General features: G+C 34.6%; 2 protein-coding genes across 2 annotated transcripts; one reads left to right on the top strand and one right to left on the bottom strand.

Moving 5' to 3' along the window:
* Positions 1–6,303: 6,303 nt before the first annotated feature.
* LOC129217744 (TBC1 domain family member 30-like) lies at positions 6,304–53,418 on the bottom strand. Its single transcript, XM_054852083.1, has 10 exons — positions 53,316–53,418; positions 47,005–47,126; positions 41,791–41,916; positions 38,018–38,203; positions 29,524–29,692; positions 25,860–26,031; positions 18,626–18,731; positions 16,005–16,209; positions 10,639–10,779; positions 6,304–6,719 (listed from the first exon to the last, which is right to left on the bottom strand). The coding sequence occupies exons 1-10, from the start codon at positions 53,416–53,418 to the stop codon at positions 6,304–6,306; spliced, it is 1,746 nt and encodes a 581-aa protein (XP_054708058.1).
* An 8,220-nt stretch (positions 53,419–61,638) lies between these two features.
* On the top strand, positions 61,639–88,647 carry LOC129217745 (armadillo repeat-containing X-linked protein 3-like). The gene is made up of 6 exons (XM_054852084.1): positions 61,639–61,792; positions 66,724–67,042; positions 69,379–69,592; positions 73,666–73,800; positions 81,760–82,002; positions 88,356–88,647. Exons 1-6 carry the CDS (start codon positions 61,639–61,641, stop codon positions 88,614–88,616), a joined length of 1,326 nt encoding a protein of 441 aa, XP_054708059.1. The 3' UTR covers positions 88,617–88,647.
* The last annotated feature ends 13,007 nt before the right edge of the window (positions 88,648–101,654 follow it).

The following is a 101,654-nucleotide window of genomic DNA, read 5'->3' on the forward strand; positions in this document are numbered from 1 at the left end:
GTCAAAATTGAACCAAAGCCTAATTACGTATGGATTCACATATATTCCAAATTTCAACCAGAACGTAGCATTACTTCTTGAGATAGGGCACTCACAATGGAAAAAAAGAACGGGCGATTGCGCTACCCCCTTTTTAGCTGTTGACACCAAAATAAAATCAGCTCTTATACCCACTAAGGGCTACTTGTCAAAAAATTTTTGTTTGATTCCGTTCGTTATTTCTTGAGATACAGCAGTCACAATTGACGACAAAAAAAAAAAAACGTTCTATACCTCAACCCCCGTTTGAGTTATTGACACCAAAATTGAATCAGCACCTGTTCCTGTTAATGGCAACATATGGACCAAATTTTGTTTGATTCCGCCAGTTACTTCCTGAGGAATAGCAATCACGCGTCACTCAAAAAACGTCCCATTGCTCCACCCCCCTTGGAGGAATTCGCGCCAAAAACCAATGGGCACAAGTTCACATAGGGGAACATATGTGTACCAAATTTCGTTCGATTTCATGCGGTAGTTTTTGCTGTAGAGCGGCCACAAAAAACTGGTCACACACATACATACATACATACACACACACACAGAGACAGACAGACATTTTCCAAAAATAGTCGAAATGGACTCAGCACACCTCAAAACGTTCGAATCCTTCGAAATTCGAAAATTTGCACGAATCCAATACTTTCTTCTTTGTATTAGATATAGAAGAAAGTAAAAATGTACGCACCTGTGACTGCTTTTTTTTTTGGAGTGTTTTATACGAGTGGGGCAGTTTATTCTCAATGCTAGGAATAAATGGTTCCTAAATGTGAATCTAAACAAGATGATGACTTCAGGGTTCGTACTCAATTTCAGAAATTTAATGAAGGAGATTTGGAGGAGTTTTGAAGGAGTAAAATGAGATTTTGAAGGAGTACTAATGGGTTGTCCTTAAAAGATGTCACACTTTTTTTTCAACATATTTGATCCCTTCATCCTTTTTCAAACACATAAATAGAAGAAAATTGGGGGGGGGGGGGTGTCAATCAAGACACGAAGGTAAAAATAAACAAAGGTTTCTATTTATCTTTATTTTTCCTTTTTTCGAATATTTTTGGTTTCTGTTTATTTTATTTCATGGTTTTCCATTCTGTTTTTCCTTTCTTGCGGTTCACGGTTACGGACAATTTCTTTTCTTTTTGTTTAAGCTTCGGCGTAATCCTTGTCCAATTGAATTCTTTCTTTCTGGGTTCGCACCTAAGAGAAAGCTCCTGGCCTTCGCTTGCATTCCTATTGGTTCCTGATCGGTTATAACTTTGTCATTGGTGTTTGGCTAATCCGCTGTTTTTATCTTTTAAGCTGCATGCTTATCTGCTCTCGGCTTTTGTCGGATGTCTTTTCATCCATAAGCTCATTATTTTTTGCATTGAAAAAGGCGTTCCCTGTAACGCCGAAACACGTGTCTGCTGTAATTTACAAATTTGTGCTTCTACTTACGTTGTTTTGTCTGACTTTACTATTCAGCACAAAGGTATTTATTTATCTTATCAGTTTAAATTTGTAAATCATAAAAGACATATGTCAACTTAATTATGCTCAAATTAAGAAAACACACAGCAGCCTATTTTAAGAAGAGTAATTTTCAAATATTTTGCAAACTTTCCAAAATTGATGGCCAAAAGACACAAGGGTTTTTTTTTCTTTTTTTTTTCTTTTTAAAAAAAAAAAAAAGATTTTAGGCCTTCTCTTTGGTCTGGTCAAGGAGGTTATGGCCATTTCTAAATTTCATCTGATCTCTGGGAGGGGCTTAAGCCCCTTAGCCCCCCCCCCGTGGGTGCGCCACTGGAATAGAGTGTGGCTTTTCAAATTGATTGAGGTTTAGTACCTCAATCAATTTGAATTATTGATAGAGGTACTAAACCTCAAATTCAGTTGCATAACATGGCACAACATTTGCATTGATTCTTGAAGAACAATGAAAAATATAAATAAACTTGTTTTTTTACTTCGATAACCTGACATTCCTATAAAAGGGCGATAAATTCCAATCTCATTTTCTGGATGGTCCCTTAAAACTTCGAACTCGAATATCTCCTTGAATTTTGGTCTTACAAATGTAATTATTTAGGCCAGTAAGTTAAATTTTGTATTTTTAACACGCTTTTATTAGCTTCACCTGTATGTATGTATGTATGTATCTTGTAACGGAATCTTGCAGCTCAAATTTCGCCCACTTCCTGCGATCGGATTCTTTTGAAATTTGGCACGCGACCTCAGACCCCATGACAATGCAATATTCCATAATCAAATTAACTCTTTTAACTGTTAGTTTCCTCCAATTTTAATCAATATTTTGGCATAAATCCAACAATGTGAAAAAGGAAAGATTTTAAAAAATGCATTAAAAGATGCTCGCAAAAATTATTTAAAAATATCTACAAAAACCTTTCATTTTTCTGCATCAGACAAAATGTGTTCCCATGTTCCGAGGTAATTAGAACATGAAATATAATTGTTTTTAACTCATTTCATGCCAAAATTGAGGTGAGCCTTCCATTGGAAATTCATTGCTGATCAGACCATTGTTGAACAAAACGTTTATTCAAATGCATCTCAAATTTTCAAAGTAATGTACATACGATTTCCGCAAACATACATCGATATTTTTTCGCAAAACAAGTTAAACTAAAAAAAAGAAAATAAAATAATAGCTTAAAAAACTAAAAAAAACACGCTTTCGTAGCAGACTGAACTAAAAAGTGAAAAATAATCTTTGGATGATAGTAGTTGACCAATCACTTAATTTTAATGTAATACAAAAAAGCGGGGGGTGCTGTCTATTTACATCTTTGCTTGGACAACATATGGAAGAAATTCAAGACAACTGATAAGAAGCCCCCCCCCCCCCCCCCCGCTTTTTTGTATTACATTAAAATGAAGTGATTGGTCAACGACTATCATCCAAAGATTATTTTTCACTTTTTAGTTCATTTTGCGACAAAAGCATGTTTTTTTAGTTTTTTAAACTATTATTTTATTTGACTCATTTTCATTTTTGCTTTTAACTTTCAATATCTTAAACCTGCATCTGATTTTGAACATTTTTGCAATTGAAAGTATGCATCCAGAGCTAACGAAGAATAACGATTGCAAAATTAAAGGTCTTGCAAGTTAAAGTGGAACACCCTGTGTACATAAAGATGAATTAATACTAAAATAATTTTCACACTTCACACACAAGTACGAAACGAAATTACTTTTCACATTTTGATTTCAAAATAAAAAACACATTGCACATTAAAAAATGATTTCGTCTATAAAAATCTCAGTGATAAGGAAAATCACTCGTAGTGTTAAAAATCTCTTTCTTTTTTAAATACAAAATGTCTTTATAAAACACAAACACATTTAACAGGGTAAAGACAACAATCACTTAAACTCATTTAAAAATCAATCAAGGGCTTTTACGAATCTACGAAAGATATTTTGGAAAAGACGAAATTTAAAAGACTAGAATTCATTTCCAAAGGTATAGAATTTGGAATTCAGTAAAATAGTCCAGAATAAACGCTTTTCAAATGTTATAACGGTGGTGCACAAAACCAATAACTCACTGATAAAAAATTCACATGGTTTAACCAAATAAACCTCAACAAGTTATTCTACACATTTCATTACGATTCAAATGTTTTTTTTTTCGACGACAAAACTAAAACAATAATTTAAAAAACAAATTCGTCAAAAAAGAAAAAACCCACACATATGGGAATGTAATGGAGGCTTGTGGAACAAAATTAAAGAATACAACCCTCTAATGTAACAATTCACTTATTATATTGATTGGTTTGTTAATTGATCAAAAAGGAAAGATTATTGCTAATTTTGCTCAGTAATTTGCCTAGGAAAATTTGATGGGTCGCCTGATCTCAGGATTGGCCGGATTGGACCCAATGGTTTTTTTTTTGAAAAAACCCACTTTTGAAAAAATTTAGTCCACTTTTGGGTTTTTTTAAAATTTTCTGAGAAGTTTTTAAAAAAACCCACTTTTGAAAAAATTTAGTCCACTTTTGGGTTTTTTTTAAATTTTCTGAGAAGTTTTAAAAAAAATTGATTAATTTAAATACTTTAACAATTCAAACTTCTTTTTTATTTGTTCTTCACCACAGACAATGGGCATAAAAAATGAATTTTGAACTTTAATAGTTATTTCTTAACACTTAACGGCATTAAAAAAATACTTCAAAAATTTTAAATGAATATATTTAACTTTTTTCTTTAACTGGTTAATAAATAACTCAAATTATATTGACTGAGTCCTGTCGCATCTGATTTTCTCAATATTTGTAGATTGTACAGAGGAAACTACGCTAGCTAAAAGGCTTTCATGTGAATTATTTTCTGCAAACCAACACGTCACAAATCTCAAATAAAGTCTTATGGCTTTTAGTCGTCAGGGGTTTTAATTGCCTGCCCCCTCCCTACTTTTTAGTCACAATCACCGCCTATGGTCTTTTATGTAAAAAGAATACGAAAAGTATGACCACCTTTGACTGGGCTGAGCATAGAAAGTATTGCAGACTAGAATCACACAGGTTTAGGTGGACTGCATTTGAGCAAGTGTTCCCTCTGGTAACTTTTTCTGGTTTTGAAAAATAATCATAGTCAATGACAAAAAAAGTTTCCATACTGATATATAAAACATAACAATATCTAGGACAAGGGCGCCCATATAGGGGGGCAAGGGGGGCTCACGCCCCCCTTAGAGATTAGAACTTACTTGCTTTTAAGGGTCTAAGGACCCTTAACCTTCAAAATTGTCAATTTTCTGGAAAAAATATATGTTATTCATAGTCTAGTTCTGAACACTTTGATACCCTATTTTTTACCATACGCCAAAAACTTTTCAAGTTATCGTAAAAATGCGTAAACTTTCCCCTATAGAGATTTAAGTTAACAGCAGCTGTTTAGGCCTCTTTTTCTCAGGTGCCGGTTTCTTCGGTTTTCTGGTTTTGCGCGCATGATATCTCAGAAAGTTTCTTATATATGTCCGTGAAACTTTTCATGAATGTTTGTCTGGTATATTTTTATGACCTGAACCTACATTTTAACTAAAAATAAAAGTTAATATTTAAAAAATATGTATATTTTTGCCCAACATTTTGGAAATTTTCGATATTAACTTATAAAATTTCAAAAAAATAAATAATTTTAAAAAAATAAATAAATTTTGCTCTACACTTTAAAGCCCTCCCACGTATTTTCGTATCTATATACAGTAGAAGACCGTTATAACGCCGACCTATATAACGCAATTCTCTATAAACCGCACCACTTTTCAGAAGTAAACAATAGGTTTTGAAGTCTGAGAAATCCCTCCGTTTTGTTTTGCAAACATAAAAATTATTAAACAAATTAAATTTTGAAAGTTTTCCATCTTTCCATCTTAATGCAAAGCTTTTAAATTTAGAATTAGTAATAATAATAAACAGAAAATACCGGATGGCTCTTGAAAAGGCAGCTGTTATGCAAACCATGAAGCTAGCAGAAGTGCAGGATTTTGATTGTGAAACATGTTTATTTGTGAATAACTCATTGTAATATTAGTGCTTTAATACTCATTGCAGATAAACTCATTCTGAAGTGCTAATATATAGATATATTCTGAATATTAGTTTCAAAATTTGTGAAATGATCTACATGACGCAAAAACCTGTATACCGCAAAAGCTCCGGTCCCAAGGTGTGCGTTATGACGGTCTTCAACTGCAACAGACTATTTAAAATGGATGCAGGAAATGAACTGGCACATGCCGTATTTAGCTTCCGATGCCCCCTTCATTTTTTTTCTGAGCAGAGCTCTCTCGGGAAATACCGAATTCAGTAAAAACAGGGTTGCCAACCTTGGAGGATCAATTTGAGGAGCATTTGTGGTAATTTTGAGGAGCAATATGAAAATTTGCGGAGCAGTTTAGTATTTTGTATAAAAATCAATAAAAATAACTAAAACTGCTTATCTAAAAATGTTTTAGAGTTTCATCAATCATTTTAAGCACTATTATAAAAATAACTATTTATAAAACAACTTCAAACACTCTTTCAATCTTTGAGCCTAAGCATCTTTCATTTCCCATATTTTCATTTTTGACACGATAACGGCTAAATATGAGCTCGAAAACGTTCGGCCGGGAAATGCGGAGCAGAACAACTTCTCCGCGGAGCCACGGAGTTTCGCCATTTTCGCGGAGCGACTCCGCAAAGTACGGAGCAGTCGGCAACCCTGTAAAAATACCGAAAAATCACATGGCGCAAAGATGCGTGGATTCGCTCACTGCTTGTTGTACTGCCTCATGGAGCCCACCCTCCTCTTGGTGGGGAAGGGGTTCCCCAGGGGGGGCTTCTGGGGGGCCGCCTCCACGTGGAGGGGGCAGCTGAAGGACAGGCTGCAGCTGCAGCCGGGATCCGAGTCCGCGGAGGGCCGGGCCGCCCTCTTGGGTATCGTGCCCCCGTGGGGGAGGACCGCCTCCACTCGGAAGGGGGGCCGACGGGGGTCGTCCTCCTCCGGGTCGTCGCTCCTCTCCTCCTCCTGCTGCCGGGGAGCGGGGTCCCTCCCGCGGGCCCTCTCCGGGAACACGAACTGCGGTCCTCCGGACTTCTTCCTGGTGAGGGGCCTCTTCCCCACCAGCAGGTGATTGACGGCCAGGGAGTTGCGCCTAGCGTTCTGGAAGTGGCTCTGGAAGGCACCTGAAGTGGGAAACAAGGGAGTGCTTTACACAAAATATGTCGTCACCTCAGAGCAACGGTAAGACATCTAATCATAGACTAATAATAAGAGTAGACCGAGCTTTCTCATTCTTGCTGATGAAGAAAATGGGTTCATAGATGTATATGTATCACGTGACTGGTGGAAGGGCTTGGCGAAGACTTTGGCAGCATGGTTGCTAGATGGAAACATTATCTATAGTTTGGCGCTCGACATGTATTTTAAGACAATGTGTTTTCATTAAAAAAAACTTCCAGGTGCAGAGATTGAACTGTTTTTCTTTTACTTATGCATTGTTTTGACATTAGTAATAGTTTTTGATCAGTTTCCGGTAACTTTTATTTCATTCGGAGCTGTCAGCGTCGGCGTGAACGAGATGGCGTAAACGTTTTGCGTTAACGCAAAAATGTACTCATCGGTATCTTAAATTGAAACTGTAGGTAAAAATCTGACCGTTTGCCGATTCTTCTTGGTCGCTTGCATCTTTCATTGCTTAGAGAGTTATTGAAATGGACTAAAGAAAATGCACAATCTATATATATAAAAATGGAGTTTGGTAAATTTGTTCCCTAAGATCTCAGAAACTACCCGGCAGATTTGGCTGAAACTTTCACCGTTTGTTCTTTTGGTACTGGGGAGGTTTGTAGACCAGTTCGAAAAAAATCCGATCGTTAGTTCCTTTTTTATTCTAATTTGTCCAAATTTTTGCATAAATGCCCCAATATGACGGCGAAAAAATACGTGCACATTTTAAAATTATGTGTCCATCGAAAGCGCTTATTTTTCTGCTGAAGATGACATCTGTTAGAAAGTTCTAAGTTGTATGAAAAACGAGTTATGAGCTTTTTTTGTTCCATGTTCGAAAGCTTTCCTCAACCCAATTCATTATTTAGTGTATCATCTCAACTCCCAGTTCATAGTTAGAATTGTTGAATGTTTTTGTGTTTCGTCTGACTGTTTGAGGCTTTTCTCAAGTCAAATCTTAAAGTAACGTTTTTTTTATCCAAGATTGGCTAATAATAACTAGATTTGGTTGATTATTTTCCATTTAAACGGAGCTTTAGTGTAATTAATGGTTTTTTTTTCAAAATTATTTGTTCTGATTGGATTTTTTAATCATTATCCAATCTAACAGCAGAAATTGTTATGCTGAAATTGTTTAGCGCCATTTTATGGTGACCAAAAGTATTTTAGCATATGGCGACAATACCTCTTTAATAAAAATTAGTAACATACCGTTTTACAAAGTAAGGAGGGGGAGCATTATCCAAAACGATTCCCGCAAATTCAGTAACATTTTAAATCGCACCAAGAACCCACAATAATTGAAATTTCCCAAAATAACTAAAGCAAGTTTAAGGGGATGACGGGCGCGTGGCTACATTTTTTTAAACAGTTCGTTCTTCAGTAGACATACAGAGAAGGTAAGACTCCATGTAAAAAAAAAATAAGTATTAACTGATAAATCTTTTTAAACATGTGAAGTTTAATTTCATATTTCGGAAATTCTTCAAATTTGTATAAGCTTTCGTAAATTTCGTTTCTAAATGAATACTATTTTGCTCTTTTTACTTACTGCTACTTTAGTTTTATGAGTAAGGAAGAAGCTAGATTTTAAATCACGTCAAAAAGGTGTGTTTTAAGTTCTTTCACTTAAAACAGAAAACAAATGCAAGTAACGGTTGTTTCTCATAATTATTGCTAACCCAGGCAACGCCGGGTAATTTTGCTAGTACTATCTAAACGAAAAACTCGCTATATTAACAAAATATTTACAACTTAGAATAGTAAATTTACAAATCGGACTCCATAAAAGATCGTTCTTCCGTGTTCCATCAATTTTACTTATTTTATTTCTCGTTTATTATGATCGTCTGCTAGGATCGACGGCCGCCGTTGCTAGGATATCCACCAGTCACATGGTTTGGTTTATGAGCAGCAAAAGGGTTGCCATGGCTCGGTCTACTCTTATTATTAGTCTATGCATCTAATCCCAGAAATAATACTGAGATATCTTACCGTTGCTCTGAAGTTAAGTCACTTAAAGTACATTTTAAATTTTTGTTCTCGAAAGTTTTGTTTAGTTGAAAGATGTTACTTTGAGTGAGTAGAAGTAAAGTTTCGTCTCTTTTTGAGTTTTTGAGACAATGATGCCATTTAGTGGTGCTTCAGTTTTGCTAGTCCCCAGTCATTGGCACATGTGCCAATAATAGTCACTAATTTGTTGGGCAATGTGTCACTAGTTTGATTTCCGATACTTTTGCAGCAACTACATCATATGGGTTCTACTATTGATTTGAATCCTACAAAATATTCAGTTAAATTTTTAAGAGAAACAATAAAAAAACAAATATGTTTGGCCATCAGTCAGATTTTGGGACTGTAGAGAATCGGTTCATTTTTCATGGTCCCCGAGAATCATCGTGTCAATGTTCTTTTTTCTGCGGACGTAGCTATAATTCGTAAAATCGAAACTGCATGTCGACAAATGAAACAGCAATATTCTCGATATTTTTTTTCCATACAACCCTCCAAATTTATTTTTATTTCTCTAAAATACGTTTTCAACTTGAAGATGCGTGATTTAACATTAATTTATGTAAAATTATCTACTTTAAATTAACTTTAATTGTTCCTTATGATGATAAAATATAATCGACTAAAATTATGTAATCTAAAAGTGAAAAATAAAATGATTTTCCAGTTTTATTAACATGTGCCAATTACTGGATTACAAGGTGTCATACACTGGGCTATCAGGTGCCAATTACTGGATTACAAAGTGTCATATACTGGAGTATCAGGTGCCAATTACTGGTGATTTTGATAACTTTATATATATATATATACATATATATATATATATATATTTATAAGTAATGAAAACAAAGGTAAGTTTAAGGACAAACTCTTAAAGTGCCAATTACTGGGGTTGTTACCCTATAACACCATTTCAAAATAGCACGTTGAAGTTTCTGCTATCCTCAACTTCTCCACCTCGACTTCAACATTACACAACACATAACTCAGAGCAACACTAAGACATCTAATCCCAGGAATAACACTAAGATATCCTACTGTTGCTCTGAGGCGACGATATAGCCCCGATTCAAGTTATTCAAATACATAAAAATAAATAAAAAAATTTAAATAAATGAAAGTCTAGCATACTTGCCAACCTTTGAAGGAAAAAAAAAACAGGAGATTCCACTACAGCCGTATAGGTGATTCACCAGAGACATATCTTCACATTATAATTATTAATTGTGCTCTTAGATAACATAAATACTAAATTAAAAGTGAAATGGGGATTTCTCGAAGATGTAAGCTAATTGGTAGCAGCAAGAAAAACATACTGCAAAGGAAAAACCTAATAAGTAGTGAACTTGCTTAAAGTTCGGTGCATTTCCAGAAAAGTAGCTACCAAAATTTAATTCCTAAAATCCGAAAAAAAAAAAAAAATCAATATATATTGAAAATAATATATATAATAAGTAGGTATAGGATAGCACATGGTAAAATAACTTCAAACTTTCAAAATAATTGAAATAATTTCAGGATGCAAAAAGATTGAAATCTGCTGCCTTTTTCGGCAGAGCACGTGCTTTGTTGAACATGCAATGTGGAAAGCTTCGAAAAAGAAATTTTTACTAACGAAGTTATTAATTGGAAAAATTCTTATCCCCATCTCACTGGTAGACTAGAAAGGGGCGCCATCTATTGAGAAGAAAGTGAAACTTTTTGATGATTGACTGATGAAACGGGAAATCGGGAGATGGAAGCAAAAAACGGGAGTCTCCCCCGTAGAGTTGGCAAGTATGGTCTAGTATAACACCGTTTCGAAATAGCACGGCACGAATAAACCGTGTCATAGGAGTCTGACCAATGAGAGTGTCTCACCCTGCAGTATGATGTGTGCCTGCTTCTGCCTCTCCCTCAGCTTCCCGTACTGCTTCTTGAGCGAGGAGATGTCCAGGCTCATCCTCTCCGCATTGAACGCAGACCCCAGGTTGGCGGGCAAATCGCTCTCCGGGACGGCGCCTACACACATTACACACCATTCAGTTGGCGTCATTACACTCGCTGGATGACTGTTATACAGTACAAGACCGTTATAACGCCGACCTATATGACGCAATAAACCGCACTACTTTCCAGAAGTAAGCAATAGGTTTTGAAGTTGGAAAACTCCCTCTGTTTTGTCTCGCAAACAGACAAATTGCTAGGCAAATTAAATTTTAAAACAGTTTTTCATCTTTCCATCTTATTTCAAAGCTTTTAAAATGAAAATGAGTGTTCACAGTAAACAGAAAACACCGGATGGCTCTCGAAAATGCAGCTGTCATGCAAACCATGAAGCTAGCAGAAGTGCAGGATATTTCACTTTCTTGTAATAAAGAAACATATTTATTTGTGAATGACTAATTGTAATATTGGTGCTTTAATACTCATTGCGGAACTACTTTGATATACCCCCCCAAATCGGAAATTTGGCGACTTTTTTTTCTCGCCGAGCAAAATACCTGTTTTATGGCTCAAAATTCCCTGAAACTTTTCAACAACACTACATACAGTAGGCATATTAAAAGCTAAAAGATAAAAATAATTACTAGAAAAAAAAATATAATTGGAAAATACAACCAGATTTGCGGCAAAATACAGTAAATCAGAAATCTGCTTGATCACTTCGCAAAGAAATGGCGAATAAATGAAATGGCGCTAAAACATATATGAAATCCAAAAATTGTTGCCACAAAACTTTAAAAAAAAAAAAAAAAAACTCAAAAAATGGTACAAAATACAAGAAAATATTAAATTTGGAAACAACAAAAACCTAAAAGCTGAAAAAACCTCAATTGGCAACACCAAAATAAGAAACAGCAACCCTAAATGGTCCATAGGGAGTGCCAGATTTGGCGCGTAATTTTTGGGGGAGTATATCAAAGTTATACCCTCATTGCAGATAAAACTCATTCTGAAGTGCTGATACATAGATATACTCTGAATATTAGTTTCAAAATTTGTGAAATGATCTATATAACGCAAAATCCTGTATAACGCAAAAGCTCTGGTCCCCAGGTGTGAGTTATAACGGTCTTCTACTGTAACACACACCTCAGGACCAGAGGTCTTGCATCACGTAGATCATGTCACAAGCTTAGAAAATATAACATTTAGCATTCATTTGCATATCAGACAAAGTGATAATTAAATGGAGTATTAAACAGGGTTGCCACTCCTTTTTGGAAAAAAAATTCCCTGTGTTTTCCCTGTATGAAAATGCAACCATCACAGGGGACCCCCCCCCCCAAAAATAATAATAATAAGGGGAAATGAAGAAGAGTTCATTATAACTGAAACAATAGAATGGCAATTGAATTTATTTAAATTTTTATTCAAGGGAAAAAAAAGCCTTATCTTAATCATTCATTACTTGGACCTAAAAGAGCAAAAATTAAGCAGAACGATGAATATTGACCTCTAATTTCATGCTCTCTAAATTAAGCTATCAAAAAATTCAAGATGCATGTTAAATAAAACAAGAAAAAGATTTTGCTTTTGTGATAGACACTTTAATGTTCACTTAAACAAACAAAAAAAAAAAAAAAATTATTTTACTTTATTTCTGAACTAATTGATAATTTACATATTTGAGCATTGATTTTTGAAAAATATTTTCCCTGCATTTTCCAGGTTTTTGAGAAAATTTTCAAAATTCCCTGGATTTTCCCTGTTTTTTTTTTTTGTTGTTTTTTTAATTCCCTGTGTTTTCCCTGTTTCTTCAGGTTTCCCTGTGGCGTGGCAACCCTGATTATAGCTCCACTCCAACTATTGCAATTCAACATCATTCACCGCATCTATGATTCACAAGTAGGATTCGCAATTTTAAAAAAAAGTGCATATATTCAGCACTTTTATTAGCTTCATGGTCTACATAATGGAAGAACATTGATTTTCGAGCACATTCTGGTGCTTTTTACTGCGGATATAACTAATTATGGCTCGTCAAAAATCCTTAGATGTAAAAATAAAAACCTGGATCAACCCAGCAAAGGAGCTGATAACACCATAAAAAGTGTTACACATGTATTCCATTGTGTTTGGGCATATTTCAACATGTCAGTACAGTTGAATAAATACCTTTGTGCATTAAAAGTAAAACAAGAAATAAACTGCCCAAACTGTAATAATTGACTAAAATTGCAGAATACTACATACATGTGTTTCAGGTATGTAATGCCCGGCTTATACGAATAAAACCTCCCGGAACCGAATATTTCCCCATTGACGCAATGTTAAAGATTCCTGCTTAATCAAATAATTTCCCTGGATAATCAAATAATATTTATCAACTGCAGCAAATATTTTTGTTGAGAAAAATTCTGAATAAATTAGAGATAAGTTACGGTAAGAGCAATTATTGACGTGAAAATATGAAACAATATTCTTTGTCATCAACAGGCAAGGAAACACATTCATGTTCCGTCAAAACATTTCCTCTTATCTATTTCATTTCTTTTGAAAAAAAAAAAAAAATCATAAATAGTGCAGTCGATAATTAAATAACACACACATTTCAAACCATAACGAATTGATAAATATTAAATGTAAAACATGGCAGACAAGGAGGGAAGAAAAGGAGATAGAAAAGTTCCCAAAATACCTTAAGCAAGCAATACACTATTACAGAATTTTTTGAAAAATATTGTATTGAAAAGAGGTGCCAGAACAAAAATTTCACAGCTCAAATTGTAAGCAATTATATTATAATTTTCATATGTACTTTTTATTCATACACAAATTATTAAACTATTTTGTTGTTTACTTAGCTTATTTCAAAACAATTTTATAGTTATTTCCTTTATATAGGTACTGATTACGTTTTAAGACAAATGCCAATTTAGAATGGTAAAGAAAATTTCTCCGCTTAACCGAATAATATTCTTGGAATCGACGATATTCGATTAAGCGGGGCCGACAGTATATTCAAATAGCATTAAGTCATTCTCACTCATTTTTTTTTTTCTAGGGCTAAAGGCTTCTCCGAGAGATGATTCTTACAAGAATGTGAGAACTATTTTACAGCAAAAAAATGCTCTTTTTTTATTTGGGGGGGGATGATTACATTATTTCGAAATGCATTAATCAGGCATCTGTATTTAAAATTAGAAATAAGTAAAAATTTCAATGGCATGCTTTTTTCACCCCTCAAGGACTACAATTGGCATGGAGGTGGAGCAAGTTTTCTGAGACCACTTTTGACAACACACCTTTAACAATTAAACATCTTGCATTTCTAGAATAAACTTGATTCAGGAGATCCACTCAAAGATTAAACACAGGGATAATATCACTTGGATTGTCCAGCCAGAACACCATTGGTACAGATGTTCACGACCTGGTGGCTCCCTGAGCCCTGGGTTTGACAGACAGAAAATTGTAATGAGTATTAAAACACTAATTACAGTAGAAGACCGTTATAACGCACACCTTGGGACCAGAGCTTTTGCGTTATACAGGTTTTGGCATTACATAGGTCATTTTACAAATTTCGAAACTAATATTCAGAATGTATCTATATATTAGCACTTCAGAATGAGATTTATCTGCAATGAGTATTAAAGCACCAATATTACAATGAGTTATTCACAAATAAATATGTTTCACAATCAAAATCCTGCACTTCTGCTAGCTTCATGGTTTGCATAACAGCTGCATTTTAAAGAGCCATCTGGTGGTATTTTCTGTTTACTATGAACACTAATTTTCAATTTAAAACTTTGAATCAAGATGGAAAGACGAAAAACTGTTTCAAAATTCAATTTTCCTAACCATTTTTATGTTTGCAGTGCAAAACAGAGGCAGTTTTTTGACTTCAAAACCTATTGTTTACTTCTGAAAAAATGTGCGGTTTATAGAGAATTGCGTTATACAGGTCGGCGTTATAACGGTCTTCTACTGTATAATCGAAACCCCATAAAACGAGGGTCTACTGTAATTGCAAAAAGAAACTAGTATGTTGTGGCTATCATGAAACTTTCTTCTATATTTTTCTTTCTTTTTTTCTGATCCCTCCCAATGCTTGACGAGGAAGCAATAGTCCCAACAAAAATAAAATGACACATGCAAAAACTTGACGACCATCCCAATATTTGAATTATTGATAAAAAAGCAAAGCAAAGAGCGAAAATTGAAAGTTATTTTAAAAGCCTTGCTTGAATTAATTACAAATATTTTATTTGTTAGCAAACATAAGATGGCAACAGTTAAAAATTTTAAATCATTGAGATAATATTTCCGATCATTTCCATACAATTAAAATCACGAGAAATGCGCAGACGACAATCTATTACGATTTATCTTTCTTATTGTTGCATTAATAAAGCTATTTTTATTCAAAAAAAAAAAAAAAAATCAACACCTCTTGGAGTGATCGGCGTCAAAATTGAACCAATGCCTGTTTACGTATGGATTCACATATATTCCAAATTTCAACCGGAACGTAGCATTACTTCTTGAGATAGGGCACTCAAAATGGAAAAAAAGAACGGGTGATTGCGCTACCCCCTTTTTAGCTGTTGACACTGAAATAAAATCAGCTCTTATACCCACTAAGGGCTACTTGCCGATAAATTTTGTTTGATTCCGTTCGTTATTTCTTGATATACAGCAGTCACAATGGACGACAAAAAACGTTCTATAGCTCAACCCCCATTTGAGCTATTGACACCAAAATTGAATCAGCACCTGCTCCTGTTAGGGGCAACATATGGACCAAATTTTGTTTGATTCCGCCAGTTACTTCCCGAGGAATAGCAAGCACTCGTCACTCAAAAAACGTCCCAATGCTCCACCCCCCTCGGAGGAATTCGCGCCGAAAACCAATGGGCACAAGTTCACATAGGGGCACATATGTGTACCAAATTTCGTTCGATTTCATGCGGTAGTTTTTGCTGTAGAGCGGCCACAAAAAACTGGTCACACACAGACGTGACACATACACACACACATACACACACACACACAGACAGACAGACACACATACACACACACACACATACACACACATACACACACACATACACACACACACAGACAGACAGACATTTTCCAAAAATGGTCGAAATGGACTCGGCACACCTCAAAACGTTCGAATCCGTCGAAATTCGTAAATTTGCACGAATCCAATACTTTCTTCTATGTATTAGATATAGAAGAAAGTGAAAACAAATATTTTACGGTTATAAATCCTAAGACATCCTCACTTTTCTTCCTGTACCAGTTGAGCTCGTGGGCGAAGAAGAACCTGGCCGCCCCGGAGTCCTCCTCCTCGTCTTCGGGCTCCCCCGAGAAGATCTGCAGTTCCGCCTCGGACCCCCAGGGGGCGCTGAAGGGCTGGATGTTGTAGGTGTAGCTGTCCCGCAGCTCCTGCAGACGGGGGAAGGGGAAGGGGGCCAGGGTGCACAGCGTCTGCAAAAAGGACACCTTCACGTTACAAATGAAGGAAAAAAAAACCCCTTCATGTCATCCTTTAAACGAGCTGATGACTTGCTTTTACACCAATTTAATGTTATTTCCTCATTACTGGCAATTTTAATGTGATTCAAGAGTTTACTCTCTAAATAGCACCAACAATGGCCAAATTGAAACCAGATTTAAAAAAAAAAATCGCCAAGTTGGCGATGAAACTTGGCGATATATCGCCAAGTGTCCGCCAAGTTATAACACCACTTACATCGTAATGAACAATGATTTCCCTCCAAAAAGGGGCAAAAGACCCCCTTAGGAACACCCGAATGCAACCAAAAGGGAAGGTCAGGGTTCATACTCTATTTGGATGAAAGAATTCCCTGACTTTTCCAAGACTTTTTCATGACTTCAATGAAAGTTTTCATGACCTTGTTACACGGAGAGAATAGCACTATTTAATCTCAAACTTACCAATTTTTGGAAATGAGCATTAACAAAACGTCTACATGAATGCCACAGCCTCATTGAAGCACTTACTTGTAATGGAAAAAATATAAGTGTACAATTAAAAAACTATTCTTATTTGTCTTCATGATATAAATTTAAGTAACGTAAAAATGCAGTGAAACGAATATGATGATGCTTAAATATGTAACTTTTTTTATATCAACAGGCAGAATGATATTGAATGCGACAAAGGTTGAATGAGTGAGTCATCACTAAGTTTCAATAAATTTGCTTCAAAAGTTGCCTTTTAGTGTCAACAGAACATTTAATCATCCACGTAACTTGACAGTATTTTGCTTCTTTAAAATAAAGCCGCATAGTTTAGTTCCTTAAGTTTCTAAACCAGATTTTTTTTTATTCATTACTGAATGGTTTTTTCAATCTTCTCATTTAAAAGTATACTTGTTTTGTTTACTTATTTGCACATTTTCAAATGCATATAAATTAATAGGTTCAGAAATTCCAGAACAAGTTAGATTCCTGACATTGAGCGTAGCAGTGGGTTGAATAGATTAGTTTTGCGGGCCGTATGTTGGGCACTACTCTTTTCGAGTATTAGAATTCCTCTTTTTCTGTATTCTATCGCCTGACTAAAGTTCTTTATTTTCTAAAATCTTCAATAAATCAAGATCAACTCTGATAAATTTAATAATAAAGTTCTTACAAGTGATGGAACCTAACTCGGATGCAATTAAATTGCCTTTTTTGACTGGGCGTGGCAAAACCAAGAACGTGCGAGTTCGCTACTACAGAATATGAAACATAAGAAGTGTTGAAATTAACAATTTATTCGAAATCAGTGATGTCCAAGCAGAAAAATCACATCTCAAAAAAAGGCAAGCGGCTGCGACAGAAGTGGATGCAATGAGATTTTAAAATTCAGATATGATTTTGGGATCGTTCAGTTTTCCACTTTTAATAGTTTTTATGCGCTACAGTGTTAAATCACTTAAGATTTCTAATGCTCTTTTAGTTACTGTTACTTTCTCTTTGTCCAGGACATTTTTCCATGACTTGAAATAAATTTCCATGACTTTCAATGAAAATTTCAATTTTCCATGACTTTTCCAGGTCTGAAATTTGCTTATTTTTTTTTCCATGACTTTCCAGGATTTCCATGACCCGTACGAACCCTGGAAGGTACACATTTAGCCTCACGAGGAGTCTATGTACCAAATTTCAACTTTCTAGGACATACCATTCTTAAGTTATGCAAGATACCTACACCAGGGGTCGATCGAGGCCAAAATTGGGTCCGCTTTGCTGCCCCATTCAAAAATTCCGTATTGTAAAAGCAGCCCCATTTACTATATAGCAAATACCCTGCAATTAAAATTTGTTTGAATGCATCACTCTTTAAGATCTTTGATTAAATCTACGAATTTTAATCATATATTTTTTTTCTTATATATTACGTCATTTGCTCTTATTATACTCGTTATGGCTTTCTGAACAAATGATGACAAAAATGCTTTGATGTTACGTTTTTCCAGGAAAAAGAGCAAATTCATGAAAATTCCTCACAAAAATAAAGAAAATTCAAAAAAAAATTTACTTTTTCACAAAATGCGGGCCCAAAAAATAAAACCTAGATCGACCCTTGCCTACACACATACCTACGTAAATACAGACGGCAAGAGAATACTCGTTGTAATTAACTCGGGATCGTCAAAACGGATATTTTGGGTGTCTGTACGTTCCTAGGCATATATCCACGTGCAGTCGGGTTGAAAACAAAAAAAAAAATCAACATTCATTCGGGGGTGAGTACAATGGAAATGAAGGTCTATTTTTGAGTGAATTTTTTTTTCGCGAATACAATACTTCATTTTTGTACAAGGAAATAAAAACAGTTTTGAAAGAGTAAAGAGCACATTTGAAACTGTTCCATCAGAGAAGGCAACGTTACCTTGACGAACATGTTGGCATCCATGAGTCCGAACTCGAGAATCTCTCTGGTCAGGACCCCCATGATGCAGTAGAATTCGTCGGCACTCTCCACCGCCATGATTCGACTGCCAAAGAAGAGATCGGATGTCAGCAAAAACAAGAAAAATCAGGCATTCTGTTCTGAGGATTTCATAATGTATTACAAATACAAAAGTGACGACCAGCAACAGGCTCTGGGCCCAGCTAGACTGGTCCTAGTCCATTGACAACCCCCAGTGAAGATCAATGGCCCTCTTAAAACTGTCTACTCCTTTGCTCATTACCACCTCTTCCGGTAAGCTGTTCCACTACCCTGCTAAAATAATAACTTTTCCTAACATCCACGTTAGCCCGAGATTTAAATAGCTTAAAACAATGGCCCCTCGTCCTGTTTTCAGTACTAAACTTCAGCCCCGCAACATCTTTCATTTTAATAAATTTAAACAACTGAATCATGTCTCTTCTTTGCTCAAGACTACATTTTTAGCCTTCTGAGCCTGGAATCGTAGTTTAAGTGAGAAAGTCCACTTATTAGCCTCGTAGCCCGCCTTTGAACCCTTTCCGATACATGAATGTCTTTCTCAAGATAAGGAGACCAAAAGTGAACAGCATACTCCAAATGAGGTCTTACCAAACTTCTATATAAGGGCAGAAGAACTTCTTCAGATTTGTTTGAAACAGATCTACTGATAAAACATACAACAAACCATTTTTTTTTTTTACTTTCATAAAATTATTTCATTGAAAACAAATAACTACGCAGTTGTGTAGGGTTAATATTTCATTAAAAATATGTCAAATGATCACTGTAAGACATAATATATATTTGATTTGTTTTCAATATTTTTTCACTGTGAGTATTCAAAAAAAAAAAAAAAAAACACACACATTTTTCAGCTGTTGTGTTGATTTTAAAATATTACATTTTTTTTTATTCTTCCACCTCTTCCGCTAAGCTGTTCCAAGGTTCCACTATCCTGCTAAGTGTTGCATTCTCATGCCTTATTGAAATTATACTAAAAACCTGTAGCTATACTTAAAAATTCTTGCAAAAGACCAGACTTCATAGTTATAAGATTAACAGGATACTAATTTCATTTGCTCTTTTCACATTGCAAACTCTGCTCTCCAAATCTTCCGAACAAGCCATTTTAAACCAAAGCTATTGTTGCCTTGACAACAGGGATGCCGACACACGCGGCTCAAAACGTAACTTTATATAAACTATTTGCAAGGCTTAACATCCTCCCACCTTAAGTTGGCGAGAGACAACTTAACTATCAAAAGTTATAAAGTTCAAAATTTGAGAGGATCCTGCTAAGATAATCATTTTTCCTAATATTCATGTTAGCCTGAGATTTAAATAGCTTAAAACAATGACCCCTCGTCCTGTTTTCGGTGCTAAACTTCAGCCCCGTAACATCTTTCGTTTTAATAAATTTAAACAGCTGAATCATGTCCCCTCATACAAGAGGCATCTCGTATCCAAATCGGCTCAATCCATGGATTGTAATAACAGAATTTTAAAAAAAAAATACCAAGCACTTTTCATAACGTGCTTGGTATTATTAACGTGCTTGGTAGGACAAAAGGACAAAATAACTTTTATGGGTCAGAAAGTACATTATTTAAGTATTCCTGTAGATTTCAATTATTCCAAGAAAATGACTCCACAAACAAGGAAAAGTGCGGCTCAAGTCATGAAGAGAATTTCTTATCATTACCTAACTCTCTGTCATAAATTTGAGTGTTGAAACGAAAATCTACTGGAATAATTAAATAATGTACTTTCTGAACAAGAAAAGTTATTTTGTCCTTTTGAGTGCATTATAAAAAGTGCTTGGCATTTAAAAAAAAAAAATCATTCTTTTTAGTGTAAATATATTTTAGAAATAGAATAATGTTATCATCACAAAATTTCACCTCTTTTTTTCACATATAAAAGGGGGGAATATATATATATATATATATATATATATATATATATATATATATATATATATATATATATATATATCTCAAACTTTAAGCATTTGGTACTAAAAATGAATCCTTGCTCCCCTCTAGGATTTGTTTGTGTGCTAATTTAATTAGAACCATTTAAATATTAAAGACTTGCGAAACTAATCCATATTCGCAACTCCAACAAACTATAGGGGGCACTGCAGTCACCGTCTAATGGCGGATGAAAAAGGTAAAACAAACGCACGCCGTAACGTAGAAAATGCTAATAAGCCTAGTAATTTTTGTTTGTATGCATGACTTTTTTGTTTTATTCTTTTTAAATCAATTTTCAAAGTCTTGTGGATATTCTGGCCCATGTAAAAAGAAATGAGAATAATGAAGAATGAGAATAATAAAGAAGCATTACTAAACATCAGAATTTTATACAAATTTCGTAGTTCGTAGTTGTAAGCAGTCATTTCCACGATGTTGAAATCGAAATTTATCAATTCTTGATGAAACTACATTTTTATTGCAGCCATATGAACACTATAAATATTTCATGTAAATAAACCTTTGTTTATCAGTGTTATCAAAAGAGAAAGATGAGAGTTCTTTGTTTTGTTTGGCTGGCGCTAATTGTTTTACATTCCGTTTCGTATGTTTCTAATTTCTGAATTGTGATTTAATTCTGTCATGCATCATCAATAAAATTCTCACGGATACATGGCGGTAGTTTTTGTTTTAATTGATCTTCCATTATTTCTTTAAACTTAACGAATTCTGTTATCTTTCTACCATTTTTATTCCACACATGATAAAAAAAAAAAATGGTTTACAATTGACATGCAAAATCTCGCCAAGTGTTCTCTGCTTGCACAATACTAAAACTATAACCCTAAACTATAATTGCACTATTTTGGCGATGAAAATTCTCAGCGTTAAACATCTTTCATTCCGTTCTACGATAATATATTCAGGAAAATATTTTGCATACTATCGTTCTTTTGAGCTTAAGATGAAATATATATATATATATATATATATATATATTCTTACAAATTCACACAAAACAATAACAAAATTTACCTGGCATAAAGTTATCCTCTTTCAAAAAAAAAAAAAAATGCTTTGAATAGACTTGCAAATGCGAAGTTTGTTAATCCAGATTTTCTTGTGTTTAGGATTTCACGCCATTTACGACAGTCAACTTACTTTTTAGAGGGAAATAATAAAGACTAACATTATTTTGAGGAGCTCGAGAATACCATTAAGGGACAAAACACTTTCTATTGCTGAAAGCAATCCAAGACACATCGAATGCTTTAATAAATACTCATAACAAACTGCCTATGTTTACGTCAACAGACACACATGGAACGCAATGTTTCAGTTTTTTCGGCAGTTACGTAAATCACCGCAAGGTAGCGTATTCGAGTGCTGGAGTTGCGAATTTCACAATACACAAGTTATTGGTAGATGAAGATAAAAATCCTAAGACAGCAATCATAACGGGTAAATTTCATGCTTGTTCCAGAGAAGATTTGATCCAAAATTTTTATTATGATTAGTATTAATATTACTGTCGCAAGGCATCAAAATTTGTAACAATGGGTTTTATATTTGAACATTTAATGGAGAAATTAAATGAAATTGGCTGTTTTCCATCCTAACCGAAATAATAATTTTATTCTAGAATTTTAATTTTTTCAGCGCTAAGTTGTACCTTAAGATGATGCAAATCATTTAGTGAAATCCCGAAGTCTCTAAGTGGTCTAGCTACTGAGATGTAAGCAAAACCGGGCCTCAGATTTCTCCGTTACAATCAGGCTAAGTATAATAAAATTGCTTAAAACGGGACCTTCCTTTGTGATTCGATACTTTTTGGTGGAATCGGAGCATGTTTGGCTCGATGAGGTCGGAAATGGGTTTTCTTGGAAGAAAAACATGATCCAGAAATGTTTTCAAATCTGTCATGCATTTAAAAATAAAAAAGGATCAAGCTTGTTTGAATATTAATTGCCACGTAAATTAGGTCTACCGGAAAGCAGTGTTGCCAGAATTGGGGGAAATTTCCCCATTTTGGGGAAATCTGGTGCTCTCTGGGGAAATTTTGGGGAAATGGGTTTTGAGGGGAATTCTTTGGGGAAAAAACTTTTCTTGGGGAAAACCTGGGGAAAAAAATATTTTTTTCGTATTTAAATTCGCGTCTTGGCATCTGGTCGTTACATTGTTTGTATCAAACAGCGTTGGTTTAGCTTTACTGAACTTTATGGAATTTGCATTTCGCATTATGTGGAATATTATGCTACAGAATTCGCATTAATAGTTCTGCGTGAGTAACTAGTTGATATGTGAAACAGACAAAAATAAGTGTATGAAGAATGTTCTTGGATAAATATATACAAAAATCACAGTTTAAATGTACATACAGAAGTAGAGTAAGTAAATGTGAGTAGAAAAAAAATATTTGGTTATTTCTTATTTCTCCGCCAGGCGCTTGTATTTATGACCAGCGGCACCTGCACGGCTTTGCCCGTAGTAGAAAATTATAAAAGTATTTTGGTCCTTCTCTATATTTACAAATAATGCATGATGAATTTCTCGCCAATTGGTTTGCCCACGTCACGGTTCCGCATTATGATAACTTGGTCATTTAGTCGTCCATCTTATGATAATTTTGCTCGGGAAAATGTTTTTAAAATTGGAATAGAAAAAGAAAAAAATCGAATTTTCAAAAAATCGCTTAAAGGTGCACACCCCCATGCTACAAACTAATTCTTTGCCAAATTTCATGAACATCGGTCGAACGGTCTAGGCGATATGAGCGTCACAGAGAGCCTGACAGAGAGAGAGATCCGGACAGAGAGGCTTTCAGCTTTATTATTAGTAAAAAAAATAAAAGATAAAGAAGAAAAAAAAAAAGTGAAAATGGGAAGAAAAAAAAAGTTGGGGAATTTTATAAGAAAATTTGGCTATTTGGGGGAAAAAATTTTTTTTCAAGAGACAAAAATATCAGAGGAAGTCGACTCATTTCATGAAAATATTAGTGGAAAAATAATTTTTGAATTTGGGGAATTTTGATAGAAAACATTGCTTTTTGGGGAAAAGTTGGTAGGGAATTGGGGAAATCTGGATTTGACCATCTGGCAACACTGCTGGAAAGTCCTGTCGGTCCATGAAGAGAGAGATGGCTTGTGTTTTTAAAAGTTAACAATATCGTAATGTACGATTTAAGTTCCATCGTTTTTCACGACTTCTTGCTAGCTTCATGGCCATTTGTGAAGCCTATTTCAGAAAAAAAACACTTTTGGCGGCAAACAATACTGTGACATGACATCTTCTTCCTTTTAGCATTTTTTCCAAGAGAATTTTTTTTTTTTGCAAGTAGAGGGCTAAGGAAAAGCTGGTTGGTGCAAGGTCTGGGAAGTGCAGCGAACGCAAAAGAATTTTCCAGTCAGGCTTTACGACTCGAGCTGCACCAACTATTCGAGTTCAATGACTCCGAAAGATAAGACTTTCTCCAAAAATAAGACTTACAAATCAGGCCTTTGTCCAGGATTTCATAGAGGAATAAGAGAAAGGCTTCAAAAGCGATTTTTCATCCTCACCCACATTGTTAGCATGACATACCAGTTTGCAGACTGGTTACTTGTCTTTAAATTACAGAATTAGCAGAAATTACCTGCCTTGCCTTCAATCTTCGAGTTGAACCGAAACATTGCTTTGGTCACTCGTCTGGTCAGTGCTAATTCTGTATTAGCTGCCAGTTTGTTTCGCACTCTTGGCTTCCTTAAGAGATTTTCCACCTCCAGCTCAGTCACTCCAATGTCGGACTGATGAGCGGTGATAAGCACGAAACTGCAGTCTTCGGCTGGAATTGACTGAGCTGGAGGTGTAACTCATTTCTGTTTAATAACTAGGTGTAGTAGGGCTATTCGGCATCCCTTTCTGAAACCCTCCCCTGGTTACAAATTGCCATCACGCTTGCAGGATGGTAGTTCCATCCTACGGAAGACACGTTTCAGAAACTGCCCCTTCACGAACACAGAGGACGTTCCCGTAGACCTAATGATGAGATAAAACCCATTTTTATTAATTTTGTAAATTAGTACAGTATAATAAATGACTTTAAACTTTTTTTTGTAAAAAGAAGAAATAGCTTTATTTGCTATTGACACTTAAAATAAAACCATAATCATTTTAAATAAATATTTCTACGATGACCCATTTAATCTGAAGTAAAAAGCTTTAAAAAAACTACTGCACTATTAATATGAGTTGCCGGGATAAAATGAATATCACCGGTAAGAATCATTTTCCTATTATTCAATAGACCAACTCTGTAAAACTATCTTCTAACACAATCCCATTGTGAGGTTAAAAGAGCGAAGTCTTCCGACCACACAAACATCGTGTATTAGATCGCGGAGTGGCAAAGAGACGAAGACCAGATTCTTTTATCTTCCACCTAATGACCGTATCATTCACTAAAGCCACCTAAGACCAGATGCCTACGCCCACTGCACATGTCTAATGCGATTGGCTCGAGTCAGCAATGACGAGATAAGCCACTCCTACTTTTGTGTCACACTCGTGCCACTCCCCTTCAATGACCTTCACACGTGCGGACGAAAAGAGAGCAAGACAACATCCGATAAATTTCCGATCAGGAATGGGTGAAAAATACAATGTAGGAAAGTAGATTAATACAGTAGAAGGCTGTTATAACGCACACCTCGGGACCAGAGCTTTTGCGTTATACAGGATTTTGCGTTATACAGATCATTTCACAAATTTCAAAACTAACATTCAGAATATGTCTCTATATTAGCACTTCAGAATGAGTTTTATCTACAATGAGTATTAAAGCACCATTACTACAATGAGTCATTCCCAAATAAATATGTTTCACAATGAAAAGAAAGTGCATTATCCTGCACTTCTGCTAGCTTCATGGTTTGCATAACAGCTGCCTCATCAAGAGCCATCTGGTATTTTCTATTTACTGTAAGTACTCATTTTCCTTTAAAAGCTTTGAATTAAGATGGAAAGATGAAAAACTGTTTCAACATTAAATTTGCCTAACCATTTTTATGCTTGCAAAGCAAAACAAAGGGATTTTTTAAGCCTCAAAACCTATTGTTTACTTCTGAAACGTTGTGTGGTTTATAGAGAATTGCGTTATACAGATTGGCGTCATAACGGTCTTTTACTGTATAATGCAGACTGAAAAGTAAGAAACATAATATAGCAATCGAGGTACTCACTCTGCCAGCCCGTCCCATATGGCCAGGGCTGCCCTGAGCAGCACTTCGTTCCCTTCCAGGAAGACCAGGTCCCAGACCCTGAGCACTGTGCCCTTGGGCAGGCAGTTTGTGAACAGGGTCAGGAACCACTGCATGGTGAACACGTTCGGGAGAGGGGGCTCGTAGATATGACCTGAAACAGACCATTTCTAGAAGGAAGCATCATCTTTTGGATACATTTTGATTGTAAAGGATGTCCCAAAATTAACGCAAGATTTGAATTTGCCACCGTTTTTGCAGTACTTTGTTGACAACCCTGAAATGTGAACAATTTGACAGCCGAGAGTTTAGGGTCATCAAAAATGGAGCGTTATACGATACAATAACGCGCTTTCATCATTGAACAATTGTTTCAAAAATAATGAAAGTGGAGGCTGGTCGAGCAGTTACTGTTATTGGTATCGCAACACGGTGGTTGTGGGCTTGTCGACATAGACCTTTGAATTCAAATAACCCCATGAGAAGAAATCTTATGCTGTTAAATCACACGATCTAGGGTGCCGATTCTGATGACCGAAATGACCAGGAAATGCCTCATGCAAGTAACTGAAATGTTTCACTCTCTCTCTAGCTGTATGGTACAATAACGCCCCATTTTTACTCACCCTAAACTCTCAACTGTCAAATTGTTCTTGTTTCATGGCTGCCAACCATTTATGGAAAAATTGGTGGCAAATTCAAATCTTGTGTTAATTTTGGGACACCCTTTACCAAAAAAATTACTACCATATTTTTCTGTATATTATCCGTGGCGGCGTATAATCCACAGGTACTAAAATCGGCCTGAAGAAAAAAAAAACCTTTGTATAATCCACGGCAGCGTGTAATCCACGGATAATACGATGCAAAAAAAAAAAAAAGTTTTGATGTAACGTACAATTTTAGCAAATAAACTAAAAATGTGAAGAAGTAATTATTTTTGATATACAGTATACTCCCGATTATCCGTGCTAATCACCGGGCGGCGTAGCATGGATAATCGAAAAACACGGATAATCAGAAAAATCATTTAAGGAATATGCAGGGTAACTATTTAAGGGGAAATTAGAAAAAACTAAACTATATATATATATATATTCTATATACTCACACAAACCAGGAACTTTTCTTCGAAATTTATTGCTTAAAAAAAATCCGTGATACATTTTTGTTTTCTTTGTTTGTTTAAATTGTTGCGTATGTTCGTACGAATTTTTTTTACTGCAATTATTTCTCCGTAATCGTAACTTCTTTCCCTCATGTTATCCAATAAATGTTCTACAGATTTTAGAGCAGTAGAATGTGAAATTGTATTTTCTTCATGTTCTTCATCTTCGTTTTCAGTATCCTCACTTGCGTTTGTACTTTTTCATGACTTCATTAACATTTTCATCACCTTGTCACATGAAGAGAATAAATAGTTTTATTTAATATCAAACTTATCAATTTTCGTAAATGAGCATTAGTAAAACTTCTACCTTATTGAAGCACTTATACTAGTGATGGAAAAAATATCAGTGTACTCCTAAAAAAACTAAGCTATTCTTATTTGTCTTCATCACATAAATTTAAGTCAGGCTTCATATTTTATTTGGATGAAAAAATTCCATGACTTTTCCAAGACTTTTTCATAACTTCATAAAAAATTTTATGATTTAGTTACATGAAGAAAATAGTACTATTTAATATCAAATGTGCCAATTTTTGGAAAAGAGCATCAGCAAAATTTCTATGTAATGCTACTACCTCATCGAAGCACTTACTCATGATTGAAAAATATCAGTGTACACCTGAAAAACTAAACTATTATTATGTCTTCATCATATAAGTTAAAGTAAGTTAAAAATACAGTGAATGCAGTACAATGAAGCTTAAATGTCTAATAAGGTTTTTTTTATAAAAAGGCAGAATGATAATGAATGGGAGAAAGGTTAAATGAGTCATTACTAAGTTTCAACAAATTTGCTTCAAAAGTTGCATTTTAGTGTCAACAGTGCATTTAATCATCCACATAATTTAACAGTATTTTAGTTCTTTACAAGAAACCCACATACTTCAGTAAATTCATGTTTCTACACCAGATATTTACAAATGAAAAAAAAAACATTCAGTAGTGAATAAATCTTCTGATTCAAATCTACTTGTTTACTAATTTGCAGATTTTCAAATACATATAAATTAATAGGTTTAGAAATTCCAGAATACATGCCTCCAGAATATTAATGATGAGTTAATACATCACAAAAATGGATTAATCGGTGCGCAGTCATAAGACATTTTCCTTTTTTTCGGACCAACATTTAACATTTCTTGAGGCACTTTTAATATGAATTACAATTGTTACATTGCTAATACATTTATGAACATTACTTTGTTATATTAATCATGTATTAATACATCATAAAAACATAGTACATAACTTTTTAGTTATTTTTAATAAAAATAAACAAAATTACTATGATTAATAATTTTAATATTGAAAATACGGCAGTTAAAAATAAATATTGAAAACATTAAAATATCATGATATTTTCAAAATAAATATTGGATATATATAGTGATATATATCATGATATTGCTGCGCACACGTTAATCAGTGTGGCTCAGTTGGGCTTCGAGCAGGTAGGAGCCAGGATCTGGTCCCGGCTGTGACAATCCAGTGTTTGGACTTTTAAATTGCTTTTATTTACACCGCGTTCAAAATGTTCTGTAAGTTTCTTTCACTTTCTAACGGAATGTTCTAGAATGTTCTACGTTCATATAAAAGCGGGAACCTCACGAGTTGTGGGCAGTTCTCTAGTTCTTCCATGCTGTGAGCTGCGGCAAGCGAATTTAAATATCTCGTTTAGTTAAACGTCCTCTGTGATTATTTACCGTATTTTCCTGCGTATAATCTGCGGATTATCTGCTAAAAAAGGCAAAGCTTATGAGGTGCGGATTATACGCAGCCGCGGATTATCTGTGATTTTTTCCCCCTTAACACCAACACATTGAACCTCAATATTTTTACAGTGGGATTCACCGATCGAGATCGTACGCCGACCGAATGTTGTTTATTTTACGAAGCATGCACGTTCCTCCTCGCTGCCCGCCTGTATGTTGGTTAGTTTACGTTGCTTGAATGTTCCTCTTGGTCATGTAAAATAAACAAGAATACAGTGAAATAGGTAGCCATTTGCACAAGACCGGACCGTTTGCTCCTTTGTCTTGACTCTTTGTTTTTCCAGTAATTAGCATACTATAATCAAGATTTCAAGAAAAAATCATTGTATTTTAGATTATATTTCAGATTCATTTTGATGCCTTCAACGTAATTACTTTTTCACGTTTTTAGTTTAGTTGCACAAATGGTATGTTAAATTCGAGCTCTATCTTTTTACATCGCATTATCCGCGGATTATGCGAAGCTTTTTTTTCTTCGGGCCGATTTTAGGACCTGCGGATTATAGGCCGCTCGCGGATAATATGCAGGAAAATAGGGTAAATGATCGTGACAATATACATCGACAAACCCCGTGTAGAAGTACCGTATCATACGAGAGATGCCCGTACTTCATTGGGGGAGTTCGAGAGGAGGCTCGGGAGCGTCGTCAGCTATGTCTTTGGTCTTGTTTTGCTAGAAAGTTCATTCGAAAGTGAAAAGTACCTGTGCTGGAGTCCTGCGTTCTGGCCTGTAGCTTGTCCAGGTGCGCAGAGAGGGGGGAGAGGCGCAGGCGCAGCAGGTCCCTGAACACGGCCATGTCCACGCTCAGCCCCTGCAGGTGGTTGGCGAAGTAGCTCTCGGGGAGGACCTCCTCGATCAGAAAGATCATTATCTGGGGGAGACACAATCACACTTAAAACATCGACTAAAATAAACGTACGACGGCAATCAAAAGAAATGAGTCATTGGGCAATGCCCCGGGGTAACTGGCTGAGAGTTTGGAAGCACATCATACCTGCCAACCTCCGAGAAAAAAAAATCCAGAAGATTTTTTTATTTTTATCCACAAGATTTTAACGCAAAATAAAATCAAACAGGACACCTATCCTCTTTTCATTTAACAATATATTAGTTATGAATTTCATATCAATTGAACTTACTTTCGTTTAGTAAATATTACTTTTATTGCTTTCTTTAAAAGTTCGGAAATAACATTTGGTACTCATTTTAGAAACAGAACAAAGCACAAACAGCTCGAACTGAGAGAAAGAAGATAATCGGCGCCGAAATCGTGCCCCTAGTTGCCAGGCGCGACGCTTGCTTTGATTGGATCCCGATCAAGTCATGTGCTGTATCACTCCGTGACGTCATAATCTTGCCTCACTTCTTCTCGTGCCATTCTCCTACGTGAAAAATCCGGAAGATTTTGCTCATAACCGGAAAAACGGAAAAGGACATAAAAATCCGTAAAACTTTCGGGAAATCCGGAAGGCTTGGCAGGTATGGCACATCCACAAGCATTTTGTCACATTCCACGCAAAATACACATCATTAAAGACAGGGTTCGTACTCAATTTCAGAAATTTAATGAAGGAGTTTTGGAGGAGTTTTGAAGGAGTAAAATGAGATTTGGAAGGAGTACTTTGGGCTATCCTTATCTTATACAATTAAAAACTGAGCGTATGTACTTATGTATGTCCAACCTTCTTCTCCAGAACAACAGTGAACTGACCATCGAACCAGGTATCGATGGATTCGTAATCTTTCCGTCTTCACGTTCGGCTATTTAACATAATCCTCTGATCATAATGAGCGGAGATATCAAAGATTTCGACATGAAATCCCTATTTTTTGAAGGGTTTCCTCCATTCAAATGATTATTCAGTGCTTCGTCTCCACTTTCCACAACAATGCTTTTATTAAAATGTATAGCACGAAGAAAATCATTGAGATAAAAGATCTGTTGCCATTTTTTTCTCGAATATGAACGGGTAAAATTCTTGTTTTTGTTTTGAGGCTTTTTCTGTAATCAGGGGACTTAAAATGTTTACTTTTAGGGGTTTTTTTTCCGCAATCTGCCGCAAAATTTCACTGACTTTTTCTTTTGTTTTGGTTCAAGTCTGGGTGTTGAACTCGCCTCACTTCACATAATTTTTATTTTCGAGTTGGACCGTGCAATGCCGGGCGATGCAGCTAGTATATATATAAATTTCGTCACTTTTTTTTCTCCACAGATTTGACCCCCTTCCCCTTTCATCACACTTTATCTTTCTCCTTCCCTTGTCACATGTCCTATTTTTCATAAGCATATTGTTATAATAACTGTGTGATGTCACTTTTTGTCACCCTCCCTCTTCCCCTTGTCACAATTTCATGAGCCCCTCTCCCCTCGAGGCATGACATCCCTTGTGGATGACTTTTTTTACAATGGCAAAAACTGCAATTTACTAAGCAATTGCTTTTTTAGCAAAATCACTTAATATAGTACATCTACTAATGTATTTTTTAATACTTAAGCATTGAACTGACTTGCTACTGAGAGCGTAGCACAGTTAAAAGCAATAATCACAATACTTGACAAAAATAGCCAAGCACCATTTAAGCATGATTTAATTCACCTATGAAATGTCTTAGTCATCTAATAATATTTTCACACTCAACTTTTAAGACTTCGATAATCAATTTGTAAATCACATCTTTATGAAAAAAATATATCAAATTACTACATTAAAATCGCTCTTATACCTTCATCCCTGTGACAAAGGTAAGTTGTCGATCGAAGTATTTTAAATTACTGTCATAGAGGAAGATTATGCAGTCTTGATCTCTAAAAAAGGAGTTTTGGAAGAGTCAAAACCAAAATGAAGGAGTTTCAAGGGCCCTTCAAAAAAATTTCCTGAATGAAGGAGTATTGGAGGAGTTTTGAAGGAGCATACCAACCCTGAAAGAAATCTCCCCCCCCCTTAGTTTATTGTTCTTTTCAAGCTAAATTTAATGGTTCAAATTAATTTCCTATTTTTTGGTAGATTAAAAAAAAAAGTTCCTAAAAGCATGTTTAAAAAAAAAAGTTTAAATAATATTTTTTGGCTTTAAACTTCTGTTAAAATCATGAAAAAAGTACTAACAGTTTAATTTAGATATGGCTTATGGTTCAAGGACTGCTGGACAACATCGGGTTTGTACTGAAAAAAAGGACAAACAATTTACCATCAAATGAGGCAGTGAGAAGCAAAGGGATGTAAGTGGCTGTGGTGTGGAAAACCGGTAGCACTAACATAGTGCCACCAAAAGCGAAAGTTCTCGCACGTGATCGAAAAAAGAACTAAGCACATATGCGCCACAATAACCCCCCTACCATCTAATCCACTCCCAACAGAACAAAATCCAACATGTGTAATACAATAACACAAGCAAAAAAAACAATATTAACAAAGTTTCGAAATTACAATTTTTTTAATGTTCTTCATTATCCATTTTCATTACACAAAATCAAATTTAGCTTTAAGAAATTAACTCTTTTGAATTGTACAGTGCAGACAAAAGCAATAAAAGAACCAAAATTAAATACATCACCAAAAATTATCCACAGATTAAAAAGATATCCACGTTCACACTTTCCAAAAAATTGAAACCCCCACATAACCAGTCCAAAGCTCAAAACTCCTCTTTTTTTTATATCCCCATGTCAAGATGTTGCCAATAAAAAAAATGTATCAAACTGCCAATTAAAGAAAGTGACTGGTTGTACTATTCGAGCAAAAACATACTCCCAATAAAAGGAAGAGCAGTGCGGTGAAAGGTGAATGACATGAAGGAATCGCAATGTCGTAATGTAAAGTAATGTCAACACAAGGTGGGTTTGTTTACAACGGTGAAACAAATCGCAATTTCCTTTCCATAGACAGATGAAAATTGTTTATCGAAAAATACAAATGGGGTATAACGATACCACAGTGGCAAAATTTATAATTTCGGAGGTAACTAGTACAAATGATAAATGAACCTCTCCTCGGCATTAGGTAGTACTAGTAACCCCGGTAGGTGCTGCAAAACAGCATGATTTAGAAAAAAAAAAATCAATGAAAGCCTTGTTATGTTCTGGTTCAAAATGAAAAACAATTGAACCACTCGTAAAACACATGAACTGTATCACGCTTAAATAAACAAAATTTATTACAGTTGGAGCCACTATTCCTAATACAGTAGAAGACCGTTATAAACACAAACCTTGGGGACCATAGCAGGTTTTTGCATTATATAAAGATCATTTCAAATTTTTGGAACTAATATTCAGAATAAATCTATATATTAGGACATCAGAATGAGTTGTATCTATAGTGATTATTTAAGCACTAATTATACAACTAATCATTCACAAATAAATATGCTTCACAATGAAAAGAAAGTGAACTATCCTGCACTTCTGCTAGCTTCATGGTTTGCATAACAGCTGCATTTTCAAGAGCCATCTGGTATTTTCTCTTTACTGTGAATATTAATTCTCGTTCAAAAGTTTTTGAATTAAGCTGGAAGGATGAAAAACTGTTTCAAAATTTAGTTTGCCAACCAGCTTTTATGTTTCCAAGGCAAAACAGGGGGATTTTTTAAACTTCAAAACCTATTCTTTACTTCTGAAAAGCTGCGAAGAGAATTGCGTTATATAGGTCGGCGTTATAAAGGTATTCTACTGTAATACATATGAAACCACTACTTCAAATGAAACAATGCATGAAGCCACTACTTCATTAGATGCGTCAACACTTTGCAAGGGGAAAGAACACAAGTATATTTTCAAAACTGTTGCCATTGGAAAACAATTAAAAAATGAAGTTTTCACGGAGGTAACATTTCTTCATGGAAGTACCGAAAAAGCACACCTAAGACCAGAACTTCAACAGCGTTTTATTCAAAACTTGAAAAGGTCCCTTTGCTTCTTGCTGCATCAAATGGTTACAAAACATCCCACAAAAGTTGTAAAAATGTCTCGCTACTTGTATCAAAACTTGATTCATCATAGAATTAAAAGACGTAAGCATTTTCAAGCACATTAGACTAAAAAAAAAAAAAAGAGTTGATGTGTGCATCACATGACTTCCTTTTACTCCAATTTAATGTCATTTTCCCATTATTGGCAAATTTAATGTGATTCAATAGTTGACTCTCTAAATATCAATCACCAACAGTGGCCAAATCAAAACCAGATTTTAAAAAAAAAATTGCCAACTTTGTTGCCAAGTTGGCGACCAAAAGACAGCTGATATATCCTCAAGTGTCCACCAAATGATAACACCACTTGAGTTTACATCAAAATTGACTATGATTTCCCCCCAAAAAGGTGCAAAAGACCCCCTTAGGAACACAACTAGACCCCACTAGCATAGGCCTATTTAAGACTCAGTTCCTGGGGGGAGGGGGGGGGCAGGTTGTTTTTTTTAAGCAACATCTTTATTCTCCCTCCATGTTTTTTGTCTGTATTTTCTGTGAGGCATAAGGCCATGCTTCATTTTTTGTGTGTATTGCTTTTATTAATGTGTGGGCACACTGTCCTTTTTGAATTGACCTTAAGAGGGCGACTGGTATCAAGAGTGACACAGAGCTTCCTTTTAAGTAGAATATAGAAAAACTCCAATTTAAGGGGATCCGGGGGTTCCAACCCCCCGAGGAAATTTTGTAAAAATAATATAAAATTCTGCATTTTGAGGCCTTATTAGGGGTAATTGGATAGACAAAAAACTAGGGAAAAAATAGACAAATAAATTTTTAAAAAAGTTATGTACATTAAATGTGCTTTGTAATGTAAGTTAATGCTTAAAAAGAAATGGTGAATAGATTTAGAAAACACGTAACAAGAAAGTTAACACAGTGCCCATTTGAACAATTCATAATTTATACACTTGATAAGAAATAAAATCGAAGCACATTTTGCTTAGAAGTTTTAAGGACTTATCAAATTCTTTTCAAGGGAGTATTTTTCCTTTGTTTTTAGCTTCTAATTTGTTAAAATGATCGTCGATTACTTTAAGTATTGCAGCTGAATGCATAGCTCATTTAACCTATATTTCTATACTTGCACAAATGGTTTTCAGTTAAAAATAGACACATTTTCAGCAACCCAGTGAGTTTTTCTACTTCTAATAGTTTCCCCCCTCCCCTTCAAAAAAGGACATTAGCTATTCTCTTAATTTTCTCTTCTGAATTACTCAAAGAAGAAAATAAAAACAATCATGTTATTTGTTTTAAGATTTTGGAAGGTGTGTTGTTACTATGTATGAAGTCCTCCCAAAGCTGGGAGGGCATTGTCCCCCTTCGCCCCCCCCAAATCCGCCCATGCCCACTAGGAGTCTACGTACCAAATGTCAACTTTCTAGGACATATTATTCTTGAGTTATGCGACATACATAAGCACATACACACATACAGACGTCACGAGAAAACTGGTTGTAATTAATTCGGGGATCGTCAAAATGGATATTTCGTGTGTCTATATGTTCTTAGGCACTTATCCACATGTGGTCAAGTCAAAAAAAAAAACCTCAACGGTCATTTGGGGGAGAGTAAAATGGAAATGAAGGTCGATTTTTGAGTGAACATTTTTTCGCGAATGCAGTACTGTCCAACCATGGATTAGTACGGAATTTTCAAGCGTCCAGATAAGACGAATCTATCTGAACGAGTGGGAAAAGTAAAAATTTGATGCCGTCATTCCGTTCATTTGAACGAGACTCTGCTTCTGCAAAAAGCCGGCATTGCTAAAAATAATAGATTCGTCCATTTCCGGCCGTAAAACGGATATGCGATAACTCACGATGTTTAAACGAAAAGCCGAAAGGCTAAATTCCGTAAGTCGGTCGACAATGTTACATGCTTATACAAGCAGAGATAATACCACACAGTGGAAGATGCAGCATCAAATGTTAATGTGAAGAAATGAACATTGGAAACGTGTTTAAAACCTTACCAAAAATTTATTGGTCCGTAGAAACTAAAAATAAATAAACGAACAAAAATAAGTTTATAAGAATAAACCCTGGCCATAAGTGGAGAAGGAGCAACACCCCAACAGATACTGGACCTAACACAAGAGAGGCTGACAAACGCAAAAAAAGAGAGAGAACGATTAGAATCGTTCACTATTTACACTTTCCTCGTTTGCATAGGATTGGGCATCAAAGGATGCCAACCTAAAACTGAAACTTTACACGTGCCGAAAGAGTCGAGAAGTTAATATAATTTGAATAAAGTCAATTTTACATTGCATTACATTAGGAATGAGAACGCGGTTAAATATCGTTTACCGATGTCTATCAACAGGGCCCAATACAAGCTGATTTTGCTACCGTTTTTCGGTGCCTTCACAAAAATCTTGTTTTGAAATCGGGTACTTTCACAAAAATCAGGTAATAAATCAGTAGCTTCACAAAAACATCGAGAATTGCACAAAAAATAGCATTTTAACATATAAAATTTGTTTCTCTATTTAAAACAAAATTTACTCATAAAATAAAGTTCTAAGCAGGGTTACATGAACAATCGCTTAAATAGCAACCTTTTTGTAGTATTTTAACTCATTTTTAGCTGTTTCTCGCCAAAGTGGATTTATGCAATAGTATCGCCATCTTTCAACATCTGTTTTGGGAAACCATGTTTCTCATTATTTCCTATATTTTACACAGTACATAGCGCATGAAGCTGAAATGACAATGATATTTTTCGCACTTCTTAGGTTTTTAGCTCCCCCCCCCCCCCCCCAAAAAAAAAAAACGAAACCTGTTAAAAATAATACTAGATGACATTTACACTTTTTGAACTAAAATTTCACTTGTTCTACTTCTCTTTTACAAAAATTAGGATGCCTCAAAAAGTTCACAAAAACAATGCTGATAAATTTTTTTTTTTTTCCACAAAAATAGAATGATGCAATACTTTCACAAAAATAGGTAGCGTGAAAAAAATCCTGGATTGGCCCCTGTCGATTCTCTGTCATGGGGTGTGCTTGATGTATCTAGTCAGAACTTTTGAGTTGCATTTTACCGAGAATTTGCATTTTTAAGGCATAGTATTTCTAGTCTTTTTAGAGTAAGAATAAATATATATTTTATCTAGTATTGCGAGTGTTTTCTTTTGTGTTGGATTTATTATTACTGAAGTTCTCCTGTAAGATCATGTCAAAAAGCTAACGTGGATTGCAAATTGTATTGCCAAAAGGCAGACACATTTCATTTATTTAATTACTAGTAGTACCCGCACGGCTTTGCCCGTAATAGAAAAATTGAGAGGTCTTTTGGTTCGCCTGTATATTTACAAATAATGTATGATGAATTTTCTCGCCAATTGGCTTGTGCCCACGTTACGGTTCCACGTTATGATCATTTCGTTCTTAATAATGTTCTACTTCTCTTTTACAAAAATTAGGATGCCTCAAAAAGTTCACAAAAACAATGCTGATAAAAAAAAAAATCACAAAAATAGAATGATGCAATACTTTCACAAAAATAGGTAGTGAGAAAAAAAATCCTGGATTGGCCCCTGATCAATATGTTTGTCTTTCCATACAATCCTGGTCGGACAGTACTTCGTTTGCATATGATTGGGCATCAAAGGATGCCAACCTAAAACTGAAACTTTACACGCGCCGAAAGAGTCGAGAAGTTAATCTCATTTGAATAAAGTCGATTTTACGTTACATTACATTAGGAATGAGAACGCGGTTAAATATCGTTTACCAATGTCTATCAATATGTTTGTCTTTCCATACAATCCGTGGTCGGACAGTACTTCGTTTGCATATGATTGGGCATCAAAGGATGCCAACCTAAAACTGAAACTTTACACGCGCCGAAAGAGTCGAGAAGTTAATCTCATTTGAATAAAGTCGATTTTACGTTACATTACATTAGGAATGAGAACGCGGTTAAATATCGTTTACCAATGTCTATCAATATGTTTGTCTTTCCATACAATCCGTGGTCGGACAGTACTTCGTTTGCATATGATTGGGCATTAAAGGATGCCAACCTAAAACTGAAACCTTACACGCGCCGAAAAAGTTGAGAAGTTAATCTAAATTGAATAAAGTCGATTTTACGTTACATTACATCAGGAATGAGAACGCGGTTAAATATCGTTTACCGATGTCTATCAATATGTTTGTCTTTCCATACAATCCATGGTCGGACAGTGCTTCGTTTCTCGTAGAAGCGAGTTAAAAGAGACTCACCAGCAGGGCCTCCTCCTCCTCCCATCCCACCACCTCCAGGATGATGGCTGCCAGCATGTTGAACCCCTGGCAGTACCCCACCCCGGGGTTCCACCGGGCATAGGCCAGGAGCACCCTCTTCAGGTGCAACCGGTTCGGCTCGGCCACGTCCCCGCTCAGGGGCCCACAACCGGTGCGGTGCAGGTCCTAGAACCGGTCGAGGAACCATAATCAAAATCCAATCAAAGACATGCGGATGCCTCTGTTGCCGAATCGGTCAACTCCACTTTTTAAAAAGAATAATCCTCATTTCTGCTTCAATCGAGCTATATCAACATGAAATTATATTGAATTTTAGTCCAGTACATTTCTGACAATGTGACGTCAGAAAATGTAACAGGAGGGCCTATTCACTCCTAAGATCGATAACAACATCTTCTTCGTCACTTTTTTCTACTTTTAGTTTTGTGGACTGAGTCGACTCGGTAAGTGAGGCATCCATATAACAAAAGTCAAAGAAACACATCAAGCAAGGATCATTAAGTACACTACACATAACAAACACTGATTAATAAAAAAAAAAGATAGGCTAATTTTTTTTGCTGCGGAAAGAAGAAAAAAAAATTAATTTGAATTTCAACATCTTGAATTCAAATTATGTTTCTCGCAATCATGAGTGTGCGTATGTAGGCGTGTTTTTGTGTGTAGGGGGTATGTGTTTGTGTGTATGGGGTATGTGTATGTGTGTGTAGGCACATGTGTTTGTGTCTGTGTGCAGGCATGAATGTGTGGGTAGTTGTGTGTATGTGTGGGTGTATGTTTTTGTGTGTGTACGTGTGGGTGTCTGTATGTATGCGTGTGTGTATGTGTGGGTGTATGTTTTTGTGTGTGTACGTGTGGGTGTCTGTATGTATGTGTGTGTGTAGTTGTGTATGTATGCGCGTGTGCGTAGGACATGGACGCAATCTGGAGACGGCTTTCGCTAGAGGAGCAGCATCGTGAGGAGCCGGTCGACGGTGATGGTGCCAAGGGCGCCCGTATAGGGGGGCAAGGGGGGGGCTCGAGCCCCCCTTATAAATTAGAACTTTCTTGCTTTTAGGACTTTTTTTTTTTGCAAAAATATAAAAATATTTCTTCCCCAGCCAATAATGAATAAGCAATTAAAAATGTCAAATTTTAATGACTCTAATCTGTCCTGAAATCTGTCTCCATGGGGAAAATATCCTGCTAAACCATGGTTAAAATATCTGAGACCCCCTTACAATTTTGCATATGGGCGCCCATGGATGGTTCGGAGGGTGGCGGTGGGAAAATAAAATCAAAGGACATCAAAACAGTCAAGTGAGAACAATAAGCAATCATGATTGCTCAATAAACATTTCAATTAATTTCTTTCTTTAAAAAAAAACTAAGTAGTTGACTCTCACTATGTAAAAATAAAAATTGCGGCATCCATGGCAACGAGCAAGCCGACTTGTCGGCCAAAGAGGCTCCAACATTAAATCCACCTTGTCCCCCGATCCCTCTTCGAAACGCCAAGCGTCATTTCGGGAGCAATACTGTCTGACCATCCATTACGTGGAAAGGCTAATATCCGGTTTATAGGCGGAAGTTGACATATCTATTAGTTTACAGGGTGTTAGTTGGTTTGTTTCAGATGTGCACTTTTGCATCTCTTATTTAGCCTCACTTTTGTAAAAATGAAAATTTGCTCACAACAACATTTTTTTAGTCTAAAGTATATTCCATCTATATTCTCATGGCAAAAGTTAATTGATTTATTCATTCACAACAAAGTTTTGAGCTTACCATTTTGCTTTTACGCTTGCTGAGCGAAATGAAAATATTTCATTTTCTTTTTGTTGTTTCCATGGTAACTATTTTTGTTTCCCCTCATCTTATTTCTGAGAATGCAATAAATGAATAAAACACCAGTGACATTATAAAACGCATGTATCAATATCCCATCGCTATTTTCCCATCTTCCCTGCCAGATTCATTCAGATGGAATCGACTTTACTTGGCAGATTGCCAGATTACATACAATCCGTGGTCAAACAGTATCAGGCTCGAAAGAAGAATTTCATCTCTCCGTGGCATTGCCAGCGGTAAAATCTTGGGCGTGTTTTCTTGAAGACCGAACAAGACAGCAACTTTCCCTTCTCCCTAGAGTTGAAGGGGGAGTCTTTTCGCCTCATTACTGGTCACGACTAGTTACGAGCCCATCTCTTTGAAATCGGACTGGCCAGTTCCCCGCTGTGCCCACGTCATATTTTTTGCAAACATATTGTTACAATAACTGTGTGATGTCACATATTGTCCTCCTCTCTTTTCCTCTCGTCACAATTTCATGAACCCGCCTCCCCCTTGAGGCATGACACACAATCACCTAACACAAAACCTAACAACAGTTAACACAATCACCTAACAATCATTAACACAATCACCTAATATAGTACGTCTACTTATGTGTTTTGCTGCTGAGAGTGTGGTGGAGGGAAAAACAATAATCATAAAACTTAAAAAAATAGTCAAGCACCATTTGAGCATGTTTTACTTCACTTATGAACTGTCTTAATCCATCTAATAATATTTTCATTTTCAACTTTTATGACTTCTATAATCAATTTGTAAATCACATCTCTATGAAAAAGATAAATATACCAAATAACTACACCAAAATCATCCTTATACCTTTTCCCTCGTGACGATGTTGAGTTGTCGATCGAAGTATTTTATGTTACTGTCATAGAGGAAGGTTGTATTTTACGTAAAAAAGAAGGAGTAGTGAAGGAGTCAAAACCAAAATGAAGGAGTCTGAAGGGCCCTTCGAAAAAATTTCCTAAATGAAGGAGTATTGGAGGAGTTTTGAAGGAGCGTACGAACTCTGGTCTCATCACTGGTCACGACTACTTACGAGCCCAGCTTTTTAAAATCGGACTGGCCAATTCCCCGCTGTGCCCAATATGTGAAGGGACGAAGCAAATGACGGGGGGAGCATCTTTTTGATTGCCCCGTTCTTCTCGACGTGCCGAAGGATGTGGTCTTCGGAGAGCTTCCCTGATCTGCTACTGCATCTTTGTTGTATTGGACTGCAAGGCGCCTTATGTCCGAGAGGATGTTGGTGGGCGTAAATTTAAAAAAATTAATTTGAATTTCTGGCATCTTGAATTCAAATTATGTTTTTCGCAATCACGAGCATGTGTGTTTGTGTGGGTGCTTGTGTGTGGGTGCGTGTGTGTGGGTGCATGTGTGTGTGTGTATGTAAGCATGTGTGTGCATGTTGTGTACGCTGTGCTGTGTGTGTGTGTGTGTATGTAAGCATGTGTGTGCATGTTGTGTACGCTGTGCTGTGTGTGTACGTGTGTGTGTGAGTTTGTATGCCCATGTGTGTATGCATGTGTGTGTAGGATATTGATGTAACCTGGAGACTGCTTTCGCTAGAGGTGCAGCATCGTGAAAAGCCGGTCGACAATGGTGCTGGTGGAAAAATAAAATGATAGCACGCCAAAACAGTCAAATGAGAACAATAAGCAATCGTGATTGCTCAAAAAAAAAAAAAAAAAAACTATCCGAAAATGATTTAATATTACTGACAGTGAGGCAACCTGACTTGGAGATTTTTAAGTGTAGTCTATATAGGTGAACAATGGGAAAAAAAAGACACGTGTTTAAGAAAAGTTTAGGAATAATAGGAATAATAACAAACTTCTCCAAATAACAGAACATCGCATTTCGAATTTCTTTCGGAAAATAAATAAATAAATAAAGAATGGGTAATGTGGAGAGAATACCTTGATGATCTGCGTGCCGAGTTCGAGGTCATCTGGATCGCTCTTTTCGGCCAGGCAGACGGCAAAGGCCCTCTTCAGGTCGATGTTTTTGGTCTCCAGGTGTTTCCTGGCCAGGGTCAGCCACAGCTAAACATCCATACATAGCATTAGATACTCTTAACTGACATAGAAATTTGGAAATAAGAATTTAAACCTAGGCATCCAAAGTACTGTTTGACGCTCTTGTGGACTGTATAATTTCTCTCAATAATTCATTCAAAGTAAAAACAATGCCCCTTTTTTTAACAAGACATATAAAATCAAACAAAATCAAATTAAGGGACTTTTTTTCACTTCTTAATTTCTCAGAAAATGTTATCAATTTCTCACAAAGAAAAGGGTCTCTATGATTGAGTAGTCTTTTCTTTGTGCAATGGATTTTTTTTCTTCAGATTTTTAAAAAAATTATTTCTTCACTTTATGGATTTTTTTTAAAAAAGTCCCTCAATTAGAGGCAAATACATGGAAGTCCCTATTCAAAGGGACTGGGACCAGAAAAATGTCCCTTAATGGAGGTTCTACTGTAGATGTAGAAGCTGAAAAAGGATCTCGCAAACAGATCAAAAAGATGTAACAATCAGTAAGTAGTGTAGATTTCAAACAGCAAGAGTGTAGGGGAAAAGGGGGGCACAAGTGAACATGGTATGTTTTACTGGGATCAAGCAAAAAACTTAAACTTTCAGGTAATGGCAGCACCAGCCCTACGTCTTGACCAAACTTTCGGAACAAGGAACCAGTTTATGTTCCTGTGGAGACGGCTTCTTTGTTTTAGCAGATGCTGATGTACTTTTATCACTGCGTTCTTCGTGTAAATACATGTTTTAAACTAAGTTACATTTAATTATTGAAAACCATTATATGAACAATCACGTATATTTATGCCAATGTTTAAATTTGGTAATTAAAAAGTATTTATTTCTGAAAATTAGTTCTAAGGTAGATGGTGGGGCACATGTGAACAGTTCCCATATCCTCAATATAATAATTATATAATCGCAATATAAATATTAATGTACGCTTATTATAAGTGTTAAAAGAGATGTAAATATTTATAACAATTATTTTGCTACAATCAGTTTGTAGATTTATTGTTGATTATTATTACATGATTATTAATTATTTTGTTATTTTTCAAATTTTTTATTTACTAAATAGTCAGCCAGAAACTCTTAGTGGAATATAATATTAGCAAGGAAAATAAAGACAAAATATTTTCCTTAACTAAAAACCGAAGTTTAGAATAATTTTAAAATTCATCATCGCATTCTGTATAAAGAATAAACGCACTCTAAAACAAGAATAAACCTTTACGTAATAAAAAAACTCTTTGCATTGTTTAGTCTGATAGGATTTTTTATTGTCGATCCAGTGATTAGAACATGCTATGAACAGGGGTAATTGTGAGTTCATCAAAAAATACCTGAAAGTTTCAAAGCGAGAACGGGGTGGGGGTGGGGGGGGGGTAATCTTTGACCCCTATTACTTAAGTGCACCTTTGCCATAGTTTTAAATAGTTCTGAGTCAAAATAGTGTGTGAACATGTGATTAATTTTTTAATGGGTTACAAAGTTACTTTTGAGCTGGTGTTATACAAATTATCTTGACATTTGTCCATCTTAAGGCTCTTGCAGGTATATTTGATGAGTATTATATAATTTTTTAAAAAATGCGGAGGTAGGGAGATAAAAGCATAACAAAAAAAAAACATAATTCCGGTATTTTTGGACATGAAAATACCGGAAATACGTCCGAAAATACCGGAAGTTCGGTAAAATACCGGAACACAATCACCCCTCTATGAAACTTCAAAATATGAAAGTAAGCAGAAAAAATATGTTCTTTCTGAAAGTTACTATATACAATTCAAACTGACACAGTCAAGGTTACAAACCCTTTAATGCAATTGGTATATACGTATAGGTTTTGTTGCAAAGAGTTTTTCGTGGAAATATGATGCTCGTTCTGCATTTTTCAGTCATGTTCACACGTGCCCCAAGCTTGTTCACATGTGAACAATTGAAGACATTTAAAAAAAATTCCATAAAGTAAAGAAATAATTTTTTAAAAAATCTGAAAAAAAATCCATTGCACAAAGAAAATACTACTCAATCATTGAAACCCTTTTCTTTGTGAGAAATTGATAACATTTTCTGAGAAATTAAGAAGTGAAAAAAATTGTTCACAAGTGTCCCCCCCCCCCCCCCCCCCAATTTTCCTACATCTAAAACACACCAATCTTAGTAGGTTTGATGTCAATGGAAATGTAAAATGGAGAAAGTATGTTAATAAAGAGGAAAATATTCACAATGTAATTCTATGATTTCTATATTTTATACATGCATAACTTTATGCATAAATCTACTATTATTTTTTTTTACTTCTTAATTATTTCATCCAGGTGACATTTTAATTTTAAATCGTAGTCCCTCATGATGAAATAACTCTTTAATAAAATTAATAAAAAGAAAATATCTTAATTTAAAAAAAAAAAGACATTTACTTTTTGTCAATTTTGCATGTTTTTGTGTGGAAGTTACTATTTAGATGCACAACAGTTAACACCATGAGCAAAAAAAAAAAAAAAAATGTTTATTTACTACATAAAAAACACAAATTATTATTTTAACTAGTTACTCTTAGTTAATCTCAGTACTAGTTAAATAAGATTAACTAGTTAGTTAGTACTAGTTAATCTTATTTTTAATTACAAATAAGTATTATACTATGTAATTGAAAGTCACTTGTTTATCCTCATCCACAAATAGCGTGCAAATTATTGTCACCACATGCTTTATTTCGTCAGTATTTTGGTGCAATATTCATTTGAAAGCTCAGAGTGAAGCAGAAAAAATAAAATAATGCACCAAAATTAATTTTAGTAGCCTTTTCTCAACTGCAAAATTTAGTTGACTTCAGATACTTCTGGTGAATTGCACTTTGAATTACATTTCTAATGTACTTAGGAACCATTCATTTATTTTGTAAGGATGATTTTGGCAGTTTTTGACCCCCCCCCCTTATGTAAGGGTACTTTAGATTTTTCATATCCCTCCCCCCTATTCTTATGTAAGATTCCCTTTTGTTTTTCAAAATGATAAAATAACGAATCCTACATCCCCGGAATCGCTGTTAAATTCACTAATTATTAATTTAAACCTTTTTGGGTAAAGAAATATTTACTACTAGTGATACCCGCACAGCTTTGCCTGCAATAGAAATTTAAAAGATCTTTTGGTTCACCAGCATATTTACAAATAATGTATGGTGAATTGGCTTGTACCCATGCTACGGTTCTACGTTATGATAATTTCGTAATTGACTCGTCCATTTTATGGTAATTTTGTTCTTAAAATTGGAATAGAAAAAGAACCACATCAAATTTTCGAAACATCGCTTCGAGGTGCACACCCCCATGCTACAAACTATCTTTGTGCCAAATTTCATGAAAATCGGCCCAACGGTCTAGGCACTATGCGCGTCACAGAGATCCAGACAGACAGACAGAGAGACTTTCAGCTTTATTATTAGTAAAGAAGAAGTTGAATCTATACTTAATGATTTTTCGACATTTTTTTGTATATGATGCGACACTTCTTAAAAATAAAACATGCCGTACATAGTACGATTCTTTTATTATATTTTACACTATTCATTCTTTGGAAAACAAATTTAAAAAAAACAGCTCATTCTAATACGTTTTTTTACCTTCCAGATGCAAATGAAATATGATCGCTGCCAAACCAATTGACCGTGCGATTTCTAATATGAAATACCGACTCTGAAAAATATTATGTAAGAATGGGTCCGACCCACTACCCCCCGAAGTAAGGGGATGTAGAGATTTTTCAAACGGCCCCCCCCCCTCGGGACCCTTACGTAATTAATGAATGGCCCCTTATGTTTTTGTTTTTATGCACATTTTTAATGCAAATTTTGTTTTTGCCACTCTGGCGAACGCTGGAAAAATCTATTTTGCCGGACAGAAAACCCGAGTTTATTTCTACAAACAGCAGAAACTCGCTGACCCTGCTTACGAGAATATCATGGGCGCCTATATGAAAAATTGTAAGGGGGGGGGGGGCTCAGATGTTTTAATCATGGTTTAGCATGATATTTTCCCCATGAAAACCGATTTCAGAATAGATTAGAGTCATTAAAATTGGACATTTTTAATTACTTATTCATTAATGGCTGGAGAAGAAATAGTTTTACATTTTTTGCAAAGAAAAAAATACTAAAAACAAGGAAGTTCTAATTTCCAAGAGGGGGCTCGAGCCCCCCCTTGCCCCCCTATATGGGCGCCCTTGGAGAATATGGCATTAAGTTGCCATATCAAGCTATAGAAAATGGAAAAAAAAAAAATGAATAGCCCCTAATGTTTGTTTGCTCTACTTGATGCAAGTAGAGAGATAACAGCATAGACTAATAATAAGAGTAGACTGAGCTTTCCCGGACTTGGTGATGAAAAAATGGGTTCATGGATACATCATGTGACTGGTGGGAGGCTTGGCGAACACTTTGGCGGATTGGTTGCTAGATGGCAGGATTATCTATAGTTTGGCACTCGACATGTATTTTAAGACGTAATGTGTTTTCATTATAATTTTTTTTTCCAGGTGCAGAGATTGAACTGTTTTCCTTTTAGTTATGCATTACTTTGTCATTAGTCATTAGTTTTTGATCACAGTTTTCAGTCACTTTTATTTCATTTGGAACTACTACTCCAGGGTTGGCGTAAACGTTTTGCGTTAACGTAAAAATGTACTCATCGGTATCTTAAATTGAAATTGTAGGTAAAAATCTTGCCGTCTGCCGATTCTTTTTGGGTGCTCGCATCTTTCATTGCTTAGAGAGTTATTGAAATGGACTAAAGAAAATGCACAATACGATCTAAACGAAAAAACTCACTATATTAGCAAAATATTTACAACTTAGAATAACAAATTTACAAATCGGACTCCATAAAAGATCATTCTTCCGTGTTCCATCAATTCAATTTATTTTATTTATTGTTGATCGTCTGCTACGATCGACGCCCGCCGTTGCTAGGATATCCACCAGTCCCATGGTTTGGTTTATGAGCAGCAAAAGGGTTGCCATAGCTCGGTCTATTCTTATTATTAGTCTATGGATAACAGGAATCACTCGGGGTAACGGAAGAGAAAAAAGGGTCACCTGTTTCCGGAATTCTGCTGGGATCCCTTCTGGAAGACGAGCCACCATTTTCATTGCATCCTTCCACAGGACGAAGCTGCTGCTTTCCGGCGAGTACTTTATTTTCGCACTCACATCCACACCTGCACGAAGAAATACATCCCGATCAATCAAAGCCCCTTCGTGTTTTCCGACTCCATCACCATCCGAGCACGAATGGCGAGAATCCTCAAAATCGAATTCACTCTTTTATAAGTACAGTAGAAGAACGTTATAACGCCGACCTATATAACGCAATCCTCTATAAACCGCACCACTTTTCAGAAGTAAATAGGTTTTAAAGTTTAAAAACTCCCTCTGTTTTGTCTTGCAAACATAAAAATGGTTAGGCCAATTAAATTTTCAGACAGTTTATCATCTTTCCATCTTAATTCAAAGCTTTTAAATTGAAAATTATTTCTCACAGTAAGCAGAAAATACCAGATGGCTCTTGAAAAGGCATCTGTTATGCAATCCATGAAGCTAGCAGAAGTGCAGGATTTTGATTGTGAAACATGTTTATTTGTGAATAACTCATTGTAATATTGATGCTTTAACACTCATTGCAGATAAAACTCATTCTGTAGTGCTAATATATCGATATATTCTGAATATTAGTCTCAAAATTAGTGAAATGATCTATATAATGCAAAAACCTGCATAACGCAAAAGCTCTGGTTCCAAGGTGTGCGTTATAATAACGGTCTTCTACTGTATAGAGGCAGTGATTGAGACTAAAAAGTGAGGGGGGGGGGCAAAAAAAAAAAAAAAAAGACAACCAAAAGCCATAGCATTTTTAGCAGCAGCAAAAAAAAAAAGTACAAAATTTTGCTATGGCTGATTTTGAGCGCAGATGAGTGGTAATTGATATAAATCTAACAACTTAACTCACGTTTTTATTAAAATTTTAAAGAATTTTGTACACAATAACTCTCCCTGAAGAAACACTTAGATATGATTTAGATTATTTACATTATTTACCCCAAAGTATTTTGAGACGTCACAAACACTTGGTACTAATTTCATTGAGCAAATACAGCTTGTTTAAATAAAACAATTGATTTACTAATATCTAAACAATGATTACATAAACCAAAAAGTGACTGCTTGTGCTCAGTAATGTTTCGTAAACACATATACGAAGTTCAACAAATGACTATGTTCTAAAAAGTTTCTCGTATTTCTGCTGTTTTTATGATTGCTAGTTTTGGCTCTTAAATTGGGAAATAAAATAAATAAATGAACCATAAAAAGTGGGGGGGGGGGAGACACTGCTTCCCGAATTGCCGCCACTGAATAAGTATGTTCATGAAATGAATACAAATGAGGCACTGAGAAGCAGAGGGATGTGCGTTGCAAAGTTAAAAGTTTGGAGATAACCAGTACACATGGTAGGTGAACCTCTCCTCTGTCTTGGGGCAAGAGATGGTAATAGGAGCCCTGGTACTTGCTGTTGTATAGCATGATTTGGAAAAAAATTTCAATTTAAGCCAACCTAGGATGTTATCTTTAAACGCGTTTTACTCAAAACTTTTTTTTTATCCTCCGATGTGTTCAAGACACAAAACATGGACATGGATCCGTGGAGGAGCTAAAGTACAGCTACAAGAATAAAAAAACACAGAAAATCTAAGCTCCAAATGCAAAAAAAAAAAAAAAGAAATAAAATAAAATAAAACAAATAAATAAATCTAAAATTATATAGTATCAAAAACATTAAAAAAGTCCAGAGTCAGCAAAAAGTTTGTTGAGAAAAGTTCCTTAGTTCCATCTTTGTCAACCCTATACAACTACAGCAGACCATCGTTTTTAAGCGGGTTTATTTTACGCGGTTTCAATTATACACGGTTTAAGATTTGACACCTTCATTTTACTCTACGCGGATGAGTTTCGGTTTTACGCGGATGCGGCAATGCAAACAGATTACATTTTCTCCTCTTTCAAAATCCAAACTCCTAAAGATTGCAGATTACGCGTAATAAACTGCACTTTGGCGTGCTAATCATCGAACTTGGGCCACTGGAGACATTTTATGCAACGGGTTCTAGAGCTCTTCCCAGAAGTAAAGTTATTAAACTCACACAGTTCTGAACTCACTGGAAGAACAGCTTTTAGGTGTGACAAAGGAGTCCAAAACCAACGAGGATACCGACATCGGTGACACACAACCAAAAACGTTCACACTGAAAATTTTGACTCGATATTAGAAATGATCTTTCTGATTTGTTGGTGAAGGAAGATTCTATCATGGAAATGACGCAAGTGATCATGGATGCGTTAATGCTCTGAAAATTACAGAGAAATTCTTAAAAAAGACTATCATAGCAACTCCTCTTTATAAACAGAACACAAAATTAATTTATGTTTTCTTTATGCATGTTGTGCATAAAAGTCGATATAAGTACACATTAAACTTATTATACAATGAGTCATCACTAGAATGAACTATTTTGTTATCTACGGAACCAAGCCCCTATTTTAATACTATTAATAGGTCTCAATTTACGCAATTTTGATTTATGCGGCATTTTTGCGGAATGTAACCCCTACATAAAACAAGGGTCTACTGTAATGTGCTTGGGTGTAGCTGAATGTAAATTGCATGAAGTACAGGTGGAAAAAATTTTTTCTCCCATTTTTATACGCAATCTTGCTAAGCATGGTGAATTGCGTAGACTAAGACCGGAATCAATTAAGATTCCAGGCTTGTCGGCCATGTACCAATGATGGGAGGACACTGTTTGAGAGGCGAGTTCCTTTAAAGGTCTTTTCTGTTGGAACTTATAAACGTCGAAATCAAATTTCAGATTGGGAACAGCTGCAGCCTTAGCTAATTTAGAGGGTTCGAAAATATCGTGATATTTTCGAAAATATCCGATATTTTGATACATATCGGATATTTTGATATATATATCCGATATTTTCAATCAGCACAGACTCAAGTCTTCAAAATAGTAAATGCTTCTTCAAAACACTCTTTATTTTCGTATATTGTTTTTACAATATGTAGACTTAAAATTAAGGTTTCTTTTATTATTTATATCTAATATTTCATTTCACATTTTAATCAATTTTAATCAAGTTAATTTTGCATTAGCAGTTTCACTCATTTTTCTTCTGTTAGCTACTTTTACACAGTTATAGGATTCAGAAATAAAAAATATGCACATTTGGTGCACAGTCATAAGACATTTTCTTTTTTTCTGACTAATGTTTAATAGTTAATTAGGCACTTGTAATATGAATTAAAATTGTTAAATTACTAATACATTTATGAAAAGGAAATAAAAAAGGAATATTATATTACTTTGTTATATTAATGATGTATTAATGCATCATAAAAATATAGTACATTACTTTTTGGTTATTTTGAATAGTAAATGAACAATACTACTATGATTCATAGATTTTTTTATATTGAAAATATGTGTAGTTGAAAAAATAAATATCAAAATATATTTTCAAAATAAATATCGGATAGATATTCTGATATATATCAACTGATATACATCCGCGAACCCTTAATTTATCAGCGACTCAAGACTTGAAAATGTCCATTTACATCCCTTTGCTTCTCACTGCCTCATATGGATTTGTTTCATTAGAGCTGACGCAGTCATATAGCAATCATTAATATATTTTTCCTCTTTGTTCTTGATTTTGCCGTGCTTAGTGTGTGCCACAGCAACAAAGTAAAAACCAGTTTCAATTCGACGAGAGCAGTCAGTTTTCAAGTTATTGGCATAAAAATAAAAGCAACATTAATATCAGTTTTATTTCGGTCAACAATGTCCACTGAAAAATGAATGAAATATAGAAGTTGCAACATTATGTGTGTGAGGGTTCGCAGATTTATATCAGTTGTATATATCATATCATATATCACGATATATATCCGATATTTATTTTGAAAATATCATGATATTTTAAATATTTTCAATACTTATTTTTCCAACTATGGTATTTTCAATATATAAATCATATTAATCATAGTAATATTGCTCATGATTAAAAATAACCAAAAAGTTATGTACTATATTTTTTTGATACATTAATACAATTAATATCACAAAATATAGTATTCTTTTTTTATTATATTCATAAAATTATTAGTAATTTAAAAATTTTAATTCTTATTAAAAATAACTAATTAAATAACAAACATTGGTTGGAAAAGAAGAAAATGTCTTATGACTGTACAGCAACTATAGCAAATTATTTATTTCTGAATCATATAACTGTAAAAGTAACTAACAGAAGACAAATGAGTAAAACAGTTAATGCTAAATTAACTCTATTAAAATTGAAAAAAAAATGTAAAATGAAATATTGGATATGAACAGGGTTGGCAAGGTTTTGGACACTATGGTAAAAACCCTGGTTTTTACTGTCCTGTCCGAAATCTTTCTTTCCAAAAGTGTCCCAAACTATATTTTTAGAAAAATTGCATTCTGTGAGAAAGCATCAAAAACAGAATAAAATGTATCAAAATAATTTTTTTGTATTGAACATTTATTCAATGGAGAACATTCAACTTATTTATGCAGCTGATTTTAACCTAGTTACATAGAAGTTGAATTCTTGATCAAAATTTCAATTTCTTTGCATTAGTTTTTTTTTTTTTTTTGATAATAGCAACCAAATTTTCCTATGTTGATGCATGTGTGCAAATGAAAGTAGGGTTGGCAAGTTTTTTTTTATCACTCTGTTCTGTTTTGGTGCCCGAAAGCATCCAAAACTATTTCTTGAGAAATTATATTTTGTGAGAAAATATCAAAAACAGAACAAAGTGTGTCAAAATTATTTTTGTTGACTATTTAATATATTTATTCAATGTGAACATTCAAGTACAAATACTTATGTAGTTTATTTATGCAGCTGATTTTAATCTAATTATGTAGAGAAATTAAATTCTTCATTAAAAATTTCAATTTGTATGCAGGAGTTTTGTTTTTCTTCCATAAATTAAATTTTTCGACAGTTATGCACGTGTGCAAAAGAAAGTGTTCAAAATACAGTGCAATAATCGATTTAAACGCAATAAGTTACAATTTTTTGTTGTTTCAGAATGTATTAAAAAATATGAACTAAAAAAAAGAATAAAACAAGTTTTACAATATAAGTGTTTAATCATCAATTTCTTGTTCTTCAATCTATAATTTAAAAAATAATTTTCGTTAGAACATCATGTAAAACGTATTTGCAAAAATGTTCAAAAAAAAAATGAAGCTTTTTTTTTTCACCTAAATATTGCACACATTTAATTTCTCCATACTTAGTAGAAGCGATTTTTTCATTCTAGGACTGTTCATGGAAGATAGTGAAATCTCAAGACAAATGAGGCTGTTAGAATCAAAGGGATGTGATTGGACTTTTTCAAGTTTTGAGTAAAAGGCGTTTAAAAATAAGATCCGAGATAGATTCAAATTGATTTTTTTTTCTAAAACATGCTGTAGAGCAGTTGTCTTATCTTTTGCCCCAAGACAGAGGGATGGTTCAGCTAACATTTGTACTGGTTGTCTCCAAATTCTTGATTTGGGCGATTTCATCCCTTTGCTTCTCACTGCCTCAAATCAAAAGCAAGTACGAACATAATGGCCAAAACTAGACGTACCGAGTACTCGGTAACTACTCGGTACTCGGCCAATTTGCCGAGTTCTCGGTACTCGGCCAATACCGAGTAGTTGTAAAAAATGGAATATTGTCAAGGCAGATTTTAGAATTAATTAAGGAGTGCAACCATATTATGTACTGCAATAATTTACAAGTCAAATTTAAATACTTATTATTTATTTGTTTATTTTTAATTTTGAAAATTACCTTTTTATAAAATTTTTGACACAAACAAAATTTTTTACATAATGCATAATTAAATTTCAGCTGGAATTTTGTTTTAAAAACTATTATATGGACGTGAAGGTCTATACTATTATTCCAATAAGTTCCAAATTCATCACATGTGTGTCGGTGGTTCTTCTTAAAACATAATTGGTACTTGGTAACTCGGCCGAGTACTCGGTACTAATATTATGTACTCGGTACTCGGCCAAAGTGCTACTCGGTACGTCTCTAGGCAAAATAATTCGGAACCAGCTGAAATTCTGACGAATCCAAAAAATTATTATTATACGATATCATGAATTTAAACAGTTTGAGGAACCAACGGGAAAAATGAATACACATAAAATAGAAACTCAATTCGAAAGCATTAAACGGAATCGGAATCTTTCCGTGTCACTAGCGTTTTGTTTTTAAAAACATATGTCGGTTAAAAACAATAGAAATGCAGTTACTTTTGTATGCTAACTTTGATTCGCTACTTTTAGAGGAAGGCATTTCTGGTATTTTCGGATTAATTGACAAATTTTTCAAGGCAGAATTTATAAACTTGCTCATGCTTCTCATGCATGTTTTGGAATGTTCCGGCAGTTACGGTTAACATATCAGTGTTTGACACATATGTCAAAAATGCGAAAACAATTTTATGCTTTATATCAAAATATTGAATTAAATAATCTTTTTACTTTTTGAAAGACATTTTAGAATGTTAAATCGTCTTCCTATTCCTATTCCTATTCCTATTCCGAGTCACATCTGACTACAACTGTATTTATGTCTAGGACTGCATACTAAGTGCTTTGCCTCCATCACCGGATCGAACAGTTAAAGAGAATTTAGACCTAGTTCAGGAGCTAATAGCTACCTGGTGCTAGCACCCCCAGAGGTATCGTTTCACTTGGAGGACATTGAGACCCCCTTTGTTCTCCTATTCCTATTCAGAGTCACAACTGACTACAACTGTATTTATGTCGAGGACTGCATACTAAGTGCCTTGCCTCCATTATTTTATCTACTGCTAGATGGCAGCACCATCACCGGATCGAACAGTTAATGAGAATTTAGAACTTGTCCAGGAACTAATAGCTACCTGGTGCTAGCACCCCCAGATGTATAGTTTCAATCGGAGGACATTGAGACCACGAGCCTATTTAACGTCGCCCAGTCCCCTTTAATGACGACGGTGGGTCTTCGACCGTTGAGGTTCGAACCCAGGACCCTCCGGCCCCGAATCCGACACTCTACCGATCGGGCTACCACCACTGATCTGAACTAGAATTTCTGGATAGCTCACTTCCCCTTAACCGGGGGGAAGCCGTTCGCCGCCTTCATGGAGAGGGTTTCGGGTGTGGTTCCAGCTTCTAGCGTGGCTACTTTATCGCTAGTTTGGCAGATATTTGGCGAAGATGCCGTTTGGCGAGGGCTCTTTTGTTGTTCATTGTTGCATTGTTCAATGTGGTTCCAGTGTTGGATTTTAAATCGAATCCTTTTTTTTTATAACAATCAATACCAACTTGTAGTGCATATAACTGCTCTTATACAAGCATCAAAATGTTAAAACCTCAGAGAAAACGGTCCATCTGTGACAGGGGCGGATACAGAAATTGGAGGGGTCTGGAAATTAAATAGCGCACCCCCCCCCCCCCGCATACAGTGTTTCATAACAAAGTTTTCATGACTTTATTTTTAAATGTTTCTTTTAGGATCACTTAGAGCCTTTTCGTCTACTTTTAGGTACATAAATATTATACACCAATATGCTTTGAATGTGGACGTAAAACATCTTTAACATTTCAAGCGAGGGTGTGCCCACAGGAGGGGATAATGGCGCAAGTTGCGCAATCAAAAGTTTGATTTTTTTTTGGGGGGGGGATTGTTTTAATGTTTTTATTTATTTTTTTGAATTTGATTAATTTTTAATGATTAATTTTTTTTAACTTAAATTTATTGAATAATTTTTATTTTAAATTTTTTATTTTATTTCATTCTGTTTATTTATTTATTTAGTGTGTGTGTATGTATGTCATTGGCGTAGCACAGAACTTTTCTGATAAAATAATCACCATAGCACTTAAAATTAAATAAATTAAATAAATTTAAAAAATAAATCCAATAAAAAAAGAGCAAAAACAAGTGAAAAATTTAAAAAAATGGAAAGAGGATTGAGAAAATGGGGGGGGGGGAATTATGCCATTGAACTTGGGGGGCGGGGATGGGCACCCCTGAAACGAATTAAATACTAAACCCAATATAACATCACTGAGATATTATAAAATGAACGGTTTTAATTAGGAACATTGTCATACTGATTATAACACGAGGGCAAGGCTATTAAATAGACCCATACCTCATTTGAGTTTTTATAAATTAATTTATATTTTAGCTGTAAAATGTCATAAATGTCATGTAATTAGGAAAATCATAACATCATAATACATAAGTTTTATTGAAGAATTCAGAAACTCTGACCTGGATCTACGTACCCGCAGACTAGGGACGTATCCACAGGGGCGGGGAGGGGGGCGGACCCCTCCCCCGAATCGTTTTGCAACGTAAAACAGAAGAAAGTTTTTTTTTAAAGTCTTAACTGGGTAACTACGAGTGAAAATTTGAAGAAATGCAGAATAAGCAATTAGTTCTCATTAACTGCAAAGCATACATAAATTTCGACACTTATTAGGGCTTCCTGCTCTCTTTCCCAATTCAATTCAGAGCCGTCCAGGACCAAGGCAGGTGCTCGGTCAGTTTGGTAGACTTCCCCTCGTCCCCCAAAAACTCTTATAAAACTTACAGTACTCCAATTTCAGTACTCCTCAAGGGTCGAGCCCCTAGTTTCCGATTTGGCAAGTGTCTGATTACCATGCTACACCTAATTCAGCTCCTTCCTGCCTAAAAAATGCAAAAAGACGATTCTCGCGTTTTTGTGAACTCAATTATTATTGTGTGCATAACTTTTAAAACGTTTTGTTTGGCTATTTTTCTTCATATTTGTAGTCTCAATTACCACCATATAAGGCCTCATAATACAGATTTTTATATCTCTTTTTCAAAAATTTTCCCGGGGGAGAAACCCCCGGAACCCCTGAAATTATGCATGTTCTACATCCCATTTAAAGGGCCATTCTCCTGTTACAAGGTGCATTAAAGATACAAGGTACATTAAAGATACCTGTTACAAGGTGCATAAAATCGGGTTTAAAAAGCCCACATAACTATCTAGGAGGCAGAAATTTTAAAGCAGTTAAAAATATACAACAATCACTCTTTTCATTATTAAGGGGGAGGAGGAGGGGGAGGTGAGCAATCCCGTAGGCTATTATGGGCATTGCTGATTTTTTTGCGGGAGGGCCCAAAATTTTTAGATCCGGGTCTGCAAAAACTATTTTTTTGCGAATTTCAAAGCAGTTATATAGATTTGTTTTTAAAGCCATGATGCAGTTGAGGTGACATTTTGAAACTACCTGCTGTTTCTATTAATATAATTGTTTTACAAAGAAACTAGCATGTGAGTTCTTTTATTTTGCATTTTTATGATCTGAAAAAGAAATCTATTATTTTGAAAATAGCTTCTTGATAGAAACAGCTGTTTTAAGAACGTCTACATATTTTTTAAAAAAATTATTGATTCCATCAAAGAAGATCTTTTTAAGCAAAAAAAAAATATGTTATACAGAAGTCAATTAAAAATAATAAATGAATTAATTTATCCTTTTTTGGGGGTCTGCTCCCCCCCCCCCTCTTCCATAATCCGCTACTCTGAGTATGAGAATCATTTTGATTTGTAGATATTTTTTCCTGCTAAGTTTTCGGAAGAAACACGTTGAATTGTTTGAAGCTTTTGTTAATAAATAGTTTAAACTAAATTTTATTTCATACCCATGTATTAAAAAAAAAGATAATGAATGCTGTTTAATGGATTATTGATTTACGTTTTTTTTCCGGTAAACGTAAGCGGTAACCACTTTGATAGTTTGGACTTTTAATTGGGTGATTTCATCTTGAGGTGGATTTAAATCGAAATTCATAACTCATGTGTGTGTTTTAAGTAGTTATCATATTAACAATAGAACATGAAGCATTTCACGTATGACAAGAAAATATATGCAAAGTTAATTCCCAAAATTATGCAAAGTTAATTCCCCCTGAAACACTCACCAACATTTTTTTAGGTTTTTATTTTTTCAAGAAAAATTTGTTTTACAGCTGTTTGAAAATGGAACGGAAAATTGTTCAAATCAAAACACATTATCTATTTCTCATCAAAAGCTCTTTCTTACAAAGTTTTATTGAAGCTAAGTTGCCTCTAAGTTCAAAATTTATATTTGCCTTGAAGTTTTTTTTTTTTTTTTGAACTGTTCAAAACTGAACGAAAAATTGTTCAAATAAAAAATAAAATGTGGGAATGAGGTGGCCTCTTTCGATCAAAAAAAAATTGTTCAAATTGGACCGTTTACTCAAAAGTAATAGGGGGGGGGGGGACAGAGCAGACAGACATTTTCCCCCATCTCAATACCCTACTTTGAAATTTTTAATTTTTCGATATTAATTTATCCATTTTATTTATTTTTGACTTCTTTTTTTCGTTTTTCGCAATGTATTTTTTAAGTTGCAGAAAGCCTTTGATGATATTTTCTTCTTTCTCTGACTTTTACTGGGAAAGTAAGCTAAAAATGAAAATATACAAAGGTGCGCAGATTTAAATTGTATATTTAATTGAAATTTTTTAAAGTTTGATTTAAATTTTAATTTTTTAATTTGTTTTCTATGAAAATTATAGGTTTTTTTTAAATTTTAAACTGAAGATCATATTGCTTTTAAGAAATGAAATCAATCCCTTTAAATTCTGCTTCAAATAATTCTTAAAATTAAAAAAAAATTTAATTGATATTATTAAAAATATGTTTTTATTGTTTTATTATTAATTATTTTTTATTAGTTTAAAATCATAAATTAATTTTAATAACTAAACTATTAATTTATCCCAAAAATTAATGTAAGAAAATATAATTAAAATTATTAGAAAATCATTTGCAAAATGCGTGATAAAAATATATCAAAATATATATAAATCGAAATGCGTGATAATACCAATTTTATTAAAAAAAAATCAACTTTCATGGTATTTATTCGTATATGAAAAGAATGTTATACCTATGTCATTAAAAAAAAGTACATCCGTTATGTCATTAAAAAATATTTAGTCGATACGTTATGTCGTAACAGGTTACGGAATATTGTTTTTCATAGTCCATTTTCAACAAAAAAAGAAAAACGAAACTTAATTTCGCTCTTCGCGACGCGGCAAACGAAAAAACAAAACTGGGCGACAAAAATATCTTCAAGATTGAACTACGTTTTGTAAAGAATTTAAAATAAATCGTTGGCAACAGAAAAAAAATCAATCCTAGTAGCTCAGAAAATGAAGAATTTTCAATCACTTATTGCGTTTGTAACTTTCGAAAAGATTAAAATAAACGTTCTGCCCGCATTTAAAGTCCAGCAAAATTCCGTAGGACTCCATGGTCAAGAGTGTCCGCTGGGGTGGGGTAGGGGCGTTTCCTCTAGGGTTGCTGGCCTTCATTTCCTCCACGAGCGGCGGCGGGGTGTAATCCTTCCAGAGTTCTATTCAGTTCAGTGGCTACCACGGCCCCTTTTGCTCATTTGTTCCAGGGAGGCTAAAAGGAAGGAGGCTCATCTCCTTTGGCAGCGGGGCGAAAAAGTGACCGGATTATTCCATCGCCACTGGTGGCGCTAGTGTTCAATCTCTCGCAGTTCGCTCGCCTGATTTAAAGGGAAAGGAGATTTCGCGTGACCGACCCCGAGTATTCGACTGGGTGGATGCCGGCAGCCGGCAGTTAGCTAGTTTGGGGCCATTGATGCGAAAAATTTGTTGGAACTCAATAATATCGTGCGGTCATCACGATGGACCTAAAATTACTTTCTTTCTTATATTTGTTCTAGAATTTAGACATTAATTCTGTGTTATAGCCATTAGATTTTTTTTTTTTTAATTTTATGAATTTCATTAAGTTAGATTTCACGTACCATAGTTTCTTAGTTCTTTTACTCCAATTACTTTAATGTGTTACCTCGATCTTCTTTCTCCTTAGTTCTTTCACTCCAATAAGTTTATTCTGTTACTTCAATCAACCTTCTCCCCCTCCCCATAAATTTTGCGTGATATAAGCTCATTTAAAATTAAATATTTTACAGTAATATGTGCAGCAATATTTAGTTTCTTTTTTTGTTTACTTCTGCTGAAAAAGCCGTTTTTTTTTTTCCTTTTTTCTGTTGGATTTATTTTTAAAAACGATAAGAAAAAAAAATCATTAATACTTTGAACATTAAAAAAAACTACTTTTTCGTTAGTTAATTGTGAACAATTAAAAAAGAATCTTACAAGAAAGTGCTATTCAATTCAAGCGCTAATCTAGTTTATTGCTTATATTTATCAAGCTAAGTTTCGTTTTCACTTACCATAATTACTTGGTTCTTTTATTCCAATATTTCGTTCTGTTTCACCGAGTTTCTTTATCCTGCACCTCCCCCCCCCCCCCCTCACACACACACAAATTTCGTGCGATATATTAGCTCATATAACTTAATATATTTCACTGTATTATGTGCACCAATATTTAGTTTCGTTTTTGTTTAATTAATTACTTTTGCTGAAATAACCTTTTTTTTCTTTTTTATTTCGTTGGATTTATCTTTAAAAACGATTAGAAAAAATATTAATACTCTGCATATTGAAAAAAAAAATTGTTTATCGTTAGTTATTAGTGAACAATTGCAAATAATGTTACAAGAAAGTACTATTTATTACAAGCGTTGATCTAGTTTATAGCTTATATTTATCACATTGTGTTTCGTTTTCACTTACCATAGTTACTTTCTTTCTCCTCCTCCCATACATAAATTTCGTGTGATATAAGCTTACATAAAACCTTATGTGTTACATTTAGTTTGAAATTGTTGCTCTGCGCTCGATTTAAGTGAAATTTGAAGAAAAAAAAAAGCAAAACATAAATATTTTGATGAAAATTATATGTTAAACAGTTCAATCTGAATTTCAATTGAATTCTCTACATGAGTGCGTTCCTGAGTTTTTCTACTACAGTGGAGTTTCTATTATTCATGTTAAGCATATTTGAATTTTAATAAATAAGAAGAAAAAGGACATGGAAATATAACTAGAAGAAAACAAAATTAGTGATTTAAATTCCAAAACTTTAGTTGTTCATTGCTACTCTCTTTCTATTTTTTTAAATGAATAACTTTAAAATCAAGTCCTCTCATTTACTCTTAAAATCAAATGCATAGTACTCAGAAAAATTACGAAAACCGGATCGTAATCTACGGGTTTTATTGGGAGAAAATGTTTTCAAAAGTCAGCTAAAACCATTTTTAGTTTCATGGCAAATGAGCAGAACAGCCATATCAAAAACAATATACAAAATAGAACACAAATTGCACAACACCTAACAAGAATGAATGCTCGCTAAAGTCGTAGCAGAAACACAAATTAAACACATCGAATGCAAAATATGCCAAAAACCTTGGGTGGAGTAAAGTATTCTATGCTTCTCTGAACAGCTTTCATGGCGAAAGTAGTTTAATACTTCCAAATATACAGGTGATAGTTTTTAAAACACACTTGTTTACAATGCTTCGCTACGAGCGAAAAGATATAAGCAGTGCGAGAGATGACACTGTAGCGGCCTCTGACGGAAGTGGAATTTTGTTGCCAAACCGCTAACATGGAGATTCGTCTCCTTCCTCTTACTCCCTGATTTGTTCTCAATTGCATGAAAATTCATCGTAACAGGGTTGCCAACTTATTTAGGGGGAAAATTTTAGAATGGGATTTTTTTAGGGGGAAAAAATTTTGGGGGGTAAATTTAAGGGTTTAAATTTTAGGGTTTTATTAGGTAAAAATGTTTTTCTTTTACCTAAGAAAATGCTATTTTTCGATTGTTTCATGCATTTTTTTACTTACATTTACTTTTTGAGCCTTTGTAACCATTGGTTTTGATCAGAAATGACATAAAAATGATAAAAATGATTTTATCCCACTCAACAACAAAATAGCAATGGTCACGTGATTTTTTAATCCGTTGTGGACGTCACAGTTAAAGTATCACGTGACTTTCTGACGTCATTTAAGGGGTTTTAGGGGTTTTATGAGTTGAGTTTAGGGGGAAACATTTTTAGGAGTTGTTGAGGGTCCTGATATCGAACCTCGATGGTCGAAGACCCACCGTCGTCATTAAAGGGGACTGGGCGACGTTAAATAGGCTCGTGGTCTCAATGTCCTCCAAGTGTAACGATACCTCTGGGGGTGCTAGCACCAGGTAGCTATTAGCTCCTGGTCTAGTTCTAAATTCTCAATAACTGTTCGATCCGGTGATGGTGCTGTCATCTATCGGTATAAAAAAATAATGGAGGCAAGGCACTTAGTATGCAGTCCTCGATCCCTAGTTGTGACTCGGAATCAAAATCGAAATATCAAAATTTTGTTGAATTAAATAATCTTTTTGCTTTTTGAAAGATATTTTAGAATGTTAAAAAGTCCTGAAACACTCGCTTTGAGATTTTTTGCTCATTTGTTCTCAATTGCATGAAAATTCATCGTAATCATATCATCGTAATCGTAACCTAGGACTACATGTGTTTATTTCTTTTTTCGTTTCATCATCTTCACTTTTAAAGATCTTTTTGCCATTGATCACAATTTTATCTTTTCAGCCGAACTATGAACAATTTTTTATAGTGATAATGGCTTCGGACGATAACAGATTAGTGGAGAAAGTAGCTTTCTGTTCCGTGCTTTGCGCCGGATTTGCGTATGCTGGCTATAATGTTGTGTCAAAAATGTGCCTTAAAAGAACTAAAAAGAAAGAAAATAGTTTCTCTCAGACTTCGTGTCAAGGTTAGAACACGTTAAACTGCATGATCTTTGTATATTACTTGATAATTTATATTAATTGATCTGATCATTTATGAAACAAGATTAATATCATACTTTATATTATAACCTCCCAGCTCAATATCGTATTAATTCGATTTATAAAAACTATATACAATAATATGGTCATCCAGTTATGGGACTAATGCATTTTCTACGACAAGAAAAATCAATAGATATACAATAATATGTTTCCGGCTCCGAACGAAAATATTCTTTAATTTTTAGTTTCGTAATTGATATGTATATTTTTACTAAATCGAAGCATATCTTGGGTTCTAAATTAGTGATTGCAAAGTTTTACGTCTTAGTTTCAATGAATGAAAAAAGTTTTAAACATTTGAGGAAATGAACTGTTTTTGAACTTTGAGTAGTTCAATCGTGTTGGGATACTATTTCTGACTTAAGTATTAGCTTTATTTTGGATCAATGCTACACACAGTAGTTTTTATTATTATTTTTTTTTAAATGCAGTTCACTATTTCGTTATTATGTAAGTAAACTCTTCTCATCAGGCCCAGATCTACAAATTTTGGCCCCATATGTAGATTTAGGCCTGCTCCTCATAAATGAAAGCGATTTCATATTTATTTATTTTATTTCAGCTTATAGTTTTTTGTATACATCATATTTTTTTTCCTTTTTCTGCATTGCATTTTCTCTATCACATTTTCATTGTTACAGTTCAGTATATATATATATATATATTTTTTTTATTTTCAAATAATATTTATTATCCCCAATTAGTGCAAACAAAAACTAGGAAGTGTTTTTAGATTTTCAACTTTAAAAATAGCATGGTAATTTTAAAATATCTATCTCATTGTTGTAATGTTAAAAGTTAGAGCACAAAAGTTTACTCTAAGAAATAATTGACTGTCTATTGCAATCTACAGGTAAGTCGAGAGATGCAAAATTTCTGGAAGTTATGAGGTGGTGGGAAATTCTTTAAAAATTTTGATGGAAACATTGAATTTTAAGAATTAATATGCATTTGGTAGCTATATTTCCTTAGAAAACATAATAAATGTTGTATAAATTCCATGTTTTGAAGGAAATATAGGTAAAACTTTAACTATTGATAAAATTAACTAGTTTGCTTTATTTGTTCAAAACATCAAAAATGAGTCAAATCACCAATCCATTATTCAATTTAGGAAAGATGTGATTTTTGTAAATTGTTTTATCAAGGGTCTTTACAAATTTGCTCTCATTTCTTTGTAAATTGTGCCATTTTACAGAAAGTTACCTCTCTTTTGTGACATGCAATGATATACAGGACAATATACAAACAGACATTAAATGAAGATGTTTTGGAATGAAATGAGAAAAGTAGTAAATATTGTTTGAGGGAAAGTAAGTTATCTTTCAGCTTTTGTCAACAAAATTAATGTGGGATAACTGAAAAAAAAAAGAAGGGGGGGGGGGGGGCGAGAGATATTACAATGTAAGCATAATAAATTTCTGAGCACATAATTTTTGCTGGAAATTTTGAAGTTTTCAATTTTTGCTGAGTTGAAATCAACGCCTTCAGATTATGTTTTTTCCCCAAAACTTCCATTTTTTACCCCGACCATTCTGTACTCATGGAGATATCCCCATACGTGCCTCCAATGTTTTGTGTTCACAGAAATCAAACTAACGACCAAACGGCACGACCTTGAGGGTCACGGACAAAATTTTGGATAGAGATCCATTCCCATTAGATAGGAGCCCAGGTAAAGAGGTTTGACTGCATAAGCCCTCAGGGTTGGCAAAAACCCGGGTTTTTTAAAAAAGCCCATGGAGCCAGGGTTTTTTGGGGTTTTTTAAATAAAACCCAAAAAAACCCAACTAAAGCTAGGTTTTTTAAAAGAAATGTGGGTTTTTTTGTCTTTTTTTAGGGGAAAGGTGGGGTACTCGTAGCATATTGTAGCAAAAGTATATGGACAAAGCACAAAAATTGTCTTGATAAAAAAAGTTGAAAAATTCAGCGTTTTCTGAAGAAAGGTATAAAAGACGACCAAATTCAAGAATGGTGAAGTTTCAGATTTTTTTAGTTTCCATGATTACCAACAGTTAAGGCAAAGTTACTTCTCGAGTGATAAAAATCTATTGTTCGTTTTTAATTACTACATTTTTTTTTTGCATTTTACTTTTATTGTATTTCATTTTGTTATGCAAAACTAATGTAGAACATCAAAGTAGTTTAAATCCCTTTTGACTGAATTCAGCTTAATCAAGACATTTCTTTGAACTTTATGTTGACTGTTTCTATTTCTGTGTACAGAGTAAGAAATATTAAACTTTTTGTAAGATAATGAAAGTACTGTACATCCTATTCTGTTTTCTGTCTGACCGTGTGAAAAATCTGTTTATTTCTAAAAAAAATACCTTGTGTTTATTCGAGATTTGTGACGTGTTGGTTAGCAGAAAATAATTCACATGAAAGTCTTTAACTAGATTAGTTTCCTCTGTAAAATCTACAAATGTTGAGAAAATCAGACATGACAGAACTTAGTCAAGATAATTTGAGTTCCTTATTGACCAGTTGAAGGAAAAAAGTTAAATATATTTATTTAAAATCTTTGAAGCATTTTTTAATGCCCTTAAGAGTTAAGAAATACTATTAAAGTTCAAAATTCATTTTTTATGTCCACTGCCTATTGTGAAGAAGAAATAAAAAAGAAGTTTAAATTGTAAAAGTATTTAAATTAATTATTTAAAAAAAAAAAGTTCTCAGAAAAATTTAAAAAACCCAAAAGTGGGCTAAATAATGGGTTTTTTCAAAAAAACCCATTGGGTCCAATCCGGCCAACCCTGTAAGCCCTACTTTGCCTGCAACAAAAGTCCAAAGTTGCTAGTTTGGCCGCAGAAATTCAATGGCATTTCCATTGACTTCGACACTATGTTCGATGTCCCGACGCATTTGGCATCTTTTGTTAGTACAATGAGCAGAAGGGAGAAAATATATGTATTTATGGGCATTATTTTAGTTACTTGATAAGTCGGAGCCATCTCGTATTCTTCTTTTTTCATGTGCCATGTGTAATAAATTAGAGCTTTTTTTCCTCTCCCATTTTTTGCTTATCATTGCAGGATATCTTTGATAGCGAACGATAAATGTCCAGTTAAAGTAAATGTTTTCATTAGCAAACGATAAATACTTTTTACTAGCAGAGAATTAATTCTCAACTCCATAGCTCGAATTCGCTACCTTGCGGTGATAAACAATGCTACCGAAAAAAGTAAAATATTCCATTCCACGTGTTTTCTTTGGCAGCAAATGACAGGCTCCAGACAGTTTGTGATGTGATGTAATTTCAGAGGAAAAGAAAAAAAGCTTCTCATAAACACTGAAGAAGTACTGTTATTCATAGGGCTTCGAAGCAAGTTATAAGTTACAGCGTTTGTTTGTTTTACCTTTTTCATCCGCCATTAGACAGTGTAACTGCAGCGTCCCCTATAGTTTATTGGGGTTGCGAATATGAAACGAAAATAATTAGTTTCATTTGCAAACGATAAATATTTTGTAACTATGTTATTTTGGCGTTCAAGCTATCGAAATTAAAAGTAGTGTCCAATTTAAATTTGAGAGCCGCTTACTAAAAATTAGTATTCAACGTAATTAATTCAAAGGTAAGTGCACACATACTCAGTACAAGACTCAGGCTCATAATGCAGTACAAGAGCAGAAAAAGGGGTAGAAATGGTAATTATGAAAGAAACTCCATTGCAATTCTGGGTCCAAACAGGGCCGGATTTAGGGGAGGGCAGGTGGGGCCTCCACAACAAAGGGGCCCCCACAATAAAATTTTTACAAACTATCCTAACTTTCATTTTTCGAAAATATCGGATATATACATATATATCAAAATATTCGGATATTTTCGAAAATATGATGATTTTTCCAATCCTGATTAGGGGCCTCCACTCCTTCCATTGCCGCAGGGCCTCCATACTTCCAAATCCGGCCCTGGGTCCAAATTAACAACTTTGGACCCCCATTGCAGCCGAACTGGGGCCTGTGCAATCAAACCGCTTTACCTGTGCTCATACCATAGACTAATAATAAGAGTAGACCGAGCTTTCCCAGACTTGCTGATGAAAAAATGGGTTCATGGATACATCATGTGACTAGTGGGAGGCTCGGCAAAAACATTGGCAGCTTGGTTGCTAGATGGCAACATTATCTATAGTTTGGCACTCGACATGTATTTGAAGACGTAATGTGTTTTCGTTATAATTTTTTATGTGCAGAGATTGAACTGTTTTTCTTTTAGTTATGCTTTATTTTGACATTAGTAATTAGTTTTTGATCACAGTTTTCAGTCACTTTTATTTCATTCGGAACTGCTACGTCAGCGTCGGCGTGAACATAAAATGGCGTAAACGTTTTGCGTTAACGCAAAAAGGTACTCATCGGTATCTTAAATTGAAATTGTAGGTAAAAATCTCACCGTGTGCCGATTCTTTTTGGGCGCTCGCATCTTTATTTGCTTACAGAGTTATTGAAATTGGCTAAAGAAAATGCACAGTACTATCTAAACGAAAAACTCATTATATCAACAAAATATTTACAACTTAGAATAACAAATTTACAAATTGGACTCCATAAGAGATCATTCTTCCGCGTTCCATCAGTTCTGCTTATTTTATTTCTCGCGGACGTTGATCGTCTGCTAGGATCAACGCCCGCAGTTGCTAGGATATCCACCAGTCACATGGTTTGGTTTATGAGCAGCAAAAGGGTTGCCGTAGCTCAGTCTATTCTTATTATTAGTCTATGGCTCATACCTAATCAATGGGAATTGACCTATATCTAGTATTTTGTCTAAATCCGTGACCCTCAAGGTCGTGCCGTTTGGTGGTAATATGCAGTCATCGCCCAATCATGAACCAACCTCCTTTTCCAGCCAATGCCTCGTCTTCGGCATCCACCAAGTCGACCCAGACGGAAGAAGAGAGGTCGTGGGTCGTGGAAGAGTGCGTGTCCCCCAGGTCGGTGCGAGAGAGGGTCAACGACCTCAACCTGACCGAGCGACTGCGGAAGAAGAGCATCCCCCTGTCCCCCGAAGTGAAGCCCCCCGGGTTCCGCGGGAGCCCCTGGAGCTCCCCCCTGGGCTGTGCCAAGTACCTGAGCGTGTCTGCGGAGAACATCAGCACGAGGGGGGGAGAGCCCCCCGCCTCCAGGAGGGGCTCCCCCCTGGGGAAGAGTCAGGGAACCCTGGACAGGTAATAGGTCGAACCCGTTCGTTTTTCTCCTAAATATTTTCAGAAGAATATTCGCAACACCAGAGCTCAAATACGCTACCTTGCGGTGATTAACAATACAACCGAAAAAGGTAAAACATTCCGTTCCACTTGTTTTCTTTGGGGTAAATGACAGGCTACAGACAGTTTGTGGTGTAATGTAATTTCAGAGGGATAGAAAAGAAAGCTTTCCACAAACGCAATGCAAAATTACTGTCGTACACTAAGCTTCAAAGCAAGTTATAAAGTCTGTAATGTGACCTTTTTTGCCATAACTTTTTAATTTACTGTTTGATTAGCATATTATTTTATTTTGATCTTTTCTTACCAGCACACCAGCTCAAATTAAAATAATTTGCAAATCAAACGGTAAATTAAAAAGTTATGGCAAAAAAAGGTCATGTTACGGATTCTACAAAATGTCGAAAATACCGTGGAATGCCCCTTGTTTGTTTTACCTTTTTCATCCGCCATTAGACTGGCTGCAGCGCCCCCTATAGTTTATTGGAGTTGCGAATAGATCATTTTATAAAGTATCGATGAAATTACATTCTGAGTGCATTAATATATTTTCGCATCAGCAGGAGTTATAACTAAGATTCAAATAAGGCAGTTCAAATATCATTCACAAATAAAAAGTTTCCTTAATAGATCCTCCGTGTAATGTTTTACTCGGCAACTACATTTTTTGAGACAATCGGTACTGTTTTTCACTCCTGCTGTTTTCAGGGACGGATACAAGGGAAGAGCATCGGGTGCCATTGCCCCTCCCTTGAGGGACTCTCCACCTGTAATTTTTCGAAAATGAAGTTCAAAAAACGCAAATTTAGGCGAGTTTCATTGATGTTGGGAGAAGGGAGTTTTGATTTTGGGACCCCATCTCGGAACTCTTTTGGAATTCACTTTTGGATGTCCAAAACCTTTGTGATCAATACTTTTGAATCAGTGTACATAGTAAAAAGTAAACTATAAAAATCAACCAGCCCTCCCTTGAAAAATTTTGAATCTGTCCTCGGCTGTTTTGTTTTTCAAAGCTTTGAATGAAGATGGCGAGATGAGAAAGTTTCAAAATTTAAATTGCCAAAGAATGCTGCTATATTTCCAATGCAGATGTAGGTTTTTTTTTTCAACTGTTTAACTCATTGTTTATTTCTGCAATGCTGTACTTTCCAGGGTTGGCAAAAACCCGGATTTTTTTTAAAAAGCCCATGGACCCAGGGTTTTTTGAGTTTTTTTTAAATAAAACCCAACTAAAGCTGGGTTTTTTAAAAGAAATGTGGTTTCTTTTGTCTTTTTTTAGGGAAAATGTGGGGTACATGTAGCATATTGAAGCCTAAGTATATAGACAGGGCAAAAATTGTCTTGGGGTAAAAAAAGCTGAAAAACTAGTTAAAATTCAGTGTTTTCTAAAGAAAAGTATAAAAGATGAAACCCAAGAATGGTGAAGATTCAGATTTTTTAGTTTCTATGATTGCCAACAGTTAAGGCAAAGTTACTTCTCGAGTGATAAAACCAATTGTTCGTTTTTAATTTTTTTTGCATTTTACTTTATTGTATTTCATTTTGTCATGCAAAACTACTGTAGAACCTCAAGTAGTTTAAATCAAGCAGTTCAATTTGTTTTCCCGTGTTTACTGAATTCCAGCTTAATCAAGACATTTCTTTGAATTTTATAATGCGTGTTTTTCTATTTCTGTGTACAGAGTAAGAAATATTAAACTTTTGTGTAAGATAATGAAAGTACTGTACATCCAATTCTGTTTTCTGTCCGACCATTTGTAAATGGGTTAATTTCTAAAAAAATACCTTGTTTATTCGAGATTTGTGTGGTGTTGGTTTGCAGAATATAATTCACATGAAAGCCTTTTAGCTAGAGTATTTTACTCTGCACAATCTACAAACATTGAGAAAATCACATGTGACCGGACTTAGTCAAGATAATTTGAGTTATTTATTGACCAGTTTAAGAAAGAAGTTAAATATATTTATTTAAAATCTTTAAAGTATTTTTTAATGCCGTTAAAGTTCAAAATTCATTTTTTATGTCCATTCTCTGTGGTGACACATAAATGAAAAAGAAGTTTAAATTGTAAAAGCATTTAAAATAATTAATTTTTTAAAAACTTTTCAGAAAATTAAAAAAAAAAAAACAAAATTGGGCTAAATAATGGGTTTTTTTAAATGGGTTTTTTCAAAAAAAAAACCATTGGGTCCAACCCAATTGGGTCCAATCCGGCCAACCCTGGTACTTTCTGTAGATAATTGCATAGTACAGATTTCGGTGATCTCGAGATACTTTACGTTTTGTCTGAAAACAGGCCCTGCATCTCGGAGCAGCTGTCCAAGAGGCTGCTGCCCTTCCGCGACGAGTCCATCACGCTGAAGACGCTGGGCAACCTGCAGAGGGCGCCACAGAAGATGACCGCCTTCGAGGTCAAGAACCTGGTCAGGTTGTTGACCTCCGTCAACGAGGAGATCGTGCTCAAGACCCTCTACACCATCTCCAACTGCGCAGCATTTACCACCAACCAGGTATGTTGGGGAGAATTTCTAACCTAATAACATCTCCCCAATATTTCCTTCGATGCTAGCAGAGTGAGCTCTGAAATAAGACTAATAAACTATTTCTAACTTGCATGAAGTTTATTTAAACAATAATGTAAATAGTTGAAATACTCTGTAAATGATAAAAATTAATACAGTAGCCCCTCGTTATATCGCTCATTCGGATATATCGCTCTTTTCTTCTGTCTCCCGAAACATTAAAGCAGAAAGAAACATAAAGAAAGGACGAACGATCTATAGTCCATTTAGCGAGAGCTGATAGTGGACGTAAACAAAGCAACGTGACAATTGGCGTTACCGCTGTCTGCTTGGCGCTGGGATGATTGAAAACAGCGCCAATCAGATAAGCGAAATGTCCGTGCTTTCAATGCGAACAGCATTGCCAATCGGGCGAGTAAGTCTTGAAAGTAGTAACCCTCTTTGTTTACTTCCTCTATCAGCTCTCGCTGAATTGAGTATAGACGGGCAAAAGAGTTTTCTGTAAACAATATGGTTACTTTTACTTTTCACATTCTTTCTACAGCAAGTCAAACGGATTAGAAAGTCTTATTTTGAATAAGATTGTACTGGAATGCTCACTCTTGTCTCGCGGCAGGTCAGAAAGATCGTCTTTATTCGCCATTTGATGTTTTCAACTTTCTGACGGTGAAAATTTACTTAAATTTCAATCTTGTTTAAATTTCAATCGGTGTGATACTACATTCGTGAACTACATCGAAACCTTTAAAAAATCATGTCAAAAAGAACAAATGCTAGTTTACTTGTGTATTGGACTAATAACTATTTTTAATGACCTCCGTTATATCGCGCTTTCGGATGTATCGCTCTTTTTCTTTGTCCCCCGAAAAGCGCAATATAACGAGGGGTTACTGTACTAAGAACGTCATCGCTCCACATGCTACTTCTGCACGAGATAACTAAAACGGCGATGCAAACTGCGTGACTATCGACTAAAAACTTTGACGAAGAAACCCGTCAGGAAATAAGCTAACTCCAGCTCAGCATTTTCAATAAAGGGCGATCGGCACGAACGAGCAAGTTCAATACCCATCTAGCGACCGCCTACAACGACGAGAGATGATCGAAGAGAGAGAGAGAACATAAGCCGCAAGCAGTTTTAATATTCCCCGGTCATCGGCATATCCGAGTCACGTGAACGGACATCGTCACTACCATCGTTGAGCACAGGTGCCATTGGACTCCTTCTAGAAGCTTCCATGTGAGGTCATCCACTACGGAGTTCCCGCCAAAGGTGGACGAAAGTGAAACCGAACATTCGGTCGATTCGACGGATGTGAACGAGTGCCGATAAGCGTCTTTTACCCCAGTCATGCAGATTGATTGGTAATACATTATAAGTAAGGAAAAACATTATTTTACTGTTGGTGTTGTGAGGTGATGAGATAGTATTATTTACTGTTGTTATTAACAGGCATTTATGCCTAACAAGGTAGCCCCCCTCCAACATTAAATCATACTGTGTAAGTGGATGCCAGTACCCAAGGGCGGATTCAGGGGAGGGTCAAAGGGTCGGCTGACCCCCCTGTGACTGGAATTTTATTCTTGTTTTTGTTAAACTTGAATTATTTAGATCCAAAAAAATTGTTCATGGTATCGATGTTAACCTTATTTTTTTGCTTCGTTCTTCAAGGTATTTCTTTTCATCGCGTCATAATTCAAAGGAATGACTGGATTCGTTTATTGGGCTGTTGCTATTTAGAGAGTTTTGTTCATTTTCAAAAGAACAATCATCTCAAAAGAATTGAGCGCTTTTTCAGACCACTCTTCCATCTCAAACACAACCCTCTCTCGTGCTGTGGGCCTGTGATTTTTCCAACTATTTTATTGCTGTAATCTCATATATTGATGTAACCAGTCTGTTAGGGTTAAGAAATATGAGTTCCATAAAAATTTGAGAAAATATGATATCGGCATAGGTTGCGCCATTGAAACATTTAAGGGAGGAATGTAATTTGAAAGGATTTTTGTTGGAGGGAGGGGGTGCACCGTAGCATATGAGGGGTGTGCCTTCCCCCATGGGGGATGGGCCCTTAAATAACTGGTACTCTTTTAAGTGGGATATATTCCGCTGGCCATTGAAACTTGACTCCCTTTTCAAAAAAATCTGGATCTGCCCTGCTAGTACCTAAGCCTGTTTCTTCAAGGTGTCTCATCATTTTGTAGAAGACTGTTTAGATGAGTGTCGATAGTTATTGTCCCTCAAATATGCTGCTGTGGGAAGGTTGCAGTATAGGTTGCAGTGTTTGCGAATTTTTCATTCTTTTACATTTTTTTTACCGATTGTACTCTAGCTTATTATTGTACAAGCTTGCTGATTCGGTTCCTGCGAAAAATGAAGCACGAAAGAAAAGTCAAATTCCGTTTGGCGGGGAATCTCAAAAACCCGTTTCTACAGATACTGTCCCTTGTCTTACATAGCAGGATGAGTCAATCCTGCCTGGGTGCATTTAGATGCGGCACTTAGCTTGCAATGTTAATCCCTCGAGCACCGGGTTCGTACGTTACTCAGTTTTTATGAGAGTGAACAAAAGCTTGATTTTTTTGTAGTAAGTTACCGCCCCCGGCTAAGGCAGAAATACGCGAAATACACCGCCAGCCCAGTTATTCCATCCGAGGACTGCAGTTTCGTGCTTTTTAGCACTCATCAGCCGGGAATAGGAATCAACTGAGCTGGAGGCAAAAAACCTCTTAAGGGAGCCAAGAGAGGCAAACAAACTGGAGGCTAATGTACAATTAGCACACCAGATGAGTGACCACATGCTTTGCCATCAATCTTTGAGTTGAACCGCACCAATGCTGTGTGCTTAACCTTTGAAATGTTCGATTTCCTGGAAAAAATATAGGTTATGCCTAATTTTATTCTGAACAATTTGATACCTTATTAATTACCATACGCAAAAAACTTTACAAGTTATCGAAAAAATGCGTATACTTTCCCCATAGAGATTTATGTTAACAGCGACTGTTTAAGCCTCTTTTTCTCAGTTTTTCGATTTGCGTGCATGATATTTCAGAAAGTGTTTTATATGTTTCTGTGAAACTTTTTGTGCATGTTTTTCTGGTTTATTTTTATAATCTGAACCTCTCTAAATTTATTTTTTTAAATATTTAATTATTTTTTTTTTAATTTTATAAGTTAATATTAAAGTTTTCCAAAATTTTGTGTGAAAAAATAAATATATTTAATATCAACTTTTATTTTTAGTTAAAATTTAGGTTCAGATCATAAAACAAATCAGGCAAACATGCATGAAAAGTTTTATGTAAATACATAAGAAACTTTTTGAAACATCACGCATGCAAAACGAGAAACCGGCACCTGAGAAAAAGAGGCTTAAACAGCTGCTGTTAACATACATCTCTATGTGGAAATTTTACGCATTTTCACGATAACTTAAAAAGTTTTTGGCGTATGGTCTTTACTAATAATAAAGCTGAAAGTCTCTGTCCGGAGGATGTCTGGATCTCTGTCACGCTCATAGCGCCAAGACCGTTCGGCCGATTTTCATGAAATTTGGCAAAGAATTAGTTTGTAGCATGGGGGTGTGCACCTCGAAACGATGTTTCGAAAATTCGACGTGGTTCTTTTTCCATTCCAATTTTAAGAACAAAAATATTATAAGATGGACGAGTAATTTACGAAATTATAACGTGGAAACCGTAACATGGGCACGAGCCAATTGGCGAGATACGAAATGATCATAACGTGGAACCGTAACATGGGTACGAGCCGATTGGCGAGAAAATTCACCATACATTTGTAAATATACAGGCGAACCAAAAGACCTTTTAATTTTTCTATTACGGGCAAAGCCGTGCGGGTATCACTAGTAATAAATAAAGTATCAAATTGTTCAGACTTAAATGACGCGTAACATATATTTTTTTCCAGAAAATTGAAAATTTTGAAGGTCAAGGGTCCTTAGACCCCTTAAATAATAGAATTGAAACCATCTGAAATTTGTTTTGGGGGCAGCCTGTTCATTTCTTATGACAAAAGATGCATTTGAACGTTGCAGGAACTGCTCTGCGAGTCGGAGTGCCCCAAACAGCTCCACAACTTGATGCTGAGTCAGTCGGAGGCTGTGAGAGTGGCCGTGACTCAAGCCATTTCTAACATATCTGTCGTGAATAAGAGCTACAGATTTTTCCAGGTGAGTCGCTGCGATTCAATTTGAGTGGTGTATATGTTACCGTTAATGTATGAAAGCTGGTATTTTATAGAATACAGTAGAAGACCGTTATAACGCCGACCTATATAACGCAATTCTCTATAAAACGCACAACTTTTCAGAAGTAAGCAATAGGTTTTGAAGGTTAAAAAATCCCTCTGTTTTGCTTTTCAAATATAAAAATTGTTAGGCAAATTAAATGTTGAAAGTTTTTCATCTTTCCATCTTATTTCAAAGCTTTTAAATTGAAAATGAGTACTCATAGTAAACAGAAAATACCAGATGGCTCTTGAAAAGGCAGCTGTTATGCAAACCATGAAGCTAGCAGAAGTGCAGGATTTTGATTGTGAAACATATTTTTTTGTGAATGACTCATTGTAATATTGGGGCTTTAATGCTCATTGCAGATAAAACTCATTCTGAAGTGCTAATATATAGATACATTCTGAATATTAGTTTCAAAATTTGTGAAATGACCTATATAATGCCAAAACCTGTATAACACAAAAACTCTGGTCCCAAGATGTGCGTTATAACGGTCTTCTACTGTACCTAGTTATTTCATGGAATAACTGATCGTGCCCGTTAAAAGTGTAAATCTCTTTTGTATTTCATAATTTAGTACTTCATAGAATACAGCAGCCCGTTTAAAATAATCTATATCATATATCTTGCACGACAAATGCATTTACCTTCCACCCCTACTTCATTTATGAACTATTCCGGGCCATAGGGAGAGAACTTGTTTAGCGTGTTGGCGCAATGTTTTTGTTTTAGAAATGATGTTCTTTGTAATTCCGAGTGTCATTTTAGTAATCCTTGTTATAACAAATGATTTGTTGGTACGTTTCCATAAATACCATTTATACGCTGCATAAATGAGACAAATTGCTTATTCCTGACTTTAATTGTCAATCATTAGTTTATTTATAGAATACTTCTAGTTATTTCATTTTAGATAAATTGTTTATTTTACGCTTTAACTGTCTCATTAGTTAATTTATAGAATACCTAGTTATTTCATAGAATAACTAGTTAAAGTATCAAATCAATAACATATTACACACTTTAACAGACACGATCAGTTATTTCATAGAATAACTAGGTATTCTATAAAATAAATGCATTATATACTTTAACTGTAACATATACAGTAGACCTTCGTTTTACGCAGTTTTATTTTTCTCGGATTTGATTATTTGCAGTTTTAAATTTGACGTCTGAATTTTGTTTTGTGCGGATGAGTTTTGATACATTATACACATGGATGCGACATTACCAACATATGAAATACTGTTGGCCCCGCTTAATCGAATATTGTCGCTTCCAAGAAATATTGTCTGATAAAGCGGGGAAATTTTATCTACCTTTTTAAGTTGACAACATTTGTCTTAAAACGTAATAATAATAAATCAACAGCTATGCAAAGGAAACAGTTAATGTTATTGCTAAAAAAAATTTGAACTAAGCTAAAATAAACAACAAAAAAGTTCAATAATTAGTATATAAATTACAAGTATGTATGAAAATTATAAAAAAGTAACTTACAACTTGAGTTATGAAATCGTTCTTTTGGCTTTTAAATGAAAATTATCATTCACAGTAAAAAGAAAATACCAGATGGCTCTTGAAAATGCAGCTGTTATGCAAACCATGAAACTAGCAGAAGTGCAGGATTTTGATTGTGAAACATATTTATTTGTGAATAACTAATTGTAATATTGGTGCTTTAATACTTATTGCAGATAAAACCCATTTTGAAGTGCTAACATATAGGTATATGCTGAATATTAGTTTCAAAATTTGGGAAACGACCTATATAACGCCAAAACCTGTATAATCATTATACAGTAAAACCTGTCTACAACGATACTGTTGGGATCTAAAAGAAGTATCATAATAGACAGGTTACCGTTATAGACAGTTTGATTATTCATGCTGACATTTTGCTGGGGCCAAAAAAAAAAAAATGTTATAGACAGGTTATTGTTATAGACAGTATTGTTATACACAGGTTTCACTGTACATGCTTTGGAAAAATGAGTTGATGTCAATGGTTTATTGAAGAATGAAAGGCTCAACTTTTCTATGCTTTCCATTCTAGCCATACCTCACAGCAATGCAGAGTGCGAAAGAGTATTCAGTAGTGTCAGAAAGGGGAGGACAGATCTGTACTCTGTCTGATAATGACCTATACAGTAGAGAACCAATTATCCGGGAAGTTCGGGACCATCGCTATCCCAGATATCTGAATTTCCCGGTTTTCTGGATCTATAAAAAGCGCTATTGGCCGATTGTTTAGAAAACTTAAACTACTATAGAAATATATATATATAGAAATATTAAAAACTACTATCATGAGAGAATAATTCAAATTTAACTTATTCATAAGACCTGAGACATTCACACTGTTTGGGAAAAAAAAAAAAAAAGAAACAAGCTTTTGAACGTAAATGTGCGATTTTTCTACTGTAGTGTATGAAAACATTTGTTTTCATAAACGCATTGCTTTCTTTTTTTTTTTTTTTAACTTTTTGTAAAGATGTTGTATTTGTGATTACGATAGTTATTGATAACTATTGCTTTTATATTAAGTTAATAGGAATAGAAATTTTATTTATGAGTTCTTACAACCTCATTACAGTCTTGTGTTTAAAGATTTCCAGATTCCACGATCAGCTATCCGGAAATTCGCGAATCTGGTTTTCGGCATTTCCCGCTCTTTCGCTCTAAACTGCAATATTTTAATTTAAGGCCATTCACAATAAAATATTGCATTAGAATGTGACAATATTTATTTCTTTAGGTTTCAGTTGGAATAAAACATGAAAATTTTGGACTTACGAGAGTATTTTTAAATTCAAGAAAATATTTCGGAAATTTTGTCTTGCTTAAAGAATAACCCTTTGAAGTTCGGTTTTGTTAACTTTTTCCCCTGTTATACTTGAGTAATATGGTATTTATTAAGATACCGTTCATATTCTTTTAGGTATTTCAAAAAAATGCTTAGTTTTTCAAAAATTGCCAAAATGCGTATTTTTGAAAAATGACGGGAAAATTCGCACAAAGTTGCCGGTTTTCTGGTTTCCCGGTTTTTTGGTTCCCGGATAAAAGGTTCTGTACTGTATAACATTTTAATCATTAAGAACTTACAAAAAAAAACTATTGTTTTGAAAAAGTTAGTGGAATAAAATTTTTGAATGTTGCTATGTCAGCAACTTAAGAAAGCTTAAGTTCCAGTGAATGTAGTTTCAGCAAAAGCAGCTGACTGCATTAATTTGAAAGAAAAAGTAAGATAATACAGCAAGTTATTAGTTTCTTCCAAAAGAATATTTTTAAAGATGAATATTAAATGATGCATCTCACAGAAAAATATTGGACAATATTTTATAAGTGCACACTGGTATTCTTAAATTTTTAAATGCACAGGCTTGCCTTTTTGAAACTGCTTGTTGTAATCCTATGTTTCTCTTTTGTGAATCCATTTTTTTTTTTCGTCTGTGCTGATTAATTACAAGTAAAGATTTGAAAATATAATGCTTTTAGTTTAAACGGTTTGTTGTGTGTTGGTTAAAAAAAATGTACAAATACACCCATGGTATGCTTTGTAAGATTTTTAAAGTTGATATGTTGGCAGCTATGATAATGCAAAAGCTTTGGTCCCAAGGTGTGTGTTATTATCAGGGTTGCCAGATTTAAGAACAGTAAATACGGGACAGGCTTCAACCAGTAAAAAATAAGCTTTTGGAAGATTCCTCTGTCTGTTTATGGGTGAGCACAATTTTGGAGGAGCTCTATCTCAGAGAATAAAGCAAGAAATATAACGATGTTCAGCATGCAGATCAACGTTGATAGAAACAGGCAATAATTAAGTTTTGACTTGCGTTTGCTCCAAGAGAAACGGTGCAATCGAAAAATTTTCTTGTTAAATATGACTACTTTATCTGAAACAGTAATGAAAGGAATCGAGGAACAAAACTTGCTTTTTTAATGCCACACCAGCCAATGGGAAAATCTGAATAATGAGTAAAGCTTCATGGTCTGCCGCCAAAACAAAAACATACAAACCGAATCAAAACGAAAACAATTTTTGTGTTTGCTGCCTCCTGATTTTCTTATTGCTCTTTGTTTCACATTTTTTTTTTACTTTGATTTTTTTCCCCATAAACTAATGTCTCGTTTCGTAAAATATTGTTATCAGCTAGAATACGGGACTTTAACCGTCCCGTATGGAAGTTCCCCGGGACGCGGGACAATTTTTCCAAATACGGGACTGTCCCTTGAAATCCGGGACGTCTGGCAACCCTGGTTATAATAGTCTGTATTTGCCATAGACTAATAATAAGAGTAGACCGAGCTTTCCCGGACTTGCTGATGAAAAAACTGGTTCATGGATACATCATGTGACTGGTGGAAGGCTTGGCGAAAACTTTGGCGGCATGGTTGCTAGATGGCAACATTATCTATAGTTTGGCACTCGACACGTATTTTAAGACAATGTGTTTTCATTATAACTTTTTTTCCAGGTGCAGAGATTGAACCGTTTTTCTTTTAGTTATGCATTATTTTGACATTAGTCATTAGTTTTTGATCACAGTTTTCAGTCACTTTTATTTCATTAGGAACTGCTACGTCAGCGTCGGCGTGAATGTAATGTAGTAAACGTTTTGCGTTAACGCAAAAATGTACTAATCGGAATCTTAAATTGAAATTGCAGGTAAAAATCTTACCGATTGCCGATTCTATTTGGGCGCTCGCATCTTGAATTGCTTAGAGAGTTATTGAAATCGACTAAAGAAAATGCACAATACTATCTAAACGAAAAACTCACTATATTAACAAATATTTACAGCCTAGAATAACAAATTTACAAGTCGGACTCCATAAAAGATCATTCTTTCGTATTCCATCCATTCTATTTATTTTATTTCTCGCGGACATTGATCGTCTGCTACGATCAACGCCCTGTGTTGCTAGGATATCCACCGGTCACATGGTTTGGTTCATGAGCAGCAAAGGGTTGCCATAGATCGGTCTATTCTTATTATTAGTCTATGGTATTTGCACTACCGTTTTTGCGCCGTGAATAATCTAATTACCTTTCCATATCCCAGCCCCACATCCTGATCCTCATGAGCAAAGCATGATTAGCACTTCAGAATGAGTTTGTTTTATCTGCAATGAATATTAAAGTACTAATTTACAATTAGTCATTAACAATTTAAATATGTCTCACAATCAAAAGAAAGTGAATTATCCTGCACTTCTGCTAGCTTCATGGTTTGCATAACAGCTGCATTTTCGAGAGCCATCTGGTATTTTCTCTTTACTGTGAAGACTCATTTTCATTTAAAAGCTTTTATTTATGATGGGAAGATGAAAAACTGTTTGAAAATTTAATTTGCCTCACAATTTTTATGTTTGCAAAGCAAAACAGAGGGATTTTTTACACTTCAAAACCTATTATTTACTTCTGAAAAGTGGTGCGGTTTATAGAGAACTAGCTGTACCCGACGCGCGTTGCTACGGCAACAAAAAAATACATCATGATACTGATTTTCATGACAATCGGTTGAACGGGGCAGAAGTGGCTACTCTGCAGTGCCACCTGGTGGCGAGTGGCTTCCATGACCTTCTCCGTGGAAAAATACATATCTATAGCCATTTTCATCATAATCGGTCCAGGTATCCAGTGACTCTACTCACATTTTGTACTCACGCAGTTTGCGAGATCCATCCATCGCTAAAAATATAAAATAGAAAAAGTTTTAAATCCCCCCGTTGCATGAAAACAATAAAGAAAGAATTTATTTGTTCAAACTCGAGAAAAATGCTAACTTCTTATCAATGAGATCTTTCACGCGAATTCATTTTATTCGTATTTATCCAATGGATTGTGACTTAAATTGGAATATAAAAAAGGAACGGATTTTTTCCAACTGGTCTATAAACATTCCCAGTACCAAAAATAACAAACGGTGAAAGTTTCAGCCATATCTGCCGGGTCGTTTTTGAGTTCATGGACAAACATTCATTTTTATATATACGAGGCGTGTTTTTAAAGTAAGTTCCGTTTTTATATAAAAAAGGAACGAGTACAGATAGAGCTAAGTAATTTAGTGCACAAAAATCTACCACCCTCACGCTATTTTTCGACATTGCTCCCGTGATTTTCCGAGCATTTGTCATAGCGTGGTACATGTTTTTGTATACCTATTCGTACAAAGTTACCGCCCGTTTATTCAACCATGAGGACTCTTACAGGTCTTTAGGTGAACTTTTTTGAACATCCTACAGTTTATCCCAACCTTGCTCGCAGCATCTTTCATTTGTTTCGGCATCTAAAGTCTTTCCAAGGTGGTCTGTGGCACAACAGCAATAATGAGCTCAGAGAACATGTTATCCCTTGGCTGACTACACGGGCGGCAATTTTCTACGAATAGGTATACAAAAACCTGTACCACGCTATGACAAATGCTTGGAAAATCAGGGGAGCAACGTCAAAAAATAGCGTAAGGATGGTAGATTTTTGTGCAATTAATTTCTTTGCTCTATCTGTACTCGTTCTTTTTTTATATCAAAACGGAACTTACTTTAAAAATACGCCTCGTATATAGATTGTGTTATATAGGTTGACGTTATAACGGTCTTCTACTGTATTGCATCCTTGATGCCTCTTGATATTATTATATACACTTGTGCATATACACTTCTGTCGCATGACATCACAAATGATGAAATGCCACATCACTGTTGCCATTACTTAATTCACATCTTTAGTCATGTGTACTGGCAACGATAGGGTTGATATCAAGCGTAGAGCTCAATATTTAATTCACTTCTTGATTATCATAACGTGGAAATGTGGTACAAAGATGCGCCACAAAGAGCATCGTTTGTGACGTCATCAAGACCACACGTTCGAAAAATCGGACATTTTAAAAAGTGAATTAAAAAATAACTGTTGGGGAAAATGAAAGTATTTTCTGAGTCCATGTTTTTTTTTTCTTTTTTTGCTTATTCTATCAATTTCAAGTGACTAAAAGTAGTACTTTTGACTGAAGGAAACAACCCTATTCTATAATTAGTGCCTTACTACTCATTGCAGATAAAACCCATTCTGAAGTGCTAATATATAGATACATTCTGAATATTAGTTTCAAAATTTGGGAAACGACCTATATAACAGCAAAAACTGTATAATCATTATACAGTAAAACCTGTCTACAACGATACTGTTGGGATCTAAAAGAAGTATCATAATAGACAGGTTACAGATCGGGAAAAGTGATGCGGTTTATAGAGAACTAGCTGTACCCGACTTGTGTTGCTACGCCAACAAAAAAAATCCATCATTATACGGATTTTCATGACAATCGGTTGAACGGGCAGAAGTGGCTACTCTGCAGTGCCACCTGGCTTCAATGAGCCTATTATGCACCTTCTCCGTGGAAAAATACATATATATATAGCCATTTTCATTATAATCGGTCCAGGTATCAAGTGAAGATTCAAATTTTGTACTCACGCAGTTTGCAAGATGCTAAAAATATCAAATAGAAAAAGTTTTAAATCCCCCCGTTGCATGAAAAGCCATAAAACAATAAAGAAAGAATTTATTTGTTCAAACTCAAGAAAAATGGCTAACTTCTTATCAATGTGATCTTTCACGCGAATTCATTTTATTCGTATTTATCCAATGGATTGTGACTTAAATTGGAATATAAAAAAGGATGGGATTTTTTTTCCGACCGGTCCATAAACATTCCCGGTACCAAAAAATAACAAACGGCGAAAGTTTCAGCCAAATCTGCCGGGTAGTTTTTGAGTTCATGGATGACATACAGACAAACATTCATTTTTATATATATAGATTGTGTTATATAGGATGGCGTTTATAAAGGTATTCCACTATAATGCAATTACCTTTCCATGTCCCAGCCCCACATCCCGATCCTGCTGAGCAACGCGGTGGGGGGCAAGGAGCTGCTGAGGAGCCTGTCCCTGACGGCCCTGGCCAACCTGGCCCTGGACCCCCTGTCCCACGGGGCCATCCTGCGCCAGATCGGGCCCCTGCTGGAGATGGCACGCAGTGGCACCAGCGTGGCACAGCTGCAGGCACTGAGGCTGCTCGTCAACCTGTCCTGCAACAGGGAAGTCATACCCTCCCTGCTCATGACTGAGGTGAGGCTGTCTTGTGATTTCCTTTTACTAGGTAACTAGTAGGGCTTTGCCCGTAGTAGAAAATTCAAAAGGTCTTTTGGTTCGCCCGTACATTTATATATAATGTATGGTGAATTTAGTTAAAGGCCAAAACAACAGATTACATTTAACTTACTGATTTAAGATTTAAAGAAACGTAATATTCGTACATCAGGGGCCAATCCAGGATATTTTTCTCGCTACCTATTTTTGTGAAAGTATTGCATTATTCTATTTTTGGGAAAGTTTTTTTTTTATCAGCATTGTTTTTGAGAAATTTTAGAGGCATCCTAGTTTTTGTAAAAGAGAAGTAGAACAAGTGAAATTTTAGTTCGAAAAGTGTAAATGTCATCTAGTATTATTTTTAACAGGTTTCGTTTTTTTTTTGGGGGGGGGGGGGGGCTGAAAACCTATGAAGTACGAAAAATACCATCGTAATTTCAGCTTAATAGGCTATGTACTGTGTATAATATAGGAAATTGTGAGAAAAACGGTTTTTCAAAACAGATGTTGAAAGATTGCAATAATATTGCATAAATACACTTTGGCGAGAAACAGCTAAAAATCAGTTAAAATACTACAAAAAGGTTACTATTTAAGCGATTGTTCATATAAACCTGCTTAGAATTTTATGTTATAAGTAAATTTTGTTTTAAACAGAGAAACATTTTATATTTTAAAATGCGAATTTTTGTGAAATTTTCGATGTTTTTGTGAAGCTACCTGATTTTATTTCTTGATTTTTGTGAAAGTACCGATTTCAAAACAAGATTTTTGTGAAGGTACCGAAAAACGGTAGCAAAATCAGCCTATATTGGGCCCTGTACATTAAATTCTTCTTTGATGGAATCAACAATTTACATTTTTGAAAAAAAAAAAAAAAGTGTGGACGTACCTAGAAATGTTATTTTGATCCAGGAAACTATTTGAGGAATAATAGATTTCTTTTCTAACTTACAGAAAATGTTAAATGAAAGAAATCACACGGTAGCTTATTGGTAAAACCATAATATTAATGGAAATGGCATGTAGTATCAAAAAAAAAAATGTTGTCTCAACTGCATCATACTTTTAAGAACAATTTAGCAGCTGTTTGGAATTTCGCAAAGAAAAAGTTTCTGAATTTTTCAATAAGGCTAAAGTGTTAAGAAGCTATGATTTTCTTAATTACATAATATTTTATGGTAAAAACTAGTGGTACCCGCAAGCCTTTGCCGGTAATAGAAAATTAAAAAGGTCTTTTAATTCGCCTGTATATTTACGAATAATGTATCTGTTATGTTTTCTTATAATATCATAAGGAAAATATAAAGTAATAACATTTCAAATATTAATTTTATTTAAACTGAATCCAATATCGGCATCCGTATTAACAACTGAATTACAACTGAATAATTATCAAGAGCATCTTTGTTCTTAAGATTTGACAACTCCAACTGTTGCCATTCATAACTTCAATAATATGTTACGGTATCGTGAATTTCTCGCCAATTGGCTTCCCCATGTTACGGTTCCTCGTTATGATAACTTGGTAATTTACTCGTCCATCTTATGGTAATTTTGCTCGGGAAAATGTTCTTAAAGTTGGAATAGAAAAAGAACAAAATCGAATGTTTGAAACATTGCTTCGAGGTGCACACCACCGTGCTGCAAACTAACCCTGTGCCAAATTTCATGAAAATCGGCCCAACGGTCTGTGCACATCACAGACATCCAGACATCCGCCAGACAGAGAGACTTTGAGCTTTATTATTGGTAAAGACCAGCAAAAATACCCAGCGTTGCCTGGGTCAGTAATAATTGTGAGGAACAATTGCTATGTTCATTCATTTTCTGTGTTAACTGAAAGAACTCGAAACCCACCGCTTTTGCGTGATTAGAAATCGAGCTTCTTCCTTACCCATAAAAGTCAAATGGCAATAAGTATGAAGAACGAACGAGCATTCAGTCAGTAACGAAAGCACAAAAAACGAAGCATATAAAAATTTGAAGAATTTTCAAAATAGGAACTAACAAAAGCAAAGATCACTTTAAAAAAACGTGCGCTTTATTTAATTAAATAGTACACACACACAAAAAGAAAAAAAAAAGCTCTCTACTATGTTTCCCCAAGTGTGCAAAAAGTAGAGTTTCCAAATATTTAAATGACTTTAAACTCATGTTTGCTTTGGATTCATTAAAAAATGCTAATCATGTTTGCTGCTTTGATTCAAAACTTTCATTATGATTACTTTTAATATTACTGCACACTGTTTCGTAACAATGGGTTTTATATTTAATCATTTAATGGGGAAATGACATGACATTTACTATTTTTCATCATAACGTTTTTAAACTATGTTTTTTAGAAATAAATTACAGCCTATGTTACGATCATAGCCCAGGTGAAGCTCTCTCCTCTTTCGTGAGAGACGCCCTTTTCAAAGGCGATTAAGGGGTCTAAGGACCTTTGACCTTCAAAATTTTCGACTTTCTGGAGAAAATATACGGGGTGTTCTGTTTTAAACTGCAAGACCTTTTTTTTTTTTTTGCAACCGTTAGTCCTAGATGTATACTTCCAATTGCAAAAATGTCAAAATCAGATGCAGAGTTAAGGTATTGAAAGTTTGAAATAAAAATAAAACTGAGTCAAAAAATACGAAACGTAACTTTTTATACGGGCCCCAGGTCTCCTAACATATATTTAAGGAAATAATCTCCATTAAAAAATAATTTCAACACAAAAAGTTGGAAATGAGTAAGGCCAATATTCACCGAGATACGAAACGCAGCGTTTTGTGAGTTACACCACTTTTCACTCGCCGTCAATAATACCTTTTAGGGGGGGGGGGGGAATATAGCAGTTAACAAGTGTTTAAGATGATGTGTGTGCATAGAGTGTGGTTTTTGAAATTGTGCAAGGTTTTTGCATATCACGGTATAACATTTGCAGTTATTTTTGAATAGCGATGAAAAATAGGAGTACCTTGTTTACCTTACTTTGACGACCTGTCATTCTTCTGAAAGGGCGATAAGCTCCAATCTCATCTTCGGTATGGTCCCTCAAAAATTGGAACTGGAATATCTCCTTGAGTTTTGGTCGCACAAATGTCAAAATTTTTTTATGTTACTAATATCATTCAATGGAGATTGTTTCCCTAAACATAAGTTGGGGGACCTGGGGCCTGTATAAAAAGTTTTTTGTCTCCTTTTTATTTTTACTTCAAACTTTCAATATCTCAACCCTGCATCTGATTTTGAGCATTTTTGCAATTGGAAGTATACGTCTAGGACCAGGGTTGGCTTTCTGCCGGCAGAAACTAGTATTTGCCGTGCCAGTGGCAGAAACTGGTTATAACCGGTAAAAACTGGCCAAAACTGGCAAAAACTTAAAAGTCTTTAAGAACTTTAACTTTACTTAAAACTGAGATATCAAACTTCATTTCAATCATTGTAAAAAAATAAAATCCTATGCTAATTCCCTTGATTTAGTTTAGAAAGGGAACTTTTCAACTGCAGATGCTTGAAATATTTGCATTGATCTTACAAAGGACAAAATTCATTTGGGTTCTTAGGCAAGAGGAGTTACATACAGAACTAAACAAGCATTACTGATAGTAATTTGCTCGCTTTATATGAGTTTTTTGTGTCGGTAATAGTTTTCAATGCAGATTATTTCTCTAAATATTAGTTGGGGGTGAAGCGAAACTTATGGTTTCTTTTTATTGAATGATTTGATTCGCTTTCCTTTCATTTTTTTGTATTACGTTGTTTTAAGCCACTCCCCTTTGTAGTCAGTTGTATGTTTGCTTTGGTAGTGAGAAGATCATCTGTGTTCCTTGAGGCGTATGCCTAACCCTTTTTGCTTTGATATGTTTCGATATTAATTAGCTTTAGACTTCATTAATAAACTTATCTTAATTTTAATGGCTTGACTTCATTGCCCATTTGAACCACGGGGCCGGATTTAGGGGAGGGCAGGCGGGGGTACTGCCCCGGGGCCTCCACAACAAAGGGGCCCCCACAATAAAATGTTTACAAAATATCCTAACTTTCTCGGGTAGAAAATATCGGATATATACATATAATATCAAAATATTCGGATATAAATCAAAGTATCGGATATTTTCGAAAATAGGGTGATCTTTTCGAACCCTGATAAGGGGCCCCCACTCCTTCGTTGCCCCGGGCCTCCACACTTCCAAATCCGGCCCTGTTGAACCACATTAGTTTTCGGGGCAACTAGGGCCTGTATAAATAGTTAAATTTTGTATTTTTTGACTCATTTTTATTTTTGTTTCAAACTTTCAATATCTTAACTCTGCATCTGATTTTGAACATTTTTGCGATTGGAAGTATACACCTAGGAGTAACGTTTGCGAAAATAAAGGTCTTGCAGGCTAAAACGGAGCACCCTGTATGTCAAGCATAATTTAATTCTGAACAGTTTGATGCCTTATTTATTAGCATACGCAAAAAAATTTTCAAGTTATCGTAAAAATGCATAAACTTTCCCCATAGAGATTTATGTTGACAGCAGCTGTTCATAAGCCTCTTTTTCTCAGGTGCTGGTTTCTCGTTTTGCGCGCATGATATATATCAAAAAGTTTCTTATATATTTACGTAAAACTTTTCATGCATGTTTGTCTGGTTTATTTTAATGATCCGAACCTAAATTTTAACTAAAAATAAAAGATATTATTTTTTAAAAAAAATATTTTCGCTCAAAATTTTGGAAAATTTTGATATTAACTTACAAAATTTCAAAAAAATAAATTAAATAAAAAATAAATATGTTCTTTGCTCTCTTTTTGAATTTGCTCTCTTTTGAATAACAGTATATATACTATAACAGTGAAGAGTTTTGCTCTCTTTTTTTCATGCTTGAGAATGAAAAAAGAGATTAGCAAAGAAGCTAGAAATTACTAGTATTTTCCGCAATGCATCTGTAGCCTTATTATTATTTTAAGGGCTTTCTTTCATTGTACTTTTTTTTTTCCATGAAATGAAGGATGTTCATAAAGATTTAAAAGTCCCAAAATTTTTGCTTTTATAGGTTAAAACTTTTTTGGGAAACATGCCAACATTGAAACTGTGGACTTTGCCGAAAATTTTTTAATGTGTTTGAGATTTCAGTCCTTTTGTAATCAATAATTGAATTTTTAGTTTGTCTTAACTTAACCCAAAGATATATTACAATTATTATCATTTTTTAAGCATTATTTGATTCATAAAGTAGATTTATTTACATTAAAAATATGTTGTATTACTATTTAATAATGCAAGTCGGCATACGTAAACTTGGAATTTTTTCTAAAAGCAACTGTAAAACCTGGAAATGTCAGGAATTTCATTCTTGAACTTCTGTGGCAACCCTGTTGAATGTTAACCTTTTGCAAGAAATGTTTCTTCTCACTAATAAGAGGGGAAAAAAAAAAGCTTCTACCTCTTCTCTACATAGTATAAAATGAAGTTTCCAAAAAGCGTCTGTGTGTTTGAAGTCGCAAAACTCGATAACTACCCGGCCGATTGCGCTGAAATTTTCACAGTTTGTTCCTTCAAGTCCTGAAAAGGTTTGCAGACCAGTTCGAAAACAATTCGATGAATAGTTCTTTTTTTATTCCAATTTAGGCCCAATTTTCACATAAATTCTCAAATATGGGGGTGAAAAATGACTTGCACATATTAATATTACATATTGTCAGAAAAGGTAGAATTTTCCGCGTTCTACGTAATTTGTTTCAATACTCTTAACCTTATTACGGCGGGAGTTATTTGCGTTTTTAGCTCGAATTTTTTTAGGCTTAGCTGAAATTTAGGCACTACTTTCCTCATTAAATAAATCAATAAAAAGTGAAGGAATCGTCCCACAGATTTCTTTTTGACGCCATTGGAAAAAGCCACCTTTTTTACTCCAGATCCGACTCGACCTATGGTCGAAAAAATAAGCTTTTATCTCGAAAGGAAAAAAAAAGTGACAAGCCTTTTTAAATCAAGTTTAAGAAATCTCGATTCCATTCAAATTGTGAACCATTTTTTTTCGCATTTTATTTCCTTAAACTTAGTTTATTTCGTGTTTCCATGGTTACGCATTTTAAATCCCTCTCTCTGGATTTAATTTCTTAAAAGTATTTTCGTCATTGTTTGGAAGGGAAATCATGATGTTTTTTTTAAACTTATTTTTTACGCCTCATTGTTGAATATACGACACTTGAGACAATTTTATTTTGAAGATAGACCCAGGCAAAGCCGGGCAACGCAGTAAGTTGAAAATATTTTTTGCAACCTCACACGTTGTGTGTTTTTTTTTTTAATTTCAAAAAATCGAAAATGAATTTCATTTCCATGGATTCCAGGTTCCCTCAGATATGCTAGACATGTTGAAGACCCCCCACGACCGAGAGCTGCTCCTGAGGCTGCTGACCTTCCTGGCCAACATCGCGACCTTCGCCGCCGACCAGGTCGACGGCTCCTCCCGACCCACCCTGCTGTCGACCCTCTACCGCTTCGTGAGGAGGCCCGAGTTCGAGGACCTATCGACCCTCTGCGGGGATCAGGATGAAGACCTGAGCTTCCAGGCCCGGAGACTGCGCAAGGCGCTGACCGCCGTTTCCTAGTGAGAGCGACTCGGAAAACTCCGACTCTCGCTGCCGGGAGTGAATGTGTTGACGTGAATGGACCTTAATTTTTTTATTTTATAGAATAAAAAAAAAATCAAGTATATAATATACGCAGCGAGTACGAATGGTGGGCCTCGTTTGAAAAAACGATATTCTCCAAACGACTGCACAATTTACTATAAGTGATACATGAATGTAAACGGAAATACAGTACAACCTCGATATCTCGATTCTCTCGGGAGGGGAAAAAAATTCGAGATACAGTAAAACCTGTAAAGTTGACCACCTTTGTAAGTTGGCCACCTGTCTAAGTTGACCGCTTTTGTCAGGAACGGAATTAGTCCTATCTTATATAATGAAGGAAAACCTCTGTAACTTGACCACCTCTCTAACTTGACCACCTGTCTATCTTGACCACTAATATACACCAGCTTTGGTATGGAATATTGTAAAAAACTCTTTGTAGGTTGACCACTTGGTTTATTTTTTTAAATTTTATTTAGCAAATTATTTTTTTATAGCTTTCCAAGAATATTTTTGATGCCAGACCAGCATTTTACCAACTAAATGAAACAGCAGCATAACTAAATCTCCTTTTGAGTTGAACCATCTGGGAAAACTACAAAGAACCCCTTTATTCTCCGAACTTGTTTTTCTTTTGTTGTTAAGCGAAAAATTTGTAATTTTTGATTAGCTATAAATTTTTAGGAACTATTAATATAAAATGAGTAACTTTTCATAAACAATAAGACTTTTTCTTTTTTGATCAATTTACTGAAATTTTAAATTTGCATGACACATTATACGTCATTCTGGGAAAATAATAATTTAAGATATTATTCAAATATTTTTAGAGATTGTTTCAAAGTTATGCTAAACAATGAAATTGAGTTGAACAGAAAGAGTAGGTGTCAATTAGTCAAGAAATGAATACATGGTGCAAGAATTACAAAAAAAAAAAAAAAAAAATCATTACCCCCTTTATAAGTTGACCACCTGTCTAAGTTGACCACCAAAGCACTGCACCGCAAGTGGTCAACTTACACAGGTTTCACTGTATCGAGTTTTTGAGTTATTAAGGTTCCAAAAAAATTACACTAGAAGCTCTCACAATTACACACACGTACGCTATATGAATTTATATATGCACTATGAGACCACTTCGAATTACGATCAGTAAAGTAGTCTTCAATATTTTACTAGATTTGAAATTTTATAATATTCAAAAGTGCACAGGAGGAGATTTTGAAAATGAACAAAAATTTCAACTTGATTTTTCACCTAAAAATTAAAAAATTCTTATCTTCAACTAGCAGCTCCCCACATTCAAAAAGTTTTTAGCAGCCATTTTGTAGGAGTTAAAAAAGCAGAATGATGAAAATGAGGAACGCAGTTTCCGTTTTTACTTGAAAACTGTCTGGCGAAAAATCGACCCCCTTTCCTCAAAGTGGACAACATGTTCGAGAGAAATGCACAAATATTCTGAACTCCTGGGGAAACACAGCACCCCTTTCATACCAACATTGCCCTATTATCTTGCTTCAATCCCCTAATCACAAAGTTTCCGAGAAGAAGCATGAAAACTAGTCCCTGGAACTGGTTTAACTACAAAAATTTCCAAAGGAAAACAACTGAAACTTGCTTCTGTGCAAAAATTTCGACATATCAAGGGTTTCGAAAAATAAATTTCGAGATAACTATGGAAAATACGTAGAGGTTTTTATAGAAAATGCAGGGGAAAAATATTTTTTCGAGACATCAAGGGTTTCGAGATATCAAGGTTCGACTGTATACCAAAGATTTTTTTCAATGAAGTTCAATTGTGCAAATGAAGCAGTGAGAAACAAAGGGATGCGTTTTCTCTTTACATATCACCTATTGTGATATGTGTAGTAGGGTGTGTCTTATAATGCACTTTTTTAAAAAAATTTGAATTTCGTATGGGGCACCCCTTTAATTGCTTCCTTTTGATGAAAAAATACACACATAAAAGTTCCATAGAATTTGAACATAATTTAGGGGGTGCTACCAGTGATTAAAATTACATTCATTGTGAAAAAAATGGTGTAAAAATCAACTCATGACATATTTTTAATGAACATGAAATTAGGTTGGTTGGGTTTAACATAACACAAATACCTATTTCTTATATATACCAGAAAATAATAAGCATTTCATGGTTGTCATTTTATGTAATAATGTCAAAAAAGCATTTGAAAGTTCGGTAATGCCATTCATAACACAGTTTTACACTTTCGGTCTTTTACATTCAGCAATATTGTAATTTTTCTCTTTGTTATTTCCATGTGACAATACAAACTTTTCACTAATTGCTACTTATTGTCCAGAATAAATAAATAAATTTTAAAAAATAAAAAGAGAGAGAGTTGACAAATTTTGCAGCAGTGGTAGCACCATCTAAATATTATTCAATTTTTATTTTTCATATAAGAGAATTTTTTTTTCATCCAAAGGAACAAAATGAGAGGGTGCCTCATGAAAAAATAACACCTTTAAAAATAAGACGCACCCCTGTAGTCATTTTGAAAGTATGATTTTTCAAAACTGGGTCCATCATTTGTACTAACCCTGTAGCATAACAGTTCAGGTGTATTTGTTTCAAGAAATGAAATAATATTTTTGTGCAGAAATCAATATGAAAAGAAATGATATTGGTAAAGCATGAAACGAATTTTCCGTGATGTACGTGTTTTGGGGTGGTGAGGACTCCCCCCCCCCTCCCCCAAAAAACATGCTCAAAGCGAAAATGTGCCATGCTCAAAATTGATCTTTCCATTTTACTCTGCTTTTAACATGACGTTAATTATTAATTGTGTCTAAAAAAATTTAAATAGTGTTTTGAATATCACTTCTGTTTTCATTTGAAAATGGTTAAGTGAATATTCATTTGAATTGAATACTACTCACAGGAAAAGTTTAATTAAGTTTGATACTTTATATGTACAAATGCAAATCCAACTCTTAAAAGTACAGGCGTCGCTTATATAACACGGTACTTGTACAACAATGTACACATTGCATGGAACAAAATTTACGATTATTACAGCATTTACATCAAAAGAGTTTAGAATCATTAGATTTTTATGTAACGTAATTTTAATTTCCTTCCATTTTTATTTTAATTCAATAGTAAAAAAAATATTAAAATAACATTAAGCTAACTTTTGCAAAGGATAAATTTAAAAAATATATAATTTATATTTTACATACATTTTTTTTTTTTGCATTGCTGTCTCTTTTTTGCTGCTCAAAATCTCAGACTTTCTTTTTGACATTATGCATTTTGTTCTTTGTAAATGATATTGATCATTTTTGAAAAATTTATTTTTCTTTCAATGAAAGTAAATAGCATGTTTTGTTTATTTTATTGGAATGAAATTTCAGTTATCATAAATTTTTTCACCTTAAGACTTTGTTCGGCCATAACACGATCTACAATGCCTCGATTTACATTATTTCGAAGTTGCGTATTAATGAACGAAACACGTCACACGAAACAGTTTCGATACAACAGGATACAGATTGCCCTGATTTAAGTTATGTACATGCATGTAAAAAATAAAATAAGTACAGTAAAATCCCTCTAATGCGGACACTAACAGGACAAATTTTTTTGTCTGCAATAGAGAGGTGTCCGCAATACAGGGGTTTAATAATGTTATTTGCATTGGAACTGGGGAATTAAAAATTGTCCGCATAAGAGTGGTGACCGTTAGAAGGGGTTTTACTGTAATATAAAAAATAAAATAAGTAAATAAAAATGTCTCGTATAACAGGGTTTCGATATAACAGTGTGCAAATGAACTGTGTTACATGCAAGACACCTGTACATTTTGCAATTTCTAAAAGATATTTTCCTGCGACTGAGTCCATCAAAGAAATATCGTTCTCCACTGTCTCAATAAAATGAATTAGTATTTTGTTGAACTTTACGTTTCCACTGTGGATCTGATCTAGTCATAGCATACAGGAAGTTATACTGACCAGTTGATTCATAGGGCAGCTTTATCATATTTTGCTTGTTTCATTCCAGAATTTTTCACGTTCTGAAGAGTACGTTAGCTTTACGTGTGCTTCTGGTATTAGTCATTCGTTCGGTGCAAAATGTCGCATATTTCACAGGAGAGGCTTTTAGAAGTGTCATTTGTTGCATTCTGATTTTAAAACACCTGTTGCTGAAGATATGAAGAGTTAATGAAATGGGAGTTTAGTCTTCGGACGTTTAGCGCTAGTCGGTCTTTGACATTTAATACAGGGTTGGCCGGATTGGACCCAATGGGTTTTTTTGAAAAAATATTTAAAAAAACCCAACATTATTTAGCCTATATATATAATTTTTTTTTAAATTTTCTGAGAAGTTTTTTAAAAAATTGATTAATTTAAATACTTTTACAATTTAAACTTCTTTTTAATTTTTTCTTCATCACAGACAATGGACATAAAAAATGAATTTTGAACTTTAATAGTATTTCTTAACTCTTAGCGGCATTAAAAAAATACTTCAAAGATTTTAAATAAATATATTTCACTTTTTTCTTTAACTGGTCAATAAGTAACTCAAATTATCTTGACTAAGTCCTGTCACGTCTGATTTCTCAATATTTGTAGATTGTACGGAGGAAACTACTCTAGCTGAAAGGCTTTCATGTGAATTGTTTTCTGCAAACCAACACGTCACAAATCTCGAATAAACAAGGTATATTTTTTAGAAATTGACAGGTTTTACGAACGGTCGGACAGAGAACAGAATAGGATGTACAGTATTTTCATTATCTTACAAAAAAGTTTAATATTTCTTACTCTGTACACAGAAATAGAAAAACAGGCAACATAAAATTCAAAGAAATGTCTTGATTAAGCTGGAATTCATTAAAAAGGGATTTAAACTACTTGAGGTTCTACAGTAGTTTTGCATGACAAAATGAGATACAATAAAGTAAAATGCAAAAAGAAAAAAAAAAGTAATTAAAAACGAAAAAAAGGTTTTATCACTCGAGAAGTAACTTTGCCTTAACTGTGGAAACTAAAAAATCTGAAACTTCACCATTCTTGGATTTCGTCGTCTTTTTTACTTTTCTTCAGAAAACGCTGAATTTTCCAGCTTTTTTTACCCCAAAACCATTTTTGTGCTTTGTCCACATACTTATGCTACAAGTAGCACACATTTTCCAAATAATAATAATGATAAAAAAAAAACATGTTTCTTTAAAAAAAAATCAGTTTTAGTTGGATTTTTTTTGGTTTTTATTTGAAAACCCCCTAAAAACTCTGGGTCCATGGGCTTTTTTTTAAAAAAAAGCCCCGTGATTTTGCCAAACCTGATTTAATAGGTAATTTTTTTTTGTCAGGAATGGTTAGTTTCATTAAATTAAGACTGTTCATAGCACTTTTTTCAAGATTGCCCACAATTTATTGCAAAAATGGCGGCAAATTCAAATCTTGCATTAATTTTGGGACACCCTTTATTATGTACATGCATGTAAAAAATAAAATGAGTAATATAAAAAATAAAATAAATAAATAAAAATTTCTCGTGTAACAGGGTTTCGATATAACAGTGTGCAAATGAACTGTGTTACATACAAGACACCTGTACATTTTGCAATTTCTAAAAGATATTTTCCTGCGACTGATTTGGTCAAAGAAATATCGTTCTCCGCTGTCTCAATAAAATGAATTAGTATTTTGTTGAACTTTACGTTTCCACTGTGGTTCTGATCTAGTCATAGCATACATGAAGTTATACTGACCAGTTGATTCATAGGGCAGCTTTATCATATTTTGCTTATTTCATTCCAGAATTTTTCACGTTCTGAAGAGAATGTTAGCTTTACGTGTGCTTCTGGTATTAGTCATTTATTCGGTGCAAAGTGTTGCATATTTCACGGGAGAGACTTTTAGAAGCGTCATTTGTTGCATTCTGATTTTAAAACACCTGTCGCTGAAGATATGAGGAGTTAATGAAATGGGAGTTTAGTCTTCGGATGTTTAGCGCTAGTGGGTCTTTGACATTTAATACAGGGTTGGCCGGATTGGACCCAATGGGTTTTTTTGAAAAAATATTTAAAAAAACCCCCCATTATTTAGCCTATATATATATATTTTTTTTTAAAATTTTCTGAGAAGTTTTTTAAAAAATTGATTAATTTAAATACTTTTACAATTTAAACTTTTTTTTAATTTTTTCTTCATCACAGACAATAGACATAAAAAATGAATTTTGAATTTAATAGTATTTCTTAACTCTTAACGGCATTAAAAAAATACTTCTCAAAGATTTTAAATAAATATATTTCACTTTTTTCTTTAACTGGTCAATAAGTAACTCAAATTATCTTGACTAAGTCCTGTCACATCTGATTTTCTCAATATTTGCAGATTGTACAGAGGAAACTACTCTAGCTAAAAGGCTTTCATTTAAATTGTTTTCTGGAAACCAACACGTCACAAATTTCGAATAAACACAAGGTATATTTTTTAGAAATTAACAGGTTTTTCGAAAGGTTGGACAGAAAACGGAATAGGATGTACAGTATTTTCATTATCTTACAAGAAAGTTTAATATTTCTTACTCTGTAAACAGAAATAGAAAAACAGGCAGCATAAAATTCAAAGAAATGTCTTGATTAAGCTGGAATTCAGTAAAAAGGGATTTAAACTACTTGAGGTTCTACAATAGTTTTGCATAACAAAATGAAATACAATAAAGTAAAATGCAAAAAAAAAAAAGTAGTAAATAAAAACGAACAATAGAGTTTATCCAGTGGCGTAGCTAGACCCGACTTTCGGGGGGGGTTACTTCTTTTATATATATATATATATATATATATATATATATATATATATATATATATATATATATATATATATATGTATGTATGTATGTATGTATGTATGTATGTATGTATGTATGTATGTATGTATGTGTATAATCGCTTGGAATTTTTTCCTTTTCTTCTTTTTTTTCTTTCTTTCTCTTCTCTCTTCTTTTTCTCTTTTTTTTGAGACTAACTTTTCGGGGGGGGTTTTGTCCCCAAAACCCCCCCCTTAGCTACGCCCCTGAGTTTATCACTCAAGAAGTAACTCTGCCTTAACTGTTGGTAATCATGGAAACTAAAAAATCCGAAACTTCACCATTCTTGGGTTTTGTCGTCTTTTATTTTTTCTTCAGAAAACGCTGAATTTTCCAGCTTTTTTACCCCAAGACAATTTTTGTGCTTTGTCCTTATACTTACGCTACAATATGCTACAAGTACCCCACATTTTCCTTAAAAAAAGACAAAAAAAAAACCATTTCTTTAAAAAAAAAATCAGCTTTAGTTGGATTTTTTGGGGAAATTGTTTTTTATTTCAAACCCCCCCCCCCCCCCCCCCCCAAAAAAAAAACCCTGAATCCATGGGCTTTTTTAAAAAAACCTGTGTTTTTGCCAACCCTGATTTAATAGGTAAAGTTTTTTTTTTTTTTTTTTGTCGGGAATGGTTAGTTTCGTTAAATTATGATTGTTTATAGCACTTTTTGTGCTTTTGCAAAGTTTGTAGACATGTCACTTACAGACCTAAGACTTAATATCAGCATATATTTTGAGGTAAAAACAGGATTTATTTTACTTTGGTAAGAATTCAAATATTTCAAAGTTATATTTCAAAGTTAAACTCTTTTTAGTTGAACTTTAGTTTGTTAAGCCAGAAATAAATCTTGCAATGTTAATTTGGAATACATAGATGTGTATGCGAAAGAAAACGACACATTTAATTAAATGTATTGTTTTTTTCTTTTTGATAAATCTTGGTTTGGTTGAATTGCAATTGAAAATTTCTTTTGTTGCATACTTAAATAGTATGAAAATAAGCTGTTATTACTCAGTAGCTGGCGTCAAAGTAACCGATTCAACTCTTCATAGATGCCGTACAAAATTGTGCCATTCTCTTTTCAGTTTTTGTATGTAAAAAATATTGCATTTAGTTCTTGTGAGTTAGAATGTGATATAGCTATATGTTTTAATATACTTTTTTTTTAAAATTTGTGTGATACGAGGGCCGTTTTTAAAGTAAGGTTCGTTTTGAAATAAAAAAAGAATTAGTCCAGATAAAACAAAGACATTTATTGCAAAAAAAACTACCACCCTTACGCTATATTTCGACACTGCTCCCGTGATTTTCCAAGCATTTGTCATAGCGTGGCACAGGTTTTTGAATAACTATTCGTAGAAAATTGCCGCCTGTGTAGTCATCCATGGTGTAACATGTTCCCTAACAACCAAACGGCACGACCTTGAGGGTCACGGATTTGGACGAAGTTCTGGGTTTAGGTCAATTCGCGTTAGATATGAACCCAGGTCTTGCAGTTTGACTGAATAAGCCCTAGTTCGACCGCAACGGGGGTCAGAAGTTGTTATTTTAGCTCCAAGAAAGCAATGGGTTTTCCTTTGAAATTAAACGTTTTTACGCTTTTCTTGCTATTGGATTGCAGTATCCTCCATCTGAAAGCATTCACAATCTAGAATAAATCTCCTCGCCTCTACATTGTACTAACAAGATAGGCGAAAGATGTTAAGAGAGCAAATATTGTGCCAAAGCTTCAAAATCCAAGGAAAACACGATCGCAGTTCTAGAGCCAAACAAGCAAGTTTGGCCCCTCCTTGCAACCGAACTAGAGCCGATGCACTAAAATTATTTCACATGAGCTCATATCTGGTACGAACTGACCTAAATCCAGAAGTTTATCCAGATTCATGACCCTCAAGGTTTTGCTGTCTCAGGGTTGGGTTTTTTGCTGGCAAAAAGGTATTTTTGCCAGGACAGTGGAAAAAACCATGGCAAAAATGGAAAAAAAAACGGCAAAAACCTAATTGCAAATAAAGTAGCATTATAGTGTTAATCAAGAAATAGTGACACTATAATATAAATAATGCACTTTAATATTTCAGTTATGTCTCTCCATGTTACTTCTAATTTATAAGGTGAAAAATAAATAAAAAACAAACGTTGGGATTGCAAAACTTAAGATTTTAAATGTTTGATAAAACAATTTTTTCAGAATGAGCCGATTCCTTCAATGCTAAAAACAAAGAATGTTTACTTAAGCTTAGTAAATTAATAAAAAAATTGAATTCTAAATATATATATATTTAATTAATCACTTTGTTTTTGATCCCAGTAAGATTTTTAAGCTATTTAATTAATAACAGAATATTTACTTGAATATAGAAAAATATTAACTTTACCTCACTAAAGAAATAATGCATTTTTCTCACTTACTGGGAAAATGGATAGCCAAGAGAAGAATTTAAAAAGAAGAAAAAAAAAGCTGATCAATATGTGCATTCTATATTCACTCTACTTTTTAATAATACTAGCTCACTCTACAGAAAATGGCAAAGCCTTTTACCAAAATCTTTTCATGCTTTTACTTTTATATAAAAGGAAAACAAACTGTCCATAAGTTGTTAACACAAAATCTATTTTTGCCACTTTGGCAAAAACTGGCAAAAACCTATTTTTGCCGGGCAGTAAAAACCGTGGTTTTTTCTGCCCCCCGGCAAAAACTTGCCAACCCTGTCTGTCTGAACCAGGCTGAGTTCCAAGACTCCAGAATTGCAATGGCGATTTCATTGGGATTTGAAACTTTAACATAGTATTTTCCCTCTATATACGTTCGGCATCTCTTATTCAGTAGGCTCTTACTGCAATACAATTGCAATAAAAAGGTACAGCAAAATATAATTTCAAATGAAATACCATTGAGTTTCTGAACTCAACTAGCAGCTATCTGTGACCCTCAAGTTTGTGCCGTTTGGTTGTAAGCTCATTATTGCTGCTGTGCCACAGACTACCTAGGAAAGACTTTAAATGCCGAAACAAAAGAAAGTTGCTGCGAGCGAGGTGGGGGCAGACCAGAGGATGTTCAAAAACATCCCAGCGAAAGCCCTGTAAGAGTCCTCATGGTTCACTACACAGGCGGCAATTTTCTATGAATAGGTATACAAAAACCTGTACCACGCTATGACAAATGCTTGGAAAATCACGGGAGCAACGTTGAAAAATAGCGTAAGGGTGGTAGATTTTTGTGCAATGAATGTCTTTGCTCTATCTATACTCATTCCTTTTTTATTTCAAAACGGACCTTACTTTAAAAACAAGCCTCGTAATTTTTTACTTAAGATTTTCCTGACTTATTTGTGTGTCTCAAATGTTGTTCTAGTCATGTTAGAAATGTGTCTGAACAGTCGCGAGGCTGTCCCTTATTTACCAGTACAGCGCAACATCTTTACGTCAACATGTTCACCATTATTCCGAGAAATAAACAAAAAATCCTGTTTTGTTTCATTTGAGAAGTCTTTCATGTACAGCATTGTGTATATACAGGGGGTTCTCTTTTAACCTGCAAGACCTTTATTTTCGCAACCGTTAGTCTCAGATGCATACTTCCAGTTGCAAAAATGTTCAAAATCAGATGCAGGTTTAAGATATTGAAAGTTTGACGCGAAAATAAAAAGGAGACAAAAAACACAAAATTTAACTTTTCATACAGGCCCCAAGTCCCCAAACTTATATTTAGGGAAACAATCTCCATTGAATGATATTACTAACACAAAAAACTTGACACCAGTGCGACAAAAACTCAAGGAGATATTAGAGTTTGAAGTTTTAAGGGGGACCATATGCAGGGGCCAATTTAGGATTTTTTTCTCGCTACCTATTTTTGTAAAAGTATTGCATTATTCTATTTTTGTGAAAGTTTTTTTTTTTATCAACATTGTTTTTGTGAACTTTTAGAGGCATCCTAATTTTTGTAAAAGAAGTAGTGGAACAAGTGAAATTTTAGTTCGAAAAGTGTAAATGTCATATAGTATTATTTTTAACAGGTTTCGTTTTTTGGGGAGGGGGGCTAAAAACCTAAGAAGTACCAAAAATACCATCGTCATTTCAGCTTAATGGGCTATTTACTGTGTACAATATTGGAAATTATGAGAGAAACGGTTCCCCGAAACATGTTAAAAGATTGCGATAATATCGCATAAATACACTTTGGCGAGAAACAGCTAAAAATGAGTTAAAATACCACAAAAAGGTTGCAATTTAAGCGATGGTTCATATATACCTGCTAAGAACTTTATTTTATGAGTAAATTTTGTTTTAAACAGAGAAACAAATTTATATTTTAAAATGCAAATTTTTGTGAAGTTTTTGATGCGTGAAGCTACTGATTTTATTACTTGATTTTTGTGAAAGTACCTATTCCAAAACAAGATTTTTGTGAAGGTACCGAAAAACGGTAGCAAAATCAGCCTGTATTGGGCCTTGGTATGGAAAATGAGATTGGAACTTATCGCCCTTTCAAAATAATGACAGGTTGTCATAGTGAAAAAACATAGCATTTATATTTTTCATTGCTATTCAAAGATAAATGCAAATGTTGTGCCATGATACACAAAAACACACTACAAAACCTCAATCAGTTTGAAAAACCACACTCTATACCCACATACTTTTAAACCCTTGTTAACTGCTATATTTTCCCCCAGAAGGTGGATTGGGAAATGGAGATTATTTCCCTGAATACAAGTTAGGGGACCTAGGGCCCGTATAAAAAGTTAAATTTTGTATTTTTTGACTGATTTTCATTTTTGCTTCATACTTTCAATATCTTAAACCTGCATCTGATTTTGAACATTTTTGCAATTGGAAGTAATGCATTTAGGACTAACGACTGAGAAAATGAAGGTCTTGCAGGTTAAAACAAAACATCCTGTGTGCCAATACAGTAGAAGACCGTTATAGCGCACACCTTGGGACCAGAGCTTTTGCGTTATACAGGTTTTTGCGTTATATAGATCATTTCACAAATATTGAAACTAATGTTCAGATTATATCTATATATTAGCACTTCAGAATGAGTTTTATCTGCAATGAGTATTAAAGCACCCATATTACAATGAGTCATTCACAAATAAATATGTTTCACAATCAAAATCCTGCACTTCTGCTAGCTTCATGGTTTGCATAACAGCTGCCTTTTCAAGAGCCATCTGGTATTTTCTGTTTACTATGAGTACTCATTTTCAATCTAAACGCTTTGAAATAAGATGGAAAGATAAAAAACTTTCAAAATTTAACTTGCGTAACCATTTTTATTTTTGCAAAGCAAAACAGAGTGATTTTTTGAACTTCAAAACCTATTGTTTACTTCTGAAAAGTAGTGTGGTTTATAGAGAATTGCGTTATACAGGTCGGCGTTATAACGGTCTTCTACTGTATCTACTTTTGCATCCCAAACATTTCCTTTAATAGGGAAATCTGCTCTACCCCTCTTCAAGTTTGTATTGTGTTTAGGGTATGATTACTGCTCTTTTGTGCATAATTTTTCATTCAAAATCAGATTACTCAGACATTCTACATTTAGTCATACATGGCGTCATTTTGACGAAATTTGCAGACATTGAATCGTACTTAAAAACCACGTTTTCGTCGACATGCAGCCACACCATAAGATTCTCGCATCATAACAGAGTTCTACTGAATTTTAAAATAAGAACTTTATACTGATAAGCATTTGTTTTAAAGCTTCCTACTTCTGTGATCTTTGTGAATTTTGCTGGCATTTGCTTTAAACATATATATATATATATAGTAGAAGACCGTTATAACGCACACCTTGGGACCAGAGCTTTTGCGTTATACAGATCATTTCACAAATTTTGAAACTAATATTCAGATTATATCTATATATTAGCACAGAGTTTTATCTGCAATGAGTATTTAAGCACTAATATTACAATTTGTTATTCACAGATAAATATGTTTCACAATCAAAATCCTGCACTTCTGCTAGCTTCATGGTTTGCATGACAGCTGCATTTTCAAGAGCCATTTGGTATTTTCTGTTTACTATGAGTACTCATTTTCAATTTAAACGTTTTGAAATAAGACAGAAAGATGAAAAACTTTCAAAATTTAATTTGCCTAACCATTTTTATGTTTGCAAGGCAAAACAGAGGGATTTTTTAACCTTCA

The sequence above is a fragment of the Uloborus diversus genome, chromosome 2, assembly GCF_026930045.1.
Source record: "Uloborus diversus isolate 005 chromosome 2, Udiv.v.3.1, whole genome shotgun sequence".
NCBI classification, from domain to species: domain Eukaryota; kingdom Metazoa; phylum Arthropoda; class Arachnida; order Araneae; family Uloboridae; genus Uloborus; species Uloborus diversus.

What these genes read in the sequence shown, in the direction of transcription:
- LOC129217744 (XM_054852083.1), bottom strand. Translation starts at nt 53,418, where the DNA reads ATGAGCAAGTTTATAAATTCTGCCTTGAAAAATTTGTCAATTAATCCG. An exon ending in CAACTGGTACAGGAAGAAAA is followed by an intron (nt 10,780 to 16,004) that starts GTGAGGATGTCT and finishes TAATGTGTGTAG; the next exon opens with GCGCCGTCCCGGAGAGCGAT. An exon ending in GGCACACATCATACTGCAGG is followed by an intron (nt 6,720 to 10,638) that starts GTGAGACACTCT and finishes TTCCCACTTCAG; the next exon opens with GTGCCTTCCAGAGCCACTTC.
- LOC129217745 (XM_054852084.1), top strand. Translation starts at nt 61,639, where the DNA reads ATGGCTTCGGACGATAACAGATTAGTGGAGAAAGTAGCTTTCTGTTCC. An exon ending in AGTCAGGGAACCCTGGACAG is followed by an intron (nt 67,043 to 69,378) that starts GTAATAGGTCGA and finishes GTCTGAAAACAG; the next exon opens with GCCCTGCATCTCGGAGCAGC. An exon ending in CCTCCCTGCTCATGACTGAG is followed by an intron (nt 82,003 to 88,355) that starts GTGAGGCTGTCT and finishes CATGGATTCCAG; the next exon opens with GTTCCCTCAGATATGCTAGA.